This window comes from Leucoraja erinacea, chromosome 9, assembly GCF_028641065.1.
Source record: "Leucoraja erinacea ecotype New England chromosome 9, Leri_hhj_1, whole genome shotgun sequence".
NCBI lineage: Eukaryota > Metazoa > Chordata > Chondrichthyes > Rajiformes > Rajidae > Leucoraja > Leucoraja erinaceus.
The window spans coordinates 29,912,171-30,056,349 of record NC_073385.1 but is presented as its reverse complement, the minus strand read 5'-3'; the positions used below and the strand labels follow the sequence as shown (position 1 = coordinate 30,056,349).

Below are 144,179 nucleotides of genomic sequence, written 5' to 3'. Positions count from 1 at the left end.
CAGCCTCCGGGGCCAGTCAATACTGTTTTAAACATGGCAAGGCAGCACCCTTTTTAAAAGTCACTTTATGTTCAGGGGCTGAATGGGTCATCCCACATGATTCTTATGCTTTGCCCATAGTTCAAAGGGTACTTCGACCAGAGCCATTGGTAACCTTGGCGGGTCCTCAGTAGGCGGCTGGTGCTTTTCAAAAATAGTGTTCCATTCCTTTCTGACCCATGTGATCTTTCCTCCTGTGTCATTGACAACTTTAAACCATGAATTGGCTGTTTGTCCTTCAGCCATTTTATTATTTTTCCTATTTCTTTCGCTGTTGCTGGAGGTCTAGTAGCTACGGTTAAGTGTGACTCAGAGGTGTCTCCCATCTCAAGTCGATCCCTTTGGTTTTAAGAGAGGTGGATCATTATTCCTAATCCCGGGAACCCAAAGAACAAATAAGCGGTCACTGTTAATTGTTCAAGTTTATTGAACCAGGGGGAGGCTCGTTCCTGGTTTCCGGGATTAGGAAGGCATGTATATAATTCAGTGCAATGCGTTCGCTAATGTTCATGGCTACTTTTAACAAGATACTGTAAATACTGGCCTTCTTTTAATTTTTTTGTATGGCTTCCTTTTACCTCCATTCTTGCAGGAGGACATCCAAGTTTATACTTCCTTTTTCCAGTTTCCAATTCGTTCGCAATTGGTTAGGCGTATCCAACGAGGATTATTTTCGACCTTCACTGATGTAGGTGTAGTTACTAATACTCGGAAGGGCTCCTTCCACCGTTCTCCCAATTTCTTCCGATCCCAATTTCTTATCAGTTCGTGATCTCCTGGTTATAAGGATTTGACGTTATGGTCAGCTGATAGTGGTTTATGCGTTTCTGTGGTTCAGTGGTTTCTGTAAGACTGACAAGGTTCGAGTCAATTGCTGTGCATATGTAAATAATTCATCACTAAGGATCTGTCCAGTCTCAATCAAGGTTTTACTTAAACTCTTAAACTACTTACAACGCAGACCCTTTAAAAATACGTCTGAAGAAGGGTTTTGACCCGAAACGTTGCCTAAGAAAAACCTTCGCTCCATAGATGCTGCTGCACCCGCTGAGTTTCTCCAGCATTTTTGTGTACCTTCGATTTTCCAGCATCTGCAGTTCCTTCTTAAACCCTTTAAAAATACGTTGCTATTAAGAAAAAAACTATTTAAAAATTATTCCCAATTCTTTCAATCTAATAAGCGGCAATAAGCCTGTTGCCTATGCCTCGGGCAATATGACTGACACAGAACAACGCTATGCCCAAATTGAGAAAAAGCTACTGCCGGTTGTTTTCGCCTGCAAGAAATTTCACGACTTTATCTTTGGACATACGTTCACGATTGAAACCGACCACCAACCTCTGATCAGCATCTTTAACAAACCAATTCTTGCCTCTCTAGCGTGCTTACAGCGGATGCCGCTACAACTTCAAAAATATGACATCGTTCTGACCTACAAACGTGATAAGGATATGCACCTGGCTGGCACTCTCTCGCCTGCACCCCAGAAGACCTATGAGGGTTCATCCTCGCCGGATGATGATTTTATCGTAATGACTGTGTCCTTTATTCCCTCATCTGTGTGGAGGATTTGGTTGCCCACACTGCTGCTGACAGTACCTTACAGTCGCACACCTCCATCATTAAGCGCAGCTGGCCAGACAAACACTAGAGCGTTCCGCTGTCAGTTCAGCCTTTCTTTGCCGTCTGCGATGAGCTAGTGCTGCAGGATGGTATTATTGTAAAATGACATAAGGCTGTGGTCCCTGCTTCGCTGCACAGCAAGTATTTTGATACTGTCCATGCAGGGCACCCAGGCACTGAAGCCACTGTCCTACAGTTTTACTGGCCTGGCATGGCCGAATCCATTACTGAGAATATGGCTTCATGTGCAGTTTGTAACAGCTTGGCACCTCATCAACAAAAGCAACCACTTCTTCCAACATCACCCCCACATCCAGCGACACCTCCTTCCTTGAGGAGCTTAATCACTTCTATGGTCGCTTCGACAGGGACAATCTAGAGACAGCCATCAAGGCTGTGCTCCCTGCCGATCACCAACCCCTCACACTCACCCCCTACGACGTATACGTGGCACTGAGTAGGACTAATGCACGTAAAGCTGCTGGCCCTGACGGCATCCCCGGGCGCGTGCTCAGGGCCTGTGCTGCGCAGCTGACAGACGTCTGGACTGACATCTTCAACCTGTCACTTGCCCAAGCAGTTGTCCCCACTTGCCTTAAAACCACCTCCATCGTGCCAGTGCCAAAACACTCCACTGCGGCAAGCCTCAACGACTTCCGCCCAGTTGCACTTACCCCCATCATCACCAAGTGCTTTGAGAGGCTGGTCCTGGCACACCTCAAAAGCTGCCTACCCCCCACACTGGATCCCTATCAGTTTGCCTACCGCAAGAACAGGAGTACAGAGGATGCCATCTCAACGGCACTTCACTCCGCCCTCTCCCACCTCGACAACAGAGACACTTACGTAAGAATGCTGTTCATCGATTACAGCTCAGCATTCAACACCATTATACCATCAAAACTGATCACCAAACTCGGTAACCTGGGCATCGACCCCTCCCTCTGCAACTGGATACTGGACTTTCTAACCAACAGACCCCAGTCTGTGAGGTTAGACAAGCACACCTCTTCAACCCTCACCCTGAACACCGGCGTTCCACAGGGCTGTGTGCTGAGCCCCCTCCTCTACTCCCTCTTCACCTATGACTGCACACCTGTACATGGTACTAACACCATCATCAAGTATGCAGATGATACAACGGTGATTGGCCTCATCAGCAACAACGATGAGCTGGCCTACAGGGAGGAGGTCCAGCACTTAGCAGCATGGTGCGCTGACAACAACCTGGCCCTTAACTCCAAGAAGACCAAGGAGCTCATTGTAGACTTCAGGAAGTCCAGAGGCGGCACGCACACCCCCATCCACATTAACGGGACGGAGGTGGAATGTGTTTCTAGCTTCAGGTTCCAGGGAGTCAACATCTCCGATGACCTCTCTTGGACCCACAATACCTCTACTCTGATCAAGAAGGCTCATCAGCGTCTCTTCTTCCTGAGGAGACTGAAGAAGGTCCATCTGTCTCCTCAGATCCTGGTGAACTTCTACCGCAGCACCATCGAGAGCATCCTTACCAACTGCATCACGGTATGGTATGGCAACTGCTCTGTCTCCGACCGGAAGGCATTGCAGAGGGTGGTGAAAATTGCCCAACGCATCACCGGTTCCTCGCTCCCCTCCATTGAGTCTGTCCAAAGCAAGCGCTGTCTGCGGAGGGCGCTCAGCATCGCCAAGGACTGCTCTCACCCCAACCATGGACTGTTTACCCTCCTACCATCCGGGAGGCGCTACAGGTCTCTCCGTTGCCGAACCAGCAGGTCGAGGAACAGCTTCTTTCCGGCGGCTGTCACTCTACTCAACAATGTACCTCGGTGACTGCCATCCCCACCCCCCCCCCCCCCCCGGACACTTATTTATTCAAATCGTTTGCTATGTCGCTCTTCCAGGGAGATGCTAAATGCATTTCGTTGTCTCTGTACTGTACACTGACAATGACAATTAAAATTGAATCTGAATCTGAATCTGAATCTGACATCCGGCTCCTGCTCTCCCATGGTCTACAGTGGCAACTGACAGATTTGAATGTCACGGCAAGCAGGACATGATACTTGTCGATTCGTATTCTGGATGGTTTGACATTGATTTTCTTAGCAGCCCCACTTCTCGCAGGGTAGTTTTGAAGCTTGCTCACCATTCTGCAGACCACGGAGCTCCGTGCATACTTTTATCTGATAACGGCAGTCAATTTACCAGCCAACACTTCAAGGAGTTTGCTGCACGCTGGGGTTTTCGTCACATCACCAGTAGCCCTGAATATCCACACATGAATGGACTAGCTGAGTGGGCTGTCAAGAGTGCCAAACAGCTCATGGAATGATCGTACAGAGCTAATTCCGACGTGTACCTGGACCTGCTCAACCTACGCAACACCTCCCGCGACCCCATTTTGGGTTCACCTGCTCAACGTTTATTGTCGAGGCAGACCCGAGCCACGGTGCCTGTGGCAGATCAGGCATTGATCCCACAGGTGGTTCCACCATTGTAAGTCCAGTCCAGGTTACAACAAAAGCGTGGCATTCCAAAACAGTGGTATGACAAGATAAGTAAGCCACTGCCACCATTAACCAAGGGGCAGGTGGTTCGTTTGCAAACTGACAAAGGCCGTGACAGTATCGGTGTACTTTCTGGAACTGTTTCTGAGCCACGCTCATATCTGGTCAGTGCCGATGGCGGCACCTACAGGCGTAACAGACAACATATCCTGCCTGTGAATGAGCTGACTCCACCTCCGTATTATCCAGACCGTACAAGTGTACTGCCGTCCATGCCCAGTGGCATTGATCCACCTACAGCACAACAACCCATTTCGAGAGCGGCTGCTGTGCCAGTGGCAACGCCCCCTCCACATGCGCTGCAGTCCCGTTACATCACTGGGAATGCTGGTTCAATCTCCGTCACCCATGAAGCCACCGGCTCTGCAAGGTCTTCGTCAAACACCAGGATCTCTGGTTTGCTGAGAGCAGAAGCCATAGTAATATATACTGGAGAAAACAACAAACTAAAATAAAAGCAATATAATTAAGCAAAGTGTGAGTCCGTTCACTCTGACACCATGTCAAACATCTGCTGTTGGAATAACTTAGGTCACACACAGTGATTACGATCCAAAGGCTTTATTAGCGTTACAGCTAAGGTAACTTCATCTTAATACGTAACTCAAGACTGAGGGAGAAAGGACTGAGAAGCTTTCTGTTAAACTAGTGGGCGGAGCTACAAAGTATGACATAACATGAGTGACACTGATCTACAATTTTTACTTCAAACATGGATAGAGAGTTGGTTGGCAGACAGGAAACAAAGAGTAGGGATTAACGGGTCCCTTTCAGAATGGCAGGCAGTGACTAGTGAGGTACCGCAAGGCTCGGTGCTGGGACCGCAGCTATTTACAATATACATCAATGATTTGGATGAAGGGATTCAAAGTAACATTAGCAAATTTGCAGATGACACAAAGCTGGGTGGCAGTGTGAACTGTGAGGAGGATGCTAGGAGAATGCAGGGTGACTTGGACAGGTTGGGGGAGTGGGCAGATGCGGATAAATGTGAGGTTATCTAACTCTAACCTGCTGCTGACCTTCTACCGCTCGTCCATCGAGAGCCTGCTGACATACTGCATTACAGCATGGTATGGCAGCTGCACCATGGCAGACAGGGAGAGGCTTCAGAGGGTAACCAGGACAGCGCAGAGGATCATTGGCTGCCCTCTCCCCTCCCTGATGGACATCTACACCTCCCGCTGCCTTAGCAGGGCAAAGAAGATCATCAAAGACAGCTCCCATCCTGCGTTTGGACTGTTCGACCTGCTGCCCTCTGGAAGGCGCTATAGGTGCATCAAATCCAGGACAAACAGACTCAGGAATAGTTGCTTTCCGAGAATTATATCTACTATAAATTCAAATTCACACATGCACTGACTACACCGCCCAACACGGACTTCCATCTGTATATATGTATATATGTATGTAGCGCCGCAGAATTTGTGCACCTATTCCCCCCCCCCCCCATCTCCCTTCTGTTTTTTGTTTTTTTCTGTTTCTTGTTTTTGTGTTTGTGCTAAATTGTATGTATGCACTGAGTACGAGCAGCTTTCGGTTTCACTGTACATGTATAGTGACAATAAATGGCATATCTATATCTATCTTATCCACTTTGGTAGCAAAAACAGAAAGGCAGATTACTATCTAAATGGCGTCAAGTTGGGAAACGGGTAAGGACAACGGGATCTGGGGGTCCTTGTGAAAGTAAGCATGCAGGTACAGCAGGCAGTGAAGAAAGCAAATGTTGGCCTTTATAACAAGAGGAATCGAATATAGGAGCAAAGAGGTCCTTCTGCAGTTGTACAGAGCCCTAGTGAGACCACACCTGGAGCATTTTCCCCTAATTTGAGGAAGGACATTCTTGCTATTGAGGGAGTGCAGTGTAGGTTTACAAGGTTAATTCCCGGGATGGTGGGACTATCATATGCTGAGAGAATGGAGCAGCTGGGCTTGTACACTAAGGAATTTAGAAGGATGAGAGGATATCTCCTTGAAACATATAAGATTGTTAAGGGTTTGGACACGCTAGAAGCAGGAAACATGTTACCAATGTTGAGGGAGTCCAGAACCAGGGGCCACAGTTTAAGAATAAGGAGTAAGCCATTTAGAACGGAGACGAGGAAACACTTTTTCCTCACAGTGAACGGTGACTGTGAAATTCTCTGCCTCACAGGGCACTGGAGGCAGGTTCTCTGGATGCTTTCAAGAGAGAGCTAGATAGGGCCCTTAAAAATAGCGGAGTCAGGGGATATGGGGAGATGGCAGGAACGGGGTACTGATTGGGGCTGATCAGCCATGATCACATTGAATGGCGGTGCTGGCTCGAAGGGCCGAATGGCCTACTCCTGCACCTATTGTCTATTGTCTATAACAACACAAAAGTTAGTAATAAAGCAGTAAAATCTTTGTTTCGCCCAGGCGGGTGTGGCAGTCAACTCTCACAGTATGTAAAATACAGACCAAAGCGTCACACTGTCCCCACACACAAAGGTAATTTCAATCAGATATATTTATACCCCAATAACAGCAATTCAACCATTCTTTATCTTACAGAGCATTGTACAGCCTCTTGCCTGTTCGGATTGACAGGTTTTTCTGATAGAGGATAGGTTAGCCCGTACATGGTTATCCTCCTGCACTCTAAGGAATAAAGTCCTTGCCTGCCCATCCTCTCCCGATAGCTGAGGTCCTCAATTGCTGGTAACATCCTTGTAAATCCTCTCTGCACTCAGTCCAGCTTAATAACATCCTTCTTATAGCAAGTTGACTAACACTGAAATTAAGACACAAAAGGCAGCCTTGCCAAAGCTTGTACAACTATAACATTACTTCAACTTTCTTCCTCCCCTAAACTATTGTCGTCATACTTTGAAAAACATCTCGCATTCTGAACATGCTGTTGCCCGCAAACATCCAACTCCAATTAACGTTAGCAAGTTCCTGTCTAATACCATCAAAGTTAAACCAGCAAACGCCTGAGCAAAGTGGAATGCAGCTCCCCAAAAGTACTCTGCCTCACACCACAGACTATGCACACATAGATTGTTGGTGTGAGTTGATTTATTTGCATCCTTACACGTAAATTAACTCATGCCAACAGTAAATCTATTGTGTGATTGCAGCCTTGGAGAGTTTCATTCATATAATGTGTACTAGTATTATGAATTATGTTTAAAGTAATGTTTTCATATATTCATTGATAGGTTATATACAACATGAATTGTAAATAATTGCAGACTTGTAATGCCTGGATATTATAATTTGGGCCATTTACATCCTTTCCACATCTTTTGCAAGTATTTTCAATTTTTAAGTGGTTGACTTTTTGCCTGTTACAGTCAAGATTGATGAAGTATGAAATAATTTCCTTTGTGCTTGTTATTTCTTATACGCAAGGAAAATTCTTTCCTCCGAGGCATAATGTTGCATTTGTATTGAAGAATGCAATTGGTTGGTACTCAGTCTCAAAGGTCACTTGAACTGATGCCGAGGAGGAAATAATGTAAGGTAAATGAGGTCTTTTATTCCAGAAATCAAGAATTTCAGTTATTTTTCCAATGCTCAGCGTTTGAAGCTCCCCACCAGTCTCATGAATAATTATTCTTATTTCGTTCCAACCCCTACCATTTTGATTGGACTGTTCCTCCCTTGAACATAAAACAGCACAACACAGAAACGGGCCCTTCGGCCGACAATGTCCATGTCAAATGTGAAGCCAAGTTAAAGTAATCTTCTCTGCTTGCACGTGATCCAAATCCTTGCATTCTCTGCATATCCATGTGCTCTGCAAAAAGTCTCAAACGCCACTATCATATCAGGCACCCACCACCCTCTGTAAAATAAAAACTTGCTCCACACTTCTCCTTTATATTCTGCCTCTCTCACCTTAAAGCTATGGCCTCTAGAGTCTTTAACATCTCCACCCTGGGAAAAGGGATCTGACTGTCTTACCCATCAATGTCTCATAATAGTATATACTTCTATCAGGTTTCTGTTTTAGACATCGTCATTATACTCATCTCACTAATATCACTGGCTGACATCTGTCAGTTTTGCTGTGACAGCACTGGGAGCAGGATGAAATACCAGGGCCGGGTTTCACTGTTGAGCAGCTGCCCAGCAGTAGCGTGTCTCCGACACAGCCGCAGCTGACACCTGGAATTGACGATGTGGAAGATGAAGACTGCTGTAGTTCTCTAATGTTACATTCTTCCCTTGGGGAATAGTGTGAAGTCGTGGTAGGATTTACAGATTGATGAGCAGTCTGGGCAAACTCTGCTCAATTTGTACAATTGCTCCATGAAGGCAATCGTCTTTCTGCTCTGTGGTAGCATAGTTAGACCTTTACAACAGGAAGGATTATGTTGCTTTCGATGACCAATGCAACGAGGAAACCACAGGATAGATAAAACATTTGATACAAAGCAGTACGGGAAGATTTTATAGTGTTGGGTCATTAATTGAAAGAATAATTGACATTTTTAAAAACATTTTTAAACACCATAAGATTTCAAATTCATTTTTTTCAGTCATAGAGCCATATAGCATGGAAGCTGGGCCTTTGGCCAACTTGCCCATGCTGACCAAGTCCCACCTGCCCGCATGTGGTCCATATCTCTCAAAACCTTTCCTATCCATGTATATGTGCAAATGTTTTACAAAATGTTGCTATAGTACCTGCCTCAACTACCACCTCTGTAGCTCATTCCATCACCAACCACCGTCTGTGTGGAAAAAGTTCCCCCTCACCTGGTTTTTGATTCCCTACTCATCATAAAAGACTGCATTTGCCCTCGCTATTCCACTCATGATTTTATACACCTCTATTAGATCACCCCTCAGCCTCCTGCAATCCAAGGAATAAAGTCCTAGCTGCCTTAACCTCTCCATATAGTTCAGACCCTCAGGTCCTGGCAGCATCCTCGTAAATCCTCTCTGCACTCTTTCCAGCTTAACGAAACCCCTCAGCAGGGTGACCAAAACTGAGCACAGTACTCCAAATGTCGCCTCACCAATGTCCTGTACAACTGTAACATAACATCCCAACTTCTACAACACTCTCCAGAGCCCTGCCATTCACTATGAAGGTCCTGCCCTGGTGTGACTTCCCAAAATACAACACTTCACACTTATCTGCATTAAACTCCATTCCCCATTCCTCAGCCCACTAACCCAACAGATCAAAATCCTGCTGTAATATAAACACAGCTGTAATTTCTACACGGTGAAACAAGAATGTATAAAAATGGCCTTTATTAAAATCTGACAATGTGCACTTTAACCACATGTGATGTTTTTCTATCACAAATCTCAAGTACAAAGGCAAATAAATAAATGATGGGTCTTTGGCCCAAACATTATGGAAGGCACTGTACATTCCAGTGAGAATAAACACAGCCTATCCACATTGGCCTTGTAATTCCAGGCAACATCCTGGGGGAAGGGGTGTGGTGTGGAGGCAGTTTTATAAAGGGTATGCAGAGCTTACGCTGAAGTAACTGAAGTCACAACAGATAAAGATCAGTGGAGACATAAGGAATGGAGGATGTTAAAAATACAAAGTACAGGAAAGACTCAGCGGGTCATGCAGCATCTCCATCGGAAATGGATAGGCAATGTTTTGGGTTGGGACCGTTGTTCAGACCAAGTTGGGGAAGAAAGCCGGAAAAGAGAGGTAAAGGCTATCATCTGCCAGGCTTTTCCCTGTCCACCCCACCGCTCCTTTTACAGCTTTATTGGTTCCTCATTCACTTATTCACACAAAATATCATAACCCTTCATATCACCCGTTTGCTCGTCTTTCATACTTCATAAAGACTATTGACAAACGACTTCATTGTACACAACATTGCAACTAAGCTCTAACCTGCCCATAGCCAACGTGTACATGGCCTGGATCATTGACAAGAATATTTCAACCTACCTTCCCTTGCATTTCCCGGCTACCCAAGGAACTTTCTAGGAAATCCCACAACTAAAGACCTGTAACAGAATATAACATCAAAAGAATATATAAAATAATGTAAAGGCTCTGCTCGCTAGTTTAGCATTTCAAACACAGTAACTTAGAATCATAGACTGAAATGGTTCACTCTCAAAGTTCTGAAAAGACCATCGGGGAAAGTAAACATGATAGCGCCAGCAGCTCTGATGGTGAAGGAATGTTGCTAACTTGATCACATTGGGTACTTTTAGCATCACTGGCAGATGTGTGCCAGTTGGCCACAAGAGGATGGGGATTGAGTAATTTTAAGGAAGATCAACAATATGATTTAACAGTTATTCCATTGCATTCTTTGAAATTTATGTTTCAAAAAACAGGTTTTTTGTCTTTCCTTTCAATGGTGGCAAATGTTAAAATCAATGTGTTCTTTAGATCCTTAGTCTGGATTGAGCCAAGTCCTGCACTGACCTTAGACTTTAGAGACACAGCACAGAAACAGGCCCTTCAGCCCACCAAGTCCGTGCCGACTAGCAATCACCCCGCACACTAGCACTATCTTATACACTAGGGACAATTTACAATTTTACCGAAGCCAATTAACCTACTAACCTGTACGTCTTAGGAATGTGTGAAGAAACCGGAGCACCCGGAGAAAATCCACGTGGTCACAGGGAGGACATACAAACTCCACACAGACAGCACCCGTAGTTAGGATCAAAATCCAGGTCTCTGTCGCTGTAAGGCAGCAGCTTTACTGCTGCACCACTGTGCCTCCCTCAAATGTACCAATGGTAAATTTCATCAGGTACATGTTTTAAAAAGTACACCTGCCTTTGAAAATGTACATAGTCCATTTCAGCTCTGATATTTCTGACATTTATTTATGTCAAAATTAAAGCCTGCAGTGTGATATATTTAAAATATTGTTGGAGCAAGTGTATGTCGCAATTGTATCATCTATTTGCTGGCATGCGATGTCATTTGCTGAACTGTGATGAGTGCCTGGAATGTGCTGCCGGAGGTGCTGGTGGAGGCAGATAAGACAGTTGTGTTTAAGAGTTGTTTGGATAGGCACATGGATGTGCAGGGAATGGGCAGGCAGAGAGATTACTTTGACGATATCATGTTCAGCATGGTCATTGGGCAGTTCCTATGTTGTACTTCTACATTTTTTATGTTTAAAATACTTTTATGATATAATTTCTGGATAATTGTATGCAAATGTAAAATAATTTGATAATCTCATTTAAAATTGAGCAGTAAAATAAGATTTAAAACACAAATTGCCATATTTTAGAGCCTTAAACTGCAAATATTTTATAACTACTCAACAGCCAAAAGTTTGTAGCCTTTTTTTACTCTGGTACTTTATTTTCACATGGTTAAAATATAATGTTTTATTTTTAATTGTCTACTGTATATCGTTTTTATCCTCGTGAGCAAAGCACCAAGGCAAATTCCGTGTGTGTATATACTTGGCTATTAAAGTTTTCTGTCTGTCCATAACATATGCTCTCTATATGTCCAAATCGCTAAAACCTGACGGGAACAGTGAATTATTATCACTGGCTGAGCTCAGCTAATGTGCTAACAAAATGGAATAGAATACTTTGTCTAAAAGCAATGGTTGTCATTTTATTTCAGATAAAACATAGAACAGACCTGGATATTGACAGGGTTTATTGAAATCTGACGTCACACTTCAATACATTTTGACCTATTCATGGCCCATTATCAGGTAAGTGTCTGTTATAACACAATAAGCAAAAAGTAAATTTAGGTTGGATATAATAATTGCAATATGTCATGAAGCAATGCATAGAACAATGAAGGTAGATCCACCACTGTGGCGGTGGGCCTGATCTCCGGTAACGATGAGAAGACCTACCGGGAGGAGGTGGCTGATCTGGCACTCTGGTGTCAGGACAACAGCCTCCTCCTGAATGTCAAAAAAACTAAGGAGCTGATCGTGGACTTTAGGAGGGCACACATCCGAGGACGTACACACCATTGAAGATAAATGGGGATACTGTGGATAGGGTGAACTGTTTTAAATACCTTGGAGTCCACATCTCAGAGGATCTGACATGGACATCACACGCTGACGCACTGGTGAGTAAGGCAAGGCAGCGCCTTTACCACCTCAGGCAATTGAGGAAATTCAGAGTGTCTCTGAGCATCCTCCAGTGCTTCTACTCAGCGGCTGTGGAAAGCATCTTGTCTGGAAACATCACAATTTGGTTTGGGAATTGCTCTGTCCAGGACAAGAAGGCTCTGCAGAGAGTAGTGCTTTCGGCCGAACGCACTATGGGAACTACACTCGCCCCCCTGCAGGAACTGTATATCAGAAGGCGCAAATCCAGAGCCAACAAGATCATGGGGGACCTGTTCCACCCCAGCAACGGACTGTTCCAGCTGCTACGGTCAGGCAAACACCTCCGTTGCAATGCTGTGAAAACAGAGAGGATGAGAAGGAGTTTCTTCCCAGAGGCCATTAGGACTGTAAACTCCCATCTCACCAGGGACTTAATTACTGTACCAATTTACTGTTGTGTGGTGTCTTTTTAAATTGCTGTTTCTTCTTTTTTTATATCTCACAAATACGTAATTCTGATTCTGTTCCATTCTGTATTGTAGTTTTTCTGCACAATCCCGCGAGCATTGCCACTTTTCATTTCACTGCACATCTCGTATGCGTATGTGACGAATAAACTTGACTTGATCAATTTGCAATATGGCATCGAGAAATAGATTGCATGGGTAAAAATAAATCTGCTTAAAGAATCTTAATGGTATGTGGAGCTTGCCAAACTCTGAAATTGCTAATGTTGCTATAAATAAATTTTGCAGTGTGGAAATTGTATTATACTTGTTAAGGGTTGATCTCTTTATACGATCCATAAACCATTCCGTGAGACAGTCGCATTGGGGGTTTTGGTGATCACCTTGGAATCTGAGTAATTCCAACAGTAAGGTGCGCTTTATCAAGCGTTGTGGCAAAAAAAAACTGCAGGAAAAATCCTGGCAGAGAGGCACAATTTATTTTCAGCTGTCATACAGACTTTGTCTCAACTAGTTCTTGAAAATGATGAGCATTTTATTTTTGAAATGCTGTTATGCTAGACATGTAAAATAGAATGTTATTCTCTTGGCAATGCTGATGTTTTAATCTGAAAAATTATTGTGATATAACTTTGGTCGCAGAAGATAAAACTAATACATCAAAACATCACATCCACCAAACCTTTCTGAAATAAAGTATTGTCAAGTTAGATGAGTTGCACCGAGGTGAGTGATAGCTGTCAGTGAGTACTGAACCAAGGTAGATCAACAAATTGAGTTCTTCAGCGCCATGAACATTTATACCTATCAAAAAGTGATGCACAGGGAATGCTACATGCCTCTGGTTGATTAAATGTGCTAATTATTTTTTGTTCCATCATTTATCTTACTTTGTTTGAATACTTGTCTCTCTAGTAACATTTTTTCTCGTCAGGATGTAATCAATGGCAAAATTACCTTTATGTGGTAATCTTCAGAGGAGCAGACAAGACCACAATTATTGGATCGACTTGATTTAATGCATGTTGTAGGAGAGATGCCCATGAACTGGATTGATTTATAATGCTGCTTGTCTGACATAAGCTGAAATATCCCTAGATATTTCCTTTGGCTCATTCATCTTCTTCCCCAGCCACTTGCCGCAGTTAGACACGGCTGTTTGCAAACGTAGCATCCTAATTGACCCTGAGTTTAGCTTCAATCCCTATCAAGTAGACTGCCTAATTAACCTCCCTAATGGAGCCTGTCTTGACTGTTGCCTCAGGCTCATCATATTCAGCTGCCAAATAAAATTTATCTCCATCTCATGTGTGCTTTATGAAGATATGCAAGTCATGATCCTAAACAAACTTTCTACCACATAGCCAGTCTCGGTGAAAAACATGACTGTGTCATTGTCACAACAATTGTTAAACCTTTCTCGCAATGTTGCTGCACATCAACTCCAAGATATTTCATGAACTAATAAAGAAATGTTTAGCCCACTATTACTACATTGCAGAACCAAACATCACCCACACCTCAGTAGCTTAGATGCAGGTATGCATATGATGCTAGTCCCTGTGCATGTTTCAAATTGGGCTCAGTCAAGTCAAATCATTTTTCGGAAGCGGACAGAAGAATGGGTCTCACATTCAACACCAAAAAGACAAATGATCTCACATAACTCGCTGCCGCAATTCCACACTGCCCTCCCACAGAGAACAGTTCAGTACAGGAACAGGTCCTTCTGGACAGGTTCTGCTCTGGCTACAATACCAATTTAAACTGCATAGTAGCCTCCTCCTTGGCCAGAGTGAGGCCCACTGTAAACTGGAGGAGCAGCACCTCATATTTCGCTTGGGCAGTTTACACCCCAGCGGTATGAACATTGACTTCTCCAATTTCAGGTAGTCCCTGCTTTTTCATCCCCTTCGCAGCTCTCCCTCAGCCCACTGTCTCTGCCTCTTCCTTTCTTCTTCCCGCCCCACCCGCGCCTCCATCACATCAGTCTGAAGAAGGGTCTCGACCCGAAACGTCGCCTATTTCCTTCGCTCCATAGATGCTGCCTCACCCGCTGAGTTTCTCCAGCTTTTTTTGTCATGGCCAGCTCATGCCAAATACTATCCAATTCAACACTTCCCCCTGGAGATATGATCCTCATCCATAACCATCTGAAAACTTGAGTTATGATCACTGTTCCCAAAATACTCTCCCACTGAAACTCCCAAGCCAGACTCACTGTCCAGTTTAGTATGGCTTCTTCTTTTGTTGGATTATCTATATACTCACAAATGCACCTAACAAATTCAGCCACATCTAAGCATCTGGCATTTAGGGAGTTACCAGTCAATACTGGAGAAATTAAAGTCTCAACTACCTTGTTGCACTTGCATCTTTCCACAATCTAACGATTCATACATAATTCTTGATAATGTGGAGCACCATTGCCTTCAGTGTGCCAGGGGAGACCTAACTCAGATGTATTGTGATTTTTAGACAAGGAGAGAATGGTCCAGATGGGCAGATGGAAGACTGATGCCCTTATTCACTAATGAACAGCACATATCAGCTGCATACCTTGTCTGCACCTGGAGAAGTAATCTTCCTGCTCACGATCATCCTGTACCCAAGCAGTGAAGCCTGCTGCCTTGCACAATACATCAGGTTATGTCAACAGACCAGAAAAAGCACTCTGAAAAGTAACACTTCCCATTTTATTATCTGTCATACAGGTAGTTGTCAGGATTTTCCAATACTTCTGAATGTCATAAATTAAATCAATCTTAAAATATCACATAAACTCTACCAAGTAAAATTATTACTGCAAACAAATAATTAAAAAACTTACCTTATTCGTTCTACTCCTCAAAGCTGTCAAATTATTATTCAAATGAATGGGCTCACTGATCATGTGCCAATGCTAATCTCGTGCATCGTCCCAGAGCAGAATCCTAAGTGTAAACCCCTGCCTCACTTCTGCAGTGTGCACAATCCAGATGAGAAATTAGTGTTGGAGCAACTGCTGGAATCTACAATGAAGATTTATCAAAAGAACACTTTTTGAAACAAAAATGTGTGACTGATAGGAAGATAGCTCTTCTTCTTTTTCTTCTTCTTGCATATGGCATGCACAGCCTAAAGTTGTAGGACAACTTGTTCTATTTGATTTTATTTGATTGCGCACGCCAGGTTGATTGCATTCGTTGAAACAGGGCAGACCATGTGAAGGTTGCAATCTCCCACCCCAGGAAGGTAGCTGGTGCACCGGAACATGAAAAAAGACAGAATCCTATACCAACTCACAGGAAAGAGTTCTTTCCACATGTAAATATCCATCCATTATTGTCGTTCAGAGTAATATTCAAGAATGAACTGTGGTGATTAGAAAATTGCTGTTATCTTTCCAATCATATTTAACAACGGATTCATGCAACCAGTTGCTGGCCGGCTATTGCTACATGGATATGGCTGCAACCCTCACTTCTCACTGTCCTCGCCAAAGTCCCAATGCAATTCAGCAATGCAATTTGAGTTTTGGTTAAGAACCTGCTGAATCTTGGCCCTCATAGACTTTGCCAAGTATGCTTATATGACATGTGTACCGTAAAGAACAATTACATTCTGACTGCAGCCAAACAGGCCAGTAAATGTAATAACAGATAAATATATAATAATCAATAATACCACAAATTAATAATCAGAATACCAGCTGACCACAATAGTGCAAAACCGAAGCGCATGTTGCAACCAAGGACACAGCCCATAGACGAATGTGGTATTGTGCAGTGTTGAAGAGCTTGATGGTTGTGAGAAGAAGCTGTCTTGACCTGGTGATCACCATGCACTGAAGATCATGTGGTCAATCTTTGCAGGTGACTGACATGAACCTTCTGATCTTTTTTCAGTTGGCCCAACCACCCACTGCAAAAATTGGAACAGCTGAGAAATGTTAAAGGATTGCAGGTCAATCACTTGGGGGAAAGGGGGGGGGTGTGAAAAGTACTTTGAGCCCAGCTTCTTTCTCTATTTAATTGTCCCCACCACTCTGTTTGTTTCACTCAGCCAGAGACAGAGTTCTCCCACCCACAATCATAGAATCATTAAACACGGAATAGGCCCCATTTAAGCTAGTCCCAATTGCTTATATTTGGCCCAGATACTTTCCTATCAACAGACCTGTTCAAATGCCTTTTAAATGTTCATATTGCACCTGCCTCAACTATTTCCCGTAGCTTTTTGTTTTCTTATTTTTGGCCTGTACATGGAACAAATTACTGGAGTCCAGGTGAGCCAAATCATTTCAGCAGTGTCCAAGAAAGCTCCAATGGAAGATTTGCACCAGTGTGATTCCAAGCTCCATTTACCACAGTGATTAATCATCTTAAACAGCGTGCAGGATAGTAATGGGTTGGAGTACTGGCAGTCGGTGTAAACCTTCACAAGTTAAGCTGTGCACATAACATTAACCAGCTGCCAAACTGTCAATTAATGTGCACATATGTGAATAATGTCTGTTAACCAATACAAAAACAATTTAATAACAATTTTAATTTAATTCGAATTACTATTACTTCTCTTGCCTATAGTCCTCCCTCTCCATTGAATCCCATATCAGGTGTAACATGGTGCAGGTTCATTACCACTGAGGAGTTGCAGGATGTTGGTGCTCTTCTGCTGGACTCCATGAAGAAATAAACATTTAAATGCAGGGTGAATCTTTCAGTGATTTTGGCATCGAGCAAACATGTGCATATGGACCAGAGGTTCAGATTATCCTGGCAGACGTCCAAGGCTTCAGTTAGACCATACTTGCAGTACTGTGTACACTTCTGGTCAGCCCATTACAAGAAGGATGTGGACACATTGGAAAGGGTGCAGAAAGAGGAAACCCTTCTTCAGACTGACCAGAATGCTCCCTGGTTTAGTGTGTAATAGCTGTAAGGAGAGGCTGGACAAACTTGTATGTTTTCTCTGGTTTTCCCATGCCAGCGGTTGAGGGGAGACCTGATAGTAGATATAAAATTACTCGAGGCCGAGATAAATTAGAACTTATTCCCAGAGTAGAAATGTCAAATGCTAGAGGGGGTAGTTTTAAGGTGAGCGAGGCAAAGTTTAAAGATGCGATGGGGAAAGCCGGTTCTACACAGAGTTAATGGGTGCCTGGGAGGCTCTGTTAGGGGTGGTGATGGGGTTGGATATGATAGTGGCATTTAAGAGGCTTTTAGATAGACACATGGAAATGGTGGGATCTGGATCATTTGCAAGCAGAGATTAGTTTATCTTGGCGTCATGTTCGGCACAGATATTGCGGACCAAAGGGGCTGTTTCTGTTCTATGTTCGATTGCAATTCAAGTTAACAATCAGACAATGGATTTGTAATATCAGTGCCCAAGGGATTCCCTCAACAATTCAAGAAACATACTGCAAAACCTCATTATGTAGATTACTTAGTTATGCTTGAAGCAACCAAACTCTGCAGGAGAAATAATCCCTCTAATAGCTAGGTTCTCAAAAATGAAACACTCATGTCTGTAAAGATTTAAAAGTGACATAAATATGTCGCCAACAGCACTGAAAACTCTATCATGACCAACAGTTCTCTCTCAAACAACACTACTAAAAAACATACATTTCATTGTTGCTTGCACACCTGTGTTACATTACCAAAAAAAATTGATATTTCACACTTTAAGAGTGATAATATATTATTGACAATAAGCATTTTGGGACAGCCCAAAATCGTTAACTTAATGATATCAATGACAGTTCCTCTTTGCTACTGTGCTGATTTCAGCCTCAAGCACTTATTGGCACCTCAGCGCACTTTCTTTATATGCAAGCAGCTTGCACATTAACTGTGAACAGATGCTGAACAATACGGATCTTTCCCCTCCTCTTTACTTCTGGTCTCTGAAATATCTGGTCTCTTGTTACCAAGTGAAATAAAATGAAATTTCATAAAATGCAACTGACTTTATTGTAGTCAGATATTACATGTCAGTAGAGTGACAGATTGTTGAATGTCCTCCCTTTATTTTTGTAATATCTACAGAAATAAAGTCTGAGCAATCAGCACACAAGTACATAAAAACTATGGTGGCCAAGCAATTTCATGTCATCTCTCAATTGAATTTGTAATACTCTTAACTTAAAGTAGTATAGAACAATTTGCTTAAATGACTATTCAATGGAAGGAGAAACATTCTCAAGTACAGTAATGGCCCAAATTGTGCCGCCAGCTCAAAAGGAACAGTGCTCACATTCACCAAGACGATGGCAGAATTACTGAATTTTCATGAGCTTTAGAATAGAGGCTTGCTGTCGTGAAGTGGCTCAGCAAGAGTAAAGATTTACAAAAAACTACAACAATTCTCACCAAGTATAAAACTCCAAAAAATAAATCATATGCAGAAATCAAATGGATTTTGAAAGAGATATGGAAACATGAAAGCGATAGCAGCAGAGAAACAAACAGCAAAACAATATTTTTACCTTCATTCATAATTAGAGTGTGAAGGTACAATATTCTTTACTCGTAAATTTATTTTCTTGATGCCAAGTGTTTAGCAGAAGTTACACGGATAAAATGAGAATGAAAGCGATTCGAAAGAAAAGAACAGCAACATCGGGCACAGTCCAGGTATAACAATTTTCTCTTGACATACAAATTTATCTTAACGAGAGTGGTAACTTTTTCTGTTCAGCTGTCACAGGTCATGTTGGGAAAGGCAGTTCTTCAGAGTATTTTTGCAAAATAAATGGCTCCCCTCATATCTGCCCAGAAATGTTGATTAATATTAACAATTAAGTGCAAATTTAAAGGAGATATTCAGGGCAAGCTTTTTTAATGCAGAGTGTGGAATGCATTAATCGACGGTTGTGGAAGCAGATACGATATTGGCATTTAAGAGGCTTTTAAGAGGCTTAAGAGGGATGTGGACCATGTGCAGGCTGAGGAGATTAGTTTAACGTAGTTAACCATATAATATAACCATATAACAATTACAGCATTAAGGGCTGAAAACCAGGAATCCATTAGATCTCGACCTTTTTCTAGTCCTTGTGCCGAACGGACATACATTTTCGGATTTCCGAATAGATCCCATTATATACCGGGCGCTCAGACCATAACCCTCCATTCCCGGAGACCGGGGAATTATAAATCATTGCATAAATGTTAGTCAGTTAGTTTCCAATTTATGTGGTGGTTGGGGTTAAATGAAACTTTAAAAAACGAACCGACCTCCATCCGGACCTTCACTGGAAGCTCACGGTTGTTCCACACCGCCACTCACTCTGGCTGAGTCCAAATCCAAGCAGTTCCCCCTCATGTTAGTCCCCTAAACTTCACCGTCCCTTAAGGCATTCTCCATGTCATGTCCCCTTGTTTGAATCTCCCCTACTCTCAGTGGGAAAAGCTTTTCCACGTCAACTCTGTCTATCGCTCTCATCATTTTAAAGACCTCTATCAAGTCCCCCCTTAACCTTCTGCGCTCCAAAGAATAAAGCCCTAACTTGTTCAACCTTTCTCTGTAACTTAGTTGCTGAAAACCCCTTCACCCCCCCCCCAATTCTAGTAAATCTCCTCTGTACTGACTCTCTCTGCAGGATTTATGCAGGAATTGGAGGGATATGGACCATGTGCAGGCTGAGGAGATTAGTTTAACTTGGCATCATGGTCAGCACAGACATTAAGGGCTTAGACCATCTGTGATGAATCCATTAGATAGATAGTAGAATCTAGACGTACATATCACCACACAATGTAATGTGCAAAGAGAATACAAAGCCAAAGGAAATCTGGGAACAGTTATAATTTGAAAGTAACACTTCTTGATTGTAAACTTCATTCTCCTATACTCTCCCACACTGGAATCACAGAAACCTTCAGTAAGAATCATTGTTGTGTTCATATAACAAAAAAATAAAGAAACGCAGGGCATTCTCAAAATAAAGTGGCAACAGTTCATTACTTTGTCGGTTACTATTGAAACTGTATCCCTTGTGCCTCAAAGTATAGGTTCACTATTTTAAACAACTAAGCATTGTCTAAAGTCAGAAGACCTGAGTGTGCCGCTGGCAGAAAAGCTAAATTGCTTCTTCTCCCGCTTCGAAAAATCACAACAGCAGCACACACCTGCTACAGCCCTGTTCCCACCCTCACCTGGCTCCTGTACTACTCCACTCAATGTCAGGGAGCACGATGTCAGACGGGTGCTCCTGGCAGTGAACCCCAAGAAGGCTACCGGCCCAGATGGAGTACCTGGTAAGGTGCTCAAAGCGTGTGCCCACCAGCTCACTGCCATCTTCACCAGAATTTTCAACCTCTCCCAGGACCAGGCAGTTATTCCGTCCTGCCTAAAATCAGCCACAATCGTCCCAGTGCCGAAGAAGTCTCCCATCACTAGCCTTAATGACTACCGTCCTGTGGCCCTCACTCCGGTAATCACGAAGTGCTTCGAGAGATTGGTCCTCCAGCACATCAAGGACTATCTACCACCAGACTTCGACCCCCACCAATTCGCTTATCGCCAAAATAGATCCACGGAAGACGCCATTACCGTAGCTCTCCACTCTGTGCTGAGCCATCTGGAGCAGGGGCAGAGCTACGTCCGGATGCTCTTTGTGGATTATAGCTCAGCTTTCAATACGATCATTCCGGACATTCTCATTTAAATTGGCCACTCTCAGCCTCCCCACTCTCACATGTGCCTGGATAAAAGATTTTCTCACCAACCGGCCCCAGACTGTGAGACTCGGCCCCCACCTCTCCTCCACTCGCAGGTTGAGTACCGGCTCCCCACAGGGCTGTGTGCTAAGCCCCCTCCTATACTGTCTCTACACCTACGACTGTAGTCCGGCCCACAACAACAACCGCATCGTCAAATTTGCTGACGACATTACTGTAGTCGGACTTATTTCAAAGGGAGACGAGGCAGCCTACAGAGAGGAAGTCCTGAAGTTGACAACCTGGTGCTCAGAAAACAATCTGGCTCTGAACACCAGGAAAACAAAAGAGCTCATTGTCGACTTCAGGAGGCACAGCACCGACTTAGTCCCCCTACATATCAACGACGAGTGCGTGGAGAGGGTCAACACCTTCCAGTTTCTCTGCGTCCTTATCTCCGCTGATATCTCCTGGACAGACAACGCGACAGCGGTCATCAAGAAGGCTCAGCAGCGGCTGCACTTCCTGAGGGTTCTCAGGAAGCACAACCTGGACTCTAACCTGCTGCTGACCTTCTACCGCTCGTCCATCAAGAGCCTGCTGACATACTGCATTACAGCACGGTACGGCAGCTGCACCATGGCAGACAGGGAGAGGCTTCAGAGGGTAACTAGGACAGCGCAGAAGATCATTGGCTGCCCTCTCCCCTCCCTGATGGACATCTACACCTCCCGCTGCCTTAGCAGGGCAAAGAATATCATCAAGGACAGCTCCCATCCTGTGTTTGGACTGTTCGACCTGCTGCCCTCTGGAAGGCGCTATAGGTGCATCAAATCTAGGACGAATAGACTCAGGAATAGTTGTTTTTCGAAAGTCATAACTACTCTTAATTCACACATGCACTGACTTCACAGCCCAACACCCGGACTTCCATCTATTCTAGCCACGTACTGAAATTTGGAACTGTAATGTGTATTGTAACTGTAATTTTTAATATTTTTTAATTTTTTTTAAATATTTAATATAATCTTTAAACATCTGCCTAAGAATACTACCTATTCAACCTTCACCATTTTGCCTTTATAGATATGTATATAGCGCCGCAGAATTGTGCACCTATCCCCCCCCCTCCCCCTTTTGTTTTGTTTTCTGTTTCTTGTTTTTTTTGTACTAAATTATATGCATGCACTGCGTACGAGCTGCTTTTAATCTCACTGTACATGTATAGTGACAATAAATGGCATATCTATCTATATCTATCTAATGGAGCATATACTATAGGCATTGGGAATACTCCTCACCATTCTTCATGATGCCCTTCATCAGTCAAAGTACAGGTATTGAGTATGGAAGTTGGGTGGTCATGTTAGTTGTACTGGACATCGGTAGGACCACATTTAGATAATTGTGTTCAGTTTTGATCACCTGTTATAGAAAAGATTTTCAGCTGCTAATGGTGCAGCGAAGATTTACGAGGTTGTTGCCAGGTCTCGAGGGTTTGAGCTACAAGGATAGGTTGAGCAGGAGGGTGAGGGGTGATCCTATAGAGGTATACAAGATCATGTTGGATAGGGTAAATGCACAGAGTCCAACCCAGAGTAGGGTATTCTAGAACCAGAGGACATAGGTTTAAAGAGAGGGGGAAAAGATTTAATAGGAACCTCAGGGACAACGTTTTCACACAGTGGGGTAGATATATGGAACGAGCTGCCAGAGGAGGTAGTTGAGGCAGGTACTATCACAATGTTTAAAAATCATTTGGACAGATACATGAATAGGACAAGTTTGGAGAGACATCACAATCACAATAATACTTTATTAGCCAAGTATGTTTTGCAACATACGAGGAATATCATTTGCCAAGTCAGTCATACAAATAAAAAGCAACGGAACACACAAAACACATTTTAACATAAACATCCACCACAGTGACTCCTCCACATTCCCCACTGTGATGAAAGGCGAAATTTTTTTTAAATCTCTTCCCTTAGCTCTCCCGTGGTCGGGGGCCTCAAGCCCTCCGTTAACGGGACAATCTTGACTCCCGTAGCCGGTGGCGTCTGGGCCCTCCACATCGGGGTGATCAGCTCCCCCGTGCCGGCGATCGGACTCCGCGTTGGGGCTGGTCGAATCCGTGATGTTGGAGCTCCCGACTAGCCTCTCCTGATACTGCGAGCTCACGATGGCAAAGTCCGTAGGGCGCGGCTGGAGCGATCCCAGGCAAGGGATCGGCTACAATGTCCAAACCCCGCGGTAGGGCTCAAGGCAGTCCGTGGAGGCCTCCAGCTCCATCGATGGTAGGCCGCAGGGCGACCGGAGAATGCGATCCAGAAAATAATCGCGTCTCTGGCAAGGTAAGAAACTGGAAAAACAGTTTCCCCAAACCCCCACACGAAACAAACTGGAGAACATTTACACAAACTATTAACACACACTAAAATTTGTTTTAAAAGACGAAAAAACAGACAGACTGTTGGCGGGGCTGCCAATTGTGCGGCGCCCCTGGTGGTATGGACTAAATGCTGGCAGGTGGGACTCGTGTAGTAGGGGGCGTGTTGGTTAGTGTGGGCGAGTTGGGCTGAAAGGCCTGTTTCAATGCTGTGTGGCTCCGATTCCAAGTTGGAAACTGCAGTTCATTTATTTAGGATAATTGCAGAACTTAGAGACATTAAAGAATCCTGAATGGCCATTGCCAAGAATGACACTGCCCCGAGTCCCACAGGACATGGCTACCAGGTCATAGCGATTGGGTATGCAGTAAAGGTGAGAGATGGTGATAGGACCTTAACCTTGCCAAATTGAATGTTTCAGAGTACATCTATCCATGTCAATAGGTAGAACTAGGCAGCGTATCGTTCTCACCCATCCACAACTGAGGTTGTGTGGCACTCCCAGCATGCAAAATGCAATAGACTCTATCTGTACCGAACAGCTTAAAACCAGACACCCACGAGGACATCAAAGTCATCAACAAAACTGTATTCCACCACAATCCATAACCTCGCCTCCTGAGATAATTCATTCATTCTACCATTACCATCTTGGCAGGAGACCAAGCTTCAGGCTTACTTAAACTAAGGCAACATCCTTCTGACGTCACAGAATAACATGCCTGTTGCAGAGAAAAAGCAGCATGTGGTAAAAATACACACACAAAATGCTAGAGTAGGTCAGCGGGACAGGCAGCATCTCAGGAGAGAAGGAATGGGTGACGTTTCAGGTCGATACCCTTCTTCAGACCAGAAGGGTCTCGATCCAAAACATCACCCATTCCTTCTCTCCAGAGATGCTGCCTGTTCCGCCAAGTTACTCCAGGTTTTTGAGTCTATCTTCGGTTTAAACCAGCATCTGCAGTTCCTTCCTACACAATTAAACAGGTAATGAGTCAAGAGTCATTTCAAAAGTGTTTAATTGTCATAAGCACTGGGAATCAAGACATTACATTTTTATCTCCTGCACCTTTAGGTCCGTTACGGATACAACTCTACAATGAGAAGTGGAGACTTCAAAAGACTCTCATCCTGAATGATGGGGGAGCCAATAGTGTGTCATAGTCACGTTACGCTTGCAAGCATCTTCGATCTTCATCTTGTGGCAAATCCATCAAATATTTGGTTCCAGCTGCTCCAAAGGTTCCAACAAATAAGTGTTCAGACAATACAATTCACTTTACACGATGTCAAGAAATGACTGAGGATTGTATGAAGGCGATGCCTAATGACCACACAACTTCACAGCTGCAGTATTGAAGATGTGTGGTCTGTAACAAGCCACACCAGCAGCCAAGCTGTTCTGGTAGAGCTGCAAACAGTAACGGTGTGGATTATTAACAAGTTACCTGTCCTCACAATGCAGGTAGTTGCCTTCATCAATGTCAAACACTCGAAGTCGAGTATGGTTGTCCACCTGGTGAATCTTATCCGTATGTCTTGAAAGGGCTGAAGAAGCTGATCCTGGAGCCACAGACTTTATGTCCCTCATGGTGGACGCCTGTCTGCGACATCTTTTAACATGGGGAGGGGTTGATGCACGGACAGCCACCGCACAGTCCTTGACATTGACATAACAGGCTCCAACATCATGGACCACAACGTTTGTGAGTGAGTCTCTCCCTGCTGCAGTCTTCTTCTGCCGTCTCAGCCATTGTGGTGCTCCACTGATTGGCCAGCCACTATTATCTGCCTGTTTCACAGTTAAGATCTTCTTCCTGGCTGTGCTTTATCAGGAACGGGTCCTTTTCACAATGGCAGGCAGTGACTAGTGGGGTACCGCAAGGCTCAGTGCTGGGACCCCAGCTATTTACAATATATATTAATGATCTGGATGAGGAAATTGAAGGCAATATCTCCAGGTTTGCGGATGACACTAAGCTGGGGGGCAGTGTTAGCTGTGAGGAGGATGCTAGGAGACTGCAAGGTGACTTGGATAGGCTGGGTGAGTGGGCAAATGTTTGGCAGATGCAGTATAATGTGGATAAATGTGAGGTTATCCATTTTGGTGGCAAAAACAGGAAAGCAGACTATTATCTAAATGGTGGCCGACTAGGAAAAGGGGAGATGCAGCGAGACCTGGGTGTCATGGTACACCAGTCATTGAAAGTAGGCATGCAGGTGCAGCAGGCAGTGAAGAAAGCGAATGGTATGTTAGCTTTCATAGCAAAAGGATTTGAGTATAGGAGCAGGGAGGTTCTACTGCAGTTGTACAGGGTCTTGGTGAGACCACACCTGGAGTATTGCGTACAGTTTTGGTCTCCAAATCTGAGGAAGGACATTATTGCCATAGAGGGGTTGCAGAGAAGGTTCACCAGACTGATTCCTGGGATGTCAGGACTGTCTTATGAAGAAAGACTGGATAGACTTGGTTTATACTCTCTAGAATTTAGGAGATTGAGAGGGGATCTTATAGAAACTTACAAAATTCTTAAGGGGTTGGACAGGCTAGATGCAGGAAGATTGTTCCCGATGTTGGGGAAGTCCAGGACAAGGGGTCACAACTTAAGGATAAGGGGGAAATCCTTTAAAACCAAGATGAGAAGAACTTTTTTCACACAGAGAGTGGTGAATCTTTGGAACTCTCTGCCACAGAGGGTAGTCGAGGCCAGTTCATTGGCTATATTTAAGAGGGAGTTAGATGTGGCCCTTGTGGCTATAGGGATCAGGGGATATGGAGAGAAGGCAGGTACGGGATACTGAGTTGGATGATCAGCCATGATCATATTGAATAGCGGTGCAGGCTCGAAGGGCCGAATGGCCTACTCCTGCACCTAATGTCGATGTTTCTATGTTTCTATGAACCTTCCCCTTGATCTGTCTGCCGTATGTGACTCTGCCAGGAGCATGGCCACAGATGGTTTAGCTCTCACGGACTTAGGAACACGCAAGCTTCTTCGCCATGACAAGGTGGCAACCCACTTTTCAATTATTAACAAAATAATTGAAGCAAAAAATTGAAGGTGCTGTAATTCTCTCTTCCGTCAGGCAGAAGATACAAAGTGAGTGGGCCCATAAATATTGTACAATGAGGGAAAGTTTAAAGTTATCCATTTCAGTGGATACAGAAACCTAAAAATTAGAATACAATCTAGCCTTGTTTCGTTGCAGCTCCACCTTTCCCAATCTATCACCATTCAGATAAGATTCTGCCTCCCTGTGGTTACCAACAAAGTGAATAACCTTTTTTTGCCTACATTACACTGCATCTGCCATGTATCTGCCCACTCCCTCAACTTGTCCAAATCAACCCAGATCTTCAAGTTTTGCCACTCAGTTTTGTGTCACCTAGAAACTAGAACATTATTCCCTCATCCAAATAATTAATATATATAATTGATTTGCTGGGATCCCAGAACGAATCTCATTGGTACCACACTCTAACCTGCCATTCAAAATAAACGTGTTTATTCCTACACATAAATAATATATTGGAGGAACTGGCAAGTGAAGATGCAGCTATAGAGGAAAATGAACAAACAACATTTCCCTCCACATCTGCTACCTGACCTGCTGGGTTCCAACAGAAGTTTGTTTTTTGCTCAAGATTCCATCAAAATGGTGTCCGGATTCCCTTGTTTATTCCCACTCTATGCATCCTATCAACCAACCAGTATTGTATTCCTATCAGCAAGTTATCCCTACTTCCATTTAATTTTGCAATCTTATCTCTTCTGTGGGACCTTATCAAGATTTCTGTAAATTCAAATATGTCACATCCACCTCAACTGGTGGATTCTACCTCAACTTCTCGGCCAGTTAGTCAAAGTGTTCCTGTAGACATGTCATGAATTATCTCCCTTTTATTAATACAAGTTGACTTTGTCTGACAAACGTCACCCATTCCTTCTCTCCAGAAATGCTGCCTGTCCCGCTGAGTTACTTCAGCATTGTGTGTCTATCTTTGACTTTGTCTGATCCTATCATGTTTCCCTATGTGCTACATGACATATTTTATAATTGACGGCAACATTTTCCCACCACTGGTGTCAGGCTATCTGGGCAATGGTTCACTTTTTCCTCTCCCTCATTTCTTAAATTTTGAAGTTACATTAGCTACTGTCCAATCTATTGTAATTGTTGCAAAGTCTGAGGAATGTTGGAAATATTTAGAAAAGATATTTAGTACATTTCTAGGCCACTTCCTTAAATGATCTGTGAAACAGACTATTAGGACCTCACAATTTATTGCTCTGCACTCAAAAGGACACTATGTCCTCAAAGGACACAAAGTGCTGGAGTAACTCAGCAGGTCAGCAGCATCTCTGGAGAACATGGATAGGTGACTTTAAGGTTGAGACCTTTCTTTAGACTGATTATAGAAGAAAAGGGCTAGAAGAAAGCTAGGAAAAGGGAGAGGCAGGACAAAGTATGGCCGGTAATAAGTCAAAACAAGAGGTGTATTAATTTCCCTGCTAATACTGATCTCACTTAATTCCTCCCTTTCTCCAGACATCGTGGTCACCATATCCCGTGGATTGATATTTATGTCCTCCTTTGTGAAGACTGAACAAAAGCTTATATTTATATGGGCTGCCATCTTTGATCAAGTTGAGGAAGGTGTTCAATAGAGCCAGGATGTTTAGGCGCTAAAAATCTCTGAAATAGGCAGGCAAAAAGGCATAATAAAATTACAAAAAAGGCACGAAAAAGGCATTTATTGACAAAAAAGGCATAAACAGGCATTTATTTCCACTACCAAAATATAGTTAAAAACGATAATTATAAAGGTATACTACATTAAATGACCAAAGTTGCCTGGTTGCACATAACTACCAGCATATTTTCAAATTATCTGGTGTTAAACTATGCCGTCTGTCAGACAGAATATGCTACAGTTGTGAAAAACTTCTTTCTACCCCATCTGAGGTCACTGGTGTACACCTGAAACAAGCTGCAAACTCTACAATCATGTCGATATATTGTGCATTACAACTACCTTTGAGAACTTTAGCTATGTTTTGTATTTCTTCAAGATCTTTGTTAGCTAAAATCACCCCCTCACATTTTCCTTGTATGTCTTCACCTACATCACCAGGAACTTTAAGTACAAACAACAGCAAGTGAAGATGTAAACAACTGAGCAATAGTTCAGCTCTTTGACTTCTCCAATACTTCCGATGTCAAGAAATACTCCTTTGATGGTTGACCTGCCTCCAGTGTACCAATGACCACATTGGCAACAAATCTCCCCACAGCATCAGTTATCTCGTCTATTGAGATCCATATTTTGTTGCATGCAACTTCATCTCTAATTTTCTGCACAACAATGTTGAAGTTGCTGTCAACATAATTTTTCCGTATTGATGACTCGATGGTATATGTTCCTCTGTGGATTTCCCTAAAAAACCTCTTGAGAGATTTGTTTTCCAATTTCCAGTGGAATTCCAGCATCAATGAACGCGTTGCACAGATCACTCAAACTCAGATTTGCGATTGGAGCCAGCAGAAAATGTTGTGAAGAGACAAGCTTGCGTATTTCCTACCTTCTGTTTCTCTGCTGCCAACTTGTGTTTAGCTGTCTGTACATGCATGGAGATGAAATATTTTTTCCCATGATTCACTGCTTTCTCACATGCGTTGCAAAACAGCACACAGTTGTCTGTAGAGAATATATCACTCCCGTACACTCTCACCAAATCGTTCAGTTTTTTACATGGCGTTGACTTGACTTTAGGCATTTTGACGCTTGCAGGGGTAGATCCTACAGGAGCGGGGATGCAGACCTCTACAGGCAGGCCAAGTACAAGCTAAGAAGAGGAATCGGAGCTGCCAAGGAAAGGTACTCTGAGAAGTTGAGGGGCAAGTTCTCAGTAAATGACTCTTCTTCAGTGTGGAAGGGCTTGCAAGAAATCACAAGCTACAAGAGGAAAACCCCCCACTCCTTGGACAATCATCAGCTGACCAACACCCTGAACGAGTTCTACTGCAGTTTCGATAAACAGAAACTTAACCCTCATAACCCCAACTAACACTTCACACCTCCTCACAGCTCGACTCCAGTTTGCAAAGACTGGACCCTTTCCCACGCACCCCTCTCCAATCACCACTTAACACCCACTTACAGCCGGGTTTCGCCCCGGTGGTGTAAATTTTCTTGTAAGTTACGTTAAAACAGCAAAAAAGGCTGATTTAGGCACTCAATCGTGAAAAGGGCATTATCATCCTGAAATCATCAAAAAAAGGCATGAAAAGGCACATGGCATTTATGGCAAAATCCTGGCTCTAGTGATCAACGTGGTCAAGGCGGTGGATGTTGGCTACATAGATCTTAGTAAGGCGTTTGAAAAAGTCCACCATGTAAGGTGATGCAGAAGATTAAGATGCACAGGATTAATAGTGACTTGGTCAGATGGATTGAGAACTGGCTTACTGATAGCATAGAAACATTGAAAATAGGTGCAGGAGTAGGCCATTCGGCCCTTCGAGCCTGCACCGCCATTCAATGTGATCATGGCTGATCACCCAACTCAGTATCCCGTACCTGCCTTCTCTCCATACCCCCTGATCCTTTTAGCCACAAGGGCCACATCTAACTCCCTCTTAAATATAGCCAATGAACTGGCTTCAACTACCTTCTGTGGCAGAGAATTCCAGAGGTTCACCACTGTGTGAAAAATAGCAGACAAAGGGTTGTAGTGGAAGAACAATATTCAGCCTGATGGTCTGTGATTTACGGCATTCCTCAGGGATCTGTGCTGGAACTTCTGTATTGTGATATATTCACCACCGCGACTATGGGGCGTCGGCGGTGAAGCCTCGCAGGGGGCGGCAATGTCTCGCCGGTCGACCGGCAGTGGACGGTCGATGAGAGCGTGGTGGACCACGGCGAGGGTGGAGGGGAAGAATAATGGAGGACCCAGCGTGGAGGACAGCCATGAGGGGGGAGGGGGAGAACAACAGAGGATCCGGCGTGGGCTGATTGCTGTGAAGGGGGAGGGGAAGAACAATGGAGGACCCTGCGTGGGGGGACCACCGTGAGGGAGGTGGAGGGAGAACAATGGACAATTGGGGAGGGGGGGGGAAGAACAATGGGGACCCGGGTGTGGGAGAACTCTGTGGGGGGGGGGGGGGGGGGGAGGGGGGGTACTTTGTAACTTTGTCAACGCCGTAGGTGGCTGCTATTTGTGTACATTGGGTATGCAGCAAATAATTTCACTGTGCCTATGGGTCAGTTAGTGAATTTGCAGATGACACCAAGATTACTGGGGTTGTGAACTGTGGAAGGCTGTCAAAAGTATACAGCGAGATATAGATCAGCTGCAGAAATGACAGGTGAAGAAGTTTAATCTGAGCAAATGTGAAGTGGTAAACTTTGGTAGGTCAAATGTAAGGGGAAAATATACAATTAATGACAAGATCCTTAACACCTGGTGTGCCGACAATAACCTCATCCTCAACTCCAAAAAGACGAAGGAGATTATTGTCGACTTCAGGCAGACCAGAGGAGGCAGTCATACCCCCATCCATATCAACGGGACTGAGGTGGAGCGCGTCTCCAGCTATAAATTCCTCGGAGTGCATATCTCGGAGGACTTGTCCTGGTCCCTCAACACCTCCAAGCTGATCAAAAAGGCACAACAGCGCCTTTACTTCCTTAGGAGGCTCAAGAAAGCCCACCTGTCCCCCCAGATCCTGACCAACTTTTACCGCTGTACCATAGAGAGTATCCTGACCACCTGCTTCACGGTATGGTACAGCAGCTGCACTGCTGCGGACAGGAAAGCACTACAACGGGTGGGTGAAAACCGCGCGCAGCACATCATCGGTGCCCCGCTCCTCCTGCCATGGGATGCCCTCCACCGAAAACGGTGTCTGAGACGGGCTGGGAAGATCATCAAAGACCCCTCACACCCCAACCATGGACTGTTTGCCCTCCTCCCATCAGGGAGGCGGTACAGGAGCCTCAGGTCACGTACCAGCAGGATGAGGAAAAGCTTCTATAACAACACAATCACACTGCTGAACTCGGAGTCCCGACGATAGACTTCTCTGGTCCCTCCGTCCCCCTGTGTTTAATCATTCTGTATTTCCTGATTATTCTGTATCTTCTCTCTTTCTATTTTTTTTCCTTCCTTGTTTTTTCTCTTTATGTACAACTACTACGGACTGACGCAAAACTGCATTTCGTTGTACTGATACTTGTATTTTGTGCGATGACATTAAAGTTGAATTGAATTGAATTGAATTGAATAGCATTGATGTATAGAGGGATCTTAGTGTTCATGTCCATAACTCCATGAAAGTGACAACACAAGTAGGTAGAGTGATAAAGAATGCAAATAGTATGTTTGCCTTCTTGGTCAGGGCATTGAGTATAACGATCAAGAAATCAGTTTAGGTTAGGTCGCATTTGGTCATATTGTGTGCAAGTAGGTCGCCCCACTACAGGAACGATGTGGAGACTTTAGAAAGGGGGCAGAAAAGGTTTACCAAAATGATGCCTGGATTAGGGGTGTTAACTACAGTGAGAGGTTGGACAGACTTTGTTTTCTCTGGAACGCTGGACATTGAAGAGAAATCTGATAGTATGAAAAATTATGAGACAGTCAGAACCTTTTTCCCCAGGAAGGAAATATCAAATACCAGAGGGCATAGCTTTAAGGTGAGAGAGGCAAAGTTTAAAGGAGATGTGTGGGGCAAGTCTATTCACACAAACAGCGGTGAGTGCCTGGAATGCACTGCCGTTGGAGGCAGATATGATAATGACATTTAAGCTTCTGAATAGACACATGGCTCTGCAGGGAATGTGGATATATGGATTATGTGCAGGCAAATAAGAGTTAGTCTTGGCATCATGTTTGGGACAGACATTTTCTGGGAGTTATGGACTTGGATCCCAAGATCCCTCTGAAGGACCTGCTCCTGTGCTGCACTGTTCTACATTCTATATAATTTCTCCTGTTTCTGTTTGTAAGGAACCTACATTGGTCTTAACTAAAAATGTTCCCTGAATATAAAAATATTTATAGAATATCTGTTCTATTTTTCACCATTTTCAAGGATCATTTGTTCCTGCTGTTCAGCACAATTATCAGCAGGAGTATGACATTAAAACATTTAAGCAACAAAAATGTTTTCAAAAGTATCAAACTATATTTTGCAACTAGCCAACTACTTTAATTGAAACAAAATGAGAGTCTTAGTAAACAGAAGAGAAAGACGGATGAGGTCTCATGAAAAAATAAAAATATTGAATTACGAGTGTGAATATTCTTGGATTAATAATAAGTGAAAAGATTCCATGGGAAAGAGAATGCAGTTCACTTTTGATTCAAATCAACCGGAAGTAGTATTTTGACCTAAGGAAACCAGTGATTAATTTTCATTCTTAAGGATGTAATATGCACAATCCAAAGTTGAGATCTTCAAGAGAGCAAAATATATATTTTTTCGAACTATAAAATGGGTGATAATCAGAACAATCACCAACAATTATTTCCCCTGAAGTAAATTGAAGTAAGATAAATAATGGACGGCAGCTCAATCATTGTTTTATTTTAGCAATGATTGAAAGTTAAAATTAGCTTCACATTTTACCTTAGATGGTCAAAGATTGGGAAAGGTTTGTAGAAGTAATGTTTTCAGGGATAACGTTGTTCCTTTTTATTGCTTTGGGATTATTATGTTTCCTACTCAAGTGATTGACATGAAGCAACACATTTTTTAAAATCTCATCATTCTAACGCTTCTTATTTATTAAGCATAAACGTGATGCAAAGCAAAATTCTAATGCAAACTAAAATATATGCAATACGCAATTATTTTTGAAAATGCCTTTATTAGCATGTGATACATCACAAGAAATCAATTAGCATCCTAGGCAAGATTCTTTACCAAACCAAATGTTATTTATATTTTAACTGAGGAAATTTCAATGGTGCACACCTTAAGAGGCAATAACCCCAAAATTTAATCAGTAAACTCTTCAGAAATTAGCATTGCTGTGACAATCGGAAAAGTAAAAATCAAAAAAGGCCATCTCTGCACTGACTATTGCAATTTTAATCCTCCACTGTTGTTATTACAAATGGAGTTTCCTGCAGATCAAGTGACAAGGTTAACATTTGTGCAGAATACTGACAAAATCAACATGGACCTTTCGAACAACTTTGCAAGAACTTCGACTATTTTGTAATACTGGATTTTTCCAACAAGATTTATCATTATGTTGCTGAGTGCTCAACACCACTACAATACTTAGTTAGTCCTTCAATAGTTAATCTTTTTATACAGGCCGACCCCGGATTATGAACAGCCTCTTTTTGGACACCCTTACATGTGAATGAGCTTCCATAATATTAAATTGAAAAGTCCAACATACGGACAAACAATCATTCCTATGAACGGCAGAACAAGTTTCCTCTCTCCACTTTTAGTAATCATCAATCTTATGTGCTTTTGATGCAATCCATTACCAAACAGAGGGGGTATGGTTACAATATTGAATATTTTACAACTAACTGACTCTGTAAAAACAGAACACGTTTGTTACCAGGGTCAGTCACCTGGAATTATCCACAGTGGAATTAAGCAACGGTCAAGTCTGATAATCCCGGTGTACTTTTTAACATATTGTAATGCTTAATTATGGACAATCAACAAGGTTATAAAATATAAAAAGGCGAATAAATATATTAATCTTTTGTGAATTTCCATGAGCATATTTCCATGTAATGGAAAGTATCAGTGGTGATTGAAATGAATGTACAAGATCATAAAGGGTAATATCTGGTCACTTGACTTTTGATCCACACTGAAAATTTGGAAATTGTAAAAATATGGATAATGCCACATTCAGAAACACATCCTACACAAGTCTCCAAATTGTTCTGTACATAATAAGCAAATAAAACAATCAATTTATATTGACAGGGAATCAATAACAGTCAGATATGCAAATCTGCTTAACCTCAATGAAGTAATTGCAAGCATTACGCAAACAAAGTTTTATAAATTCAGATAGATTTTCATTCTGCCATGTGTGATTTTTATAGTTTCAAGATACTTGTTTGTGAAAATAATAGTATCTTTACCAAAAGCACCTCAATGCAAGAAGAGAAAAAATGCATTTGTATATCGAATCAGTTTTTTTTAACCTTGGTTACATCTCCACTTTCATACATTCTAAACAACATGATTTACCCAAAAGAATTGCAAAAATAACCCTGGGGAAATATTAGCATACATTTCAAAAGTTACATCTGCATTATAAATAAATATTTTAATTATGATTCGGCTGTTAAACAATTTAAAATTCTGGATAATCTTTCCATTTAGGAAGTTGCAAAGATTCTGGATTATTACAACCTGTCATTAATTTAGGATCATTGCTCAATTCCTTTTAATATTCATGCTACTCAGCTGTGCTATCAATTATAACTTCCATCCTTGAATCATTAAATATATTTATGCAGGTATTTGCAGTTTACTATATTGAATATGTACTTAGAACAGAAGATGGGCAATTTAAGTAACATAAAGAGCAGCAATCATTGGGACTATAAATAGTATCAAAGTCACAATGAAGATTAGACTGCAAATGGTAAAAATGTAACTGGTACACAACAGTATAAAACAAAATTGATAATTCAGTTTCAATTAAATTGTCACAATATTTCCCTGGGTACCTGAAGATGGAGTAGGATTTCACAGATGATCCCTTTATTCAAAAATAAGTGTAATCATAGTACAAGATTGCTAAGACTTTCAGCAACACTTTTGCAAAATATTTTTAAAGCTTTTACAGAATATTTCAGAAGGTAGAAAATAATAATTCGCCTTGCCATTGATCTCAATTTTGCTTCTCAATATTTACCTACACACCTGAGAATTTAAACCAAACTGCAGTGAATGATCATTACTAAATGCTCTTACTAAAAGAAAGCATCTCTAAGTAAGTAAATAATTTACTGCTAAGGTTACACTATAGCCATAAAATGATTTACAGCTTTATCCTGACAGGCCGTTCAAGCATATAACATAATATATTAAAACCATATAAATTATAAAATTATACAAAGGACACATTGTAACAAAATAGGTTAGAACAATAGGATAACTCTCATTTTTAGTTGTGGCTTTTATGAATGGCACCTCTAAACCCTCACCCATAAAACACTTATTAATCATCTGCATCACTGAAACACGCATCCCACACCAATCTACTCACTTGTCTCCCCACCTTTCCCCAAAACCTTTACAAAAGATTAACCAGGAATAGCGGAGATACAGTGACAGTGGATTATTTTCACAGTATTTCTCAAAACGGTTCGATCGTCGTCTTTCAACTCTTCATCAGTCAATTGGTCCCTGGAAAATTAGTTTAATGATGCCTTGTTCTCCATTTAGTTGGATTGCACAGAAAGGGCACGCTGCATGGAATGCATGAGTACCATGTGGTAACGGAATTTGTGACCAATATTTTGCTGTTTTTTCAGAAGACACATGTCCACATGGGCTAAATGTATGTGTTGGAGGGCCTGCGTCCACATAAAATCCTGCTTCACAACCCAGCCAAAGAGGTACATATGGACCCACAGTTCTGCACATGGGACATTCTCGCTCATTGGCTTCTGTATCACTGCGATGTCCCCAATTATGGTAACCATGGACGTGCCCACAGCTGAGGTAAGCCCATGGCTGTTTCTCTTCCACAATGTCCTTGCGATTAATGCTGGGAAATGCTAAGGTATTAAGACCAACCGGGCACTGAGGTCTGGCAGCATTTATCTCCTGTCGAAGAGCCTCAATGTGTTTTTGAGTAGGAGTAAGGAATAAGCCATCTGCTGTTCTCCACAAAAGAGTGGCTCCGCAAAGATCAACAAGTGAGCCATCTTGAAGAATATTTGTTTCAGTTTCCACCTGAGAAAATTATTAAAATGCAGCATACATAAGAAATTCTTTCCATAATTATTTCATGTAAATATCTTATATTCACCCGATGAGCAGTGGAGAAAAATAAATGCATGGTCTTGTTTTATCCCTTTCCAATGTGAAATGGAGGATGACAAGTGTTGAACTCAAGTACACCTTCCAAGAAGATTCAAGAATGAGCAGGTGGCACTGAAGCAGTCTACCTCCATAAGTATGTATGACAGGAATGTTTATTATTGGCTTCTGCACTTCAATAAAAGCAACAAAAACAAAAATCCGGAAATATGTTATTCCTTATTACTATGAAGTGACATCCTACAGAAAGCATTTATGAATGTCAAAATATGTCAAAACTTGGGTCAGGCTATCAAATTCTGGTGATAACACTAACTGGGTTGATGAGTACCCACCACACTGTGTGAAAACGTTGTCCCTCAGGTTCCTATTAAATCTTCCCCTCATCTTAAATTTGTCCTCAAGTGTGATTAACCTATCCTGGGTAACAGTCTCTGCATTCACCCTATCTATTCCCCTCATGACTTTATACACCTCTATAAGATCACCTCACACTCCTGTGCTCCAAGGAATAAAGCCGATCCAACCCCTCCCTCTAGCTCACCCCTCCAGTCCTGACAACATTCAGTGCCCTACATAATGTTTGGGACAAAGACCCATCATTTAATTATTTGCCTCCTATACTCCACAATTTTGTAATAGAAAAAAAAAAAATCACATGTGGTTAAAGTGCACATTTTCAGATTTTATTAAAGACCAATTTTATACATTTTTGTTTCACCATGTATAAATTACAGCTGGTAATTAAAAATGGTCAATTCTTGAGTGGCCAAGTGAACCTAATTGAGCATGCCTTATATATGCTGAAGAGAAAACTGAAGGGTACTAGCCCCCAAAACAAGCATAAACTAAAGATGGTTGCAATACAGGCTTGGCAGAGCATCACCAGAGAAGACACCCAGCAACTGGTAATGTCCATGAATCGCAGACTTCAAGCAGTCATTGCATGCAAAGGATTTTCAACAAAACACTAAACATGACTACCTTCATTTACATGACAATGCTTTGTCCCAAACATTATGGTGCCCTGAAATGGGGAGACTATGTATAAACACTGCTGTAAGTGCTACATGGTAAAACCAAAATGTATAAAAATGGCCTTTATTAAAATCTGACCATGTGCACTTTAATCACATGCGATTTTTTTTCTATTACAAATCTCAAATTGTGAGTAGAGGCAAATAAATAAATGACGGTCTTTGTCCCATTCTTTCTAGCATAAAGACATCATGCATTCTAACTTAATTACAGCTTTGGGAACATAGTTAAGCAGAAACTACTTTAGGATCAAAGTAGGGCGACACTAATTTCTAGCATAAGATTTACTGTAAAAAAGAGGACTGAAAGGTCTTTTTGAATTACATGCTTCACCATTCCCTGAACAAGGTAACAAAAGGCTTAGAAATACTAGTGGAACCATAAGATTGGGCTAGATGGTAGTTTTTGGCCCTTATTATAAAAAGCCTATTTTGTTGTGTGCCAAGAGTCGGTTTGGCGAAGAATTCAGGATTGTTGAGTGCAATGAAGAGTTAAGACCAAGGCTTCTATTTAAAGATTTCACATAAAGATAACCATATAACAATTACAGCACGGAAACAGGCCATCTCGCCCCTTCTAGTCCATGCCGAACACTTATTCTCCCCTAGTCCCATCTACCTGCACTCAGACCATAACCCTCCACTCCTTTCCCGTCCATATATCTATCGAATTTTAACAATTTGACAACTTTCTTTCCATGTAGCTCAGTATGTGTTTTCATTGTGCAACAATAAAAATAGTTAACAACAAAATTCTTTTAAATTTCATCTATAAATTTCATGTACTTAAAATACATTGAATATGAAAAGAATAATTTATCTGAATAAGGTGAAAACTCAATCAGCAAAATCTTGTTCCTTCATTCTGTATGGAGATTGAACCAGGATAAAGAGGGATGGCTTTGCAAAGGAAGAAATCTGAGCCACCAAACTAATTGGAAAAAAACACCACACTTCCTAGTCTAAATACTTGCATTGTGTCAGAACCTAGAAAATAATTACTATCCTTATGTCAATAACCTAAACATACTAATTATTTAAAAAGTGTTTGAGGCGGCTGATTTAGAATTTTGGTGAGTTTGCTGCTGCAATTTCAGAAACCTAATCAAATGTAACCTTAAACAGGTGAGGCCCCTCACGTTATCAATAACCCTTCATGAAGAAACATTTTCTGGAGATAATCTCATAAGGTGCTGATTGAGAACTCCAAGGAACTTATAACATGATGGGGTGACCAATGCAATAGATGGCATTACACACTTTTCCCATGCTCAACAGCATTTGATATTAAAAGCCATTAACCGAGCAGTGTGGGTGGGGCGACCGAAGTTGCAGCAGCCTCTGCAGTCCGTCCGTCTTTTTTTTATTTTTTTTGTCCTGTTGAGTGAATAGTTCGTAGTCTTTTTTAAATTGTTTTTAACTGTGTATGTGTGGGGGGGGGGGGGGGGGGGGGGGGGGTGGGGGGGGGGGGGGGGGGGGGGGAGAAACTTTTAAATCTTTTCCCTGTACGGGGGAACCGACCTTTTCCCTGTCGGGTCTCCGTTGTCGTTGGAGCCTAGCATCTTGGAGTGGCCTCCAACCGGAATGACCTGGGGGCTCCAGTCGCGGAGTCTGCAGACTTACCATCGTGGAGCTGGCCGAGTTCGGAATGGGAGGAGCTGTGGTGGCGCGCGGCTGCGACCCGACTCCGGAACTTCGGAGGCTCCAGCCACAGGTCCGGTGGATGGTGATATAGGGAGGTCGCGGGTCCCTGGTGGGAGACCGCTTTTCGGAGCTCCCGCTATGGCAACTTCTCCCACCCGAATTGTGGGGTTGAAAATGACCTGAAGAGGGGCCTTGCATCGCCCGGCGCGTCTTTAACGGCAGCGGGTCTTACCATCGCCCGCCGGGGGCTTTGACATCGGGGAAGAATGGAGAGCAGGGGAGAGACTAGACTTTGCCTTCCATCACAGTGAGGAGGAGATTCACCGTGATGGATGTTTGTGTAAATTGTGTTGGTGTGTGTCTTGGTTCTTTTCTTGTTGTATAACTGCAGAAACCAAATTTCGTTTGAACTTCATTTGAGGTTCAAATGACAATAAACGGTATTGTATTGTATTGTATATATTTTCCGAGAACAAGATCTATCAACGGTAATGCCATCTGCACCATAATGAAAAAAAATTATCTTTAACATCAAACACAAAGTCTTCTTGAAATTTCCCATATGCTCATGACAGAATTGTTTAAAGTAATTCTTAAGAAAGATTTTCAACTCTGGTCGTGGCTTCCCAGAGCACAAAGCCATGCTTCACATAACTGCATGTAGGATTGAAAAAAAACCTCATAACTTGAATACTGTTTTTGTTTCTCAGGAGTCTTTAAATACTCCATATACTAGTAAAACCAACCCGTTCTAAAATTGAAAGGCTTTGTTTACCTACCAAATTTCCTCTTTGCTGTGCTGATCTCGTTTCCCTTAACGTGTAGACATCCCCACAAACAGAAATTTCTCGCCACACTCCAGGCCTAGATTCATCAGTAAACCCTTCCCTAGGATGCATTACCAATACACCATTGGTCGTTAACCCATCCATATGACCATCAGGATTTTTCCATTTTGCAGCTTTTTCCTATTAAAAACAAATCCAAAGAATATAGATTAACAATATGTACATTTTAATATAACTCAGCAAGAGGATAAATTTGTCTGCCATTAGAAAATATTTCATTTGTAAAGATAGGACCATATTTGCTTACACAATCTACATCGAGCCCTAAATCTGAAATAAATGATAAATCTTTGGATCTGCCAAATATATTTAATAATCTAAATTGTTGAAACATGGTTACATGTTTACCAAAAGGACTTCAGAATATTTTACATATAATAATTTAGAAGTTGCATAACATGTTAACACCATAGAATGTGTACTACCACAAAGTAGGACTATGATGGAAAATGAAAATGCTTATAAAAACTGGCAATTTACACATAAGAAGCATTTAAAGGAAGTGAAATAATACTTGCTGCTTGGGTAGGGTTTCAGGTATTTAATGGAAAAGTTTATTTCATTGTGATGCACATGAAAATAAAACTGAAACTTAAGGACATTTTCAAAACTTTCAATTATTTTCAAAACGTAACGATTCTTCACATCCAGAGCCAATACGTTTTGGAAGTCACAGAGGAATAGAGAAGTTGAAAACCTGTCATGAACAATTTTTCACGAATACTCTGCAACTGGACGACAATGGTAGAACAGTAATTTGTCGAGTTTCCCCAACACTTACATTAGTTGATCTACTCTCAGATCCTGTGCAAGGTGTGAAATCCTTAGCAGATCAGGCAACCTCTGTGAAGGGAATGTACATATGATATTTTGGGTCAGGGTCAGGACCCTTCTTAAATTATTAAATGCATTCAGATTATATAGCTTAGTTGTAGGGATGAACAGAAACAATAGGGTAAGCTAAATTCATATTAATAAATGTTAGTTTGTTTTGATATCTGTAATTATTAAGTGCTCCAGAGATTTTGGAAGATTGAAGGATGGTCAATTTAAAAACTGTGTTGCTTAAAGTGTTTATTAATTGATTTTGAATGTACCTGAATGTCAATGACCTGATCCACTATCCTCAAGGATATGTAAGTGTGTACTCCAAGATTCTTCACTATTCAATATCCTGTTATTTATCATGCAGTCCTTCACCTTGTTTGCCCTCAACAAAGCTTTACCTCACCCTTCTCAGGTTTGAATTGTATTTATTAGTTTTATATCTGCCTAAACAGTCTAATGACATGTCTTTCAAAGCTTCCAGAGAATGCTGGCAGGGCTGCGTTGCCCCACCCACGCCATCTGATTAATTCATTCCAATCCAAGATTCATCACTCATCTCCAGGACAACTTGAGCCAGCGAGTTCAATCTTAAAATCAGAGAAAGGCAGGTTTGGCAGAATAGTGAGCAGCAAGTCTGAGTGGAGAGTTCCACTAAAGAATATAGGGCCATTATGTTTTTAAACTGGTTAACAAGATAAAATAATATTCACACTACCAAATTATTTATCAACACTGAACGTGCTAAAAATAAAACCTGCTTTTAGATTTATCAAATCCTGCACCACATGTACTTACGCCAAGAAATATGTTTTTCGATGAATCAAATCCTGCAGCATAAATCCTCGCAGTATATGGAGCGTTTCTATCACAAACTATTCTACATGCAAATCTAGAGATGGTGCTTTGAGTGATTTGTGTCTCATCATTACTCTGGCTACCAGAAACAGTGTCTGTAACCACAAAGTCAATGGGGTTCTCTGTAGACCTCCCAATCTGTGAAAAAAATAAATACACACAACATAATTAGGGCATTGCAGATCATAGCAGAGTAGATAAGTGTTATAAATACACAACTATTTTCAAAATATAAATAATTGTTTTCAATTTAAAATTAATATTTATAAGAATCGAAATTTTTTAAATAAATTTCAGTCAGGTAACATTGAACAGATCATTAAAATTTAGTTTAAAATCTCTTATCTAGAAGGCATCTCATATCTACAAGGTTATAAATAAAAACTTTTGAGTAATTTTTAGCTTTGTCATTTTCCTCAATTAATATTGTCTGTTACGTTGTCACATTTTCTCAAATCTACACATAATAATAATAATAATAATAATAATACATAACTAAAACTCTGATCTTGTGCTCTTCCGGTTTTGCGCAAAAACAGTATGCGATAGTGCAACGTTTCATCGCCACCTTACTCACCATTCTCCTGTGCTACAAGGGCAACAAGTTTTGTTCCGATCGATGGTATATTTAAAAAGTTATTAAGGTTTAAAAATCTTTAAAACCGCGCATGCGCAGATTGGTAGCTTCTCCTGTCAGTCGCCGCCATGCAGATTGGTCTCTTATCAGTCACCGGGACAGCGACGTCCTTCCCTGCACCATCGCCGCACTGAATGGCCGTGGCCGTGTCCGCTGTCAGGAGTGAAGTGAGCATCACTAACGCTCTCGCCCGGCGAGGAGAATATAAAGCTGAAGGAGCGGAGTGAGCATCAATAACGCTCCGCCGGCTGGGCTCGCCTGCGTCTGTGGGCGCCTCCGTGGTGCCGAGCAGACGAGCCCACTTCACAGCCTCCGTGGTGCCCAGCCGCAGGCGCCATCGTCCACTTCGTCCGACCTGGGCTTCTACCCGCCAGGCCCTGGTTGAGGTTCTATGCGGCGATCCAGGAGGCATCGAGACCGCGGTGGTGAGGCCTCGTGACGATGGGGCTACGACGGCGGTGAGGCCTCGTGACGATGGGGCTGCGACGGTGGTGGGGCCTCGTGACGATGGGGCCGCAACGGTGGTGGGGCCTCGTGACGATGGGGCCGCGACGGCGGTGAGGCCTCGTGACGATGGGGCCGCGACGGCGGTGAGGCCTCGTGACGATGGGGCCGCGACGGCGGTGAGGCCTCGTGACGATGGGGCTACGACGGTGGTGGGGCCTCGTGACGATGGGGCTACGACGGTGTTGGGGCCTCGTGACGATGGGGCTACGACGGTGGTGGGGGCTCGTGACGATGGGGCTACGACGGTGGTGGGGCCTCGTGACGATGGGGCTACGACGGTGGTGAGGCCTCGTGACGATGGGGCTACGACGGTGGTGGGGCCTCGTGACGATGGGGCTACGACGGTGGTGGGGCCTCGTGACGATGGGGCTACGACGGTGTTGGGGCCTCGTGACGATGGGGCCGCGACGGCGGTGAGGCCTAGTGACGATGGTGGGGCCTCACGGCAATGGAGCCTCGCAGCGGCGGTGGGGCCTCGCCGAATTTCAAAATTCACGGAGAAATCTATCTCTTCCTCTTTTATCTGTTTTATCCTATTTCATGTCTGGCGGGGGAGGAGGGGGAATAGAGGGAGAGGAGAGGAGGGGTGGGGGTAGTGATTGGGGAATGGAGGGGCAGAAGGGTAATGGGGGAGGTGAGGAGGGATAGTGTGGGGGGGGGGGGGGGGGAGTAGGGGGAGGTGAAGAGTGGGGGAGGTGGGAGATAGAGGGATTGGAGGGGGGTAGGGAGGGGGAGACGAGCTATGGAGGGAAGGCAGGAGTGACTGAGGGTAGGTGAAAGGAGAGGGAGGGATTGGGGGAGGGGAAGAGGAGAGGGGAAAGATCCTGGGGAGGTGAGGAGTGAGAATGGTGGGGATTGAGGGAGTGGAGGGGGGGTAGGGAGGGAGAGGGGTGAAAGTGGGGGAGGTGAAGAGGGAGAGTGGGGAGGAGGAGGAATAGAGGGAGAGGGGAGAGTAGGGAAGGTAGGGTTGGGAGTAGAGGGAATGGAGGGCAGTAGAGGAGGTGAGGAGGGATAGTGGGGGGTGGGGAGGTGAGGAGTGGGGGATAGAGGGATAGGAGGGGGTAGGGAAGGGAGAGGAGTTATGGTGTGAGGGAGTGAACTGAGGGTAGGGGAAAGGAGAGGGAAGGAGGAGAGGGAGGGAGAGGTGAGGGAGGGATTGGGGAGGGAAGGAGGAGAGGGGAAAGAGGAGAGGGTGAAGAGGAGGGGGAGGGAGTGCTGGGAGATTAGGGGAAATGAGCTGCGCCTGCGCAGTTAGGGGCTATGCGTGAGTGATGGAATATTGCGTTGGAGGAACAGGTTACATTGGGGGAATGGGTGAGTGGTGGAATATTGCAGGTACACAAAAAAGCTGGAGAAACTCAGCGGGTGCAGCAGCATCTATGGAACGAAGGAAATAGGCAACGTTTCGGGCCGAAACCCTTCTTCAGACTGATCGGGGGCGGGGGTGGGCGGGGACAAGAAAGGGAAAAGGAGGAGGAGCCCGAAGGCTGGGGAATGGGAGGAGACAGCAGGGGGACTGAGGAAGGGGAGGAGACAGCAAGGACTAACAAAATTGGGAGAATTCGATGTTCATGCCCCTAGGATGCAGACTCCCCAAACGGAATATGAGGTGCTGTTCCTCCAGTTTCCGGTGTTGCTCGCTGTGGCCATGGAGGAGACCCGGAATATGAGGTGCTGTTCCTCCAGTTTCCGGTGTTGCTCGCTGTGGCCATGGAGGAGACCCAGGACAGAGAGGTCGGAGACGGAGTGGGAGGGGGAGTTGAAGTGCTGAGCCACCGGGAGGTCAGCTTGGTTATTGCGGACCGAGCGGAGGTGTTCGGCGAAACGATCGCCCAACCTCCGCTTGGTCTCACCGATATAGATCTGCTGACATCTAGAGCAGCGGACGCAATAGATGAGGTTGGAAGAGATGCAGGTAAACCTCTGTCGCACCTAATTGTGGAATATTGCGTTGGGGGAGCAGACCAAACGGGTCTGCACTTAGTCTAGTGTTATATAAATGCTATCCAACAGTAATTTCTCATTACTATAATTGTAATTTATCTTGATTGGTGACTTTGTCATCCTTAAATCATAAACATTTATAAAACATGAGATATTTCAGTCCATCATGCCCATGATAGCCAAAATCAAATTATTCGTTATTCCTACTTCCCGGCAAGTTACAACTCTTCAAAGGCTCATCCAGTTCCATTTGAAAGGTGACAAAAGACTCCTGCCTCCTTTCAGCCCGTTGTTTCCAGATTCCCACTATTCTCGGATGATAGCACTTTTCACCAACTTTCAACTAATTCTTTCAACAATTAACTTTATTCTATATATCCAAATGCATCTCTCAGCTAAGGGAAACACATGCTCACCATCTAGACTTAATGATCCTATACACCTCAATTAAATCTCCTCTCAGCACTCATTCCATAGAAAACAATTGTAATGCTTGCCTTCTATGTTAACTTCATATTTCTGTACTCGCCAACATTTAGCACCAACAGTAAGTAACAACATCCTCCTTTTTATTATTATTTGTTTAATCTGATTGTAGGTTGTCATTCTTTTCATCTAACAATGTTTTATCAGATATAGATCACAACCTCTAGCGGTTTTTAGACACAAAACGCTGGAATAACTCAGCGGGACAGGCAGTATATCTCTGGAAAGAAGGAATGGGTGACCTTTCGGGTTCAGACCCTTCTTCAGACTGAGAGGAGGGTAGAAGGAGCAGTAGAGATATGGAAGAGTAGGGTGTAAAAATGAAAGATCAAATGGGACAAAGTTCAAGGAAAAAGTAGAACAGATCATTATCAACTGAGGGAGAGGGTGACAACGGGGCATACAATCTGTAAAGTTCAATCAGGCAGACAGTCAGTCGCAGAACTGAGATGAGGGAGTGGGGATGGAGAGAGAGGGAAAGCAAGGGTTAACTAAAGTTAATATTCATACCATTGAGTTGTAAACTGCCAAGCGAAACATGAGGTGTTGCTCCTCCAATTTGATTTGGGCCTTACTCTGACAGTGGAGGAGGCCCAGGACACACAGGTCAGTATGGAAATGGGAGGGGGAGTTAAAGTGTTTAGCAACCGGGAGATCACGTTGGTCTAGGCGGGCAGAGCAGAGGTGTTCAGCAAAATGATCACCAAGCCTTCACTTGGTATCGCCGATATATACGAGTCCACACCTGGAACAGCGGATACCGTAGATGAGGTTGGAGGAGGTGCAAGTGATGCTCTGCCTCACCTGAATGGACTGTCGGGGTCCTTGGACGGAGTCTAGGGAGGGGGTATAGGGACAGGTATTGCATCTCATGTGGTTGAGACGCGCACGCTTCATTTCCAGAACATTTTGTGACGCACGTTGCATTTCGCTCTCTCTCCACATCTCTCTCTCCCCTCTCCTCCCTTCCTCGCCCCTGCCCCCCCCATCCTCCCTCCCCCTAAACCCCCTCCCCCATCCCCCCCCCCCTCTCTCTCTATCTCCTCCCATCTCTCTCAACCCTCCTCCCCCACCTTCCGCCCCTCACCCATCCTCCCTCACCTTTCACCCCCCTCTCCCTCTGTCTCTTGCCCTTCTGTCTCTGCCTCTCCCCATTATCTCTCTGCCCACACTCTCTACCCCCCCCACCCCCCCTCTGGACGCGCTTGCGAGTTGGGGGCTATGCGTCAGTGGATAGGGCGGATATAGGGTCAGAGGAGCAAATTAATATCATTAATATATCAAGGGGGTAGTTAGCGTGTGTGCGGGGGTAGTTAGTGTGTGTGACACCGCATGTCGTCGCCCCCCCCCCCCCCCCCCCCCCCGCAACCACATGTTGGGGGAACAGACCCAACGGGTCTGCACTTGGTCTAGTATGTAATAAAACTCACCTGGAACATGTCTGTATCTTTGTCATGGGTATACTCTACCACCACAGTCTGATTTCTGGATAATGTATATGAGATGCTATGTTGCCCTTTACAGTTGACTACCTGGAAAACAGTATGTAAATAACAAAAATAATGTTCAGTGAACTTACCACTGACTTACAGCAGTGTGGGTGTTGTAACAGCAGTAAACTGCCATAAACATATTTCTAAATCCATATCATGATCAAAAGCAAATCACATTTATATGGCATGTTGTAAAATAAATGGGACAAAGCATATTTACTAAAATGTGCTGCAAATGTATAAAGAAAACTCCCATAAACTGGTCAAGGACGATAGAGTTTTAAACCTATACAGATCTAAAAGCCCTAAACCGTACTGTACTTTTCCAGTACATTCACTTTACACAAAAACTTACTTGATTTTACTAATTTATTTTGCTTAAAGGTTGAGCAGAGAGAGGGTGAGCAGCCATTTTGAGTGGAGTAACCAATTTTGCTAAAATGGCAAGAAAATAGAGAACCATTTATTTTTTGATTGAATGGGCGGGACATTTAAAGAAACAAGCATTTGATTGGCTGAGGCAGGGACCCAGCAGTCACTAAAAGGAAAGGAAGATTTCACAGAAGGGCTTGTTGGGAGTGACTGTGTTGGGAGAGAGGTCATAGAAACATAGAAAGTAGGTGCAGGAGTAGGCCATTCGGCCCTTCGAGCCTGCACCGCCATTCAATATGATCATGGCTGATCATCCAACTCAGAATCCCGTACCTGCCTTCTCTCCATACCCTCTGATCCCCTTAGCCACAAGGGCCACATCTAACTCCCTCTTAAATATAGCCAATGAACTGGCCTTGACTACCCTCTATGGCAGAGAGTTCCAGAGATTCACTACTCTCTGTGTGAAAAAAGTTCTTCTCATCTCGGTTTTAAAGGATTTCCCCCTTATCCTTAAGCTGTGACCCCTTGTCCTGGACTTCCCCAACATCGGGAACAATCTTCCTACATCTAGCCTGTCCAATCCCTTAAGAATTTTGTAAGTTTCTATAAGATCCCCTCTCAATCTCCTAAATTCTAGAGAGTATAAACCAAGTCTATCCAGTCTTTCTTCATAAGACAGTCCTGACATCCCAGGAATCAGTCTGGTGAACCTTCTCTGCACTCCATCTATGGCAATAATGTCCTTCTTCAGATTTGGAGACCAAAACTGTACGCAATACTCCAGGTGTGGTCTCACCAAGACCCTGTACAACTGCAGTAGAACATCCCTGCTCCTATACTCAAATCCTTTTGCTATGAAAGCTAACATATCAGTCGCTTTCTTCACTGCCTGCTGCACCTGCATGCCTACTTTCAATGGCTGATGTACCATGACACCCAGGTCTCGCTGCATCTCCCCTTTTCCTAATCGGCCACCATTTAGATAATAGTCTGTTTTCCTGTTTTTGCCACCAAAATGGATAACCTCACATTTATCTACATTATACTGCATCTGCCAAACATTTGCCCACTCACCCAGCCTATCCAAGTCACCTTGCAGTCTCCTAGCATCCTCCTCACAGCTAACACTGCCCCCCAGCTTAGTGTCATCCGCAAACTTGGAAATATTGCCTTCAATTCCCTCATCCAGATCATTAATATATATTGTAAATAGCTGGGGTCCCAGCACTGAGCCTTGCGGTACCCCACTAGTCACTGCCTGCCATTGTGAAAAGGACCCGTTTACTCCTACTCTTTGCTTCCTGTTTGCCAGCCAGTTCTCTATCCACATCAATACTGAACCCCCAATGCCGTGTGCTTTAAGTTTGTATACTAATCTCTTATGTGGGATCTTGTCGAAAGCCTTCTGGAAGTCCAGATACGCCACATCCACTGGTTCTCCCCTATCCACGCTACTAGTTACATCCTCGAAAAATTCTATAAGATTCGTCAGACATGATTTATCTTTCGTAAATCCATGCTGACTTTTTGTCCAATGATTTCACCACTTTCCAAATGTGCTGCTATCCCATGTTTAATAACTGACTCTAGTCATGTTGAGGATAAATGCCTTGTGTAAAAGTGCCTTGTGCCAAGTGCAAAACTGAGGCTTTAGCTCAAAAGACTTCGGCGAGAAGGGCTGAAAAAAGGGCTGAGCTAGTTTCAAGCCCCAGAGGTGGAGCAGCAACAGCGGGTAGTTTAAAAAGCTGTTGGGAATAAATAAAGTAAACTAGAGGGTGGCATGGTGACGCAGCGGTAGAGTTGCTGCTTTGCAGCGTTTGCAGCACCGGAGACCTGGGTTCGATCCCGACTACGGATGCCGTTTGTACGGAGTTTGTACGTTCTCCTTGTGACCTGCGTGGATTTTATCCCCCCCCCCAAGATCTTCAGTTCCAAAGACGTGCAGGTTTGTAGGTTAATTGGCTTGGTAAATGTAAAAATTATCCCTAACGTGTGGAGGATAGTGTTAACTTGCTGGTCGGTGCGGACCCGGTGGGCCGAAGAGCCTGTTTCCGCGCTGTATCTATCTCTATATAATACTAATGGTCGTGTGTGTGTGTGTGTGTGTGTGTGTGTGTGTGTGTGTGTGTGTGTGTGTGTGTGTGTGTGTGTGTGTGTGTGTGTGCGCGCGTGTGTACTCCCACTCTACCCTCCCTCTCCCCCCCCCCCCCCCCCCCAACTCTACCCTCCCCCTCCCCCTCCCTCTCACTCTCTACCCTCCCAAGACTGGATTTACCCAGTGCTGGTACATTTAAAATTTTGGTATGCAACAGGTAGGTCCAACCCAGAGGATTTATAACATCGTTTTGCAGTACAATTGATAACAACCTCTGCAGTCATATTATTTGAGAAGTATAATAAGGATCAATGAAGTTTTACCACAAATTTCATTCCTACCTGGGGAGTTGTGGAGTAGGGGAGATATACATCTGTTTCAAATGTTACAATAGCTGCATGCATAATAAAGCAGCAAATCATTTCCCTCAAACAGCAAGGGACTCCAGTCAAGTAAATTATCCACTGGCAAGCAACACGAGAATTCTAATGAGGTGGGAATTCACACAACTGTTTGCACTCTTCGGAAATTATCAATTTAATATGACAGATCAATTTAACTTTAAATCAGTAAAATAGTCCACTGAGACTATTCATGTACACACTTGCATCAGTATCAGTGAATTTGCATGTGTTGCCTCTTTGGCTAGTGTCAACATGCCAGCAACAAACATTAAGAGGTCCTGGGTCAGAGAGAGCAGTAAATATAGACACAAAGTGCTGGAATAACTCAGCAGGTCAGACAGCATCTCTGGAGAAAAAAGATAGGCGACTTTTTGGTTTGGGACCGTTCTTCAGAAGCATTCAGTAAGCATGCTTGCTTCAGTAAGCAGTAAGCATGCTTCAGTAAGGAGCAATATTGCCAATCAACAATACATATATCATCAAAAACCTGCAGGTGCATAAAAAGTTGTTCTCTTAAGAAAATTCCCACAAGCATCACCTTCTGGATTCTAAACTGTCATAAGATCTTCAATATTCTTTTTTTTGTATAATACTGCCAACAAAAAAAAATCACTACAAGGCACTGAGCCAGCTGTGAAGATATTAGCTTTCCTGCACGCTGTGAAGATATAGCTTTCCTGTTAAAAAGGAGTATCAAAGATATGCAAGGAGATAACTGTTAAAATGAGATCCATAGCAGTGGTTAAGGTTTGGTTACATAAGGTTATATACATTTTATAGCAAATATACTTTGCATTAAAATACACTATTACTAACTTTTGAATCAATTGAAAGTCTAAAGTTTAGAAAAGACTATCTAAAGATAATACCAAAATAGATTAGAATGGAAGAATAAATATTTGTGAACAAATACCACGTCGCAATGTATCTCACTCAACATGAAACTGAATAATGCAGTAATAAAGGCCATTCAAGGCCAGACTGTCTGTCAGCTCTGTGAAAAATAATTCAATTGTCTGTCTGCTATTTCCGCATTTTCCCCAAGACTTGCAAATGTTTTATTTTCAAATATTCAATTCCCTTTAGAAACAAGGATCCTGGTCTAATTCTAATGCATTGAACATGATTTATTTCCCGTTGTTAGTGTTACTGTTATTACCAGAACTGGGGAATTACCATGATGCAACTGGAAATGTTTTTGAAAGGATGGGCAAATGAGTAGCCCGTGAGAAGCAAAATAGATCTAAAGATACAATTACACAAATCACTAAAATTAGCCTCAGATTAATGTCATTAAAGGAAACAATAAAAAGATTGTGGCTTAAATCAACAAGGGTGGACCTGAAAGCATAGAGTTATGTCAAACAGGTACCGAACCTTGCTACAGTCATTGTTAAATTGTTCTACTCAGTTCTAATAGATTCAAGGAAACGAAATGTTAATAGAACAGATTGGAATCAAAATGTAAATATTGGAATGTTTCTTGGTGTAAGCGAGTGGTTTCTTAAAAATTACATTGTCGTATTTACCATATAAAAAATGCAAATCTATTAATTATGATGTTTCCAATTGTCTGAAAGGTTTTGCATATTGATTCATGTATAAATGTGTTTCTGCATTGAAATACTATTTCAAAATGCATTATAACATTTGTGGCCTGGATTTCTGGGAGCTGTCCACAGTGTCAGGATTTTGTGCATATACACATAAACTTCGACGCCCAGAGTCCCGGCAGCATGTCCAGCGAGGCCTTCCTTCAGTGTCTGAAGATGCTCTTTTTCTGTTGGTTCCTCCTCCAGTATTATATGGTATTATATTGTATACAACTTGATCAAGGTCACATGACATTAAACCCCTTACTATATTTGTATATTTAGTGGTCATGCTCCTTTCAGAGATGATCAAAGATCCTTCAGAGTTAGCTTTCAATGTTGGGATGAAATTTAGATGGTGGTTTTATCCCAGGCATTTCTCTGTGCTATTGCAATGTCATGTCCTTTTGAGCTCGCGAAAGGTTTTTTTTTTTTAATTTTCCAAAAGATTCATCAATTTTCTGCAGATTTGAAAGTCCAGATTATTTTTCATTTCAATCTTTCTCTATATTTAGTTAAATCATAATAAAAGAGATGCCAGAAAAAGCAACCACTGAATCGGCATGAATTTCAGTTCCTATGTTGGAACTCATTCAGCAGGATAATCAGATAGCTGGATTGTTATCACCTGCTGTACAAAGTAGACAATGACTTTCAGAAAGTACTGCAGGAATCTCCAATATCAATTATGGCACCAGAAGCTCATCTTGAGAACCCTGACAGTTAAGCAATCCTATTCCCCACTAATTTTGCTTGTAACATATTCACCCCACATTCTTGTCAGCTTTCCCTAGATGTTGCTACTCTCCAGGGGTATTTTATGGTGGCAGTTAACCTGACATATTGCATGTCTTTGAGATGTGGGAGGAAAATGTAGCACCACAAGTCAAAAATGGTTAATTGTCATATGCACTGAAATGGAACAATGACATTCTTATTTGCAGCAGCATAACTGGTCTGTAAATACAGTGCTCAATAGATAAAATGATAAACAAACAAAAAGAGAATTCCAATAAATAAAACAAAACCCCAAAGTAGTGCAACCAAGACAGTTCATAATTCGAAGCTTAATTGAATTTGGAGTGTTCAATGGTTGTTGGGAAGAAGCTGTTCCTGAACCTGGAGGTCACAGTATTTTACACTCCTATACCTTCTTCCCGATGGCAGCAGTGAAATGAGTGTATGATGAGATAATGCTGGCTGCCTTTTTGAGGAAACACCTCCTTTGGAAACCTTTGATGTTGACGAGGTCTGTACCCATACCTTAAAATTCCAGCCCGTTTGAAATATTTTTACCAACAGTTTTTATTCTTATAAGTTCTAAACCATTTTTCCAAATAACAGTCCAGAGCCTTTTCAATCTCCTGCAACAACCCCAACATATTGATAACAAAACAGGCCTTTCCTGCCCAACTCGTCCATACCTATCTATTTTAACTCCATTAGATCCATATCATTGTCTTTCCTACCTGTCTAAAGGCCTTTTAAACATGATAACTGTATCTGCCTCATTTACCTCCTCTGGTAGCTTAGTTCAGATAACATTGCCCAACTGTGTGAAAAACCTGCCCTTTAGATCTCCTTTAAATTTCTCCCCTCTCACCTTAAACCTGCACCCTGTAGTTCCAGACTCCTTGCCTAGGATAGATAAATCTATGGCCCTCATCATTTAAAAAACCTCTATAAGATCACTCTCAGCCTGTTACGTTCTTGTGTGAATAAACAGTCTGTCCAATCAATTATAACTGAAACCTCCATTCCAGGCAACATTCTGGTGCATTATCTCCACTGCTACCATATTCTTCCTATGTGGCGACCTGAAATGATGCCATCTACTGTGCTGTAAAGCTACCATGCAGGCAAGCTTGAAAAAAAGCCACAGCCATATTTTTTAAGCCAAACCATTTTTTTTTTGTTCAATGGAATAGCTCTATTATTTTGTAATGGCAAGAATGACTACAATCTCCAGTGCAAAAGTGCCATTCTGTAACTTACACCACTTGATGGCATTGAACTTCAAAGTTGTTGAAGTGTAGGGTTTCATTTTTTGTGTCATTTTTCAGGAACAGGCCAACATAGGAAATGTTTGTTTCCTTTTAGAAACATAGAAATTAGGTGCAGGAGTAGGCCATTCGGCCCTTCGAGCCTGCACCGCCATTCAATATGATCATGGCTGATCATCCAACTCAGTATCCCGTACCTGCCTTCTCTCCATACCCTCTGATCCCCTTAGCCACAAGGGCCACATTTAACTCCCTCTTAAATATAGCCAATGAACTGGCCTCGCCTACCCTCTGTGGCAGAGAGTTCCAGAGATTCACCGCTCTCTGTGTGAAAAAAGTTCTTCTCATCTCAGTTTTAAAGGATTTCCCCTTTATCCTTAAGCTGTGACCCCTTGTCCTGGACTTCCCCAACATCGGGAACAATCTTCCTGCATCTAGCCTGTCCAACCCCTTAAGAATTTTGTAAGTTTCTATAAGATCCCCTCTCAATCTCCTAAATTCTAGAGAGTATAAACCAAGTCTATCCAGTCTTTCTTCATAAGACAGTCCTGACATCCCAGGAATCAGTCCGGTGAACCTTCTCTGCACTCCCTCTATGGCAATAATGTCCTTCCTCAGATTTGGAGACCAAAACTGTACGCAATACTCCAGGTGTGGTCTCACCAAGACCCTGTACAACTGCAGTAGAACATCCCTGCTCCTATACTCAAATCCTTTTGCTATGAAAATTTAAATTAAAGAACATTTTGATTTAAAGTTGATTTTTGTAAGTCTTAAGTCTGTCCTCAACAGTTTAAAGCATCTGCATTAGATATAACCAGAAAAATAAAGTTAATTAATTAACTTCTTCTGCCATTAAGCTTTCTGGCCACCAAGAAGGCTGCTTCTTTCAACAACTGGTGGTTTTGATGTTGGAGAGATGAACCAAAACCACTCTTTCCAATGGCACGACTGCTACCCCGAGGGGTGGATCTACTAATGAAACTAATGAAAGCTTGCTTCAGGGCCCCTAATCCCGGAGGGGCCCCAGAATCGACTTTAGTCCAGACACTCCTTCCCCCAGAAAAATTGCACTACTATGACGGTATGCACGTATATATATTTATTGCTCATTATTTTATGTTCGCTCTTCTGGGGAGATGCTAACTGCATTTCGTTGTCTCTGTACTGTACACTGCACAATGACAATAAAGTTTGAATCTGAATCTGTGGAATTCTAATAATGCATTTTATTTGCTGGCGCCTTTCTGGACACCCAAGGACACCTTACAGGACATAAAATCACAATACATTTATCAATATTAAAATCAAGTTGATTAAAAACAAAAAACAAAAAAAACAAAAAATACACAAAACATTTTAAGTCATTAAAATCAGGGTGAACATGGTGGAAGTTATGTCGGGTATGCTAATCTAAACAGGTGTGTTTTGAGTTGTGATTTGAATTGATCGATAGTGTCCAGGTGACGGATGGGAGGTGGGAGAGTGTTCCAGAGACGTGGGGCAGAGCAGCTGAAGGCTCTGGCACCCATGGTGCTGAGTCTAAATGTGGGGACAGTTAAAATTGCAGCTGAGGAGGAACAAAGTGACCGGGAAGGAGTGTATGGTAGCAGCAGGTCAGAGAGGTATTGGGGAGCAAGGTGGTGTAGGGCTTTGAAGGTCAGCAGTAAAATCTTGTAGTTAATCCGGTGGTGCACAGGGAGCCAGTGGAGCTGAGTGAGGATGGGTGTGATGTGGTCCGATGATCTGGTGCGGGTGATGATCCGGGCTGCAGAGTTCTGAATGCATTGGAGGCGATGAAGAAGTTTATTGGAGGTGCAAGTGAGGAGGGCGTTGCAGTAATCGATGCGGGATGTGACCAGAGCGTGGATGAGGACTTTTGTATTGTCTTTGGAGAGGGAGGGGCGGAGTCTGAAGATGTTGCGGAGATGAAAGTATGCAGAGCATGTGATATTGCTAATGTGGGGACAAAAGGAAAGTGTACTGTCCAGAATGACGCTGAGACTTTTGACATGGGAGGTGGTGGATATGGGTGAGCCATCAACTGAAATGGTGAACGGGTGGGTTTTGGAGCGTGTGGACTTTGAGCCAATTAGCATGATTTCTGTTTTATTTCCATTGAGTTTTAGAAGGTTGAGTGACATCCAGTTGCTAATAGCTTGAAGACAGGTGGTGAGGGCAATTGGGGGAAGGGAGGTGTTTGGTTTTGTGGAGAGGTAAAGTTGTGTATCATCGGCGTAGCAGTGAAAATTGATTCCAAAATGACGGAGAATATTGCCAAGAGGTTGAATATAGATGATAAAATTCTCTGCCACAAAAGGTAGTGGAGGCCAATTCTCTGGAGGCTTTCAAGAGAGAGAGAGGGAGATAGATAGATAGAGCTCTTAAAGATAGCAGAGTCGAGGGATATGGGGAGAAGGCAGGAATGGGGTACCGATTGTGGATGATCAGCCATGATCACAGTGAATGGCGGTGCTGGCTCGAAGGGCGAATGGCATACTCCTGCACCTATTGTCTATTTCATGAAATATATATCTTTTGGGGGTTATTTTACTGCTTATGTGTTAGAAAAATTATAACCTTCTGTTATGTGAACTACCAGCAGAAAGCTTGAGAATCCCTTTCAATTTATTGAAAATGCAGGAGCTTCAGGGGGCGTTGCCCCATGAACCCCCACCAGGGGCCTACCCAGCCTCCTGGACCCCCGGCCAATACTTCCTACTTTTTTTCTAGAGGTAAATATCATGCTTAGTCCACAATGCTTAAAAAATTTGGGTCTACTGCATGAGATGGGGTTTTTAAAAAATAATATTAATAATAGTGTAATTCAATAGTTAAAATAATAATTAAAGGGTTATTAAAGTATCATGTAGGATAACCGTACACGAAAAAACTTTCAAATTAAGGATGTTTCATTTTAAATATAGTTAATATAAAATAATTATGTAATTTAAAACACTATTAACATTTATGACGTAAATTAAAATTTGTGGTGATCTGTCGTGGTATAACCCCATTAAAGAAGATAACAGTGGTTGCTCAAACCTCACTGCTGGTTGTGAAGGGGCCCCCATAACAGTTCAAGCTTCAGGTCCCCAAAATTATAGGTCTGCCACTGGCTACCCCTTTGCTAAAATTGGATTGCCTTGATTGTATAGTAATGTTCAGTGATGAAACAGAAATGTAAATACAATAATATTTAAATTTTTCTTAGAAGAGTTAAATCAGTGAAGAATAATTGAGGATAAATAAAAAACCGCGAAGAGAAATATTTGAAGCTAGCAGAAAACTACAATTGAAACTTTTGCAGATCTCATCCTTTTTAACACCATCCAGAAATGTGAAATAATCAGCCCCATAAAATGCATTCCAGCAACTGGATTTTTAACATCAACAATTTTTAACAATCCAACATAATCACATGTAATCCTGCAAAATCAGTCTGCAGCTACAGATCTAGGTAATCTGTTGTCCAATTGGTCACTGGGATAAGAACGTAGTGCACAATAAACTTACAAACTAGTTCAAATTTTCTTCTATTTTAAATCATTCGTAGTCCTTTATGAACATGAAACATGCCTGTTTTGTATTTAAATGCCTACCTCAAAACAAAGCTTGCTGAATGTCCCTAAGGGAAACAGCAACGGTTGGCATCAATACACCAGTCCTAGTTTAATAACAGGTACTCTTTTCCCAAGCTAATCATACAAGATTCAGCACAACTGAAAACAAAATGTCACAACTCTGATCTACATGTGTTTTTTTAGATTCAATCTTCATAACTATCTGGGCATATTAGTTACTTTTGTAAAATAGTTTTAATGCACTTAAATGCATGTTCTTTCTTGAATGACTCGATAGAAAAGTCTCTGATATTTATGAAAATAACTATTTTGACAGCTTTATCATGTAAAAAAAAAATCAGTTATTAATTCCAAAGCAATAGAAAAATAACTACATATACTTAGCATTGCAAAGCCAATATATAAATTCCATTAAATCCTAAATTTCAACAAAGTGCCCCGTTTTGTTCAGATTAAATCTGTACAGTTTATAACAATAATAACATGGTAAATAAACTTAAAGGATTCTGTTCATTACTCGTTCAAACAATACTCAGAAAAAAATGTTCTTGCCCTGAAGCATTTTAGAAATCGTTAGACCAAGTGGGACCCGTTGGGTCCCTGTCACATGGGAGGGCTGGTCCCCGAACGCAATATTCCACCACTCACCCGTAGATCTCAACTGCACAGGCGCTGCTGACAGGCTCCCGTTGTGATGCCAGATTCCTGTTGTGATGCGAGTCACGGCAACCCCACCCAACTGTGCCTTGCCATCCCTCTTCCTACCCCTATCCTCCTCCATTCCCCCTCATCCCCAGCACTTCCTCCCCCTCCTCTTCACCCTCCCTCTTCTTTCCCCTCTCCTCCACCCTCCCCCACTCCCTCCCTCACCTCTCCCTCTCCTTTCCCCTAACCCCAGTCACTCCCTCCCTCCCTCCCTCCATAACCCTTCTCCCCTCCCTACCCTCCTTGATGGGGTGGGGACTGAACATTGTGCCTTCCCCCACAGTGCTATCCACTGTGGGAGGATGATTTTTTTGTCTAATTGTAATCCTGTAAGTCTGTGTCCTAGATGGCTGCCGTGAGGAGAGAGTGGACGCTAGCGCGCTTTGGCTGCCGCTGCTCTCTCTTCACATTGTGTTTTTGATTTTCTGTTTTTGGATTGAATTCTGTTTTTAATTTGTGTCTCTGTGATGTCTTTATTACTTATTTTATTCCGATTATATGTTTTTATTCTGATTAATTCTATGTAAGGTGTCCTTGAGATGTCTGAAAGGCGTCCATTAAATAAAATTTATTATTATTATTATTATCATTATTAGTATTGCTCTCTTTATTGAAGCAAGGGTGGAAATATGTTTGAAAATGTTTATAGAGAAAAATGTACTATGCTAATATCCATAATTTGATAGTTGTCTTGCATTGGACAAATTAGGCATCCATCTGCAGATGTTTAAAAGAGATGGAATGTATAAGAATCCAAAGTCTTGACAAGGTGTGTGTGGAGGGACTGTTTCCTCTTGGGGCAGAATCTAGAACTGGAGGGGCAAGGTTAGTCTGTTTAAAATGGATCACTCATTTCAGGCAAAATAAATTCCTGTGTCACGAGATTTTGAAACTTCCCTAAATAGTATTTGCATAATTGCACGGCAGATGGACACATATAAATAAGGACATGAAAGGTTGCTGCAGGTAAAAAGGAAACATAGGCTTGAGGTTATGATCGGAGCAGCCATGATTACATCAAATAGTAGACCAGGTTTGGGGACCTGAATAACTTACTCCTGCTCCTATTTCATATCATATGACATGATTTAGTATAACTCCAAGAACAATGCCTGAGAAAAGAGGAGGTGCAATACAGATTTGCCAGAAATTTACCAAGGCCCCAGGGATTAAATTATGAAGAATGACTAAATAAACTAATTATACAATCAAGACAATAAAGAAGAATGGTTTGACGAAGGATCTCGACCTGAAATGTCACCCATTCCTTCTCTCCAGAGATGCTACCTGTCCGCAGGCTGAGTTACTCCAGCTTTGTGTCTATCTTTGTTAAAGGGGTAACTTGAGATTGAAACTGTCAAAATCCTTAAATAAATATACAAGGCAGATAAGAGAAGCGCTACTTCTACTGACAGGAGAAATGTGGACATGGAAAGATAATCTTAAAATCAGAGGCAAGTCAAAGCATTTTTGCTAGCCAAAGGTATCAAAGGCTGTGGAGTCAAGGTAGGAGGGATACTGATTAGCCGTGATGTCAGAATAGTTTAAGATTGTATGGGCATAACCCTACCTCCAAGTTTAGAAATACAATCAATGAGCAAGGGAGAATCAATTTGTTTGCCACAGATTTATACCGAGGAGCTCTGGAATTAAAATGTTTAGTAGTGTTGTATTATCGAATCTAACCTACAACACACATCAATACTTTTTTGAAGATGAACAGAAGCCAAGTCAAATTTATTTGACTTCAATTATTTAAAAAAGGCAAGCAAGTAATTCAGAATGATTTGTTAGCACAAAATCTGTGCTAACAGTTAGCTTACTTGTTGTTAGTAGTGTAACAGATCCAGAGATCTATAGAGAAGAGATATCCACTTTTATATCCCCTCATTTAAGTAATTTAACTACTCCACTCGATCTTCATCTCTATCATATATCAATTTATTTTTCCATCCTTAAATCTCATTGAACATTTAATCAGACATTCAGGATTAATATTCCCAAGACTGAGATCTTTATTGGTATTTCTACACTTGCAACATATTTCTATAACCAGGCTGTCAAAGAACTAGAGGTAAGAACGTGGCTTCCTGCATATTCCTGGATGACAGGATCAGAAATCATCAACTCATCTTTCTAAAAGATTCCTGGTTACTGTTTCCAAAGCACACGGAATAATCATGTTTCCATGATTAACATTTCAAAACATCAAAAATTAAATGATTAAGTATTCATGACGCATCACAAATTAATTTGTAGACCAGTATAACTTAAAATGTCTGAGAAAAGTTTAAGATAACAGAACAAAATACAATTAAGGGAGGAGTAATTAGGTTGATCATCAAAATGTAGCCTGCTACCAATAATTTCAAGTGACTATATTCCAACCAATCCACCTGATCACATACCTTGGAAGCTAGGGGAGTGGAAATAACATGTACTGTACTGGGCTTGACTCCATTAGGTTTGGATCGTTTAAAAAGCGCAAATCTGCTTTTCCTGCGTCCCCTGTCTCCATTTGGAAGAGAACCATTGTATCTGCGAAGGAAAAAGGTATTATAAATAAACTATTTATTATACAGTATTTACCAAAACTTACCCACTTGGACATTTCTAAACACTTATGTTTATTAAATTTGCTTCAATGGGCCAGATACAATTTCTGAATTAAAGAATAATCTCTTCACATTGGCAGCATGAAACGGTTTTATTTTGTACTATATTTTCACAGTATTGTAAAACATCTTAATTTCAAATTTACTTAAAAAATGCTGTTCCTTGTGATCTCATTAAGTGAATAAATTGGCTGAAGACTTGCAGTTTTGATTAATGAGCTTCAATGAGAGAATGAAACGGATTATCTATTGCCCGAAGATGGTACAGACACTTATTCATATCATTAATAATATATACATGAAACCACTTCTTTGATTTGGCTGTTCAGTTACCATCAGTCTTCATGCCCTGGTCTGCAAAACTTTAATCTAACCCAATGAATCATTGGCTCTGTATACATCGTGCTGCTTTCACGGGTTTAGTATGCATAAATTCCTGTGCTTTACCAGGATGGTAACTAATGCTCAAGTACTTCAAGTATGTTCCACACGTGGTCGTTTTACCGATCCAGCTTAGGTTGCTCTTTTGCGGTTGAACGGCTAAGGAATGTGATCCTTCTTAGAAGGGTCTCGACCCAAAACGTCACCTATTCCTTCGCTCCATAGATGCTGCCTCACCCGCTGAGATTCTCCAGCATTTTTATCTACCTTCTTATTTACTCATTCCAGGTGTCTTATTTTAATTCTCCTCAATTAAGTCTCCCTTTAGCTTTGTCCAGAGATAGCATTTCCAACCAAATCAATCCTCCTTGTAGCTAAAATCCAGGCATTACCCTTATAAATCTCTTCTACACCATATTACATTTCTCCTACACAAAGATGATCAAAAATTGATACAATATTGAAGCTGTTGGCGATGTAACTGGCATTGTAAACTTCTCTGGCAGTTTCTCTGATCTCATATTCATGTCTAATAAATGGAAGAAATAAAGGGCATCACCAATAGCAGTTTTAATGAATGGTGATTTGATTGTTAGTCCTAATAGTTTGGCTGTTATTACAAACATAAAATCCAGATCAATACTCCAACTGATGTGTAAACAGCAATTTATAAAAATTTAGCCTGATACTTTTTAATTTAATGAGACTCTTTCTTTGCAAGACTAATATTCCAAGCACTTTACTAACCACATCATTCCTTTCCCCTGCCACCTTCAAAGATCTGTTCTCACCGAAAGCCTTCTGCCTCCATCATTTCAATTATATTATTATAATAATAAACATATTATTCCTCCCAATTTTAACATCTTTAATATTTGAATTTTCAAACTCCATAACGTTTCTAAAAGCTTAAACTTTAAGCAGGTCAGTTGGAACATTTATCTGGATTTTGTGTTTGTAATAACAGCAAGATTACTAGAACTAGCAATCAAATCACCATGTAACTGACAAAAAAAAACTACATGTGGTTAAACATCAACTCCCAGAAGCAGAACATGTGCATGTATGGAGCTGGTTGGTGGGTTTAAAGGTTGTTGGATCAGTTTTTTTATGTTGACATTTTGAGAATGGGGTTGGTATTGACTGTCCTACATAACCCTACTCGTAATGGTCTATGATCTACAATGTCAAATACCATGCTGTTACCTTTGTCCAGCATGTTGTCTCCCAATGACTGTCAAGTTCATTCACAGAAAATCACTGGAGACAAGTGCCCAGTTTTTAAACCGAAATCTGCAGTAAGGGTTCTTGCCATGTCGATGACCACATGACAGGCTGTTCTTCTCTCCAAAAGTATTTCACATACAAACAGGAAATCACATGATCAAACTCTTCAAAACTTCACTTTAGTCAGTCTAATCCACAACCCACAGATATGTGAAGAGATTAGTTAAAACAAATGTAGGTCCCTTGCAGTCAGAAACAGGTGAGTTGATCATGGGGAACAAGGATATGGCGGACCAATTGAATAACTACTTTGGTTCCGTCTTCACTAAGGAAGACATAAATAATTTGCTGGAAATAGCAGGGGACCGCGGGTCAAAGGAGTTGGAGGAATTGAGTGAAATCCAGGTTAGCCGGGAAGTGGTGTTGGGTAAATTGAATGGATTAAAGGCCGATAAATCCCCAGGGCCAGATAGGCTGCATCCCAGAGTACTTAAGGAAGTAGCTCCAGAAATGGTGGATGCATTAGTAATAATCTTTCAAAACACTTTAGATTCTGGAGTAGTTCCTGAGGATTGGCGGGTAGGTAACGTAACCCCACTTTTTAAGAAGGGAGGGAGAGAGAAAACGGGGAATTACAGACCAGTTAGTCTAACATCGGTAGTGGGGAAACTGCTAGAGACAGTTATTAAAGATGGGATAGCAGCACATTTGGAAAGTGGTGAAATCATTGGACAAAGTCAGCATGGATTTACGAAAGGTAAATCATGTCTGACGAATCTTATAGAATTTTTCGAGGATGTAACTAGTAGCGTGAATAGGGGAGAACCAGTGGATGTGGTGTATCTGGACTTCCAGAAGGCTTTCGACAAGATCCCACATAAGAGATTAGTATGCAAACTTAAAGCACACGGCATTGGGGGTTCAGTATTGATGTGGATAGAGAACTGGCTGGCAAACAGGAAGCAAAGAGTGGGAGTAAACAGGTCCTTTTCACAATGGCAGGCAGTGACTAGTGGGGTATCGCAAGGCTCAGTGCTGGGACCCCAGCTATTTACAATATATATTAATGATCTGGATGAGGGAATTGAAGGCAATATCTCCAAGTTTGCGGATGACACTAAGCTGGGGGGCAGTGTTAGCTGTGAGGAGGATGCTAGGAGACTGCAAGGTGACTTGGATAGGCTGGGTGAGTGGGCAAATGTTTGGCAGATGCAGTATAATGTGGATAAATGTGAGGTTATCCATTTTGGTGGCAAAAAAACAGGAAAGCAGACTATTATCTAAATGGTGGCCGACTAGGAAAAGGGGAGATGCAGCGAGACCTGGGTGTCATGGTACACCAGTCATTGAAAGTAGGCATGCAGGTGCAGCAGGCAGTGAAGAAAGCAAATGGTATGTTAGCTTTCATAGCAAAAGGATTTGAGTATAGGAGCAGGGAGGTTCTACTGCAGTTGTACAGGGTCTTGGTGAGACAACACCTGGAGTTTTGTGTACAGTTTATGTCTACTAATCTGAGGAAAGACATTCTTGCCATAGAGGGAGTACAGAGAAGGTTCACCAGACTAATTCCTGGGATGTCAGGGCTTTCATATGAAGAAAGATTGGATAGACTCGGCTTGTACTCGCTAGAATTTAGAAGATTAAGGGGAATCTTATAGAAACATTCAAAATTCTTAAGGGGTTGGACAGGCTAGATGTAGGAAGATTGTTCCCGATGTTGGGGAAGTCCAGAACAAGGGGTCACAGTTTAAGGATAAGGGGGAAATCTTTTAGGACCAAGAGGAGAAAAACATTTTTCACACAGAGAGTGGTGAATCTCTGGAATTCTCTGCCACAGAAGGTAGTTGAGGCCAGTTCATTAGCTATATTTAAGAGGCAGTTAGATGTGGCCCTTGTGGCTAAAGGGGTCAGGGGGTATGGAGAGAAGGCAGCTTTCATAGCAAAATGATTTGAGTATAGGAGCAGGGATGTTCTACTGCAGTTGTACAGGGTCTTGGTGAGACCACACCTGGAGTATTGCGTACAGTTTTGGTCTCCAAATCTGAGGAAGGACATTATTGCCATAGAGGGAGTGCAGAGAAGGTTCGTCAGACTGATTCCTGGGATGTCAGGACTGTCTTATGAAGAAAGACTGGATAGACTTGGTTTATACTCTGTAGAATTTAGGAGATTGAGAGGGGATCTTATAGAAACTTACAAAATTCTTAGGAGGTTGGACAGGCTAGATGCAGGAAGATTGCTCCCGATGTTGGAGAGGTCCAGGACAAGGGGTCACAGCTTGAGGATAAGGGGGAAATCCTTTAAAACTGAGAAAGGAACGTTTTTCACACAGAGAGTGGTGAATCTCTGGAACTCTCTGCCACAGAGGGTAGTCGAGGCCAGTTCATTGGCTATATTTAAGAGGGAGTTAGATGTGGCCCTTGTGGCTAAGGGGATCAGAGGGTATGGAGAGAAGGAAGGTACAGGATACCGAGTTGGATGATCAGCCATGATCATATTGAATGGCGGTGCAGGCTCGAAGGGCCGAAAGGCCTACTGCTGCACCTAATTTCTATGTTTCTATGTAACCCACATTAAAAAATGACAAGCTGGTATCTACCTGTACGGTATCCCAATATCTCACAATATTATGCTAAATGCAATTGAAATATACTTAATTGGCTATAGAAATGAATATAATGCTACAAATATGTTGTTTTTATTTTTTAACTCCATACAGCAATTCTAATACTCTAATACTCCATACAGACTCCCTCTCAAAATGATGATTTAGGGATTTTAGGGTTCACTGCCTATCAATGAACTGAATGTACAATGAAGTTGTGTATAATTAAACCCAACTCATTATATTCTGCCATAATTGTATCAGAACATGTTGAATACGATTTATTGGTTCATAAAGAACTCCAGAATCTGTAAGCTTACTCTTTGCTGTAGCGTAGATGGTTCTATAAAGTTCTATGGTTTGGATCAGTAGGTTACTCCTGCATCAATGTATATTTAATCCATCCTTTCAAGAAGTGAAAAATTGAACACTTCTTCATATGGTTTACACCTACCTCAGATAACCCAATCAATATGACAACATAACTGATGCAGATTAGTTCTTTGAAAATTCTTCCCTAAACACTTGGGAAATAACCACACAATATTTTGGAGGAGCACCCAGGAAGTCATGGAAAATCTTAATTAGTGGCAGAAGTCCAGTGCAAGATAGGGTTGTAGCCAACAGGTATGCTTCTAAACGCCAAACAGACTGACGTAGACATATCAGCATGCAGCGAAGATTGTCTAAAGAACATTAGAAATAGGATTAAATAGGTTTTTTGAGGCTGCTAGGCTGTTATGAATGGAATGCTCAAAAGATCAGGCTCACAGCTGTATATGTCTTAGGTTTTCTGACAATAACTAGCTAGGTAGGAAGGCGAGGAGGCAACAAAGGAACAAAGGAAAATAAATCAAGTCAAGTTAAGTGATGACAGTAAGGATAGATGAGAAAAGACACAAAGTGCCGGAGTGACTCAGCATGTCAGGCAGCATCTCTGGAGAATATGGACAGGTGATATTTGGGTCTGGGACCCTTCTTCAGACTGATTGTGGTGGGGTGTGGGATTGAGGAATGCTGGAAGTGAGGTGGGGCAGGAAAAGGACTGACAAATAATAGGCAGATACGGTTGATAGGTAATGGTTGGACAAACGGCAGAGGTGAAATGACAGAAGGTGGGAGACAAAAAGATCTACGAATTGTGATGCAAGAGGAAGCAATGGGGGGGGGGGGGGGGGGGGGGGGGGGGGGGGGTGGCAGTTACCTACATTTAAATAATTCAATGTTCATTCCAGGAGCAGGGTTCGTACACTTGGAACAGCTGTAAATTCAAGGACTTGCAAGGTCAATTTTCACGGACCAAAATCCAGCAGACATTGATGGTTTACCGGAGACTTGTATATAAATTGCTTGCTATTGGATGATTCGGTTCTGTGCCAATTAAAGGTAAGAAAGAAGGTTGGCTGGTCGTCATCTCAGATTTGGTTGAAAATCATGTTTTGCACACCTCTGGTACAAAGAACACAGCAGAAAAATCAACTTTCAACTCAAAGTTCCTTCAAAGTTATGAACCTTTGATATAGTTCATAAAATTGCCAAATGCCCATTGGAATTTGGAGTTGAGACCTTGTTTTCTGTTGTGTTACTTGTATGCTCTGATGCACAGACAATGATTTTCAGGGAAACAGGGGTGTCATTTCAGGTTTTGCTTGGGGGGGGGGGGGGGGCAAGCTAGTCCTCCCAAGGGGGTCAAACACGATTCTAGCTGGTCACTATCCCCTGTCCCCCCGGGACCACCGATGCTGCTGCCGCCGACCAGTATCTCTACTCCAGCCCCCCCACGGGCCTCCACCGTCGACTCCGCCAACCCTCACCTCTCCACCGGCCATCAGCGGGCCAGAACCGTCACCTCACCAGATTTCCAAGCTCAGCACCAGGCCCACAACCTCCACGATGCAGACAGCACGTGGTCTGATTCTGCTGGTTCCTACTGCTCCTCCCCTCCTACAAAGGAACCTCAGTAGTGTTGGGTCGTCCCCTTCCCCATCTTTTAACTAGGTTACCCCGACCACACACCTGCTAGTTAAAATTCCCCGCCGTTTACTTTGGGTTTTTTAAAAACAGAGGTGCCGGAGCAGTGCTCCGGTGAGCTCCGGCAGCACTGTAACCCTGGACAAGACTCGCGTTCCTGCTTCTTCAATGTCTTTATTCTCAGCGACAAAGCAGGCAAGAAAAATGTAAATAGGCGACAAAGACAAACATATCTTGCAATGTTTCCTGACTTTTAATAAAATACGCATTATAACCGATGAAAAAATGCCACATTACTCTCTATGAATTAATACTTTTATCATAAAAAGTGAATTTTCAAATTCCAGGACTTTCAAGGACCATACAAGCCCTGTAGGAGGCAAACCACACAAGCGGAATATGAGGCACTGTTCCATTCCTTGCAATGGGAGAAGCCCTGGACAGTTTGGGAATGGGAAGAGGAATTTAGATGGTTAACAACTAGGAGTTCCAGATGGCCTTGGTGGACCGAGTGCAAGCGTTCAACTCGGTTTGGCTTAGTCTCACCGACGCACAGAATGCCACACTGGAACACCTGTTGCAGTAGATGAGATTGGAGAAAGTGCATGTGAACCTCTGTCTCATCTGGAAAGAGTGCTAGACCCCAGAATGGAGACGAGGGAGGAAAGTTACTTTGCATGAGATTGCTGGGGAAAGTACCTGAATGAGGCCACATGCAAACTAGAGGAACAGCACTTCATATACAGCTTTAACAGTTTACAACCCAACGGTATGAACATTGAATTCTCCAATTTTAGATAACTACTATCAACGTCTCCCTATTTCTTTCCCTCTCCTTTCTCCTGATTAATTCCCGATGTTGGGGAAGTCCAGAACTAGAGGTCACAGTTTAAGGATAAGAGGGAAGTCTTTTAGGACCGAGATGAGAAAATCATTTTTTACACAGAGAGTGGTAAATCTGTGGAATTCTCTGCCACAGAAGGTAGTTGAGGCCAGTTCATTGGCTATATTTAAGAGGGAGTTAGATGTGGCCCTTGTGGCTAAAGGGATCAGGGTGTATGGAGAGAAGGCAGGGATGGGATACTGAGTTGGATGATCAGTCATGATCATATTGAATGGCAGTGCAGGCTCGATGGGCCGAATGACCTACTCCTGCACCTATTTTCTATGTTTTTATGTTTCTTACCTGTGCCCCACCTGGACTCACACCTATTTCTCCCCTCCCTTCCTACCTCTAGTTTCACAATCATAATTCTTCAATCCTTATGTCTCATATCTTCAGTCTTTTCCTCCCTGGCCTTTGTCCAACCATCAGTCTATTAAAATCTTTCTTCACCTATATCAACCTGTTACTTGACAGGCTTTGCTGGCCCCATCTAATTTCTATTTTCCATTTTCCACTTTCTCTCCCCCCCCCCCCCCCCCCCCCCAACCACAATCAGTCTGAACACGGGTCCCAACCAGAAACATCACCTATCCATGTTTTCCAGAGACTGTGCCTGACCCACTGATTTATTCCAGCACTTTGTGCCTTTTTTGTAAAGCAGCAGCTGCAGTTCCATATTTCTACAGAATAGATTAGACATTTTTCGATGAGGACAGATTGGGATTAGCCCTTATAACCATATAACAATTACAGCACGGAAACAGGCCATCTCGGCCCTTCTAGTCCGTGCCGCACACGTATTCTCCCCTAGTCCCAGCTACCTGCACTCAGACCATAACCCTCCATTCCTTTCCCGTCCATATAACTATCCAATTTATTTTTAAATGATAAAATCGAACCTGCCTCCACCACCTCAACTGGAAGCTCATTCCACACAGCTACCACTCTCTGAGTAAAGAGGTTCCCCCTCATGTTACCCCTAAACTTCTGTCCCTTAATTCTCAAGTCATGTCCTCTTGTTTGAATCTTCCCTATTCTCAAAGGGAAAAGCTTGTCCACATCAACTCTGTCTATCCCTCTCATCATTTTAAAGACCTCTATCAAGTACCCCCCCTTAACCTCCTGCGCTCCAGAGAATAAAGACCTAACTTATTCAACCTATCTCTGTAACTTAGTTGTTGAAACCCAGGCAACATTCTAGTAAATCTCCTCTGTACTCTCTCTATTTTGTTGACATCTTTCCTATAATTGGGCGACCAAAATTGTACACCATACTCCAGAATTGGCCTCATCAATGCCTTGTACAATTTTAACATTACATCCCAACTTCTATACTCAATGCTCTGATTTATAAAGGCCAGCACACCAAAAGCTTTCCTTACCACCCTATCTACATGAGATTCCACCTTCAGGGAACTGTGCACAGTTATTCCTAGATCCCTGTTCAACTGCATTCCTCAATTCACTACCACTTACCATGTACGTCCTATTTTGATTTGTCCTGCCAAGATGTAGCACCTCACACTTATCAGCATTAAACTCCATCTGCCATCTTTCAGCCCACTCTTCCAACTGGCATAAATCTCTCTGTAGACTTTGAAAATCTACTTCATTATCCACAACCCCACCTATCTTAGTATCATCAGCATACTTACTAATCCAATTTACCACACCATCATCCAGATTATTGATGTACATGACAAACAACAGTGGATCCAACACAGATCCCTGTGGCACCCTACTAGTCACTGGCCTCCAACCTGACAAACAGACATCCACCATTACTCTCTGGCATCTCCCATTCAGCCACTGTTGAATCCATCTTGCTACTCCACCATTAATACCCAACAATTGAACCTTCTAAACCAACCTTCCATGAGGAACCTTGTCAAAGGCCTTACTGAAGTCCATATATACACCATCCACTGCTTTACCCTCATCAATTTCACGAGTAACCTCTTCAAATAATTCAAGAAGATTAGTCAAACATGACCTTCCAGGCACAAATCCATGTTGACTGTTCCTAATCAGACCCTGTTTATCCAGATGCTTATATATATTATCCACAAGTATCCTTTCCATTAATTTGCCCACCACTGACGTCAAACTAACAGGTCTATAATTGCTAGGTTTACTCTTGGAACCCTTTTTAAACAATGGAACAACATGCACAGTACGCCAATCCTCTGGCACTATTCCCGTTTCTAATGACATTTGAAATATTTCTGTCATAGCCCCTGCTATTTCTACACTAACTTCCCTCAATGTCCTAGGGAATATCCTGTCCGGACCTGGAGACTTATCCACTTTTATATTTTTCAATAGTGTCAGTACTTCCTCTTCTTTGAATCTCATAGTTTCCATAGCTACTCTACTTGTTTCCCTTACCTCACATAATTCAATATCCTTCTCCTTGGTGAATATCAAAGAAAAGAAATTGTTCAATATCTCACCCATCTCTTTTGGCTCTGCAGATAGCTGTCCACTCTGACTCTCTAATGGACCAATTTCATCCCTTGTTATCCTTTTGCGATTAATATAGCTGTAGAAATCCTTTGGATTTACTTTCACTTTACTTGCCAAAGCAATCTCATATCTTCTTTTAGCTTTTCTAATTTCTTTCTTAAGATTCTTTTTACATTCTTTATACTCCTCAAGCACCTCATTTACTCCATGCTGCCTATAATTATTGTAGATCTCTCTCTTTTTCCAAACCAAGTGTCCAATTTCCATTGAAAAACATGGCTCTTTCCAATTTTTACTATTTCCTTTCAACCGAACAGGGACATGTAGATTCTGTACTCTTAAAATGTCACCTTTAAATGTCCTCCATTTCTCTTCCACATCCTTCCCATAAAACAAAATGTCCCAATTCACTCTTTTTAAATCCTTTTGCATCTCCTCAAAGTTAGCCTTTCTTCAATCAAAAATTTTACCCAAGGTCCAGTTCTGACCATCTCCATAATTATATTGAAACTAATGGTATTGTGATCACTGGACCCGAACTGTTCCCCAACACAGACCTCTGCCACCTGACCCGTCTCATTTCCTAACAGGAGGTCCACACCGCCCCTTCTCTAATAGGTACTTCTATGTATTGATGCAAAAAACAATCCTGCGCACATTTTACAAACTCCAAACCATCCAGCCCATTTACAGAATGTGTTTCCCAGTCTATGTGTGGAAAATTGAAATCTGCGATCTCCTTACATATTTGCTCTTCCAATTCTCGCTCCCCATTTGGCAGTCTATAATACACCCCAATAAGTGTTGCTACCCCTTTCCCATTTCTCAGTTCCACCCAAACAGCCTCCCTAGACGAGCCCTCTAATCTATCCTGCCAAAGCACTGCTGTAATATCTTCCCTGACTAGCAATGCAACACCTCCACCTCTTGCCCCTCCAATTCTATCACACCTGAAGCAACGAAATCCTGGAATATTTAGTTTCCAATCACAGCCTTCTGCAACCATGTTTCACTGATCGCCACAACATCATACTTCCAGGTGTCAATCCAGGCTCTCTCATCCACCATTCTTACAATGCTCCTAGCATTAAAATATACACATTTAAGAAACCCACCCCCTCTTATTCTTTGTTTATTGTCTTTTTCTTCTTTCTCCCCTACATTTTGGGTCCGAGTGCTACCCTTCTGCCTCACACACTGACTGCTAGCTTTCCCTATTTGCGTCCCCCCCCCGCCCCCCCCCCCCAACCGTTCTAGTTTAAAGTCTCCTCAGTAGCCTTTGCAAATCTCCCCGCCAGGATATTGGTCCCCCTCGAGTTCAAGTGCAACCCATCCTTTCTGTACAGGTCACACCTTCCCCAAAAGAGGTCCCAATGATCCAGAAACTTGAATCCATGCCCACTGCACCAGTCCCTCAGCCACGCATTTATCCTCCACATCGCTCCATTCCTACTCTCACTGTCGCGCATGTTTAGAATAGAAGGAAGTGATTTCATTGAAATATGTAAAACTCCAAAAGAGATTGGTAGGTAGATGCAAGAGATAGCTTTTCCTGGCTGGAAGAATTGAGGAACATGGTCTCCAGACATGGAAATTGTCATTTGGAACTCAAATGTGGAAACATTCATTTATAAAGTTGTAAAATGTAAGAGCTTTCTATTTCAAATAGCTGTAGAAACAAGTCTGGAAGTATATTAATTAATTAAATTGATCCTTATTTGATCAAGGAACCATGGAACCATAATTCACTGCGTTAAATAAGGAGCATTTGGTTTATGATGAGCCTACATGATGCGGAATAACTCCATTCCTTCTCTTGTTTCCTCCAATCAACCATCAAGTGCCTATCCAAGAGCACCACAGGAGTACTTTATATGCTTGACTTTTGGGTGTGGAAGAAAACCAATGCATGAAACTTACTATAACATTAAGAGATCTAATTTACTAGTTTTTTTGATCATCTTCCCCAACATACTGTTGGGGTGCATATTATTGCATTTTGTTTCACAATGCTCTTGAGAAATGCCCTGATCTATTTTACAACTGTGTGTGCTAAATAAATGCACACTTCAGTATTCGGTGTTATTGCCAACTTTCAGTATTTCTTTAAGCTCCCTTTTGAATCTTCACGGCAAATGTGCGTTCTTTGAACATGTTGACACTGCTACTCTGAGATGCATCTCCAACCAGTGAAGTAGTTCTATGCTTGAGAATGTTTCTGATATCTCACAACTTTTCTAATTCTTTAATCATATTGAAGATCACAATAAATGTAATCAACGTCAATGAGAAACCCCTAGTTATCTGAAAATCCGCCATGCCAATAAGGTCTCAAGCCAGGTACATCTCCAGGGCTCCCCAACAAAATCCCCACCCCCACCCCACGGAGTCCAAATTCTAATGAATGGGAGAGGATGAAAGATTTTCATAACCTGAACCTCAAAAATAAGCGTTTCCTAAGTTTAAAAAAAAACCCTAACGTTCTGTGAATGAGCAGCAGATAAGGAAATGTTAAAAATCATTTACCTTCAATTCACTGATGACAACTCCAATAGGTAACATCTATCCAATCAAATGTTGACTTGACAACTAATTTATATATCCAGAAAAGTTAAGGTAAAGTCTCCAAGCTGTACGATAACAACAAAAGTAGGATTTTAAATGACAATCAAATTAGCTTTGATCTTTTTTGAATGGCAGATCAAATTCAAGATTCAGATTCACTGCTCCTAATTAATTTGTTCATTAGAATCTACAAGATTACCTGTGGTCTGAATGAAGGGTCTTCAACCTGAAATGATAGCTCTATTTCTCTTCCCACAGATGCATCTTGATCTGCAGAGTATTTCCAATATTTTATACTTTATTTCAGATCTCCAACATCTGTACTTTTATTTTGTATTTTCACTTAGCTGTAGTTACTTGCCCAGATTACTCTTAACAGTGCTTCATAAAAATGGGTTATCTACCTGAAAGGACAGGCAGTAGTCCAGGATCCCCTTCGTGTCAATGTGGAAGACAATGTATTGCCATACAGCTAATGTCTGAGTCTAAACCCTGGAACTGCCAACCCAAGAGTACTGTGGGATTATGTTGTATGCTTAACTTTTGGGTGTGGAAGAAAACCAAAGCACCTGGATGAAATATGCATGATAACAGAAAGAGCCTGCAAATTCCACAAAGACAACACACAATGGTCAGGATTAAACCTGGTTCCCCAAAGATGTGAAATAGCGCAATGCTGACTTTAGAAGAGAAGAAAGAGGTTGGTGATGTAATCAAAGATGGGGAAAATGAAATTACTATAAAACTAAGCTCCCAATTTATTTAAAATATATATTACATATAATATATATCGATTGATTAATGGAGTTTCAAGTTTATTAAATGGATAATTTGCCAAAACTATCAGAGCACTCAAAGGTTTTGTCATTCACCAATTTAATTTGTCTTCAAGAGTTGCAATTTTCTGGACTTTGTTCTGAACTACAAACATCAAGGATTCTAGCAGACCTGCACTTTCTATGGTGTTTTGCAGTGTTCCTGTCAATCTCCTCTCTAACCAGCAACGCTACCCCACCTCCTTTTCCTTTCTGTCTATCCCTCCTGAATATTGAATATCCCTGGATGTTCAGCTCCCAGCCTTGGTCACCCTGGAGCCATGTCTCTGTGATCCCAACTATATCATAATCATTAATAGCTATCTGCACATTCAACTCATCCACCTTATTACGAATGCTCCTTGCAACTTGGATGTTTTCTCTGGAGGGTCGGAGGCTGAGGTAAGAACTGGCAGGAATTTATAAATTAATAAAGACATAGACAGTCAGAATCTTTTTTCCCAGAGTGAAAATGTCAAATACTAGAGGCCATTGTGTATGAGAGGGGAAGTTTTTAAAGGAGATGTGTTGCAATGGAGTGTTTATGAATCATGTGCAGGGAGAAGGAATTAGTTTAAATTAGCATCATGTTCACCACAAACATTATGGGCTGAAGAGCCTATTCCTGTGACACATTGTTCTATTTCAGCATTGATAATTCACTACAGCAATATTGCGAACGACAAACAAAAGCTTTAACAAGGTCACAATTTATGATATTTAGTAATCTCCAATCATAGAATGCTAATCACTAGGTTTTGAAAATAAAATTATTTTAGTCTGGAAAAAAGTTGTAATTGAAGAACCAAGTGTCATAGCATGTATGTTCATGCGCACAATACAACTAAGAGTAATTATTTAGCCTTACAAGAATTTTGCAGCAATTGCACTGTATCTAAAATCACATTGAGGGGATCCAATTAATTTCCCTAGCTTTTAACTGTGGCCTTCTTTAAAATAATTTTCAAAAATCATCAGAACCTATTAGTGCTTAATCGACTTGTCACACATTTTCTTCCATTAAACTGTCAATAGTAACCCCTCTATACTGTGAATAAAAGGACATCAAAGGAATATGTTAATTAGAAAAGATTATTATCATAATTTGAACCTCAAAAGTAAGTTTATTCTGGATGAGAACAAAGAAATCTCCAAACCCGTTGGGTCCCAGCATCACACGGGAGGGCTGGTCCCCCAACGCAATATTCCACCTCAAGGCTAACAAATTCAAGTGCAGTTTCTTACCACTTCAAGCAGGGTGCAAGGCCACCAAAGACAGTGAGTCGTGACCTCTCCCTCCTCCATCTTATAGAGACTGAGCCATGCCCACACTTCTGGGTTTTATAGTCCCTCCCCCTCCCACCAGAAGGGGCGTGACCTTCATGGCTTGATTGACAGGAGAGAGAATCTCAACATTTTTTAAACACAAATAACTCTTTCATTTTTCATCGATGGGAAAAATCCTCGGCACCTGATGAGCGGAGGGGGACTCTGAGTAAGATGGCCAAAAATCACAGCCGGACGTGGTAGCGTGTTTTCTAAAATCAATATAAAGCGCAAACAGGAAGTGGTCAAGATTAGACTTTTATTTATATAGAAGGCAAGGCAACTTTAATCAAGCAAGGTAACTTTAATCAGGCAACACAGCTTTAGCATTTCCAAACCAAAGGCAACAAAGCTTTAGCATTTCCAAACCAAAGGCACACAGCTTTAGCATTTCCAAACCAAAGGCACACAGCTTTAGCATTTCCAAACCAAACGCACACAGCTTTAGCATTTCCAAACCAAACGCACACAGCTTTAGCATTTCCAAACCAGAGGCAACACAGCTTTAGCATTTCCAAACCAGAGGCAACACTGCTTTAGCATTTCCAAACCAAAGACAATACAGCTTTAGCATTTCCAAACCAAAGGCAACACAGCTTTAGCATTTCCAAACTATATTTTCAAACCACATTAAGGGCACTGACAGGTCAGTAAAACCATTCACAGTTTAGTAGACATGTGTTCAGTGTTATTCACAGCTCAGACTGAGAAACGTGACCCTCTCGCTCCCCCATCTTGCAGAGACTGACTGAGGCACTCAACACTTCCGTGTTTTAAAGTCCCTCCGGAAAGGGCGTGGCCTTCAGGAGAGAGAATCTCAACATTTTTAAAACACTAATAACTCTTTTATTTTTCATCGATGGGAAAAATCCTCTTGTCCTGCGCACCGGAGGGGGACTGTGAGTTAGACGGTCAAAACTCACAGCCATAAGTGGCAGCGTTTTTTCTAAAATCACTATACAGAACAACAGGAAGTGGTCAAGATCAGACTTTTAGTAATATAGATAGATATCAAACCGAGGGAAAGTCTCCAAGCTGGAAAATAAAATATATCATCCATACAGAAAATTGAGACCGTTCATTAAATTGCAAAAAAATATTATTGAAATGCATAACTGCTTGGTGTTCACTTAAAAACGTGAACATAAATAATTTTGCCTGATTTTTAAGCACATACTGCAATGTTGATGGAGGGGTTGAGAGGAGGGGGTTGGGCGTAGGGGTGGGGTTTGGGCAGAGAAGAAGGGGGGAGGGCTAGGGGGGAAAGGGGCGGAATGGTGGGGAGGGTCAAGTGCGAGGGGGAGGGGATGAGCGGCGAAAAGCAGGAGGGCAGCAGCGGTGAGGGAGGGCGAGGGGTGGAAGGGAGGGAGATCGGAGGCGGTGAGCCATGGGGAGGGGAATGAGCCGTGGGGAGGGGAGGGGGGTGAGCCGTGGGGAGGGGAAGGGGGTGAGCCGTGGGGAGGGGAGGGGGGTGAGCCGTGGGGAGGGGGGTGAGCTGTGGGGGGGGGGTGAGCTGTGGGGAGGGGAGGGAGGGGAAGGGGGTAAGCTGTGGCGAGGGGGGTGAGCTGTGGGGGGGAGGGGAGGGTGAGCTGTGGGGAGGGGAGGGTGAACTGGGGGGAGGGGAGGGTGAGCTGTGGGGGGGGGGTGAGCTGTGGGATGGGGTGGGGATGGGGGGGGCGAGTTGGGGGGGGGGTGAGCTGTGGGGGGGGGTGAGCTGTGTGGGGGGGGGTGAGCTGTGGGGGGGGGGGGGTGAGCTGTGTGGTGGGGGGGGGTGAGCTGTGTGGAGGGGGGTGAGCTGTGTGGAGGGGGGTGAGCTGTGTGGAGGGGGGTGAACTGTATGGAGGGGGGTGAGCTGTGGGAGGGGGGGGTGAGCTGTGGGAGGGGGGGGGGTGAGCTGTGGGGGGGGGTGAGCTGCTGTGTGGAGGGGGGGTGAGCTGTGTGGAGGGGGGGTGAGCTGTGTGTGGAGGGGGGGTGAGCTGTGTGGTGGGGGGGGGTGAGCTGTGTGGAGGGGGGTGGTGAGCTGGGGGGGGGTGGGGGGGGGGGGGGGGGGAGCTGGGGGGGAGTGGGGTGAGCTGTGGGGGGGGAGGGGGGTGAGCTGGGGGGGGGGGGGGGGGGGGGGTGAGCTGTGGGGGGGAGGGGGGTGAGCTGTGGGGGGGGGGGGGGGGGGTGAGCTGTGGGGGGGGAGGGGGGGGGTGAGCTGTGGGGGGGGAGGGAGGGTGAGCTGTGGGGGGGAGGGGGGTGAGCTGTGGGGGGGGAGGGGGTGAGCTGTGGGGGGGAGGGGGGGGGTGAGCTGTGGGGGAGAGGGGGTGAGCTGTGGGGGGAGGGGGGTGAGCTGTGGGGGGGGGGGGGGGGGGGGGGGGGAGTGAGCTGTGGGGGGGAGGGGGGGGGGGTGAGCTGTGTGGGGGGGGGGTGAGCTGTGCGATGGGGGGGGGGGGCTGTGAGGGGGGGGGGGGGGGGGGGGGGGGAGCTGTTTTTGTGTGGGGGGGAGGGGGGGGGTGGTGGGGGGGGGTGAGCTGTGGGGGGGGGGGGTGAGCTGGGGGGGGGGGGGGGTGAGGCTGTGGGAGCTGTGGGGGGGGGTGAGCTGTGGGGTGGGGTGAGCTGTGGGGGTGAGCTGTGGGGGGGAGCTGTGGGGGGAGGGGTGGGTGGGGGGGGGGGGAGGGGGGGGGAGGGGTGAGGGGGGGGGAGGGGGGGGTGAGCTATGGGGGGGAAGGGGGGGTGAGCTGTGGGGGGGAGGGGGGTGAGCTGTGGGGGGGGGGGGGGGGGGTGAGCTGTGGGGGGGGTTAGCTGTGGGGGGGGGGGGGGGCTGTGGGGAGGGGGTGAGCGGAGAAGACGAGTCACCACCGGATGAGTGCAGACAGGCGGGGAGGTCAGAGCCTAATAAGATGCGAGATGCACCCGGTAAAGAGGCGTAACCCGGTACCCTGCCCAACGCTCACCCCAGCACGATGAGTTCTCCGTACTTGACGGGATCCTTGGTGGGAGCGCTCTGATCCTCCGGTGTTGAGGAGAACATGAGTGGCGCTCGACGCTGTTGCCCGGGCTCACTGCTTCCCGCCACCCGCCGCCGTCTGCACCATGAGTTTGGTGTACGTCGGCTGCTTCGCTGTGGAGTTTTCGTTGTTGTTGGTGTTGCACTCGCACGACTTTTCCACGCTTTCTGCGGGGGAGGGAGGTTCGGGATCCACACGCAACTCGTCGGTGCCTGGCGGCCGAGCGTCTCCTGCATCGAGGAGGAAACAAACCGTCAAACGTCAGGCCAGTCAGCTGGGCGCGCGGCAGGGGGCGGGGCGGGCACAGGAGGGGCGGGGCTGCGTAAGAGAAGGGCGGGGGCGAGGGGAGGGCGGAGTTGAGGTAAGGGAGGGGGGCGGGGTCAGGCAGGGGGCGGAGTTGAGGTAAGGCAGGGGGCGGGGTCAGGCAGGGGGCGGAGTTGATGTAAGGCAGGGGGCGGGGTCAGGCAGGGGGCGGAGAGTGTGATGTAAGGCAGGGGGCGGGGTCAGGCAGGGGGCGGGCCAAACCCTACCAACTTCTGCAGTGTCCGCTCACGAGGCGCCGGACACACAAATACTCTATTACATCGCCCTTTAGCTGAATAACAGCCAACTAAATGGTTTAATTACAACTAGCTTTGTCGGAACTCATAATCAGAAGAGATGGGGAAATTAATAGCGTGCGATCTATTCTGTCTGCTTCAGTCCCCCCATCTTTCCCGCGTCCCAGCCCATGGGTGTTTATGTAAACACAACCAAAGATCCTATAGCAGAGCACAACAGACTATCTTTGAACACAACAGACTGGACCGCAGCGAACAGCGTGTGCGCCTGGTTGTAGCGGGCCGCGATTGGTGAGGCAGCGGCAGGGAGTCATTAACGTCGACTTCACGTGCTCATGCGACCCCGGGCGCTGGTCAGCGGGAGGCCGCGGACCCGGGCGCTGGTCAGCGGGAGGCCGCGGACCCGGGCGCTGGTCAGCGCGGAGGCCGCGGGCGCTGGTCAGCGGGAGGCCGCGGACCCGGGCGCTGGTCAGCGGGAGGCCGCGGGCCGTCGGGGACTCACAAAAGCGGCGGCAGCTGTCCTCCCCTACCGCCGCAGCAGATGTCGAAGCCTTCCTCACGCCGCCCGCTGCTGTCGCCGGGGGTTAAAAGGAGCAGTGATTTATAAGTTCTTGGTGAAGACGACGGCACCAACGTCCCGGAGCCGTGTTGACACTGCAAGACCCAGAGAGAACAAGGGATGGGCTGTTTGCAAGTCTGTACTCCCCCAACAAGGCATATCAGTGAAGCCAGAGAAAGCACAATGTACCAGCTGTGGCACCGAAACTCCATTCACCCTCATTTAATTTTAACATTAGGGGGATTTGGGACTTGTTGAAAGCATCCTCCACACACAATGCAAATTAATAGCTTTGGAACGATTGCACAAATGATACGGTACTAAATCTTCTCAGGCATCATCATTTCAAAAGGATTCGTAAAATACCAACATTAACCACGCATTGAAATATAACAGCGACTAAAAGAAGCCCCATTAACGTTAAACAATGTACACATTTTATATTCCAAGGTCCAAACCGCACACACAAATCTGCTCACAAACCAACGCTAGAACTTTAAGTGCTCCGCTGCCTATCATCAAATGATCCTATTAACGCAAAGCGTTTTGAAGGCGAATTTCAAAGAAATTCATCACACTACAAAGACGTAACGCCAGGCATTAAATACACGATCTTGCAATCTCTGCCAAATGCAGACTTTCTTTTAAACTGTGATGCCAACATTGAAATGAGTAAAAGAGAAAGTTTGTTTTGTGCTCAAGAAAATTTAGTATTGATGATTAAGCGACATTAAAAGCTATTGGATTTCAAAGGAGGGAGGAAATATCGAAGGAAATGAAGGTTTTGGCATTAAACCCTGACGGTTTCTGGAATAATTATTGCCAGAGACCCGGTTTTAATCTTGACCTCGGGAGCTGTCTGCATGGAGTTTGCACATGTCCCTGTGACCGTGTGGGTTTCCTCTGGGTGTTCCAGTTTCCTCCCACATCCCAGAGATGTGCAGGTTATTTCGGTTAATTGGCACTAGTATGTAGGAAATGAATAAGACAGTGGCATAACAGAGCTTGTATAAACTTGTGATCAATGGTCATCGTGGACTCAATGGACCGACAGACCTGTTTCCATGCTGTATCTTTCACTCAATATAGGAAGATAAAGCAATCCTGCAACCAGCTCTCAGTTCCATGTTTGCTGAAGTAGAGGTGCTGCAGGGGGTGGAAGAGGAACTCCATGCCATTTGGTACTATCAGCAGCAGCCATGGAACTGCTTCCAATTTTTAATCCACATTGGCAGACATGGCTTCTAATGCCATCTGTATAGTTTGCCAATGTGGCTCAAGAATTAAGATGGCATAAGAAGGCATAAGAACACCATAACGTGCTTTGAGACAATTGCTCGCCCTTTCTCATGGTGTTAACCTGTAACGGGGGGCAAAACACTTTTCCTTATCAACAGTGCTTCATCTCAGCTACCGACTGGTAGATTGGTATCATGGGTTGAATGAATTTTGTTATTTCTGAAAAGTCGTTATTAAGTGAATAACTGCATACTAATTTGGTTCCTTATTCCTTCTACCAAGGTCTGAGGAAGGGTCTCGACCCAAAATGTTACCTATTCCTTTTCTCTAGTGATGCCGCCTGACCCACTAAGTTACTCCAGCACTTTGTGTCTACCTTTGGCAACACCTAATCTCCGTAGAAGGAATAAGGAACCAAATTACACACACACACACACATATATAGATGCATAGAAACATAGAAATTAGGTGCAGGAGTAGGCCATTCGGCCCTTCGAGCCTGCACCGCCATTCAATATGATCATGGCTGATCATCCAACTCAGTATCCCGTACCTGCCTTCTCTCCATACCTCCTGATCCCCTTAGCCACAAGGGCCACATACAGTGCCCTCCATAATGTTTGGGACAAAGACCAATCATTTATTTATTTGCCTCTGTACTCCACAATTTGAGATTTGTAATAGAAAAAAATATCACATGTGGTTAAAGTGCACATTATCAGATTTTAATAAAGGCCATTTTTATACATTTTGGTTTCACCATGTAGAAATTGCAGCAGTGTTTGAAAAGTGCTATTGCTGAAGTTTCAGTAGGTCCCCAAATCTCATAGCTGTAGAAGAAAGTTGTCCATACTCTCCACAGATGCTGCCTGCCAGGGCTGAGTTCCATCAGCACTTTGTGTTTTGAAAAAGAAAACACGTTAGCTTTATATTGCAGAATTAAAGGAGGCAGTCACAAAAGATTTAACCTCTGTCCTATATCAGGCAACTAGCATTATGTGTCTCCCCTAGTAATGTGAATAAAATAGTCTGGATCACGTTCACATATTAAGTCAGCCCCTGTCTGCTTATAACAGGATCACCTTTCACGGCCTGGTTTACCATTGTAAATATTGTGCTAACCAAGAATAGAATAAACTTTACCAATTATTTCAATGGTGTTATGCATCTTGCCAGATGACGAACAAGAGCATTATAACTAAACAAATGTTTCAGTAAGTCTAAAAATAATCATATGGCATTCTATTTATTAGATAAAGTGTAAACAATGCAGCAAATCATTTCCCCCATAACACTTTATCCTTCCTCAAATTCACTAGATAGTTAATGTTTCTTACCAAAAATAAAATTAATGACTTAATTGCAATCAGCTGTACTAACAAAACCAAACCTTGTTAAATTGCCTTCCACTTACACAGAACGTAAAATGGTGAAATTAATTACCCCATTTCCAAAGAAAAGCACACATGCTTCTCAACTGTTAGTTCAGCATTTCACAAAGGTGATAATTTTTCTACATACTCCATTAGGTTTTATATGCTTTGCGACTAAGCAAACATTAGGCAATATTGTTAAGGCTTTGTTAGCAGAGACTTTTATTTTGGAGCTCATTATAGGATTTTCAATGCCTTCATAAAATTAAATATGAAAAATGAAGGCAGAAGAACTTTACTGGACAGGATTACCGCTCTCCTACCATTATATATTACTTGATGTTTATAATGGTACAGTTAATCCAAAAACTGAAAATCTCAGTTTTGATTATTTTTCTTGTTTGCTTTCAAACTAATATAATTTCATAATTAAAAAGGCTAGACTTAAAGTGTGAATAAGGCAAACAAGACTGTAACAAGATCTGAAGTACAAGCCATGACTCAATGGATGAAATTGTAACTGGATGAAAATTTCTGCATTCATCCATAATACAGTAGGAATGAAACAGAAATCATAATTCTGGGCAAATAATTTTTTTAACCATTTTGAACGTGTTAGTATAGAAATAATTATTAAAGCTTCTCTTTCGCTGGAACCCAAAATGCACAGTGAATGTTTCATGGAATTTAGAACAGTACAACATAGGAACAGCCCCTATGGCCCACAATATTCATGCAGAATATGATGCCAAGTTAAACTAATCACTTCCTGCACATAATCTACAGTGCATTCCATAATGTTTGGGACAAAGTCCCATCATTTATTTATTTGCCTCTGTACTCCACAATTTGAGATATGTAATAGAAAAAAAATCACATGTGGTTAAAGTGCACGTTGTCAGATTTTCATAAAGGCCATTTTTATACATATTGGTTTCACCGTGATGAGCCGAAGATTAACCTATATCATAGTGATGGCAAGAGCAAAGTATTGAGGAGAGAAGGAACTGCCCAAGATCTAAAGCATACCACCTCATCCGTGAAACACGATGGTAGGGGTGTTATGGCCAGGGCATGTATGGTTGCTGAAGGTACTGGCTCACTTATTGTCATTGATGATACAACTGCTGATGGTAGTAGAATCATGAATTCTGAAGTGTATAGTCACACCATATCTGCTCAAGTTCAAACAAATGCCTCAAAACATTGGCCGGAGGTTCATTCTACAGCAAGACAATGATCCCAAACATACTGCTAAAGCAACAAAGGAGTTTTTCAAAGTTAAACAATGGTCAATTCTTGTGTGGCCAAGTCAATCACCCAATCTGAACCCAATTGAGCATGCCTTTTGTATGCTGAAGTGAAAACCGAAGGGGACTAGCCCCCAAAACAAGCATACACTAAAATGGCTGCAATACAGAGCATCACCAGAGAAGACACCCAGCAACTGTTGATGTCCATGAATTGCAGACTTCAAGCAGTCATTGCATGCAAAGGATTAATGCACGTAAGGCTGCTGGCCCTGACGGCATCCCCGGGCGCGTGCTCAGTGCCTGTGCTGCGCAGCTGACAGACGTCTGGACTGACATCTTCAACCTGTCACTTGCCCAAGCAGTTGTCCCCACTTGCCTTAAAGCCACCTCCATCGTGCCAGTGCCAAAACACTCCACTGCGGCAAGCCTCAACGACTTCCGCCCAGTTGCACTTACCCCCATCATCACCAAGTGCTTCGAGAGGCTGGTCCTGGCACACCTCAAAAGCTGCCTACCCCCCACACTGGATCCCTATCAGTTTGCCTACCGCAAGAACAGGAGTACGGAGGATGCCATCTCAACGGCACTTCACTCCGCCCTCTCCCACCTTGACAACAGAGACACTTATGTAAGAATGCTGTTCATCGATTACAGCTCAGCATTCAACACCATTATTCCATCAAAACTGATCACCAAACTCGGTAACCTGGGCATCGACCCCTCCCTCTGCAACTGGATACTGGACTTTCTAACCAACAGACCCCAGTCTGTGAGGTTAGACAAGCACACCTCTTCAACCCTCACCCTGAACACCCTCAGGGCTGTGTGCTGAGCCCCCTCCTCTACTCCCTCTTCACCTATGACTGCACACCTGTACATGGTACTAACACCATCATCAAGTATGCAGATGATACAACGGTGATTGGCCTCATCAGCAACAACGATGAGCTGGCCTACAGGGAGGAGGTCCAGCACTTAGCAGCATGGTGCGCTGACAACAACCTGGCCCTTAACTCCAAGAAGACCAAGGAGCTCATTGTAGACTTCAGGAAGTCCAGAGGCGGCACACACACCCCCATCCACATTAACGGGACGGAGGTGGAACGTGTTTCTAGCTTCAGGTTCCTGGGAGTCAACATCTCCGATGACCTCTCTTGGACCCACAATACCTCTACTCTGATCAAGAAGGCTCATCAGCGTCTCTTCTTCCTGAGGAGACTGAAGAAGGTCCATCTGTATCCTCAGATCCTGGTGAACTTCTACCGCTGCAGCATCGAGAGCATCCTTACCAACTGCATCACAGTATGGTATGGCAACTGCTCTGTCTCCGACCGGAAGGCATTGCAGAGGGTGGTGAAAATTGCCCAACGCATCACCGGTTCCACGCTCCCCTCCATTGAGTCTGTCCAAAGCAAGCGCTGTCTGCGGAGGGCGCTCAGCATCGCCAAGGACTGCTCTCACCCCAACCATGGACTGTTTACCCTCCTACCATCCAGGAGGCGCTACAGGTCTCTCCATTGCCGAACCAGCAGGTCGAGGAACAGCTTCTTTCTGGCCGCTGTCACTCTACTAAACAACGTACCTCGGTGACTGCCAATCACCCCCCCCCCCCCCGGACACTTATTATTATTTTTTTTATTCAAATCGTTTGCTATGTCGCTCTTCAAGGGAGATGCTAAATGCATTTCGTTGTCTCTGTACTGTACACTGACAATGACAATTAAAATTGAATCTGAATCTGAATCTGAATCTGATATGCAACAAAATACTAAACATGACTATTTTCATTTACATGCCATTGCTTGGTCCCAAACATTATGGTGCCCTGAAATGGAGGGACTACGTTTCAACACTGCTGTAATTTCTACATGGTGAAACCAAAATGTATAAAAATACCTTTTAATAAGGTCGGTTCTCTGTATACTTTCAAGAGAGAGCTAGATAGGGCTCTTAAAGATAGCGGAGTCAGGGGATATGGGGAGAAGGCAAGAATGGGGTACTGATCGGGGATGATCAACCATGATCACATTGAATGGCCAAGCTGGCTCGAAGGGCCGAATGGCCTACTCCTGCACCTATTGTCCATTGTCCAAATTCCGACAATGTGCACTTTAACCACATGTGATTTTTTTCTATTACAAATCTCAAATTCTGGAGTACAGAGGCAAATAAATAAATTATGTGTCTTTGTCCCAAACATTATGGAGGGTACTGTACATCCCTGCACATCCATGTGCCTAAAAGCCTCTTAAACGCCACAATTGTACCGCCTCCACCATAACCCCCGATAGCACTTTCCAGGTTAAAAAAAAAAACTTGCCCTGCGCATCTCCTTTAAACTTTACTCCTCTCGCCTTAAAGTTATGCTCTATAATCCTTGACATTTCTTCCCTGGGAAAAAGGTTCTGACAGTCTACTCTAACTATGCCTCATAATTTTATATACTTCATTCAGGTCTTCTCTCAGCCTCTGAAGTTCCAGAGAAAGCAATCCAAATTTGTCCAACCCCTTTTTATAAGTAATTCGTTCTGAATTCAATGATTAGTTCATTGGCGTTGTTGACATTGAGCAAGGGGTTGTTGTTGAGGCACCACTCAAGCTCTCTCCTGTACATTGACTCATCATGCCATCTGAGTTGACACTTCACATGGATTCACCTTCATAAATGATGGTCTGAAATCAACCTCAGAGACTATCACAGGGTTGTCAGAGGCTGCCAGGGCTCACGTAGGGGTGTAATTGTTCTCCTTTTTCTAGCGTGCATTAAAGGCATTGAGCTTATCTTAAGTGATGTGTCACTGCTACTTGGTTTGCCTTGTGGGAAGTGATAGCGTGCAGCCTTGTCACAGCTGCCGAGCATCCATTTGTGACTCTACCTTAGTCCCGAATGGTCTCTTAACATTCAGGATGGTCCTCAGCAAATCGTACTTGTATGACTCTGGATCACTGGTCCTAAATGCTCTAGCCTTCAGGAGATTAGGCATTTCAGGTCAAGAATTACTCTAGCACTTTGTGTCCTTTTTTTGTAAAACAGTTCCTTGTGTCTAAAAGATATTTGACGTCAAGTTGTTCTGCTCTACCTTCCTTTCTAGTGGAGAGTTCCAGAGAACAAGTTTCAATAGAAGTAACATATCACCACCCTGTCAAAGAAATATATCTTGAACAAAAACAGCATTGGGGAACATTTTGTAAAAAGCATCAACATTATTTACCCTCCTAAAAGTAAATGACTTTCATGTTCCCTGCCTGTCCGGGAATTCATTAACACATTGCTCATGGGATGACCTGGGGCAGTGGAACTCATTAATTTATGGAAGTCTTGCTATGATTTACTTTCTAGCCGGCCTCATCACTGACAGTCAGCCCTACTTTGATATACCTTTTCCATCTCTGCTTAGCTATGGTATGTTCCTGGATTTTCCGTTTCCAAAACATGCCAAAGAATCATGATATACACGATAAACATGACATTCTGTGATGTTTCAACTGTCAGGTTGCCGGCAATCGCCTGAAAAACTGGCAACTGGAACAATGACTGTCAGAGTGGAACGCACACACACACAATCACATCGCTTCTTTCACCAGCCCATTATGCAAGCGGGGGTCAGGGCAAGCGGGGGGATCAATGTCCAAAAAAATTCACACGGTGCAAAGCCAAGGTGATACAGCCACATACCGCGATTAACAGGAAGGTTGGCGCTGTAATTAAGGCGGCTAGCACAGTGTAAGTCTTTTAAAAGTGGGGAGGGAGGGGGGAGGGGGGCGGGGAAGAAAGAGTGGAGACAACTTTTAATAAGCCAGAGATACACGGCTATGAAGCTCGGTGGACATTTAACATTGAAGGTCGGTTATGCTTGATTCTGAAAACTACTGCTTACCTTTCTTTTCCCCACTGAGCCAATGAAATTCACCGGTCAGCACCAGCTACAACCTACGAGAACCTTCGACCTCCTGGCAACCTACTTGGACCTCCTGGTGACCCACCTACAGCACGAGAATTCTCACTAATCTCCTTGGCGGCTTCATTCTAGTCGCCGCTAATTTTTCAACATGTTGAAACATTTGCGGTGACCATAATGAGGCCGTGACTAGTTCAGAGAATGCGGGAACTCTTTGTGGCCATGAAGGCGACTCCCCGGCAACTACCCGCGAAGATGTGGCGACCATGTTGCGACTGCATAGTCTCCTGCAGTCGCCTAAAAGGGAGAGGCCCAATAGGTTGTTTATGTTCTCCTCTGTTTCTTGAAGTTTTTAAAATACTACATTGAGAGCACAACATTTTCTATTCTCATTTCTCTGGTGTTGTTACTGACTAGGTTACAGTATTATGACATCATACTGTAACCTAGATGTTTTCCACTGACACAGGTCTGAGAGATGATGTTTCCAAGTCACCTTACATTTTTTCGGTCAGATTAACAATAGAAACAGGACCAGCAGGTAAATGGAAATAAACTAGTCTTTTGCTCTGTATTAATCAAATGACACTGTAGGCTCAGAATGCTACTCCTGCTTTCTTTATTCCACATAAAGTAATTACCAGCAGCACATATAGAAAACTCAAGTCAAGTCAAGAGTGTTTAATTATCACATGTATTGAATAATGAAATCATTACATGCTGCAGCCTAACAGGCCCATTAACGAATCAACACACAAATAAATACACAATAATCAGTAATATAATAAATTAATAATTAGTAACGCTAGGTGACCAGAGAATAATTCTTCTTAGCGATGATAGTTGTGAGATGAGAGTATGACCAGGATGGCGTGGGTCTTTGATGATATTAGCTACCTTTTTGTGGCAGCGTCGCCTGTAGATCCCTTTGAGAGTTGAGGTAAGTATTTGTGTTTTACCGGGCAATTTCTAGCACACTCTGTAGACTCCCTCATTCCTGGACAATCAAATTACCAAACCAGGCCCTGCTGTAACTAGTCAGTATGCTTGCTGCCATATGTCTGTAGAAATTCTTCACAGTTTTCAGCGACATACCAAATTTCCTCAATCTTCTAAGGAAGTTAGGAGGCATTGATGAGCTTTCTTTGTGATTGCATCAATGTGATATATTTGCAATAACACCAGTGTTTAATGATGCAGAATAATATTATTCACTTCATCTCCCAAGCAATCTTCATATGTAGGCCAGAAAATATTTCAACAACTTTTTTGAAAGAAGGAAAATTAAATGAGCTTTTCCAGCATGTACTTGTATCTTGGAATTAACCAATAACATGCAACTTATCTTGTTCCCAAGAGATAAGCAATAAAGAGAATGCATGTAAAGAAAGTGAAGAGGAATGTGTTCCAAATGTGTGAAGAATGTGTACCAAATCTACCTATATACTAAAAGTCTCATCTTGTGTGCGTGTGTGTGTGTGTATGTTTTGTATCTTCCTCAAAAAGCTATGTGCTAGCGCTTAAATTTTTACATATTCTAACTCACATTTTTCTCCTCCATGCTGTACTCAGGTTCACTTAAGATTTCATCCTATATTTCAACTTATTCATGATTATTTTTAAAAAAAGCCCAAAAAGTTTTAAAAAAAGCCAAAAACCTCTTCTCACAGAGCCTATTTCCAGCAGCTTCAAGTGATGATGTCACAATGCCATCTCAGACGTCCAATCACAATGGATCTCATTTACAAATGACATCACAATGGGACATTGCCAATGGTAACCACAGCTTCTCACAGAGCCTTTTTTAGCAGCTTCCAGTGATGATGTCACAATGCCACTCACAATGCACCAATCACAATGGGCTCTCAAGCTGCCAAGTGTCACAATGACATCATAATGGGATGTTGCCAACGGTAACCACAGCTTCTCACAGAGAGCCTTTTTTCCAGCAGCTTCCAGTGATGATGTCACTCACAGTGCACCAACCACAATGGGCTCTCAACAGGCATGATATTCACCTCCACTGATACACTTCAATACAAAGTTGCAAGACAGGAACACACTGAATGTTTCACCTCAATGAGATATCACAGCAAGTGCTTCAACAGGAGGGGAGGGCAAATTGGTATTGCAATTGGAATAGCTGCAGCAGGCAGGGGAAGTGCAATTGAATTTTTTTTTTAAGTCCACTGCTGAGGGAGGCAGGGGAGTGCTGGAATCTTACATTCGGGAACGGGTTCAGTTGGGGGACCACGCCTCCCGTGGGGGCTACGGGTTAGTGGTGCAATATTGCGTTGGGGAACGGGGTTGCGTTGGTGGACCAGGTCTCACGTGTGACAGGGACCCAACGTCTAGTGTTTATTAAATTGCAACTTCAGAGAAAATACAATGTAAAATTATTATGATCAAGCTACAAATTTATAAAGTCCATTAAAGAAATGTATTATGTTGGTTGTAAAAATGAATGTAGAGTCACACAACACAGAAATTGGCCCTTCAGCCTAATTCTTTTTTTTTTTAATTTATTTTACTGACATGTCAGTAATCCACATCTTCACTGTGGGAACTGTTGTCTTTTTCCAGAAACTGAGTACGAGTTTTTCGCAGTTATTAGGCCGCAGTCAAGGAAGCATCTTTGAAATAGCGTTAACTTAGAACTGGCTTCAGCCTAATTCATCCATGTCAAGCAAGATGCCACATCCAAGCTAGTCCTGCACCAGGCCTGTATCCCTCTAAATCATTCCTATACATGTATCTTTTAAATGTTGTTATTGTGCTTACCTTAACTATTTCCACTGGTAGCTCATTACATTTACCCACAGCCCTTTGTGTGAAAAGGTTGCCCTTCAGGTTCCCGTTAAATTTTCCCCCTCCCGCATTAAACCTATGCCCTCTTGTTCATGATTCCCCTATCTTGGTCAAAAAGACTGTGCATCCATCCTATCTATCCCCCTCATGGTTTTATAAACCTCTATAAAATCACCCCAAGTAATAAAGACCGAGCCTGTCCAACCTCTGCCTGTAGCTCAGCCACTTGAGTCCTGGTAACTTTGTCGTAAACTTTTCTGCTCCCTTTGTACTACGGAATGGGGTCAGAAAATACTATAAAGTAGTAGCAGGGTAACAATTTACAAATACTCCAGAGAATCATTTTGCAAGAGATAATTTAAAAGAAAGGTTTTAGCATTATAATCATTGGCTTCTGTGATATTGGACGGCACGGTGGCGCAATGGCACAGCAGTAGAGTTGGTACCTTACCACGCCAGAAATCCCGGCTTGGATCCTGACTACAGGCGCTGTCTGTACGGAGTTTGTGCGTTCTCCTCGTGACCTGCGTGGGTTTTCTCCAGGTGCTCCCACAGTCCAAAAATGTACTAGTTTGCAGGCTAATTGGCTTGGTAAAGTTGTTTACTGTCCACAGTGTGTTTTGGATAATGCTAGTGTACGGGGATCGCTGGTCAGCGCGGACTCGCTGGGCTGAAAGTGTGTAGGAAAGAACTGCAGATGCTGGTTTAAATCGAAGGTAGACACAAAATGCTGGAGTAACTCAGCGGGGCAGGCAGCATCTCTGGAGAGAAGGAATGGGTTTCGAGTCGAGACCTTCTTTCAGTGGGCCAAAAGGCTTGTTTCCACGCTGTATCTCTGAACTAAACTAAAGCTAAACATTAATGTCTATCTGAAGACTTTGGACAAATTATTGCCACATTTTTAAGTCGGCAGGCAGACGAAAACCTGTAATTTTTTTTCTTAGGAGGATTTCTGCTGTTACAACCTCAGCAACCTAAAGACTATTGTTCAACAAAGAGTTCACCCTAAACATTTTAAATCAGCATTAGTATTCAAAAGCTCCAAAACAAGGATCTTTTTGTAAATTCATGTGGCAATACAAGTTATTCAAAGACATTTCATACACTCTGTGAATACGTGCAGATATTTGTGAAAACCACACAATTGACTATGGGAAAAAGAAGGCAATCATAGCTTTAAGGGCCTGTCCCACTTGGTGATTTTTTTCGGCGACATATCTATCAGTGTTGCCAAAAGAATTTGAACATTTCAAAATCCAGCGGTGACAAAAAAAATGTTGCGACACTTAAAAAAACATCACGCGTCATGTCATCACGCCGCAAATGTTTCGGTGACCTGATACGTCAGTCAATGATACCGACAGTCACCAAAAAAACTCGCCAAGTGGGACAGACCCTTTAGTGTTTAAAAAGTAGGTTGATTATTTAAATGATTGAATGATACAGCATAGAAATAGGCCCTTCGGTAAACCAAGTTCATGCTGACCATTGATCACCTAATTACGCTAGTTCTATGCTATTCCCACCTTCCATCCACACCCTACACACGAGTCAATTTTACAGGAGCCAATTAACCTTCAACCAACACGTCTTTGGGATGTGGGAGGAGATCAGTTCAGTTCAGTTTTATTTGTCATATGTAGGTTAACACAGGGTCAACGTTACAATGAAATGTTTTTGGACAAGACAACGGGGATCCAGAGGAAACCCACATGGTCACATGGAGATCGTTGCATGTCCAAACGTGCAAACACACAGCACCCAAGGTCGGGATCGAACCCAGGTTTCTCGTGTGGTAAGGCAGCAGGTCTACCAGCTGCAACACTGTGACAACAGAGAGTAGCCTACTTAAACAGGAACCATTTCACAACCATCAGGCTCTTGAACACAACATAACAGTAACCTCAGCAACTATGTTTTATACGGACCGTGTCTTTGGTTGCATTATGGATTTTGTTTTTTGCACTTTAATGGTTACTTAGCATTACGGTTATTAATTTATTGTATTTTTGTGTATTATATGTTTTTTGTGTTATTGGGTTTATAGAAACATAGAAAATTGGTGCAGGAGTAGGCCATTCGGCCCTTTGAGCCTGCACTGCCGTTCAATATGATCATGGCTGATCATCCAACTCAGTAATCCATCCCTGCCTTCTCTCCATATCCCCCGATCCCTTTAGCCACAAGGGCCACATCTAACTCCCTCTTAAATATAGCCAATGAACTGGCCTCAACTACCTTCTGTGGCAGAGAATTCCACAGATTCATCACTCTCTGTGTAAAAAATGATTTCCTCATCTCGGTCCTAAAAGACTTCCCTCTTATCCTTAAACTGTGACCCCTAGTTCTGGACTTCCCCAACATCGGGAATAATCTTCCTGCATCTAGCCTGTCCAACCCCTTAAGAATTTTGTAAGTTTCTATAAGATCCCCCCTCAATCTTCTAAATTCTAGCATGTACAAGCCGAGTCTATCCAGTCTTTCTTCATATGAAAGTCCTGCCATCCCAGGAATCAGGAATAGGCCTCTAAAGGTGCAGGAAGTAAGAATTTCATTTTACAAATTTTCATTTGTCGGTTCATATGACAATTAAACCCTCTTGACTTAGACTCTTCAAATGGAATATAACCCAGGACTGAAGATGATTGGATGAGATCAAAACAAGAAAGTAATTAACATATCCAAAAAAAATTATATTTTTACAGTGACATATTCTAATTCTCAGAAGTGTTCCAAAATACTTCATAAACAATTAATTATTTACATTATTACTGAGGCAGCCAATTTTGCACAAATTAGTCCATGAAACGACAATTAAATGAAAATCAGTTAGTGCTGTTTTTTTTGGAATCTATCCCAGAATCCCGAGGGAGGCAAATGAGGAGATTGCTGTAGTCGTGACAGAGATTTTTGCATTCTTTTTAGTTATAGGCAAAGTCCCAGTTGACTGGAGAAAAGCCTGTTGTTCTTTTGTTAAAGAGGAGCAACAGGGACAAACCAGCTAATTATAAGTCAATAAGCCTTACATTAGTGACAGGGAAAGTTATTGAAGTAGATTCTTTGGGCAGCATTTACTCACATTTGGCAAAGCATGAACCTGTTTGGGAATGTCTCCCACGTTATGCTGGAGAGGTCCTATCATTTAATTGTTTTTTGAGGAAGGGATGAAGGTGATTGATGAGGGTAGGGCAATAGATGGCATCTGCATGGTCTTTAATAAAGATTTGACAAGATCACTCATGATAAGCTGGTCCAGAAGATTTAGTTAGATGGTATCCATGGTGAGTTGGTAGATTGGATACAAAAGTGGATTGGTCATAGATGACAGAGGGTAGTGGTGGAGGACAGTTTCTCCGACTGAAGGTCTACAACTAGTGGTGTTCGATGAGGATCAGTGCTTGGGCTGATATGTATACCTGGATGAAAATGTTAGTGGTCTTATTAGTAAATATGCAAACATCAAAATTGGTGGAGTTGTTGAAAGTGAGGATGGTTGCGAAATGATACAGCAGGATATAGATCAGTTGGATATTTGGGCAGAGAAATAAATGGTGGATGAAGTTTAATCCGGACAAGTATGAGGGGTTGGGAGGTCAAATGTAAGAGAAAAGTATATAATTAATGGCAGGACCCTCAGCAAAATTGATATACAGAGGGATCTTGGGGTGGAAGTCCATAGCTCCCTGAAAGTGACAACACAAGTAGATAGGGCAGTAAAAAATACCTGTGGCATCCTTGCTTTCAATAGTTGGGCTATTGAGTATAAAAGTCAGAAAGTCAAGCAGCAGTTTTATAAAACCTTAGTAGGCCCACATTTGGAGTATTGCATGCAGTTTTACTTGCTTGTTACATGAAGAATGTGGGAGCTATGGAAAGGGTTGAAAGGAAATTTACCATGATGTTGACTAGATTAGAGGGTAATAGCTGCAACGAGAAGTTGGACAACTTGGAGTCTTTGTTGTGGAGACTCTTAGGCTGTCAGCTAATCTGATGGAAGTATATCAAATTATGAGGGACATAGATAGGGTAGTCAGAGTCTTTATCCCAGGGTAGAAATATCTAATAATCATTGGCATAGCAATCCTGCAATTGTTTTCATTTCTTTACATGTAGTCCCCATGTAAGGAGTCCCTCATTCTCCGTTGCAGACAACAGCGAGTTGATCAAGTTTTCTTGGATGAAGACCTAATTTATCACCAATATCTTCCAAATCCCGAGACAATAAATAAAACAAAATGAATGTTTGTTTCAGTTGCACATAACAGACATCCACGGTTTTGTACATACTTTCTTTAACTGTTCTTTCACCAATTAACTCTCAAATTTCTATGTTTTTCGTCTGGTTACAATAGCAAGTCTGTTGTCAAACTCAAATACTCAGCGGGTTAGGTAGCATTTGTGGGAGGCAGAGCGATGGTTGACATTTCAAGTATGTGCCCTAATTTTATTCATTCGCACCAAGAACTGCAAACTGTGATAGACAACTGGTCTCATCATGCATCATTACATCTGGCGATGACAAGACTAATTTGAAATCCAGCACAGCTGATTCCCCATAGCCAGCACCTGAACAATCAAATTGAAACAGTACTATTCCTCCACAATTAAACATCCATTAATCTGTACGTCCCCCAAACCTTTAAACTTCAAAACCAATTGCAAACCAATTGGGCAGCACGATGGCGCAGTGGTAGTTGCTGCCTTACAGCGCCAGAGACTACGGTTCAATCCCGACTAAGGGTGCTGTCTGTATGGAGTTTTTACGTTCTCCCCGTGACCTGCGAGGTTTTTCTCCGGTTTCCTCACACATTCCAAAGACATACAGGTTTGTAGGTTAATTGGCTTGGTATAATTGTAAATTGTTATGCTAGTCTCATCCACTCCCTACTCATTAACAGAGGCCAATTAACCTGCAAACCCGCGCATCTATGTAGGGGGAAACCAGCGGGAACACATCCATTGCTATACTACTCTTACAGCGTGCAGTCATAGACCTGTACAGTGTAAGAAATGTGTATGATATTTTCTGTATTCACTCACACTGTCTCCATTGATCCAGACTCCTACGATGGATACAGTATCTACCACACATACCCTGAGCAGCACAATGACGTGCCATAGGACATGTTTGGCCTTTTAAGGTTGGATCACAGAGCCACGCCTCTTTAGTGAAGAGTTAAGGGCCTGGCCCACTTGGGCGACAGCCTAAAAAGGTTGTTGCGTCGTGATCGGGTCGTGACGTCTGGTGACGCATGCAGTAACGTGCGGTACTTCCCTGTCGCCCCAGAATTTCAGAACGTTCAAAATCCTGGGGCAACTTTTGGGTGTCTCATCATGTCGTGCGCCCTGTCACACGCTGAAGTATACTGTCCTGTGGGTGACGCCCGGTTAGAATTGGGGTTAGGGACCACAGATCGTCTGTAAAATATTCTTCCTTCAATGCATAGATTTTAAACATTAATACATTAAAATGAATACAATAAAATCAATTGTGCAAATGAAAAGATGTCAGAGTCGTTCAGTTTTATTTATAGATGTATTGGTCCGCTTCCAGATCCGATCACCGTCTCTATAACTTTTCACAGGGATGGATTCAGTGAGTGTAGACTGAACTCCCCTCTCCCCGCCTCCCACCCCCATCCCTCCGTCTCCACTCCCCGCTACCCTCCTCCCCTCTCTATTCCCCCCTCCACCCTTCTTCCCTTCCCCACCCCTCCCCCCCCCCCCCCCCCCCCCCCCCCCCATTTGTGGACCCAGCCTGTGACAGCTAGATCCCACTAATAGTACTGCACAAAGGCCACATCATCTGTTTTACTAACATTGACTATCAGATAAATACAGACTTTGGGAACAACACCCCCCCCCCACCTCCCCCCCCCCCCCTCCCCCCCCCCAAGAATTATCTTACACACAGGCCCCTTCAAGAATGGCAGTGTAACATTTCAAAACATTGTTAATTCTGCACACTCGGTGCCCAGGACAGGTTTTCCACACTACTGGATGCTATTCCAAACAAGGAAGCAAGAGGTACAGAAGTCTGAAAGCGCATACCTCCAGAATGTTTCTTCCCAACTGTTATCAGGCAACTGAACAGTCCACTCATCAGCTAGAGTGCAGTCCTGACTTCCCATCTACCTCATTGGAGACCTTTGAACTATGTTTAATCGGACTTTATCTTGCATTACATGTTCTACCCTTCATCCTTTATCTGCACTGTGAACAGTTTTACTGTATTAATGTATAGTCTTTTCTCTGACTAGATAGCACACAAACAAAAGCTTTTCACTGTACCTCGGTACACACAATAATGAATTAATAATAAACTAAACTAAACTAACCACAGGAAACGGAGCCACAGGGAGTTTTATTAGAGCATGAGAAACAGGACCTGGTCAGATTGAAGCAAGTATGGGAAACATGGCCTCATAGTGTTTAAAGCAGTATGGAAACGGAACCACGAGAGTCTAAAGGGAGAGTGGGAAATAGCACAGAGTGAGCAGATGCCAAACTGTTAGGATTTCTGAATAATCGGATAACGGTTTGCCATTAGCTTTACTGCACGGCTTATTTATGTTAAATTTAGCTTTCCAAACCACTCATGAAATGAAGCAACAAAGTAAAAGGTCACCTAAATAGAAATACAAAAACACCAATACTCAGAATGAGTGTCACTGGGATTCCTCCGATCTAGAAAGCATTGATGAATCTTTGATGTTAGTGAAAATACGTAACATAATTTGCTGAGGTACAGTTTATAGGATTGCAGAACATTTTTGATAAAATTCCTGAATTAAATAATTTAAGAAAGTTGCAGAAATCTAGAGAGGACATTTGTGAAACTACATGAATATATTCATATGGAAGCTTGTATTGTATTGTTAATAGGCCTGCCAAATTGCAGCAATTAATCATTTCATCATTCCATTGATTGGCCGCCAAATAATCGGCCCTAAAAAATTGACAGATAGTTAAACAAAAAAATCGGAATTCCGATTTAAATCTGATATAAGGTACATAGGGGTGGGTATCAATTAATTCTAAACAACCGATTAAAAAAAAAATAAAAAAATCTAACCCCATTAATTCACTCAAGGTGTATTATGATGTGTTCTACAGTATGAAGTGTACAGCAAAACTTGCACTTCCAGAGTGGTCTATCGTGTTGTTTCTTCAGTGGACCACGGAGTTATTTTAAGAGCAAAACATAAAGTGCTGGAGAACTCAGCAGGTCAGGCTGGATCTATGGAGGGTCCGAAGAAGGGTCTCGACTCAAAACGTCACCTATTCCTTCTCTCCAGAGATGCTGCCTGACCCCGCTGAGTCACTCCAGCATTTTGTGTCTATCTATGGAGGGAATGGCTAGGCGATGTTTAGGGTCGCGTCCCTTCTTCGGGCATTTTTTAAGGGGTTGGGAAAGTTAAAAAATTTCACATATTTAAATATGTTGTTACGAATATAACTCGTGGTGTGGGAGAAAATTCCATGAGCCATAATTGCCACATACATACCCAAAAGTAGAAATGTAGAAAGTTACAGTGTGTAAAAAGATAGATATTACGAGCTTTGTAGTCTCCTTGTACCAATCAAACGCCAAATTCAAAATGCTATATTTTGAAAATGGGCAAAGCAAAAAGTAGCATGTTCTCTAGAAAGGCTTATCCTAAAATAATTGATCGGAAGAGTGTGATTTTCATTCAGGACGTCTGTATCATTCAGTCAGTGAGCTTGCGGTCTGGAGCCATTCTCTATTATCCCTCTACATAAAAAAAGTTTCAATGCCTCTTCAAGGTCTACTAATCCACCCGTACGGGCAATGCTATTAATTTATATGAATTTTAAAAATCCGATACGTTTAAATCGTTCAAAAGCTACAACCACAACATTATATATAACACTAAATAAAACTGATGTGGAGTTGATCTTTTCACTGGCTGAGGTTTTGAGAACCAGACCAGAACCTTCTAGTAAGAGGCTGGGCATTCGGGAAAGTGCCTCCTCTGGCACCTCATTCCATATGACCACCACCCTCTGTGTAACACGTTGCCCCTCAGATTCCTATTAAATCTTCCCCTTCTTACCTTAAACCTATGTCCTCTGGTCAGATTAGATACTACTATACATAAATACAATCATGTCAAACTCAAGTACAAGACGTAGAGCAGCGGGGAAGATTAAGTTTGCAGAAAATTAGTTCTCAACATTGTAACGCACCAATTCTATAGACAAAGTCCAATGTCCACAATGGGGTAGATGTGAATCGGATACTACCCTAGCTAATGGAAAGACCATTTGGAAGCATGATAACAGAGGGGAAGAATGGTTATTAAAGGAATCCAAGGTTAAGGGGTTAGCACAGAAAAATGATGGCGAGGTAAATAATCAGTCATGATCTTATTAAATGGCACGGCTGGCAGAAGGGGAACCACATAGCCTGCTTCGAGCACGTATGTCAGTGTATATGTGTCCTTTGAAAGTGTGTTTGTGTGTGTACTGTATGTTAGCAGGACTGTATGTTACCGAGAGAAAGCCTACACAAGATTTCTCACCTCATTGGCTAAAAGTATGAGGAAGAAATGGAAATACCAGCAAGGGAACACAAGCACCATTTATGTCATTTTTAATCACAAATTTCCGTGGCTATTATGAAGAAGCTCTGGCAGCTGACCAGAAGAACCCCCACAGACATTCACTGGTGTTTGTTGGAGCCACAGCTGTTACAGCAAAGCTGACACAAAGCAAATCTGCCACTGATCCACTGTTTCAAGGCACTGGTTGTCAGCTGTCACTGACGGACAGGTAATGTACATTAAATACGTTTCACATCATGTGAATTTCATGCAACCTCATAATGTGTTAAAGGAATAAAATTAATTAACGATTCTACTGCACTTCTTTGTTGTTGAATAAAGCGGGTATTAAACAGTCACAACAATAAAAGTCATAATGTTTATTCCTTACTTTTCATTGCCTAAGAACCAGGAACTAGCGTCAATTCATGCAATGTACTGCAACGCTGTTCCACTTTAATCAAAGTTCTTCAAATTTATAAAAAATACATGGATAAGCAACGGTTTGAGTCAGCTTTGTGGGTGGAGGGTCAAGGGACCAGGAGTAGTCAGCAAATGGAAAATACAAATGTGGATCGCGCCCCAAAACGTTGCCCATCCAGGTTATCCAGAGATGCTGCCTGTCCCTCTGAGTTACTGCAGCACTTGTGTCTTTTTATGTAAACCAGCATCTGGAGTTCCTTGCGTCTCCATTCTTCAAATTTATTTTTGTTTCATACTTATTATGTTTTAAAATCATATCATAAAACAAAGTTCTGCAATGTTAAATATTTGCTTGTTCCTGGACCGAGGGCAAGACTCATGGGATCATCCTGGACGGCACCCGAGACGGTAGTGGCACCCTGTCTGCCCAGAGATACCATCAGAATGGGCGCCACAGAGGCACAACTAGTAGAGCTGCTGCCTCACAACACAGGGACCCTTGTTCAATCCTGACCTAGGGTGTCGTGTGCGTGTGGAGTTAGTAAATTGTCCCTGTGACCGGTTTCCTCCCACATCCCAAAGATGTGTGGGTTTTTCGGTTAATTGGCCTCCATAAATTGTCCCTGCTGTGTAAGGAGTTGATGAGAAAGTAGAATAACATAGAACTAGTGTGAACCGGTGATCGATAACTGGTGTGGACTTGATGGGCTGAAGGGCCCGTTTCCATGCTGTATCTCCAAACAAAAAAGGCAGTGCAATGCACATGTCTTTCCAACAAGTGGACCACAATTCTTCACCAATTGCAGCAACAAGTGTACACAAACAAATGGTTCCATAGAAACAAGGCAAGCCAGTTGCTGTGACCTTTGGGTTTTTTTCCCCAAGATTCAAGATTCAAGAGACATTTATTCATTTATTGTCACATGTACCAATTGGTACAGTGAAATTTAGGTCACCATACAGTCATATGAATAAAAATGAATACAACACACGATAGACTTTAACATAAACATCCCCACACAGCGGAATCAAAGTTTCCCACTGTGAGGGAAGGCACCAAAGTTCAGTCATTCGCCTCTTTGTTGTTCATCCGCGGTTGCCGCTACGGGCGGCCCGATGTTCAGGCCCTCTCGGCGGGATGATGGAACTCTGACGTCGGAACGGAAAAACATTCTCAGCAGCTTCCGAATCGGCCACTTCTTACCGGAGACCACGGCTCCCGAAGTCCACAGGCCGAGCTGGGCAGAGATTCACACTAGCGGCCCTCGGCAAAGGGATCCCAGGATTCCGCGATGTTGAAGTCAGCGCCGCCCGCGGCAGGGAGCTCCTCAACCACAGCTCCACGATGTTGAAGTAGCAGGCCCAACACTCTGGAGCTTCAAACAGCGATCCCAGGTAAGGCATCGCCCGCTCCGCAATGAATTCAGAGCTGTGCCGCTGCTGAAGCTCTGGTCGGTCTCTGGCAAGAAAGGCCGTGCCTATCCATTTGGTAGGCTGCGGGGGGGGAGGGGGCAAAGATGCAACTCCGAGAATAGTCGCATCCTCGCCAGGAAGCGACTGAGAAGGTTTCCTGCTTACCCTACCCACGTCCCCCACATAAAAATACTAAAAGACCTCCAAAACATACTTTTTAAACAGACTAAAAATTAAAAGAAGATGTAAAAACAGGCAGACTGTAGGCAGAGGCTGCCATCATGCAGCGCCCCACTTTGTCCACTTTGGGGATCATGGTACTACGAAAGCAGAGTTCTCACACAGCATGATGGGAGATGGCAATGTTTTGCAGAGATTTCCCTCGGATTTTTATTTAAACGTAATTGAGCTGTTGCTAAGCTGTGGAAGCGGACAGCTTGGCAGTAATCATGCTCCCTGCCTCCAACTGAGATTTCCAACGGGAAAAAATAAAAGACATCTGGGTTCTGTTTTGAATTCCCATCTCCCCTCCATCAACTGCAGTGGGATCATCTATTTTGATGCATCCTGAAATCCTGGAATTTGATAGTTTGTATAATCAAGTATTCATTCAATTTCCCTTTCAATACTAGAAGTAAACATATCCATTACCTCAAGGACTTGCACTTCAAATCCCAAGGATTTGTTGCACTCAACCATTTATCCTCATTGTCACTCCAATTGTATACCTATTGTTTACCAATATATCAGCGATAAGAAACATTTCTTCTTTTCTTCATTTATCTAAGTCCTTCACAAACTTAAAGATTTATCACATATACTTTTATATTTCTTTCCATTAAATGGGACAACCCAGGTGATTCCAGACTCCCTAACATTGGATATAAGCTTTGGGGCACAACATTTGTTCCAGTATCCAACTGGGATTCTGATAAGCTCCTTACGTACCTCTTCAATTTTTAAAGTTAAAACTTACTTTTCACCTATTTTGGCTCCTGTGCGGCCAGGGTACTGTCCTGATTCTCCAACTTACCTCATTACAGACCTTGGTCTCTCTCTCTCTGGAGCTTTCACGCTACAATGCTGAGAAACTATGTTCTGCACTCTGGACACTTGGTCAAGGTCATACAAATGATCAGGTCAATTTTGAAAATTGGACTAATTCCCCGTTTGAATAAAAATCATGGAGGATGTGAAATGAACAATCAACCAAATGTTGTGTGTTTTTTAGGAACATTGTGTAATGTGTACAATATATGACTGAGCTTCAACCCCCCACCCCACACCTCTTTTCAAGCTTTCTCTCCATTACTATAATCAGTCTGAAGAAGTGTCCCAACCCGAAACATTGTCAATCCACGACCTCCAAAGATGCCGCCTGACTTGCTGAATTACTCCAGCACTTTTTGTTTTACTCAAGATTTCAGGAACTGCAGTTCCTTGTGTCTCTCTGATATCACTAATTTTGGTATTCTGAAAGTTTAAACATGAACAATTTCAACCTGGCATGCAGGTTTAGGGCAAAAGATTGATGGATAACTGAGGCACCACATACAGAGACAACATAACCCATCTTAAATTCACATTGTCCGTACTTATTTTTTATATTGAATATAAACAACCGTAGTGGACAGGAAAATGTCAGAATTAGAAGCTGATGTACAGTGCCCTCCATAATGTTTGGAACAAAGACCCATCATTTATTTATTTGCCTCTGTACTCCACAATTTGAGATTTGCAATAGAAAAAAAGAATCACATGTGGTTAAGTCCACATTGTCAGATTTTAATAAAGGGTATTTTTATACATTTTGGTTTCACCATGTAGAAATTACAGCTGTGTTTATACATAGTCCCCTCACTTTCATTATAGAGGGTGCTGTAGATCCTTGGGCAATTCCACTTCATCATTCAGGAAGATCATGACTGACCATCTCTCTCTCTCAACACCAACTTCCCACCCATCCCCATCACTCTTTGATTCCCTCATATCAAAAACATATCTGTCTCCGTCTCAAAAATTCAGAACTGAGTATCCATCACCCTCTGCTTTAGAACATTTAAATAGATACAAGCTTCTGGGTTAAAAGCATACATTTAATTTCAGCACCAAGTACTCAATCTATCTTCAGAAACTTTAAACAAACTGCTAGACTCTCCTCTGGAGAATCTTCTTTGCAGTATCTGTCCTGTTGAGCCTTTAATTTATTTAATCAGACCAGCTCTCATTCTTGTAAATTTGGGGGATATAAACCCAGTTCTCTCAATCTCTCACCACAGAACAATTTGTCATCACAGGAATCAGCCTAGAACTGAAGAAAATAAGAGCAGGAGTAGGTCGTCTGGTCATTCAAGTATGCCCCATTATTTAATATGATCATGGTTGATTTATGCTGGCCTCAATTCCTCTGGCCATTTATCCATGCTCACTATTCCTCAACCTATCAAATATTTAGTCTGAAGAAGGGTCCTGACCTGAAATCTCATCTATCCATTCCTTCCACCAATGCTGCCTGTCCTGCTGGGTTTCTCCAGCATTTTGTGTTTTTATGTATGTATTCACCTCCGCTTTAAAATCAAAGACTAGAGGGCATAACCTTAAGGTGAGAGCGGCAAAGTTTAAAGGAGATTTGCAGGGCAAGTTTCTTTCTTTTTTTTTTACACACATAGAAAGTGGTGGTTGCCTCAAGTGCACCACCAGGAATGGTGGTAGAGGCATGTGCGACATGGCATTTAAGAGGCTTTTAAATAGGCACATGGATATGCGAGGAATGGAGGGATGGATATGCATCATGTGTAAGCAGAGGAGATTAGTTTAACTTGGTAGCATGTTCAACACAGACAATGTGGGCCTGTGCTGTACTGTTCTATGTTCTAAATATTTCTCTGACCACCCACCAGGCCAGAGAATAATATTAGTTAAATAGACAATTTGATTCAGCTTGGCAAACATAGAACTAGGTTTATGGAGACAGAGGATGTTCTCTGCGCTAGATGCTAAAGATCTGGAAGTGCAACATTAAAGCACAAAAATACATTTAGACAGTGCTTTTTTTTTGTGACTGCATGCGCTAGTACAGCATAGTAGCACCGCCTGAATTGTTTATAATTTTTAATATTACAAAAAATTAAAGTTTACAAATTAAAATGTATTAATTAAATTATGTAGTCAGGCCCATAAACACCTTAAGCAGCCTCTGGGACGATGATCAGCCATAGACACCAACAGCACATTTGCACAAGGTACAACAGTGGTAACACTTTCAAGATTGAAGTGTCTTTATCGTAAAGCATTATCAAGGCTTTACAAAATATTTTTTGAGTTTGTCATACTTCTGTGAATAACAGGAAGTTAATTTTAACTGCCCCACTTAGAGAAAACTGCAAAAGCAATTATTCAGCTGATAACAGGCCCTGTTAGGTATCATATGGGTCCTAGATTTGTATTTAACACAAGATCTTTGGACTTGCACGGTTGAATAAGTGCCAATTGTTTTCTCCACCACGATGTTCTTATTAAAACATTCTACTTCAACAGTGCTCTCTCACCAAGTTAGGCAGCATGTGTTTTTGTCATTTCCATTTTCACAATGTGAGCTTTGGACTTTAAATTAAACATCTTATAGTTTCTGTAAACACCCCCATCAAGGCGATACATTCCAGTATTGAATTGTCTCCGTGGCTCTGTTCAATCTTGTACCATTCATTCCAGGCAGAACAATTATTAACACTGAACACAAATGCAGATGGTAGCAAGCAGAGCCAGCCACCAGGCTTGGGCAGTGAATACAAACCTCATTAGTTCACCATTGGACGTGTCTGAATAAACAAAGCTTTTTCTGATCCTGTCATGTCAAGCCTTCTTACATTCATGCTACAAAACAATACTCTTTAGACTGTAGCCAGGTGCTGGAATGAAACCAGTCTGTATAGCATATCACACATTCTCCCTGTAGTTATTATAATTCAATTTATTAATTCCTCTTCGTTCCATGAATAATGATATTGGATTATTTTGGCTTAAAAGATGGAATGCATATTTGTTTTAGAATCGGACCTAGAATCTCCATGTCATTATTCAATGGAAATTAAGAAGCATTAATCTTATCTTTCAATAAGATACACACTAGGTAGTCACCAGAATATTCATCTGGCGATGAGCATTGACCTAAAATGACACCAGGTTTTATCTTACAATTTAATGTACATCTCTGAAAAGACAAGAAAGAAACATTCTTCACAGTAAGTAAGTTGTTTCCCATCTTACAGAACCAACCTTTCCGGGAAACCCTCAATGATATTTTTTAAATTATGGCTCACATAAACTATAATACATCAGTCACCAAAACACATTTGTAACGCTATTCAGTTACTATTACTATAATGGTAACTGTACATTAAAAATTGAGCTCAGACAATATTTTTTCTACTTACTACCTCAATATTAGTTTTAAATGCAACAAGCTTCAAGTGTCCATTTCAGTGCTCCTGTACATGAAACCAAGAGAGGACCAAGAGTGTTAAATTGTCAAACGTAGTAGGAACAGAATAATGACATTCTTACAGCTTTACAGGCCCATTATTGCAAGGACACAAACAATAAATATGCAATAATCAAATATACAATAAACTAATAATCCATAATACTAAGTAATCAGACCATAATAGCTTAACCAAAACAAAGTTCATAGACTATCATAGTTGCCAAGATAGGGTCGTGGCTAGCGTTGTGCAGTGTGGTTCCAGAGCCTGATGATTGCTGGGAAGAAGCTGTTCTTGAACATGAAGTCATGGTTCTCAGGAACCTGTATCTTCTTAGCAGCAGCAATATGATAGCATGGTCTGGGTGGTGTGGATCTCCTGCCTTTCTGTGGCAGCTTCCTGTAGATCAATTCAATGGTGGGGAGTCTGTATCTGTGATGAACCGGGCAGTGTCTACCTCTTTCTGCTACCTCCTTCATTCCTGGGGGTTCAAGATAACAAACTAGGCCCAGTAATTTGAAGCTTTTGACTCTCCACCGGCATCCCATCCCAGTAAATGAAGACAGAAAGTAACTTCATAGAATAAGCAAAACTGCAAATTGGCCTTGATTTATCTGATCTTTGCTGCGGGACAGCTGGGAGACTCAGGAAGAGAAAACTAATCACAATCCTCACTCATAATCATATCACTAACTAAGTGTGGTCAGATGCCTCTGAGCAGCTTGCATGGAATGGCTTGCAATTGTAATAAATACAAAAATAATAGATAATTATGTTCTTAAGAACAAACTGTGGTGCAATTAACATATTCATTATTTTTACAAACTACTTCTCTAAAGTAAACGTGATTAAGACAGAGAGTAACTAATACTAGGTATCCAAGTCGAGGGAAAGTCAAGGTCTAAGCCAAATTCATCTTGGCTGTAAATGATGTCCACAATTGCATTGAAGATGAAAAATGCATGCAGTCACCAGTGTATCTCACTGAGAATTTTTGTAATTGCATTAAGAGTTACTTCTGTATCCTAACCTCATTGTCATAAAGACACATCAAATTTACCTTCTAATTGTTTGCTGTACCTGATGTTAATTTTCTAGGTTTCATATACAAGAATGCCTAAATGTCCTCTAACAGTTTTTCACCATTACAATGAAAAGTGCTACTCTATTCTCACTGCCATGGTTAAAAACTCAGAGCCCTTTTATCATAAAAGTACACGGTTAGAAAGGAAGCATAATCATTTTATAATCAAGGATTTTGGAAACAGAGAACCAACACTGGTGAGTAAATGTTACAATGAAGGGTGATTTGTACATGGTGATGATCAGGTATTTATAAAAATGAGAAGCATATTCATGATCACTCAAGCTAATGTGGCCTGAATGAGGGCGTCAGCAACAGGGAGTAGAGATGGATGATAACAGACTGCATTCATAAATAAGATAAGAGTCGAACTCAAGCTCATGGCTAAACAGAAAGCTGCATGAAACCTCACAAAAATGCATGCAATAGAACATTCAAAACTAGACTCAAATAGCTGGAGTAATTCAGCAGGGGTTCGAGATAACAAACTAGGATACGATGCAACCAGTCAGTGTGCTCTCAACCATATATATGTAGATGTTCAATAGAATATTCGGCGGCATAATAAATCTCCTTGATCCATGTGAGGAAGTAGAAGCACTGACGAGCTTTCTTTATGATTGCATCAATGCGCTGGGCACAAGACAGATCTTCAGAGATATATATGCCCAGTAATTTGAAGCTTTTGACTCTCCACCAGCGTCCCATCCCAGTAAATGAAGACAGAAAGTAACTTCACAGAATAAGCAAAGCTGCAAGTTTGCCTTGATTTATCTGATCTTCGCTGAGGGACAGCTGGGAGACTCAGGAAGAGAAAACTAATCACAATCCTCACTCATAATCATATCATTAACTAAGTGTTGAGCTTGCATGGAATGGCTTGCTATTGTAATAAATACAAACTAATTTACAATTATGTTCATACAAAGTAAACAGTGGTGCAATTAACATATTAATTATTTTTACAAACTACTTCCCAAAAGTAAACATGATTAAGACAGAGAGTAACTAATACTAGGTATCCAAGTGGAGGGAAATTCAAGTTCTAAGCCAAATTCATCTTGGCTGTAAATGATGTCCACAATTGCATTTGAAGATGAAAAATGCATGCAGTCGCCAGTGTATCTCACTGAGAATTTTGTAATTGTATTACGAGTTACTTCTGTATTCCAACCTCATTGTCATAAAGACACATCAAATTTATCTTCTAATTGTTTGCTGTGCCTGATGTTAATTTTCTAGGTTTCATATACAAGAATGTCTAAATTTCCTCTAGCAGTTTTTCACCATTACAATGAAAAGTGCTACTCTATTCTCACTGCCATGGTTAAAAACTCAGAGCCCTTTTATCATAAAAGTGCACGGTTAGAAAGGAAGCATACAAATTTTATAGTTAAGGATTTTGGAAACAGAGAACCAACACTGGTGAGTAAATGTTACAATGGCGGGTGATTTGTACATGATGATGATCAGGTATTTATAAAAATGAGAAGCACGTTCATGAATACTCAAGCTAATGTGGCCTGAATGAGGGCGTCAGCAACAGTGAGTAGAGATGGATGATAACAGACTGCATTCATAAATAAGTCCAACCCAAGCTCGTCCTTAAACAGAAAGCTGTATGATCTCTCACTCAAATATGCATGCAGTAGAACATACAAAAGTAGACTCAAAAAGCTAGAGTAATTCAGTGAGCCGGCAGCATCTCTGGAGAAATGGAATAGGTGATGTTTCGCGTTGAGACCCTTCTTCAGAGTCCAGCTTTGTATGCCTCTCAGTCTGAAGGTCTCAACCCAAAACATCACCTATTATTTTTCTCCAGAGATGCTGCCAGACCTGCTGAGTTACTCCAGCTTTTTATGTCTACTTTACAGAAAAGTACAGTACAGGGACAGACCTTTAGCCGATAAAGTCAAGTTCAGCATGACAGATACAAACTGATCCCCTCTGCCTGTATGTGATCCATATCCCTCCATTCCCCACATATCCATTTGCCTACCTAAATACCTCTCAAATGCTACTATCATATCTCCACCCCCACCCCCGGCAGCACGTTCCAGGCATCCATCACCTTCTGTGTAAAAAAACCTGCCTTGCACATCACCTTTAAACTTAGCTTCACTCACCTTAAAGCTATGCCCTCTAGGCTTTGATTTCTCCACCCTGGGGAGAAAAAGCTCAGATTGTCTACCCTATCTATGTCTGTCCAACCTCTCTTTATAGCTAATACCCTCTGGTAAAGCTATTCTGCATACTCCACAAAGCCTCAACGTCGATTCTGTAATCGGGCATACGGGGCAATGTGTGTGTTTGATACGATCATCCGACAGCAGTCACTTTTAAATTGCTGCATATGTTCCTCAGCAGGTACCGCTCTCACTGTTCCATCTGCAGTTCACAAGATCAGGTGCTTCTTCTACAGTTTAGGCCAATGCATCAGCAAGATACTGAGAGGGGCCTGGATCATTAAAGGTCTCCTCTCCACAGGATGGGAAAACTCCCACGTGACATATTTTAAACAAGAGCAGAGATATTCTCATGTTGTCCATGGTACCACAAATGATAATGCTAAAAGTCATGGTCATGGAGCTGCACAGCACAGAAAGAGGACAATTGGTCCACCTTGTACATGCTGACCAAGCGGATATATTGGGTTCGTCCCATTTGCCTGCATTTGGCTCATAGCCCTCTAAATCTTTCTGATCCATAGATCTGTCCAAATTTTAAAGGAGATGTGTGGGGCAAGTGTTTTTTACACCGAGAATGGTGGCTGCCTAGAATGTGTTGCCAAGGGTGGTAGCAGAGGCAGATTCAATAGTCGCATTTAAGAGGCTTTTAGATAGGCAGATGGATGTGCTGGGAATGTGAGGATATTAATCACCTGCAGGCAAAGGAGATTAGTTTATCTTGGCATCACGTTTGGTACAGACATTGTCTGTGAAGGGATCCTTTCTGTGCTGTTCTATGTTCTACGTTTGTAATTGTATCCGCTTCTGTAGCTTCCTCTGGCAGCTCATTCCAGATACGGACTACCCTCTGAGTGAAAAAGATTATCTGGTCATTTATCATTCTGGAGTTTGTGGCCACTTGTTTATTGCAGATTGCAAGCTGGATTGTTAACATTATGATGGAGATTACATTCAGTTTATCTTTAGCAAGATAAACTAATGTATAAAGGCATAGTATTTTTCCATTGATATTTTTCAATCACTAAGTTAGAAAGTGTGGGCTGTGCTCATGACAGGCTGAATAAAAAGTGTCTGTTGAATATAACTGCAGAACGTAGAACTCGTTTTCACTGTTGTAAGATTCAGCATTAAATATTTATGGATAATCCTTTGTGAACATCAAGTATACCGTGTGTATAATCCCACAATATCTAATTGAATGAGCATGAATGTAAAAGCGGAGATGGAAACGTCATGTTTTGTTAGATTCCACAAATACTTACATCCTGATATCCTGCTTTTAATTCTCCATGGGAATTGATGGTGCAGGAAGTTGCAAGAGTTATCGGACCGTCCCATCCCTCCCGATTTTGTTTCCTAATTCTCATTTATACCCACTGCTGAGACCACAGAAAATTTGTGGAGTCGAGCTAGGGGAGGCACAGTGGCGCAGCTGGTGGAGCTACTGCTTCATGGCGCCAGAGTACCAGGTTCGATTCTGACCTCAGCTGCAGTTGAGTTAGTATGTTCTCTCTGTGACCGCATGGGTTTCCTCCAGGTGCTGCAGTTTCCTCCCCAAAGACATAGTTGTCCTCCATAAATTTCCCCTAGACTCAGCTTGTACACGCTAGAATTCAGAAGATTGAGGGGTGATCTTATAGAAACTTACAAAATTCTTAAGGGGTTGGACAGGCTAGATGCAGGAAGATTGTTCCCGATGTTGGGGAAGTCCAGAACAAGGGGTCACAGTTTAAGGATAAGGGGGAAGTATTTTAGGACCGAGATGAGAAAATCATTTTTTACACAGTGTGCCGTGAATCTGTGGAATTCTCTGCCACAGAAGGTAGTTGAGGCCAGTTCATTGGCTATATTTAAGAGGGAGTTAGATGTGGCCCTTATGGCTAAAGGGATCAGGGGGTATGGAGAGAAGGCAAGGATGGGATACCGAGTTGGATGATCAGCCATGATCATATCGAATGGCGTTGCAGGCTCGAAGGGCCGAGTGGCCTACTCCTGCACCTATTTTCTATGTTGGGAAAATCCTACTTTCGTATCCACTCCCTACTCACATTTCCCCGAGTGTGTAGGAATTGGATGCAAAAGTAGGATAGCATAGAACTTGTGTGAACGGGTGATCAATGGTTGCCGAGTGCTCGGTGGGTCGAAGAGCCCGTTTCGGGCCGAAACCCTTCTTCAGACTCGTCTTGACCCGAAATGTCACCCATTCCTTCTCCCCAGAGATGTTGCCTATCCAACTGAGTTACTCCAGCAGTTTGTGTCTACCTTCGATTCAAACCAGCATCTGCAATTCTGAAAGTGCTGAAGGGCCTGTTAATGCTTGTTTCAACATTGAAACTATTAATTATGCTATTCCAATACAATAGGGCAAGTTGCGACTTTGTAAAATGACCTGAAATGAGTGATGCAAAGTGACAATGTAACTCTTCAGACTTTTATTTCCATTGAAACTGATTTAAATAAACACAGAGAGATACGAACCAGGCTGTGATCCATTGTCACATACTTTGTTGAACAATGCCCGTTTTAGATATTACAAATATGCACGTTTTTGATTATTTATTGCAAATCATTCTGATGTCATACAGATATATTGAAAATATGATGGAAGTCCTATCAGTCTGAAGAAGGACCCGACCCAAAACATCATCTGTCCATTCTCTCCCAGATGCTTCCTGACCCAGAGTTCCTCCAACACTTTGTATTTTGCTCAAGATTCCAGCATCTGCAGTTCCTTGTGTCACCAGACATGTGTTCTATATTCTTGAAAAAAAAATACACAGCAGACAAGGAAATTTGCACCCATTGAGAACCAACATGAATCTACTCGTAACAGTTGCAGACAAAATATTCTTCTATGGTGAGGGGTTTTAATGCTAGATTATTCAAACTAAACTTAGAAATTGGTTAAAAACCCATCAGTTGCACCCAAATCTCTTCAATCTATTGAATCATTATTTTTCGAGGTTCGCAGGAAATTCTCTTCAATTACTAATTAAGAAAGACCGTTCTTCCATTCTTGATTTTAGAACATACAATATATTACAGTAAATTACAAGAACAAGCCCATTGGCACACAATTTCTGTGCCACACGATGCCAAGATCAACTCTTACCTGCGTGCACATAATCCATATTCTCCATATCCATATGCCAATCCAAAAGACTCTTAAATGCCACTATCCTATCTGCCTTAGCTACCACCCCCAGCAGCGCATTCCAGCACTCACCACCCCGTGTAAAAAAACTTACCATAAACATCAACAATTTACATTAGTGTAGTCCCTTCAGTGTAGAAAAATGTACCAAGTCTACAGCAAAATACACTCGGACAAAATTGGACTGAGCCATAGCACGTGGATTGACAAGCTACTAAAAATTTGTCAAAGCTTTTAAGAAAGAAGGCAGGAGAGACAGAAAGGAGCGATTTAGAGAAGAAATTCCAACGCAGGTAATGGAGTAATGTAGGATCACAGAATGTTTTTGGAGCAGTTTCACACGTTCCTGTGCAGCATGCTGAACTTTGATGTCTGCCAGATGGAACAATGTGAATTAAACCTGTTGAAATAAGATCACTCAGTACTCCACAAACAGGATCATATTTCAGAGTCAAAACCTCACATCTTGTTTGGGTTATCCAATTTAAACTGGGGATATTGCAGAATGGATCGTGATCTGTGTGTTTTACCGATGCAATATTTAATAGACTTGCAAAAAAGAAACAAAAAAATGTGGTTGCCTATGTATTTTTTTTATTTTTTTTATGGTGCCTATGTTCTGCAGCTCAATTTTACTGAACATTGGAGGTGCCTGATAGGTTTCAATGACTTGCACTTGGTTTGAGAGTTTGAGAACTGAACAAACCCCGTCCTATATTTTTAACCAAATCCATAACCGAAACAAATGTATCACATATCACATAGATGGGGCAAGGTTTAAAGATGTGTGAGACACATGTTTTTACACAGAAGGTGGTGAGTTCTGGAAGGGGCTGCCAGAGTGTTGGTTTTGAGTCCGGTGAAGGTGAATGCATGTACAAGATAACACCATGTTGTAGATAACAACATGATCTATAATTAAACTAACGAGGGGAAAGGGGAAAGGGAAGGGTGACGGGGGAAAGATTTAATAGGAAACAGAGGGGTGACTTTTTCCACACAAAGGGTGATGGGTGTATGGAACAAGCTGCCAGAGGAGGTAGTTGAGGCTGGGACTTTCTTATTTTAAGAAACAATGCCAGGTGCACGGATAGGACAGGTTTGGAGGGATATAGACCAAGCGCGGAAGAGGGGCTAGCGTAGCTGGGACATTGTTGGCTGGTGTGGGCGAGTTGGGCCCGTTTCCACACTGTATCACTCCAAGACTCTAGTAGAGCCACTCCAATTTAAATATGGACAAGAATGGGGTATTTTGGAATTTGATGTATAACCAGACATTTAGTTTAGTTTAGAGATATGATCAGTGGATTAAATAATAATCATTATTTATGATAAATTCATAATTATTGTATTGAAAATGATATTTACGTTCTTTGCAGGAATTTGAATAGTTCAAAAATTGGTTAAAATTAAAGAGGATCATTTTGAGGAAAAGAACAAGCTCTCAAAATAATGGGAACACAAGAATAACGTGATCGTAATTTGCTAATCTGCAGAAACTTTATTCTGCCTCACTGACTGTCATGGGGCAACAACAGATTTGTCATGACTATTACAGCTGCATCCTGTTATGCTACCCAAAAAAAAACCCCAACGATAAAGCTCACATACACCGAGGCCGTACTTAGGTGGAACTTTTGACCCATGGTTCTGATTAACTGCATAATTTAGATCAACCAAAATGTAGCTATTGATTAAATTACTTGTTCATAAAGGCAAGATAATGGGCATTATACAGACTGCATACACACAAGCCACTTGTTCATTCATGTTCAACTCTGTGGAACCTTAGTCACGTTGTTGTACCAAAGAGCTACATTATGAAGCTTTGGTCAATCGTTTTTTATTTAGAAACCAATGAGCTGCTTTGTGAGTAAACAATTTATGAAAGTTTAAAATAAAAAGTGCATAATTATATTGATGAGTAAAACTTTATCACAGAAAGGTGGCAGTACAATTGTGTATAAGGAACATAGAGGAGAGCTAGGACAGCAATTTCTTAATCTCGGATTTTGCTTTGGAGAAATTGAATTTATCTTTTAGAAAAAATGGGGTTGTAATAATAGAGCTATATAATTTAAGCAAACAAGTACATCGACTGGAATTCTCTATTGAATAAAACCACGAGGTGGATCCAATTACAGTATTTAAAAGGCATTTGGACAGGTACATGGATTGGAAATGTTTAGAGAGATATGGGACAAATGCAGGCAAATGGGACCAGGTCAGGTCGTCAATTTGGTCAAGTTGGGTTAGAGGGCCTGTTTCCATGCTGTATGACTGACTATAAATGATCATGCACATTGAACCTTCATGAGCAATCCTTTCTTGGCCCCAACATTTTCAACCTTGTAACAGTTTTTTTTTCTTAATCACAGATAAAACAAGATGGGAAGTGACAAATAAACTTTTTTTAAAAAAAAGCTTTTCTTGCTGTTAACTCCAACCCCGACACCAGTCTGAAATAGTCACACTCTCCTCAACCAGCACACCATCACTGCATACGAGTAAAATACAATGGTCTTAGTGCCTCCTCTCTTATACTGATATCTCTCCTGATGGATTCAACAAGACTTGATATAACATGCAAACAAGGCACGGTGGTGCAGCAGTAGAGTTGCTGCCTGACAGATGTAAAAATTGTCCCTAGTGTGTGTAGGATAGTGTTAATCTGTGGGGATCGCTGGTCGGCTCGGAAGCAGTGGGCGAAGGGCCTGTTTCAGCACTGTATCTCTAAATTAAACCAAAGGAAAGTTGGCAGTCTTGCCCTAATCCAGCTTTGATCATAACTCTTGCCATTTCCCATCCTTTGAACAGGGGTATCCATAGAATCATACAGCACATAAACAGGCCTTTTGACCCAACTAACCTAGTTCTATTTTCCCATCTTTGACCCATATCCCTCTAAACCTTTCCTATCCATCTGCCTGTCCAAATGTCTTTAAAATCTTGTTATAGAACCTGCCTTAACTACTTCTGGCAGCTGATTCCATATATAGACACCACCCTCCCTGGGAAAGAGTTGCCCCTGAGGTGCCTAATAACGTCTGTGTTGGTCAGTTATATCTAAGGGCCGACTTCCTCCTCAAACTTTGTTTTGGAGAACACGTCCATTGTGTAACTGTGTCCGTCCGGACTGACCTCAGATGAGGCATGACAACCCAAGTATATTGCAAAACACAGGGAAAAGGAATTAACAAGGATTTGAGTAGTAAATGCAAGAGAAGAGGAAAGAGCCAAACATTGATGGCAAACACACTCCCCCATCTATCAACATCCTGCGACATTGGGTTTACTTTTAGCAATTTAATCTTTTCAAATGAGAAACCCATTCTTGTTTATCATTTAATTGCATTTGACAGAGAAGAGATTAACTGTCATAAAGGCCTCATGTCAGATGGCAAAGGCCTGTATATTACGAGAGAAGCACTGTGTGAACTTTATATTCGCAGTGGTATGTTTTCAAACATCTGCAACCACAGTTTATCAAGATAACAAAAATGGGAACTACAAAGCTCTACTTTCATACAAGAATCCAAAAACCCAAGGGATCAATAAAAGGGAAATTTAGTTCCTCCAAAACGAAAACTGATCTCTTTTCTCAACTGAAATTACAGGGTGAGCAAAAGTTCATGACTTAGTAAATAAAAGAAGGCAATTCTAGGAGGAAGGGACTACAGGGGTCAGTGCGATTGATCTATTTTCAAACTGATCGCACGCCATTGTTTTTTCAGTCTTCACCAAGTATTGACAACGTAAGAAATAATCACCGAAGACGGTTAAAAGAAGCCTTTGATTGTAATGATAACCATGTGTTCAAAGCAAATGGACTCAGGCATTCCCTTGGTTTAAATTACCTACATTTGTCTTCTCTGATGGTCAACTAAAATGAGCAAAAATTAGGTTTTATTCTCAAAGAATGCTGGAAATAACATGCAAATAATATTCCTCAGGGAATTTGGCAGTTAACATAGATAATATTTAATGGTATTGAATTGGTTGTTATGTAGTTTTTGTTATTTTATGTTGGGGTGTGTGTGTGGGGGGGTGGGGGTGGGGAAACTTTTTGAATCTCTCCCTGCACTGGAGACCCGACCTTTTCTCGTCGGGTCTCAGGTGTCGTTGAGGCCGCAACGAGGAGCAGCCTCCAACAGGAAGAAGCCGGGGACTCAGGTGTCGACTCACCGTTGCCGTCGCGGAGCTGGCCGAGTCCGGAGCGGGTGGAGCGGTGGAGGAGCGCTGCTGCTGCTGATGCTGCTGTCGTTGCTGCTGCTGCTGCTGCTGCTGCTGCTACCGGAGAGTCGGAGGCTCCAACGACGGGTCTGTGGACGACGGCACCGGGAGCCCACGGCTCCCTGGAGGGAGACCGCTTCTCAGGGCTCCTGCAACGGCGACTTCTCCCGCCCGAGTTGCGGGGTTGAAGAGCTCCTGGAGCGGGGCCTGACACCACTGCCCCGCGCGGCTGGAGTGGCCGCGGACTCTGCGAGCGCACACCGGGGGCTCTAACACCAAGACCCGGTGTGCGACCTCGCACCACCCGGCGTGGCTTTAATGGCCGCGGGACAATCGCCATCGCCAGCCGGGGGCTATGACTTTGACTCTGACACATCGGGGGGGGGGGGGGAGAGTGCAGTGGAGAGATAAGTTTATTTGGCCTTCCATCACAGCTATGTGATGGATGTTTATGTTAAATGTAATTATTGTTGTGTCTGGGGTCTATTTGTATGTAATGTATGGCTGCAGAAACGGCATTTCGTTTGGACCTCCAGGGGTCCAAATGACAATTAAATTGACTCTGACTCTGAAAGATACAGCATGGAAGCAGGTCCTTCGGCCCACTGAGGCTGTGCTGAACAGTACCACTATTCTAGATTATCCCACTTTCACATTCACTCCCTACATACTAGGGGCAATTTCAAAGGCCAACTAACCTACACGTCTTTGCGATGTGGGAGGAAACCGGAGTACCAGTACGAAACCCACATGGTTACAGAAAGAACAAATCAACACCCCACAGATAGCACCCGAGGTCAGGATCACACCGGGGTTTCTGATGCTACGAGGCAGCAGCTCTACCAGCTGTGTCACTCTGCACCATTAAAGGCCTGGTATCAGCCATTTACATGATTGTTTAAATAACATAGCACAAGTTGTACATTAAGGAAGTTGATAAAAAAATATATTCATATCCTATTCTAATTAGAATTGATGAGCATGTTCTTGAGTCAGAACAAAACATATTGGGGTAGATTGTGATCGCAGTAGAGCTACTGCCTTACAGCGGCAGATACCCTGGCTCGATCCTGACTATGGGCGCTTGTCTGTACGGAGTTTGGACGTTCTCCCCATGACCTGTGCGGGGTTTTCTCCGAGATCTTTGGTTTCCTCTCACACTCCAAAGACGTACAGGTTAATTTTATAGGCAAGTTCGTAGGTTAATTGGCTTGGTATAAATGTAAATTGTCCCCAGTGTGTGTTGGGCAGTATCAATGTGTGGGTATCGCTGTTCAGTGCAGACTCGATGGACTGAAGGGCCCGTTTCCGCATTGTATCTCTAAACAAGTGACTGAATTTGAAATTAAGTACATAATTCATATTCACCCACCCTCCACCCACTGAATTTCTCGCAAAAATGCTTGGCTTGAGTTGGAAGAAGTTCTGTTAGCTCTGATTACTAAATAGACTTTTCTTGTGCAAATTGTTGCTGCTCGCCATACAATCAACTCTTTACTACAAGCCTCGGCTTACACTCGAACTGCATCCAAAATGTTGACTGACACGGAGTTGTCAATAGAGGCTCTGTGATGAAAGTGGGCAACTCACAGAATTTAAATGTCACGGCAGAAAACCTGTTAGTGATTTAGAGAGAAACAGTGTGGAAACAGGCCCTTTGGCCTACTGAGGCCACACCAACCATCGATCATCCATTCGCACATTCTATGCTATCCCACTTATTCATCTACTCTCCGCTCACCAGGAGCAATTTACTGAGGGCAATTAACCCACAAACCCATAAATCCTCAGGACAGTCACAGGGATAAGCTCTGTGCAGACATCAGCAGATGTCAGTATCGAACCAGGATCACTGGATCTGTGTGGCAGCAATTCTATTAGCAGCGCTACAGTGCCACTGTGAATAAAAATACATGAATTTTCCAGAGTTATTAACAAATTAATTTTAATGACACCCAATAGCTTTATTTATTAAATACATCTTCACCGACATTAACCAAATAGGGTATATCTACACAACTATAAAGTTTCTGACAACCTAGAAATGAGTGAGCAAACTCAAAAAATGTGGATTAACTCAGCGAGTCAGGCAGTATCTGGGGAGGGAATGAACAAGAAACTATTCGGGTCGGGACCCATCTTCAAACTAATTGCAGCAGGGGGGAGAAAAATAGAAAAGAGGTTGGGGGTGAGGGGTGGGACAAAGACTGCCAAGTGGTAGGTGGATACGTTCCTAAGTTCATAAGTTATCAGAATCAGAATCAATTTATTTGTCATTTGGACCCCTGGAGGTCCAAACGAAATGCCGTTTCTGCAGCCATACATAACACACAAATAGACCCCAGACACAACATAATTACAATTTTACATAAACATCCATCACATAGCTGTGATGGAAGGCCAAAAAAAACTTATCTCTCCACTGCACTCTCCCCCCCCCCCGATGTCAGAGTCAAAGTCATAGCCCCCGGCTGGCGATGGCGATTGTCCCGCGGCCATTGAAGCCACGCCGGGTGGTGCGAGGTCGCACACCGGGTCTAGGTGTTGGTGCCCCCGGTGTGCGCTCGTAAAGTCCCGCAGCCGTTCCAGCCGCGCGGGGCAATGGTGTTAGGCCCCGCTCCAGGAGCTCTTCGACCCCGCAACTCGGGCGGGAGAATTCGCCGTTGCAGGAGCCCCGAAAAGCGGTCTCTCTCCAGAGGAGCCGCGGGCTCCCGGCGCCGCTCTCCGCAGACCCGCAGCAGCAGCCCCGACTCAGCAGCAGCCCCCGACTCAGCAGCAGCCCCCGACTCAGCAGCAGCCCCCGACTCAGCAGCAGCCCCCGACTCAGCAGCTGGAGCAGCAGCAGCAACCCGCTCCGGACTCGACCAGCCCCGCGACGGCGACGGTGAGTAGCACCCGAGTCCCCGGCTTCCTCCTGTTGGAGGCCGCTCCTCGTTATGGCCTCAACGACAATGGAAACCCGACGAGAAAAGGTCGGGAGCAGAATTATGCCATTCGGCCCTTCAAGTCTGCTCTGCTATTCAACCATGGTTGATCAACATAATTTGGTTCCCTCTCAACCCCATTCTCCCCATAATCCCCGACACCCTTGCATCTTGCCTACTATGCTCATGGAGGTCTGCGTCACTCACTCTCAGGTCTCTCGCCTTGGGATCTGTTGCCAATTTACTGTTCTCTGCTGCATTCAGCAGGTCACCCAGTGCATTCTCAGAAGACATCACCCGTCTTATATTCAGCCCACAGGAACAGGTAGATAGAACTTGGGCATTTGGCTGCATTCCAACCATTCATGGACTGCACTCATGTCTTTATAGGGACATCCCTTCCATCCACTATCTAGGAATGCATGACCATTATTCAGGTGTAGGGGGCGGAGGGAGGGAAGAGGAAGCTTTACATGGAACGTGTCTTGACAGCATTGGAGATTCAAGAAACTAAAAAAAAGAGCAAAACAAAAAGTGTTGAAGAAACTCAGCTGGGTGGAGCCGGTGACGACGACAGGATGAAAACAGGTTCATGGATCATTGGCATCCTCTTCTAAAGTCAACAATTCTTGATGAGATTTGTTTTGGCACCATTCAATCAGACAATCGATCTTCCTCCTACACTCTGACTCATCATTACCCGTAATTCAACCAACAATGGTGGTGTAGTCATTGAATTTAAAGATGGAGTTGGAACTGTGTCCAACAGTGTCCATGACACAGTCATAGGTATAGAGTGAGTAGAGCAGGGGACTGGGCACACAGCCTTGAGGTGCCCCCTTGTGCTGATGGAAACTCCTTCATTGCATCCTCAAGGAGGAGGTGTTGTTGCCAATTCTACAGATTGTGGTCTGTTGATGAGGAAATGGAAGGTCCAGTTGCAAAGGGATGCATTGAGACCCAGATCCCCAAGCTTAGTAACAAGTTTGGAGGGGATGATGGTATTGAACCCGAGCTGTAGTCAATGAACAACAGCGTGACGTATGTGTTTTAATTGTCCAAGACGTCTAACCCAGAATAGAGAGCCAGCAATATCGCACTCATTTGCCACTCAGCTGCCAGTCAATCCCATCTCCCGTTGTGTTTCCATAGAACTGAGGATGCTGGAGGAACTCAGCAGGTCAGCCAGCATCTGTGGAGGGAATGGACAGATGACGTTTTGGGTTGGGATCTTTCCGCAGACTTAATCGAGTAGGGTGGAGAAAGCTAGAAAAGAGGTGGGTGCATGACAAAGCCTGGCAAGCGACAGATGGATACGGGGGAGACGGGATTGACTGGCAGCTGAGTACTGCAAGTATATTTTTAATTCCAATTCCCCACACAATGATCTAAACAAAAATGGGATCTGTGACCAAAGTACATTAAGTTTGGAACATCAACAATGTGACATGGTATGATCAACCTACAATATTTTAATATTGCACTACTGAAAGTAAGCAATCCTTGCCAATTGTTTACATGAAAAAAGGAACGAGTTCAATCAAGTACAAGACTGCCAAGTGTGGCTTTTACACTGTGAAACCTTTGTACGACAGATCCAAAGCTGAAGCAGTGATAAAGAATAAAAGCTATTCTTATCTAATCAAAAGATCTTTTTATTAGGATTTCTGTCAAATTCCCTGCATTTTCAAAACCACCTCTCAACTTCCTACAGTGAAATTATTGCAACTTGATTCAACTCCATACTGGGAGTTTAAAGCTATATATTTTTTTTAAATGTGGACAAAAATTACACAAAATTACTACAGACAGATTAGTTAAACTAAGTAGGGTCAAAAGCGGAAACCACCAGAAAGTGAACACGTGCAGATTTTCATTAGGAATTAATTGGGCTCATATTTTCATTGATACACTACATCTTTCAAATATAAGAAAACTTAATGACATTACATTATGTGATGCAATACATTCAATTGTTATAGATATACAAACAACATAACAACAACAAAGAAGCTTGCATGTAATATTGACATATTCATAGAAGCTATGTGAAAATAACCATCAAGATACTGGACTGAAACTGTTCTCCCAATATATGCATCGCTGATATTTTAAAAAAAAATAGATTACTGATGTATAGGGAAATTGTGCCAACGTTAGCAACTGCATTAGAAAAATATCACTGAACAAATGTAAAAGGCAAATGTAAGGAGCCATTTAATACATATGAACTATCTTTTTAAACACAAATGATAAGGTTTGATAATGATCACCACGCAACATTTTTGATGACCTGCTGCAACTTTGACGGGTGCCGACAAGTCGCTGATAAAAAATCGCGCAAGTGGGACAGGCCCTTAATACACACACTTTTGTTCTGATTGCAATACGTTTACAGATTCGCACACAGTTACCCCCCCCATATTAATTTAGCTTTTGCATTTCGATTTTTGTAACCTATCTTTAACCCATTTATTTTCCCTCTCTCCAGCTTAGGATATTATACAACCCTGCCAGTCTGTTTATGAAGTGCAGTATTGTATGCAAGGGCAGCTTATGATCATTTATCCTTGAACATTGTTTGCCGTTTTGGTGGCAAAGTAATCCATGACTTCTATTTGCTGATTCTCTCAGTTATGCCTGCGATATGGAACTATGACTCCAATGCAAGCTTAATCTGTCTCCTGTGTTCATTTCCAGCTCATTTTTGCCAAGTACTGCCTTAACAATAATCTTTGAAACATCTATCCAAGCATTCTTCAATTTCAATATATCTTCTCATTTGTTGTTTATATTCAGCAACAAAATTAGGTTAACAATTTGGTGGAAAAAAAGCAGGCTCAACCGAAGAGCTGACTACAACTGAAAGCAATGTGTGCTTAGTTTCAGCTGTGAATCATTCAGGGGGTGGTGAGAAAAGAACATAAGGATCATCTTGTGCTCTGCCCTTGTGAACCTCTTAATTCCCACAGGACGAATAGTTTTGGGTGCAAGCGCTTTTATCAAAGAAAGGGGGTAGGGAACAATAATAGAAGTGACTAAAACAAATATGAGACATTCGAGGCAAAGAGGAAAAATATTTATGGCCAAAGTATCTGTGATACAATTCTTCAGTACACAAGCAGTTTAAAGAAAGGAAGTTTTGCATTTATATAGCATCTTCCATGCTTTCAGGATGTTCTAAAATACCTTACAGCCAAGTAAGTACTATTTAGTAGTAGGTACAGTGTCCCCTCGATTTAACAAACACCTTTATAATGGATTTCAGTGTTAAAACAGGGACACAAGAGACTGTAGGTGCTGGACGCTTGCGCACAAACTGCTGGAGAAACCCAGGGGGTCAGGCAGCAACTATGGAGTGAATGGACAGACAATGCCTTGAATCGGGTCCCTCCTTCAGATTGATTGAGTAGGAAGGGGGAAACTGGAAAAGGGAAGTGGGGAAGTGGGTGGGGAAAGGCATGACAAGTGATAGATGGACACAGGTGAGGAATTGGGGGGGGGGGGGGGGGTTAGGGCTATTTACAGATGTGAAAGTGACAAAAGTTAGAGGTGAAAAGGAGAATCAAGGGCATCAGCTCCGCTGTAGTATCTTTGGGCGTCAGATAAGGAGTGAAGTGTGAAGCTATAGGGAGGGATATGGATGGAAGGTGGAAAGAAAAAGAGGGATAAAAGGGAAATGGGGGACTCCGGGATGAAAGAGTTGCGAGATGAGAGTACGGAAGAGGGGAAAAGGGCAGAAATAGTGGCAGGCGATGATAGTTAAATTATGTTGACTTTTTTCTCATCTGCTTTGGAAAACTGAAATGTACAAAAGATGATATAATCATGTGTAGCCAAAATTCTTCAGATATTTGCTCTAAGTTACTTGCACGACACTTAAAGTACTGATTCCTTTTTCAGGTTTCCATCAGCGACCATACATAAAAGATTTATATGGGAGGTAACACAATAAACAAGGTATTGCTGTCAGGAAAGGCTAAATGTAGTGAAGATCCGGCAGAGACCTTTAAAATATGGTAACACTGATTATAGAGAAAATATGAGCACAGGAATCCAAAACTAGGGAGTTATAAATACAAGTCACTAGAAGGCCTTAAGTAATTCAAAATAAAGTTTTGCACTCAAGACAGTTGGTTTGAATGTGGAAATTGCTGTTCCATGGAATGGTTAGTGTAAATAACACATGTATTGACAAACTGAGACAAAGTAGGATAAATTTGTACAGGTGCAGCATAGCCCCTAATGGTTCATTTCTGTTCTATAAGCACTTTATAATTCACCAGAAGATTTACAAAGAATGATGAGGTGCAGTGTTCATGCTGGAAATATATAACCATATAACAATTACAGCACGGAAACAGGCCATCTCGGCCCTACAAGTCCGTGCCGAACAACTTTTTTCCCTTAGTCCCACCTGCCTGCACATAAATGCAAAACTTTTTTCCTTGTGTTCACAGGAAAGAACACAATACTCATCTAACGTTGTAAAAAAAAACCCTCACTGTACCATAAATTATTTGGAGGGCTCAAACTGTTTGCATGTGTATATGCACATGCTTTTTCGTGTCTCTCAGCCACATAGTTCTATTGGACTAGTTAATACTTGGAGGCATTTCCCTTTGCTCAGTAGGATATAGGATCAATCACAGACTTAAGTGAGAACAGAGGTAATCTTTGCTTTCTCCACTTTCACATCACTGTCACTTAAGTGATCCTTTCCACTACCATATGTTTCCCAGCTGCCACCCAGAAAGGTCAATACAGTGTAACATGATATCAGCTGGTTAACCTGTCAGCACAAAGGAACCGACAAAATAAAAATCACTTCTGAGTTAAATAACTTCCATTGTGCCATTATCTAATACAGCTTGGTTCCTATTCAAGAAATAATCTCTCCTGCATTTAATGTGCATTCTCAAGACAATTCCAGCTCCTTTCTCTGAAACATTCCCGATACTTTTCCAATCTACCTCATTGCAGACATTGGATTTTTCCTCCATAACTGGAACGCTATAATGCTGAGCATTATATTCTACATTCTGGTATTTTTTCTCTTTGCTCTACGTGCTGTACTTGCGTTTGGCTTCATTGTACTCATTAACCCGACAGCACAAAGGAACCAGACACCATTAAAAAAAAAATCACTTCTGAGTAAAATAACCTCAATTATCCCATTATCAAATACAACTTGGATAGTATTATACGATTTGACTGGATAGGACACAAACAAAAGCTTTTCACTGTACCTGGGCACACGTGACAATAATAAAGCTAAACATAAAACATTGGTGGGGTTAAGGTTTTCAGACAGCGGTAGTAAGCACAACTCGACACTGATTTCATCGAGAATGTTTTGTTTTGCTGTTAAATAAAGCCCCTGCAGGATGAGGAATGACTTAGCCCTTTCACCCATTTGACCTGCTCTGGTGCTAAATCAGGCCGATAGGCTCAAAGTCTTGCATCTGTGTTGGTCGTAAAGACCCTTCGTGAACTCTCCGCTGATTTCCCAGCGGGCACGCCCCTAACGCAATAACTATCCACAAAGCGCAAATTGAATAGCTGGTCTCATTCAGTCAGGTCCAGAGAATGGCTGGAACAAAAAGGGAAACACAAAGTGCCGCAGGGATATCCTCTCTGTTCTGTGGGCTGGAAATGCAGAGGGGGAGGGGAGAGAATATTCTGTTACCCAGTGACTTGCATCAACAATAGCTATAAATCAATTAACTATAAATTATTTGCACCGACCTACAACTGCCTCAAAACCTGGAAAAATAAATTAGTTTCACGACTTAGTCATTAGCCAAGGCACATTTTTTAGAATGCAAGATATCTAGCAGCTGGAATTTGAGTTGGCAGAAAAGGACATTTCTCAACTCCTCCCCCATTCTAAATGTACAAAAAGCAACAACCCCCTCCTTTCCACTGCCTCTTTTATTCCCCCACTCTTCCTTGTGCCCCACCAGGATGCACACCCATTTCTCCACCTCCCTATCCCCTTCCACCTTTATTACTTCCTCTAGTTTCACATTTTGTGCATCTTCTCTCCTTCTCTAATCCTTCTTGTCTTCATCTCTGGCCTTTGTCCAATCATCTATCAATCAAAATCCTGCTCATTTACCTCAGTTGACAGGCTTTGCGCTCCCCCCCCCCCCCCCCTCCAGCTTTCTCCCCACTACGACAATCAGTCTGAAGAAAGGTTGCAACCCAAAACGTCACCAATCCATGTCCTCCAGAAATGCTGCCTGACCCGCTGAGTTACTCCAGCACTTTGCACCTTTTTTTGTAAACTGGCATCTCTAGTTCCTCATGTCTACCTGTTAATTCAGAACATTCAAGACTAGATAATGCACAGTTGGTGCAATGCTGCCCTCTCACAGGTACAATATTTTTTCCCCAAATTAAATTGTATTTGTAACAGAACATATTTAAAATGGCACAGTGGCACAGCTGTTGCCCCACAGTGCCAGACACCCGAGTTCTATCCTGACCTCAACCACTACCTGTGTGGAGTTCATACATTCTCCGTGACCACGTGGGTTTCGTCCCACATCCCACAGGCGTGCAGGTTTGTAGGTTAATGAGCCTCTGTAAAATTGTCCCCAGAAGTTGATGAGAATGTGGGGAGAATATAAACATAGGATTAGTGCAGATGGCTGGTTGATGGTTGGCACAGACCCGGTGAGCCAAAGGGCCTGTTTCTGTGACATATGACAAAAGTACAAACAACTTTTAATAGGTTCTTAGTGTCTCTTTACATTCAATATTGCTAGTGAGTGTTAGCACTTCCCTTTTTCTTTACACAAACCACCATTGCCCTCAATGTCTAGCAACTGAAGGACACTTTGCTGTGGTCCTCCTCCACAAAGGCCTCGTGTTGCCTGCACCAGTGTGGCCCTCAGCACTTCAGACAGAAGTATGCATTTCTACTCACTGATGATGGGTCAGCCTGCTGTTGGCAATATCCTAACAAGGCGATTAGAGGGATATTCTGTACAGAGGCACAGACACAGGAGAATGGAGATTCACCCCCATCTACACCATGCTGCCTAAGCAAATCAGCCTATATATCAAAGACTTATCCTACTCCATCATTCCTTTCCCTGTTCCCGTCCGCAGAAGGAACAGCAGCTTGAAAGCTTGCACCACCAGACTCGGTAACAGTAACAGTAGCCCCCTCTATTATCAGGCTCCTGAATAGTCATTCCACAAGAACGGATACCATCCGATTCACCTTATGGACTTTGTCTATGGAACTGATGCGCTACAGTGCCAAGATCTATATTAAAACCATCCACATCCATGGGCTCACCCTAGTTTTCTATTGCCTTAATCCTGGGCATAGTACCTACTATTTGTCATTTTTCCACGCTCCACACCACCCCTATCCCACTGCCATCCACCCTCTGTTAGTTTCCTACAACCAGTTTCACCCCATCTCCGTGCTGCTCTCCATAAACTGGTGTCCTGTTCAATTCACCTCTACCCCATTGTGGACAATAGACTTTGTCTAAAGAACTGATCTTTACAATCAGACTATATTCTGCACTTCCCTTTTGTTCTAACTATCGTACTTGAGTTTGAACCGATTGTATTTATGTATGGCCCGCAGCTTCTGAACTATCCAATCACGATACATGCACTTGCAAAAAGTTAAATTGATTAATCAAATCTCGGGTTGTGAAATTTAGTCATCTGAGATAGCGCAAGCCTTCTGTGCCTTAGGCTGTGATGTTGTCTGCAGGAGGAAAAGCAACAACCACAATATTATGTTGTCAACATCATCCCTGCACTATTTTTCCTTTTGGCCTTTAATCCCTGCAATCCTCTTGTTCATTCCCTGCTGCTTTTCCCCCAGAGAATTTTTCATAATTTTCCATGCCTGTTTCTTTTTTATATACTCATTCACAGAAGGAATATGGGTTTCACAGGCTAAGCCAACATTCAATTGTCCCTCCCTACTTACCCGATAAGGTGGTGTTGAGCTGCTTTCTTGAACGACTACCGTTATTGAGGAGTCTCATCCAAGCAAGTCTTATTTTCCTGGCTATTGAACAAACATCCTAAAACTGTATTTTTTTTTTAAATACTGTTGTTGTACCTTCCCCAAACTACTTCCTCTGGCAGCTCATTCCATATACCCACCTCCCTCTGTTTGATAGGAACCTGTTGCCCCTCAGGTTCCTATCAAATCTTTCCTCTCTCACCTTAAACCAATGTCCTCTAGTTCTACTAATCTGGGCAAAAGACTGGGTTCACCCTATCTATATCCATCATGATTTTATGCATCTCTATAAGATCATCCCTCAGCCTCTCGCACTCCACAGAATAAAATCCTAGCCTGCCCATTCCCTCCCCATAGCTCAGGCCCTCGAGTCCTGGCAGTATATTTATAAATCCTATGTGCATCCATTCCAGCTTAATGGCATCTTTTCTGCAGCAGAGTGACCAAAACTGAATACAGTACTACTCCAAGCCTTGGTCAGTTGCTGCAGGGCATCTCATGAGTTTACAACTGTTCACAATGTTGCAAAACTTTGTGCAGAAGGGTCTCAAAATGATAACTAAAATCCTCATTGAGAGAACAGTGGAAACCACCCAATGGGACATGCACTGAAATTCTGGACACCACCAGTATCATTTAGACAATACCGAAAGGTAGGGTGGCGAAGTGATAGAATTGCTGCCTTACAGCGCCAGAGACTCGGTTCAATCCTGACTACGGGTGCTGCCTGTACAGAGTTTGTACCTTCTCCATGTGACTGCGTGGAATTTTTCTGTGTGCTCCGGTTTCCTCCCACTCCAAAGAAGTACAGGTTTAATTGACTTTGGTAACATTGTAATTAGTCCCTAGTATGTAGGATAGTGCTAGTATACGGGGTGATCGCTGGCCAGCATGGACTTGGTGGGCCTAAGGGTCTGTTTCCACGCTGTATCTCCAAAGTCTAAAGTCTAAATTGAATGGAAGCCAGGAGATAAGAAGACAAGCCAACTTATGTCAAACATTTATAAAGGAATTATTTTCATGGAATTGTCCTTGTGGTAAAAGTCATGGCTGCAGTATTTCTGATGGGGAAACATTTGTTCCTATTTCCCCGTGCATGAAATAATAATAATCACTTGTACTAACAACATGAAATAAAACACATAATAACTTCTTAATCTTTGTATGAAACGTGTGCCAGTTATTTTTTACATTACAACTTTCAACATACAAACAGCTGCAATAAACGCCCCAGAAAGTCTTTGATGCTTGGAAAGTAATCAAATTTGCGTGGTGGGCAGAGAATTATTTCACGAATCAAGAGTCTCAAGTCAATGAATACCAACAACGGAACAATGAAAATCTTACTTGCAACAGCACACAGATAATATATATTTTTTAATTCAATAAATCAACAACCAATGGTACAATATTGTCACATGTACTGGAGATACAGTGAATTTAATTTTTGTATACAATTCAGTACAAGTACCACTATACATAAGCACTTAGACATATCTTAGGTAAGCATCTCAGTTACAAAACAAGTGACACCAGTATTACCCATTATTACCAGTATTACCCATCCACTGTCATGGTTAATTTTCACATCCCAATTGACTTTGCTTCACCAAAGACATTGCCCAATTTAGAGAATACACTTTCTCAATGTAAAATATTTGTGCTGGAAATAAATCTAGAACCTGATCCTAAGATAGACACAAAAAGCTGGTGTAACTCAGCAGGATAGGCAGCATCTCAGGAGAGATAGGTTTTGAGTTGAGACCCTTCTTCAGACTATACAAATCCTTATAACGCACAGTGAAATCCGGGCATAAACTTAAATCTTATGCTGAGAAGCTTGTATTTCATATGACACTCAAAAAAAAAAACTTACCAACCGCTCATAGATTTTCTACGCAGATGATTTTCATCATGCAAAATATCACCATGCAAGTTTTACAACAAGAAAATGACTGTGGGTGTATCTGTGCTGTGCACTGGTACGTTGTGACATATGGTATCTGTACCCTAAGAAAATACATTTTGTTACATCTGCAGACATCTGCTTGATATTTCCTGTCTTTTCTTACCTGTACGTTGCATGGAAACATTTCAGATTCAGTTGCTGATTCAGATCCAGGGTCCATACCCAGCCCTTCAGCTAAACTTTAATTTTTGCATGTAACAATCTGCTTACTATCTGTAATCTTGCATCAAGTTGTAGATAAAGATGTGAAGGACATTAGCCATTGGTCATAGTGATTCAGCACACTATATTCTTTCCGACAATCATTCACCACTGTACAGTAAATCCATTTATCAACGCTCGATCCCTAACTTTTGTCCTTGGCAATTCAGACGCTCATCTGGAGACTTCTTAAATGTTGTGAGAATATTTGAATTGAAATGAAATGAAAGCTGCAGCATAGAAACAGACAGTTTGGTCCGCCGAGTCCATGACGATCATCGATCTTCTTTTCACATTAGTTCTGTTATCCCACTTTCTCATCATTCCCTACACATTAAGGGTAATTTACAGAGGCCAATTAATCCACAAACCTGCACATCTTTGGGCTGTGGGAAGTCTGTCAGTCCCTTTCTTCTTTGTTGTTTTTTTAGTATGTGTTAAATGTATGTTTTCAGTGTTCTTTAGCTTGTTTTATGTGGGGGGGTGGGTGGGCGAGGGGTTGGGGAAACTTTTTCCAATCTCTTACCTCGACGGAGATGCAATTTTATTTTTCCATCGTATCTCCGTCCGCACTGTGGCCTAACATTGAGGAGTTGGCGGCCTTTGTTGGAGACCGACTTCGGGAGCTCCACCACGGGACTTTAACATTGCGCAGCTCGCGATCCCTTTGCCAGGGATCGACCTCTGAGCCCCACCATAGGAGGCTGCGGACTTTAATATTGCGGAGCTTGCGGAATCTGATCAGAGACCGACTTTGGGAACTCCAAGCCGCAGGAACTTCGATCGCCCTGACGCGGGGGCTTCGGCCACGGGAGCTTCGATCGCCCCGACGGATGGTTCGACTACCCTGACCGTGGGAGAAAAATGATGGAAGAAGATTAGACTTTATTTCTTCCATCACAGTGAGGAATGTGGGGAATTTGCTGTGGTGGATGTTTATGTTAACTTTTATGTAGTTGTGTGTCTTGTTGCTTTTTTAGTATGGCTTTATGGTGATTCGCATATCACCGTACCTTAATTGGTACACGTGACAATAAAAGACCTTTGAAACGGGTGCACTCGGAAGAAACCCAGGCAGTCACAGGAAGGATGAGCACATTTCACACAACAGCATCCGCGATCAGCATCGAACCTGAATCTCTGGCACTGAGGTAGCAGCTCTACCAGCTATGCCAATGTGGTTCCTCTGCCAATTTGCCTCCATCACTTCCTCGGGAAATGCATTTTATAATCGAACCACCCTTTGAGTGAAAACAAAATCCTTCCAGGATTCCCCCGTAAGCCTTATCCTAAACCTATGCCCTTTTTTTTTTTTTTTTTTTTTAAAAAAGAAGTCTCCATGACAGGAAATGTTTTTTCTGCAATTAACCCTTAATAGTAGCTTTAAAAATTATGCCATTTGCTCAGATAGTGATGCACATGGAACTAAATGGAAAGAGCATGGCAGTTCTGGGCATGGAAAAGGATGGATATTTTATCATGGATATATAACTTCCCTGAATTTATCCGTTGAGAAAAGAATGCGTCTGGCTCGGCATATAGTGGGAGGGCAATAAATATCCCTCTCCCTTTAGAAGTATTCTAGAAAGGTTTTGTAATATACAACAGAGGTCATATAAGCAAACGGCCATATGTTTAATAAGAATGTATTTTGGCACAGTTAGTCAAGACATGAAATACAAGAGGTTTTACTAAAACCATATACAAGACTAAATAGACAACACCGTAGAATTCTTATCAATACATGACTGGCAAAATGTGATTGTACTGAAGAGGGTGCACTGGACTGGAAGAATGTAGTAATGAGGAAATATTGTATAGGGTAAGGTTACTAAGGGAAGACGTAATTGAAGTGTATAGCATTATTAGAGGCCAAGGTGCAGCAAATAGAAAATACCTATTTCCCTTGGCAGAAGAACAAAAAAAAAAGACAACAGGGAGAACAGCGAGATCTGGGAGTACAGGCACAAGGTTTCCTAAAAGTACAAGGTCAGGTGGATAACATGGTGAAGAAGGCGTTTGGCATGCCTGCCTAAGAGTATGGAGTACAAAAGTTGGCACAACATGATGCAGTTGTACCTCAATGGTGAGACCACTGTTGAAGTAGTGTGTGCAGTTCTGGTCGCCAAGCCACAGGATGTCATTAAGTTCGATAGGGCGTGTATGAGATTCACCAGGATTTTACCGGCGCTTGAGAAAGGAGTGTTTGGATGGGCTGGAACTCTTCGTCTAGAGCCGAGGAGAGGTGAACTTTTAAGGTGTACAAGACCGTGAGAGGCATGGATATAGTGAACACTCACTGTCTTTTTCTCAGGATAGAGGATTCTAAAACTAGAGGGCATAGGCTTAAAGTAAGAGGGGAGAGATTTAAGAGGGACCTCAGGTATAACATTTTCACTCAGAGGGCAAACTGTATCTGGAATGAGCCGACAGAAAAAGTAGATACATTTTTGACTTTTAAAAGACATGTGAACAGATATATGGATAGGATGGGTTTAGAGGGATATAGATGAAATGCAAGCACACTAGCCCAATATGCCAACGTGGTCAGCATGAAAAAGTTGTGCCAAAGGGACTATGTACACAACTCTATGTAGGACCGATATAAAGTATTGGTAGAAAGATTATATGGGAAATGAGGAGGAATCTTTCTTATTCAGAGGGTGGCTGCCTAAGATGGAGATAAAGACAGGGATCCTTACCACATTCAACCAAGACTTGGACAAGACCAAGACCCGCAACCTATGGCACCATGGACCTGAAGATTGGTATTGGTAAATATTGTCATCTGTATTCTTGTCACAAAAAGAGATACTGTGAAAATCTTTTGTTTGGGTGCTGTCCTATCAAATCAGAATAATATTGTACATTAATCCAATCAAGCCAAACACATACACCAGGCACAGCGAAGAGAAAAATATCAGCGTGCTGAACATATACTTTTTCAACATTGTACTTTTTCTCTGGAGCTGTTATGTACAATGTCCCAATGAGGTTGGTTGGATGATTGCGACTGTATCCTAGCTTATGGGAGGACCGTTCAGAAGCATGATAACAGAGGGGAAGAAGCTGTTCCCAAGTCTGGTTGTGCATGCTTTCTAGCTTCTGCCCGATGGGATCAGCAAATGGTCTACTCCTACGATGTAATTTTTCTATGATTCTATGAATTCTTCTGTTGTGGAAACACATGTGTCATGAAATTCCATTGTATCCTGAAGGCTGTGCAAGATTGCCATCAATGCAGTGAAACGTGCAACATCTTGCTCTCAGTCCCGCTACATCAAAACTGACCCAGAAGATGCATTTCACAAGCAATTGCATCACATCAAGGTCTCCAGGGCCCAGTTGAATTTTGCAATTGGTGTGATTGAAATGGTCTACCCCACGTTAAATCATTTTTTAATTAAGTAGCAGTGGGGAAAAACAGCTCGATGTGATCCAGTTCCTGGTCAATAGAAATTGCAAAATCTATGTGCTGCTCAGCCTAATCAATTAATGATGCCACTTACACTGCACAAAACAAACAATTCTGATCATATTTCCACTCCTGTTCCTAGATCCCCTTTACCCTCTCACCAACCCCTCTCTTTCCCATATTATGCCTTCCTCAATTACCTAATATAATCTTGAATGTTAATAAGAGTTTCTTCTTCAACCACTAATGTTTAAACAAGAATATATTAATGCACTCAGGGTAGGTGGTGGATGTGAAAACAATGCAGGGGGTTAACGAGTGAGGAAGAATTCAGTCTCACAGGGAGCACAGATGTTGGCTTTTTATACAGATTAGGCCCTGGGAGAGAACGCATAATGTGTTCCTGCCGGATTAGAGGCATTTCATGAGCATTCTTCATTCTTTTCTTTTTAAAGAATATTGCTGGCTGGAGGAAATCATTCTATAAAGAAATTTAAGTTGCATATTTAACCACTTTCATTCGTTGGTCTTTAAAGATATATTGCAAAAAAATCTGTTGCTGTACATTTAGTTTCGGGCATTTATGATTTGCCGATGATTAACAAATATAAACTTTGTGCCAATCTTTTGCAAAGTGTGATAATCTAACTGTCCATATCCACATTGGTTTCCTCTGGGTGCTCCAGTTTCCTCCAACATCCCAAAGACATGCTGGCTTGTAGGTTAATGGGCCTCTGGAAATTGCCTGTAGTGTGCAGGAAGTGGACGAGAAAGTGGGATATCATAGAACCAGTGTGAATGGGTGAATGTAGGACAGCGTAGTCTCAGTGGGCCGAGAGGCCTGTTTCAATTATGTATCTCTAAACTAAACACACCACAGAGATCATGTGATGTCTGAAGTCTGATAGATAAGAACAAACAATGAAAATGTCCAGTATCTATTTATTTATTTTTGACACTTGTACAGCAAATCAACATTAAATTTGAGATTATAGCACAATGGGTTTAAATTTGGTTAGGATGCTTTTCCTTGAAACTATCCTCTTTCCTCTCTCAATCACTAAGAGTTCTTAATATAAAAGCATTTTGATTCTACATGTCTGTGCTGTCGTGAAGAATTTGTTGTTACGCCCTCTTCCCCACTTCATTGGCAATTTTAATTTGGTGAACTACTTTATCATATTTCATCAATGTTCTATATTTTTTAGAGATCAAGTCAAAATGCATGGAAGCAGATTAAAAAAAATAGACGACTTGAAAATTAATTTAGTTACAAGACCAGACTCTGTATGAAGGGTAAGAATGTGACAAGTCCGAGATGGATTAAGTTGAGCTCATCGCTGCATATGGACTTATTAATGACATCGTAACAGTCGAGGAGAAAGATTGACAGTGATTCTGATTTTTTTTTTTTTAACATATTTCAAACAAGCAAGTAAACAAATGACACAGACCAGACCCCATCTACACCACAGAGCCTCAAAAAAGCAGCCAACATAATCAAACACATCCCACCATGGTCATTCCTTCTTCTCCCTGCCCCTGTAAGGCGAATATACACACTTTTAAAAGCACACACCACCAGACACTGGAACAGCTTTTTAAAGGGCCTGTCCCACTTAGGCAATTTTTCAACAGACTGCCGGCGACTGATAATTTACCGGCAGTCGCATGAAAAACCGGAAACTGGAACGGCGACTGTGTAGAGTGGAACACACACACATCGGAAAGGCAGGGGCCAGGGCAAGCGGGGAGGGGAGGGGTGTCTGAAATTCACACGGTGCAAAGCCAAGGTGATACAGACACACACCGCGATGAACAGGAAGGTTCAGACAGCTAGCACAGTGTACGGTAAGGTGGGAGGGGGGAGAAAAAGAAGGAGTGGAGGCACTTTTAAGAAGCCAGACAATTTTTAATAAGCCAGAGATACACAGCTGTGAAGTTCGGTCAGCAGAGGCGATTAACTAAAACCACCTACGACTACATTGACTACCTATAACTACATGGCGACCCCACTACAACTGCAACTTCAACTACAGGATTATCGATTTTCTCCATGGTGACCAATTTTTGGTCACAGAAAAATTTTCAACATGTTGAAAAATTTGCGGCGACCATACCGAGGCCGCAACTAGTTCCCAGAATGCGGGAACTCCTCGCGACCATGAAGGAGACTCACCAGAGACCACCAGCGAACATGTGGCAAGCGCAGTTTCCTGCACTCGCCTAAAAGGGACAGGCCCATCATGCTTCTGAATGTTCCTTCCATAAGCTAGGGCACAGTCACAATTCTCCAACGTACCCAATTGTGGATATTGGACTTTCCCTCTGGAACCATTAAGTTTCAATGCTGAGCAACTATATGCTGCACTCTATCGCTTCCGCTTTGCTCTACCTGTTGTACTTGAATTTGGCTTGATTGCATTTATGTACAGTATTGTCTGATTTGATAGCACATAAAGAAAGTGTTTCACTATATCTCTGCACACGCAACGATGATAAACCTAAAGAAAAAGGATTTTGGAATGGTCTCGTATTTTCCATCCAAGATCTCTCCACGGGTGTTTTATTGTAACATCCTCAGCTACATGTTGTTTTCACAGCTACGTGTTTATCTCATAGCTAGTCACACCACGACCCTGTTTACCACCAAAGTTTAAGAAAAGAGATGCATGCATGCATCCAGTGGAGAGTTACTATCTTGGCATGCACCTGTTTTTTTGAAAACCATGCCGGAAAAAAAGAGCAGCCAAGTTGGTACAATGACGTATTGAACCACCCAAGGGGTTACTTTGACCTGGATTCTGCCGTTGTTATGAGAGCAAAGCTGTCAGCATTTGCTGTCATTAAGCAAGGGAACTGACAGTAACTGCTGCAGCATACACTTGTGCAGTGAAAGGCTAATGTCCAGAAGCTAAGTGACTTCCTGCTCACACGCAGGTTTGCAACTTTCCAGCATTCATCAGCGAACTGATTAACACTTGAAAGGCAGAGAATTTTCTCAACACAAGTCGTTTTATGCTCACTGCTCACATGAGTTTGAAACCGAAATAATATCAACTCCATTTGCGGGGGTATCACTATCAACCAGATCAACAACGGTGAGACAAAGTACACGAAAGAGATTGAGAACTTCATGCCATGACAAATTAACCTTAACATCACAAATAAGAACGAGCTCAAGAGACAAGAGTGTTTTATTGTCATATGTCCCAGATTGAGCAATGAAATTCTTACTTGCTGCATCACAACAGAATATATAAACATAGTACACTAAACAATATGATAAATGAGAGAAAAAAGTTCCATGTGTATATATACATGCACACACACTCACAGGTACACACAAATATAGTGCCCTCCATAATGTTTGCGACAAAGACCCATCATTTATTTATTTGCCCCTGTACTCCATAATTTGAGATTTGTAATAGAACAAATCACATGTGGTTAAAGTGCACATTGTCAGATTTTATTAAAGGGTATTTTTTTATACATTTTGGTTTCACCATGCAGAAATAACAGCTGTGTTTATACACAGTCCCCCCCATTTCAGGGCACCATAATGTTTGGGACACATACACTCAAAAAATAAACAATAATCATGCAGTAATAATCATAATAATCTATTGTAGTTCAGAGCTTATTTATGGTTGTAGTGTTTAATAGCCTGATGGCTGTAGGGAAGAAGCTGTTCCTGAACATGGATATTTTACAGTTTTCAGGCTCCTGTACCTTCTTCCCAATGTCAGTGGTGAAATGAGTGTGTGGCCAGGATAGTGCGGGTCTCTGATGATGCTGGCGACCTTTTTGAGGCAGCAACTCTGATAAATCCCTTTGATGCTGGCGATGGACTGGGCAGTGTTTACAACTTTTTGCAGTCTTTTCCACTCCTGGGCGTTCAAGTTGCCGAACCAGGTCACGATGCAACCAGTCAATATGCTCTCTACTGTGCACCTGTATACGTTCAGGAGAATCATTGTTGACATACAGAATCACCATAATCTTCTCAGGAAGTAGAGGCGTTGATGTGCTTTATTTATAATTGTATCAGTGTGCTGGATCCAGGAAAGATCTTAGGAAATATGCACGCCCAGGAATTTTTATTCACTCCAACATCGTGCCGTCGATATAAACAGGATTGTGGGTCCTCATCCTTCCTCTTCCAAAGTCCATAATCAGTTCATTGGTTTTGCTGCTATTGAGAGCCAGGTTGTTGTGCTGGCACCATTTGGTCAATCGATCGATCTCACTTCTATACTCTGACCCATCACCATCTGTAATTCGTCCCACAACAGTGGTGTCGTCGGCGAACTTGAAGAAGGAGTTCGCACTATGTCCGGCTCGACAGTTATGAGTATAGACTGAGTAGGGCAGGGAGCTGAGCACGCAGAGAAATACACTGAGGAACATATACCGAGTGAGTCATCATTACGGAAAAATTATGTTGTTGTGCAGAAAATTAGAGATGAAGTTGCAGGCAACAAAATATGGATCTCAATAGACAAGACAACCGATGCTGTGGGGAGATATGTTGCCAATGTAGTCATCGGTACACTGGAGGCAGGTCAACCATCAAAGGAGTATTTGTTGACACTGGAAGTATTGGAGAAGTCAAACAGCTCAACTATTGCTCAGTTATTTACATCTTCACTTGCTGTACTTTGGCCAGAAGGTATAAAACACAAGAATACAACACAATTTATTGTCATTTGAGCCTCAGTGAGGCTCAAACGAAATTCCGTTTCCACAGCCATACAAACAAAGACAATTTCCTACAGACATACACACAATTTAATTCACACCAACATCCATCACAGTGAACCCACTGCGATGGAAGGCAAAGTCTTTTCTCTCCCCTGTACTCCATTTCTCTCCCGACGTCCAAGCCCCAGGCGGTTTACGGCCCCGCTCCCGGTCTAAATGTCACAGTTTTGGAGCCCCCGGCGGGCGCTGTAATGTCCCACGGCCATGAAGCCGCGCCAAGCGATGCACATCCCCACTCCGGGTCATTCCAACCCTGCGACACGGGCTGGAGAAGTCGCGTTGCGGGAGCTCCAGGAAGCGGTCTCTCCACCCGGACCCGCGAGCTCCCGATGTCCCAGTCCACCGGACCTGCAGCTGCGTTGCTGGAGCCTCCGAGTCACAGGAGTCGAGTCGCAGCAGCACGTCACCACCGCTCCCCACGCTCCGAGGCCGGCCAGCCCCTTGATGGTGTGTTCGCAGCTTTGCAGTCTCCCGAGCCCACGGGTCGTTCAGGTTGGAGGCCGCTCCACGGTGCTAGGCCTCAACGACAACGGAGACCCGACAGGGAAGAGATTTTAAACAGGGAAGATATTCCCCCCCCCCCCCCCCCCCCCCCCCCCGCATATACACAGTTAAAAACACGATCAAAAAACACAAACAACTACATTTAACTAGACAAAAAATTAAAAAAAGACAGACAGGCTGTAGGGGCCGCTGCAACGGACGAGTCGCGCCGCAGAAGAATGTTCTTCTGTTTGTGACTGATACATCTCCGTACATGGAAAAAAAGCTGCTCGTGCTCTTAATGTTTTCTTTCCCAAAATGTTGCATTTGACATGCTTAGCTCAAGGACTTCATAGAATTGCCAAGCACATACGTAACTTGTTTCCAAATGTCAATCGCCTAGTTTCCAATGTCAAGAAAATCTTCCTCAAAGCACCGTCACGTGTGCAGTTGTTCAAGGAAATGGCACCCGAGATTCCACTACCTCCTCAGCCTGTTTTGACTAGGTGGGGTACATGGATCTCTAATATGCTGTACTCTACTATGCTGCAAATTTTGAAAAGATAATGGAAATCATTTACTGTTTTAAAGGAGAAGAATCTGCTGCAGTCAGGATCGTCAGTGAAATCATGCAGAAAAAAAAAATCCCTTCACCACGATCTTGTGTTTATTGCTTCCAATTTTGCAAACTTCCCACAAGCTATCCCTTCCCTTGAGAAACGCGGTGAAACATTAGTAAATAACTTGCCGGTTTTCAACAAAGTAACTGACGATATTCTTAAATTTCCCAGTGATATAGGTACAGACATACAAGGAAAATGTGAGAGTGATTTTAGCAAACAAAGATCTTGAAGAAATACAAAACATAGCTAAAGTTCTCAAAGGTAGTTGTTATGCACAAGATATCGAATATAGCGTCTGTAGCTTGTTTCGGGTATGCACCGGTGACCTCAGCTGGGGTAGAGAAGATGTTTTTCACAACTGAAGTGTATTCTGTGTGACAGATGGCATGGTTTAACACAAGATAATTTGGAAAAAAAAATGCTAGTAATTATGTGTGTAGATTGGTTATTGCATGTGAACCAATCAGAGTAATGTACTACCACTAACTCCACCCTATTAAACACTTTATATTAACATTCACTTCCTATATTACGTAGTCACATTAGTGGTAGAGTGGAACTAACATGCATTGTACTGTGCCATTATGACTGATGATTAAAGCTGACTTAAACACCAGACAGTGTCTGTACAGTTGTTTACAATGTGCAACCAGGCAACTTTCGTCATTGAATGCAGTATACTATATTATCATTTTTAACCATATTTTAAAATACATGCCTTTTTCGTAATTTCATTATCTTTTTCCTTGCCTATTTCAGAGTTTTTTTAGTGCCTAAACATCTACTGATGAACAACTGCTACTGCTGGGCTAGTCAAGTCATCTTCCTGCAATTCACAATCTGAATATTTTTGAGTACCATCTGATCTGTTACATAGACAATAGGTGCAGGAGGAGGCCATTCGGGGAGAGAATTAAGAGGGATCTCAGGAGGCAACTGTTTCACTCACAGGCTAGTCCGTGTCTCGAATGAGCTTCCTCGCTATGGAAGTGGAAACAAATACGACTTTCAAAGACATTCGGACTGATATAGGGACACATTTCATTTAAAAGTTTAGAAAAATCTAGGATTTTTAAATTTCATTGATTGATACATTTAACAGGTGTGGGTGTTTCTGAATGTCAGCCATTTTAAAGCATATAGATGGGAAGGTGGGATAAAAAATGTAGACAAATGGGACCAGTGTGTGCCAACTAGGTTGGCATGGACAAGATGGACTGAAAGGCTTTTTTCATGTTGCACCTCTATACTTATCTGAGCTTGGGGGCAGAAAGTGAGGGGAAGAGATGAAGGGGAAAAAAATTAGGTCGTGGCAATATGGGTTGTATTAAATGGGACGTGCATGAGATTAGTATAAAGTGGGTGCTTTATTTGGTGTGGACTCAAAGGACACGGAGTCATTTTTTACACAATGTTGGTACCATAATCGGCATCTGTAAATCACCCCTAGTGGAGGTACGTTGCTAGAAAAAAGTGGTCAAAGAATAAGCTCCACGGAAATAAGAAGTGGAACTCATGGGATTGCTCTGCCAGAAGCTGGCATGGTCCTGGTGGGCTGAGTGGCCTCCTGTGAGCAAGAAACCAGGGACTACATTTTTAAAGACTAGATCAAAAACAAAAAATATTACTTTTACCATTTGAAATTCACACCGGGGAGCACAGGTAACTTCGGCCAGAGCACAAATTAGTGTCTAATATTAGGTTCAGTTACAGAGAGGGGAGGCTAAACAAGTATGTGGCGGTCTGAGTCCCAGTCCAGGCTCACGCCCGAGGCCGAGACCACAGGAAAGCAGAGAGGAAATGCGAGTCGTGGGCAAGGAAATGACCCGCATTTCGATAATGTGGAGAAAACAAAGTAACTCGTGGGGGAAACCATCCCCGTCAAACCACCAATACTAAATCAACTTTTATACCTAAACTGCGTCGATATTAGATTCCTGTCAGCAAAAGAACACGGTACTACCTTCCGTGATACCGTTATTGGCGCGACTTACTTTGTAAACAACGCAGTTGAAAGATATCGGTATATTTAATACTCCTTCAATTGTCTCCGATTTCCTACTGCAGTTGGGTTAGTTTACAGATCCACACAACTGAACTAACCGTGCGAATCTTGCGTTAGCAACACACTGGTATATTTACCGTACCTTTAATTGCCTCTAATTTCCTGGTGCGACGCAGTTGGGCTGGTTTACAAATCCACATTAAATAAATAAAGTGGAACCTCTCCCACCGTGAGTGACTGCATTTCTTCTTGCAGGGCCGCTGTGAGCAAATTGCATTATTTGATAACACTGCAGCAACACAAGCCCGGATAAAGTGTTGCCCGGTTGAGCGGAGTGACAAGGCATGCGAACAAAAACGGAACTAAAAACACAGCAAAGTTTTTTTTTAAACAAGAACTGATCATCTGATTCGAGATCAGCCCAGTGAGTATGTTGGTGTTCGGAACTGTACTTACAGAGGCCTGGCTGGTGGGCTCCAGCAAGTTCTGTCGGGCTGAATTACGCTGTTGTGTAGACCAAGCGAACCTTTGGGTGGGAGGCCCTCTGTGGGGAAGTTGGCAGCTTGTGGCCAGCGACGATCGGAGAGTAAACGGCGCTGAAGCCGACGGGAAACTGATGAAGCAGCCAGAGAAGAGCAGTCCCGTCTCCTCTCCTCCTCCAACCCTCCACTCCACTCCAAATACTCCATCTTTGCTGCACACCACAGGAGCGCGTCAGTCAGGATGCCTGTTCACCACTGATTAGTGATGAGGACCTCCCCCTCCCGGGGCGGAAACACAACCCGTTTCATTATCATTATCTGCCGGGCAGCTGAAGCATTTGGTGCCGCGGAGGAAAAGTTGGTGACGGCGAGGTTGTTGTTAACTGGCGACAGATGAACCCGTGTCGTGATACCGAGGACCCGCTGTAACTCCGCCTCGTTGGTTAAACTCTTGTTCCAGGGATTCTTTAGCGTTTTCCTCACAGAAACCTCGAGGCCGCGTCCGCACTGTAGATACAAAGAGAATACAACATTTAATAAAGAAGGTCGCAGTCGCACAATTATTTACACGTGCGATAATAAAGAACTGGTGTGAATGGGTCTGTGCGGAGCCGTTATCACTTCTTCCCCAGCCAACAAGCCAGGGGCTCCACCCTTCCTTGGTCATCTGTTGGCGGCCCAGCTTTGTTCTGGCCTTTTCTTACCTCAAGTTCCCTCCCCTCTACTTTGAGTCTGAAGAAGGGTCTCAACCTGAAAAGTCACCCATCCTTTTTCACCACAGATGCTGCCTGACCCGCTGAGTCGCTCTAGCATTTTGTGTATATCTTCTCTAAACTTAAACTATTTAAGAGAAATGCCTTGTATCTATCACACACGCAACTAACTGCCATCACGGAATATGCTTATCGATAAAGTCAAGAGAGTTTAATTGTTATATGTCCCGACATGGGACAATTAAATTCTTATTTCCTGCAGCTTTCCTGGCCCACTAACATAATAAAAAGCAGATAATATGCAATCATCAAAGCATACAATAAATTAATAACAAAGGTAACCATAATAGGTAACCATAATAGCACAAAATTTCAAGTCCATGGTACAACTCAGAACATCAACCAGAACCAGAACATTATAGTTGCTGAGGTTAGTGTTGTGCAATGTTCAGGAGCCTGATGGTTGTTGGGAAGAAGCTGTTCTTGCACCTGGTGGTCACGGTTTTCAGGCTCCTGAACTTTCTTCCTGATGGTTAGAGCACTGCCTGGGTGGTGTGGTCTTTGATGATATTGGCTACTTTTTTGAGGTAGTACCAACTGTAAACCCCTTCGATGGTGGGGAGCTCAGTACCTGTGTTGGACTGGGTAATGATTACCACTTTCTGCAGTCTCCTTCACTCCTGGGCATTTCAGTTACCCAATCAGACCGCGATGCAACCATGTTCTCTAGAAGTTCAATAGAGTATTCAGTGACATGACAAATCCCCAATTTTTTGTGGGAGTAGAGGAAGTGATTTCTCCTGCTTCAGATTATCAATACGCACCCGTGCCCTACCCATAGCCTCCATGAGCCTGGTCCTCAAGTTCAAGCCGTTCCCAAACATAAGATTCCAGCACTCCCCTGCCTCCCTCAGCAATGGGCTTTTAAAAAAAATTCCAATTGCTGGTAAAGAGAGATGATAGGAAGGGGTGGGGCAAAAACGGACAGGTATAAAGTGGATTCAGACGAGGAGGGATGATTGGCAGATGGATGGAGGCAGTAGCAAAAGCATGAGTGAACTGTAACTGTTGGGAGACACAACAAGAGGAAAAGAGGAGAGAAATGTAAAGCAGAGGGAAGTATAGTGGGTAGGAATGGAGGGATAGTGGGTAGAATGGAAGGAGAAGTGGGTGAAGGTTGTCCAAGGAAAAAGTGAGACAGAGGGTGATGTAATAAATGAAAAATGAAACAAAATTTGGAATTATAAAAATTGGTATGAGATTTAAAAAATACATTTTGTTCCATGTTGAGTAATTCAGCATTAACTTTGGATTCCATGCACATGACTGAGAATTTACTGAGATGAATACGAGCCCTTGAGTCACACCGCAGCCTGGTGCCGTCATTAGTTTGTCAATAATGGAAAGTTCAGTGCAGTTTTCTAGTTTAGTTTCAGTTTCAGTTTCAGAGATACAACATGGAATCAGGACTTTCAGTCCACGGCGACATTGATCACCCATTCATACTAGTTCCATGTTATCCCACTTTCTTCAGCCACTCCCAACACAGTAGGGAATTTCTAGAGGCCAATTAACCTACAAACCCGCATGTTCTTGGTATGGGGGAGAAAACCTAAGCACCCGGAGGAAATCCACACCGTCATAGGAAGAACGTGCAAACTACACACAGGCAGCACCAGATGTCAGGATCAAACCCAGTTCTCTGGTGATGTGAGGCAGCAGCTCTATCAGCTATGCCACCAGAAGGGGACAGAACAGGCTTTAACGAATAAGTATTGGTAATAAAGTGAATACACGAGAGACTGCAGATGGTGGAATCTTGAGGGAAAAAAAAAACAAAAAGTGCTAGAGAAAAGTAGCAGGTCAGGCAGCATCTAGGAGATGCACAAGCGGCATTTCAGGTCGGGATTGATGGAGTGGATGGGGAATACCATTGTAAAATAAATTATTTTGAGACCATTTCAGTGGCGGCTATTTTACCAGTTGACACTTGGAATATAATAAATAACGAGACCAATTGCAGACCCGTTGGGTCTGTTCCCCCAATGTGCGGTTGTGTGGGGGGAGGCGGCATGCAGCGTCACACACACTAAATATCCCCCCCCCCCCGCACACATGCTAATTACGCCCCTTGATATTATATTAATTTTATTAATTTGCTCCTTTTACCCCATAACCAACCTATCTACTGACGCATAGCCCCCAACTTGCAGTCACATCTAGAGAGGGGGGGGTGGGGGTACAGAGTGAGGGCAGAGAGAGAAGGGGCAGAGCCAGATAGAGAGGCAGAAACAGAGAGAGAGGGGCAAGAGGGAGAGGGGGTGGAGAGGAGGAGAAGAGGGAGGGTGGGTGAGGGGGGGAAAGGTGGGGGAGGAGGGGAGAGAGCATGAGAGGGGAAATGAAAATAAGACAATGAAAGGTAAGCCAATTATTGCAAAGTTTCTTGCAAATTTATCAAATTTAAATGTAAAAAGTTTATTTTGCTTGTACACATATGTTGGCTTTATTTCTAAATTTCTTGTTAAAAAAGTACATTGAGTCGTAGATTCATACAGCATGGAAACAGGCCTTTTGGTCCAACTCATCCATGCCAACCAAGATGTCTCATCTAGCTAATCCCATTTGCCCAAGTTTGGCCCACATCCCACTACACTCTTCCGATCCATGTACCCGTCCAAATATCTCTGAAATGCTGTCTTTGAATGCTGATGCATTGAAACAATGACTGCTCATTCCATATACCCACCATCCTGTGTGTGAAAAAGGTGCCCCTCAAGGCCCTATTAAATCTTTACCCTCTCATCTTAAACCTATGCTACTACCTACTCTCGGTAAAATTTTGTGAGCATTCACACTATCTATCCCTCTCATGATATTATTAGGTCACCCCTCAGCCTCCTACGTCCCAAAGAATAAAGTCCTAGTCTGCCTAACATCTTCCTATATCTCAGTCCTCCAGTCCTGTCAATATCCATGTAAATCTTCCCTGCATTCTTTATGGCATCTTTTCTGCTGCAGAGTGACCAAAACTGAACACAATACACCAAGTGCAGCCTCACCAACCTAGAGGGAGTTAACAAGCAAATAATAATGAATTTGAAACCAGTTGTCTTACTTGGAAAAGGTAGTATTAGAAAGGCCCCAAATTCTATCCTACTGTGCAGCTAAATCTATTAATGCCCTTAAAGAAAATCTCTTTGTTTTTTCTGAACTTGCTGACTTATGTTTTCCATTCGAAAGTTTCTTCCCTTTTTTTGCTGTATGGTTTCCATTACACATTTATTGAGCACTGTACTCTACCAAAATCATGTCACAACATAAAGAAGAAATGAGAATGTACTAAGGTTCAACTCTCCTGAAAAGCCCTTTCCCAAATGACACAAAAGTTCTTCTGTTAATGTTGGAGCTTCCAAAATAAGTACCAACAGTTTCAAGCATTTTCAGAGCTTATAAAAAAAAATTCAAAAATGTTTACTTATAAACAGTATAAAGCATTCCTTCATTGCAAGACTGTTCACTAAATATAATGGTGTTGCAGGTCACATAACATTTATTTATTCCAGATGTGTTATGTAAAAAATCTTAATGGGAATGGATTGAGAATATTTTTATTATATTTGGAAGATTTCTGCCTCATTTGTAGTTTGCAAATTTTACCACTTATGAAATGTTAAGA

At 42.7% G+C, this 144,179-nt stretch overlaps 1 protein-coding gene across 2 annotated transcripts; it reads right to left on the bottom strand.

Annotated features, from left to right (window-relative positions):
- Window positions 1-33,607: 33,607 nt before the first annotated feature.
- On the bottom strand, window positions 33,608-139,981 carry LOC129700189 (E3 ubiquitin-protein ligase pellino homolog 2). 2 transcript variants are annotated; one of them, XM_055640463.1, is made up of 7 exons: window positions 139,765-139,981; window positions 77,628-77,911; window positions 60,243-60,372; window positions 47,014-47,115; window positions 41,950-42,147; window positions 40,258-40,446; window positions 33,608-36,710 (listed from the first exon to the last, which is right to left on the bottom strand). In XM_055640463.1, exons 2-7 carry the CDS (start codon window positions 77,702-77,704, stop codon window positions 36,144-36,146), a joined length of 1,263 nt encoding a protein of 420 aa, XP_055496438.1. In that variant the 5' UTR covers window positions 77,705-77,911; window positions 139,765-139,981; the 3' UTR covers window positions 33,608-36,143. The 2 variants fall into 2 exon arrangements, with proteins under 2 accessions (XP_055496438.1, XP_055496439.1); XM_055640464.1 differs by lacking the exon at window positions 139,765-139,981 and adding an exon at window positions 139,451-139,748.
- Window positions 139,982-144,179: the final 4,198 nt, after the last annotated feature.

Excerpts from the sequence above, each read along its gene's own strand:
- LOC129700189 (XM_055640463.1), bottom strand. The coding sequence starts at position 77,704 with ATGTTCTCCTCAACACCGGAGGATCAGAGCGCTCCCACCAAGGATCCC. Across the intron at positions 60,373-77,627 it reads GGAGAACTCATCGTGCTGGG|ATACAATGGTTCTCTTCCAA; the intron begins GTGAGCGTTGGG and ends TTTCCTTCGCAG. Across the intron at positions 40,447-41,949 it reads CGAAAAACATATTTCTTGGC|GAAAAAGCTGCAAAATGGAA; the intron begins GTAAGTACATGT and ends TGTTTTTAATAG.